General features: G+C 43.3%; 1 protein-coding gene across 22 annotated transcripts; it reads left to right on the top strand.

Moving 5' to 3' along the window:
* Positions 1-51,255: 51,255 nt before the first annotated feature.
* On the top strand, positions 51,256-140,027 carry LOC141156998 (uncharacterized). 22 transcript variants are annotated; one of them, XM_073643659.1, is made up of 29 exons: positions 51,257-51,471; positions 63,175-63,262; positions 64,068-64,106; positions 65,907-66,013; positions 68,963-69,024; positions 69,949-70,100; positions 70,636-71,040; positions 72,426-72,505; positions 75,646-75,704; positions 82,144-82,289; positions 87,785-88,030; positions 88,359-88,514; positions 89,334-89,558; positions 91,592-92,647; positions 94,813-95,553; positions 97,693-98,430; positions 102,569-103,309; positions 105,380-106,120; positions 110,259-110,999; positions 117,415-118,155; positions 120,312-121,280; positions 124,219-124,437; positions 125,776-125,913; positions 128,133-128,261; positions 130,809-130,961; positions 135,561-135,695; positions 137,823-137,917; positions 138,442-138,506; positions 139,992-140,027. In XM_073643659.1, exons 2-28 carry the CDS (start codon positions 63,229-63,231, stop codon positions 138,475-138,477), a joined length of 9,084 nt encoding a protein of 3,027 aa, XP_073499760.1. In that variant the 5' UTR covers positions 51,257-51,471; positions 63,175-63,228; the 3' UTR covers positions 138,478-138,506; positions 139,992-140,027. The 22 variants fall into 22 exon arrangements, with proteins under 22 accessions (XP_073499766.1, XP_073499769.1, XP_073499760.1 ...); XM_073643656.1 differs by having other exon boundaries at positions 94,810-95,553; positions 137,826-137,917; XM_073643655.1 differs by having other exon boundaries at positions 94,810-95,553.
* Positions 140,028-144,179: the final 4,152 nt, after the last annotated feature.

Here is a 144,179-nt window from a genome sequence, read left to right as displayed (position 1 = left end):
CAATATTAAAAAAACAATAAATGTTTATGATACGTGAAAACAAAACATACAATCACAGGGTGAACGTCCTGTTACATAATCTATTATAAGAAATCACGAGAATGTTGCTATTACACATGTCACAGTCACTTACTTGCAGTATACTGCACTCCTCCCATCCAGAAGTGCTGCCCATAGCAGGCAGAGGGCAGTCTGTATACAGCGTACATCCTGGTTAGAAGGACTATGCCACGTTTCAAATTATAATGCAAATTGCATTTAAGTATCATTAAGATTTATTTTTTTGTTTTTCAGATAAATTTATGGATAGTTTGTGTCTTAGGGCTATTTGTTATCACTGAAAACAATCTCAAACACCTGTGATAATTACAGTAGTTTGCCAGGTGAGTTCAATTAAAGGAAAACTACTTAAGAAGAATGTTACACAATATTAAGCAGGTCTCAGGTTTCAAGCAATATGGGAAAGAAAAAGGATCTCTCTACTGCCAAAAAATGCAATGCCTTGCACAAGATCGTACTCTGAAGAGATTTGTGTCTGATACAAAGCACAGACAGATTTGTGAAGATAAAGGCATAATGAGGAAGGTTTCTGCCAGACAAATTTATTGAAATAAGAGAGCAGCTGCTAAAATACCATTACAAAGCAGCACGCAGGTATTTGAAGCTGTTGGTGCCTCTGGACCCCTGCGAACCCCAAGGTGTAGGAACCGCCGAGGCTTGCAAATGTGCATAAACCTAGTATTCAGCCACTTAAAGAGCGCTTACAAGCAGAAATGGTTGCAGTGGGCCCAGATATACATGAAGCCTAATTTTAAAACAGTCTTGTTTACTGATGAGTGTCGTGCAACCCTGGATGGTCCAGATGGATGGAATAGTGGATGGTTGGTGGATGGCCACTATGTACCAACAAGGCTGCGATGTCAGCAAGGAAGTAGTGGAATCATGTTTTCGGCAAAGTATAAAGAGTTTCTTACTGACCTATTTCTTCCATGATGGTACAAAAAGAAGAACCATGCTATCCATAGTAAAATCATCTTCATGCTGACAATGCCCCATCTCATGCTGCAAAGAATACCTGAGCCATTGGCTGCTATAGGCATAAAATGAGAGAAACTGAAGATGTGGCTACCATCCTCCCCTAACCTCAAAGCTATTGAGAACCTGTGGCGAATCCTCAAGCAAAATATCTATGAGGGTGGGAGGCAGTTCACATCAAAACAGGAGCTCAGGGAGACTATTCTGACTTCTTGCAAATAAAGTTAAGCAGAAACTATCCCAAACCTCACAAATTCAATGGATGCAATAATTGTGAAGGTGATATCAAAGAAGGGGTCCTAGGTTAACATGAAACTTGGCTTGTTAAGATGTTTTTGATTGAAAAAGCTTTTGATTTCAGTAAATTTGACCTCTTATTTCTGCAAATTCAACAAATGACCATTTTCAGTTCTTTACAACCTATAAAATGTTTGGAAAACTCTGTTGTGCAGAATAATTTGAAACAGTGCATTTTGCGTTTTTTTAGTTTTTGGTTTCAATGGGAGGTTTGTCCAATAAAATTTGATTTATATTCTAATGGATGATGATATGAACATTATACTGAATCTTTTGCATTGACTATCTAAGATAAACAAAGAAAAATAGCAATTGCATAAAAATTTGGAACATGGCATGGGCGTACATAGAAATCATGGGGCACCATAGGAGAAGCTCTAATTGGGCACCCCCCCCCCCCCCCCCTAAAAAAAAAAGAAACAAATATTTGTCTATGTCACGGAAAAGCAGATCTCACAACTTTCCAGCCATTACATAGTAATTTTCCTCCTGCTGAAGTCCTAGATTCCTCTTTCATTGCCCCATAAAGTATGATGCCAATAAAAGTGCCCCCCAAACACAGCATGATACCCCTATGGTGCATTCCTCCACAGTACCCTCCACATGCACAGTATAATGACCCTATTGTACCCCACTTCAACTCCCAAGGCAAAGTATGGTGACCCTAACACAGTATGATCCCCCAACTGTGACTCCCACACAGCCCTCCATACAGTATAATGGCCCGCACTAACCCTTCAAACAGTATGATGGCCCCCACACAAACCTTCACACCGTATACTTGTTTTCATACAGTATAATGGCCCCCCACATAGCCCTCAAAATATTATAATGGCCCCACATAGCCTTCCATATAGTATAATATGCCACCCATAATCCTCCTTATAGTATAATGCGCCCCCCATAATCCTCCATATAGTATAATGCGCCCCCCATAATCCTCCATGTATGTATGGCACCCCTCATCCCCCAATCCTTGTATGTATGGCAGTGGCCCCCTCATCTCCCAATCCTGGTATGTGTGGGCCCCCTCATCCCCCAATTCCGGTATGTGTGGGCCCCCTTATCCCCGAATCCTGGTATGTGTGGCCCCCTTATCTCCCAATCCTGGTATGCGTGGCTCTCCTCATCCCCCAATCCTGGTATGCGTGGCCCCCCCTCATACTCCAATCCAGATATGCGTGAGCCCTCTCATCCCCCAATCCTGGTATGCGTGGCCCCCTCATCCCCCAATAGTGGTGTGTGTGGTATTCCTTATCCCATAATCCTTATATGTATGGCACCCCTCATCCCCCAATCCTGGTATGCATGGCCCCCCTCATCCCCAATCCTGGTATGCGTGGGCCCCCTCATCCCCCAATCCTGGTATGTGTGACCCCCATCATCCCCCAATCCTGGTAAGTGTGGGCCCCTTCATCCCCCAATCCTGTTACGTATGGCACCCCTCATCCCCCAATCATGGTACGTATGGCACCCCTCATCCTCCAATCCTGGTATGCGTGGCCCCCTCATCCCCCAATTCTGGTATGTGTGGCCCACCCATCCCCCAATCCTGGTACATATGGCACCCCTCATCTCCCAATCCTAGTATGTGTGGCCCCCTCATCCCCCAATCCTGGTATGTGTAGCCCTCTCATTCCCCAATCCTGGTATGTGTGTCCCAATCACTTTACACATAAAAAAATAAATAAACACGTATACTCACATTCCTTCCTCACCTCTGCTCCAGCGCTGCTGTGTCCTGTCTTCCAGCAGCTCATGTCGGCATCTGAGCAGCGCGTGCTCTCAGGCACCGAGGTGAGCTGCTCCTGCTGCCGGCATATTCACTCCTCTCCACGCCGGGACTATGGGTGTGGAGAAGCGTGAATATGCATTCTGTTTAGTAGCGGGCACTGAAAGCAGGAGCTGCGGCTCAGCGCTCCTCCGTGCCCGCTACTAAAGAGAATGAATATTCATTCTTCTCCACGCCCATGGGAGTGGAGAAAAGTGAATATTCATGTCCCTTTAACAGCGGGCACACGTGGTAGTTGCAGCAGCAGCTACTGCATGTGCCCTGCTCCTCCGCCGCCGCAACCTCCCTCCACCCAATACTCACGTATCCTCCTCGTTCCCCTGCTGCTTTGGGCCTCCCGTCTCATGGGCCCCCCCAGCTCACGGGCCCCATAGCAGTGGTGTGGCCTGCCGCCATTGGCGGTATGCCACTGGAACATGGTGTGTATAGTATCCTACCGTATACAGATCGCCACTTGGTGATGGTGTTAGACAGCTGACGGCCCCTGTGCTTTGTGTCTTTTGGCAAAGAAGTGGTTAGTCAAGCAGGAGGAGTCGGCGCTGGGCAGATAATACAGCTGGAGTGACAGAGGCTTCGGATCTACAGCGTCATTTGCATATCAACTCAAATGCTGATTTCTCCGTAATGGAGGGATGGACTGGCCATGTAAAAGTATTGCTGGACTTGTCTCAGAAACAGTTACATGCACATATAAATAGATTGAGGTGTGAAATCCTAGGGACAGATTCCTTTTAAGGGTGTATTGACTATTTAGTAGTTAATTTATCAGGGCACCTAACTAACTTAGGGTCAGGTGCCTTTAACACTAGTGTTCAGAGCTGGCTTAAATCTCTGCTGTTAACCCCTTAAACCCTGCTGTCAAATAATGATAGCGAGATTTAAGTTGTGTCACCCCGCCCATCAGTTCCCTTGTGAAATCGTGATGGGTTACAAGGGCATTAGAGGAAATCCCATTGCCACCATCTTGGTACTCCTGTGAAGCTACAGGCTAGGCTTCATAGGTGACTGTGATTTGTCCTATATACTGGAATAGAAAAGTGTAAAGTTCATTCAGTCAGGGTGGCTCAGTGGTCAGCACTGTTGTTTTGCAGCACTGGGGTACTGGGTTCAAATCTCAAGGACATCTGTAAGGAGTTTGTATGTTCTCCCTGTGTTTGCATGGGTTTCCTCCCACACACCAAACACAAACTGATAGAGAATTTAGATTATGAGCCCCAATGGGGACAGTGATGACGATGATGTATGTAAAGCGATGTGGAATTAATAGCGTTAAATAAGTAGGCTAAATAAATAAATTCCCAAGAAAGCAATGGGTAATTAGTCCGGTGCTCAAACACTAGGAAGATTATGGTAAAAAGATAATACTTTATTCAAAATAAAGCATCATTTCAAAAAAGCTAACACGATCCTACGTGTTTCAAACCATTATGTCTGAACAGTTTTTAGTCATACCTATATAGCTTCGGGAGTTTGAGATCCTGGCTAATCACCCCTTATTTTCTTGAGAATTAACTTTCTGCTTATCTGATTACAATCCAGATAATAACCTAGCACCACTTGTGGATCTATTTGTACATCATGAAGCTGTGTACAATGTGTGCTGAACACACAGTGGGGCAAATAAGTATTTGATCCCTTGCTGCTTTTGTAAATTTGCCCAGTGACAAAGACATGAACAGTCTATAATTTTAAGGGTAGGTTAATTTTAACATTGAAAGATAGAATATTCAAAAAAAAATCAAGAAAATCACATTGTATAAATTAGCTACAATTTTTTGCATATTGCAGTGAGAAATAAGTATTTGATCCCTCTGGCAAACAATACTTACTACTTGGTGGCAAAACCCTTGTTGGCAAGCACAGCAGTCAGACGTTTTTTGCAGTTGATGATGAGGGTTGCGCACATGTCAGGAGGAATTTTGGTCCACTCCTCTTTGCAGATCATCCCTAAAGCATTACGATTTTAAGGCTGTCGGTTGGCAACTCGGAGCTTCAACTCCCTCCATAAATTTTCTATGGGATTAAGGTCTGGAGACTGGCTAGGCCACTCCATGACCTTACTGTGCTTCTTTTTGAGCCACTCCTTTGTTGCCTTGGCTGTATGTTTTGGGTCATTGTCTTGCTGGAAGACCCAGCCACGACCCATCTTCAATGCTCTTACTGAGGGAAGGAGGTTGTTGGCCAAAATCTCGCGATACATGACCCCATCCATCTTCCCTTCAGTACAGTGCAGTGGTCATGTCCCCTTTGAGGAAAAGCACCCCCAAAGTATAATGTTTCCCCCACCATGTTTCACGGTTGGGACAATGTTCTTAGGGCTGTACTCATCCTTCTACTTCCTCCAAACACAGCGAGTTGAGATAATGCCAAAGAGCTCAATTTTTGTCTCATCTGACCACAGCACCTTCTCCTAATAACTCACAGAAACAGAATCATCCAGGTGTTCATTGGCAAACTTCAGACGGGCCTGCATATGTGCCTTCTTTAACAGGGGGACCTTGTGGACACTGCAGGATTTTAAACTTTTAAGGCGTAATGTGTTACCAATGGTTTTCTTGGTGACTGTGGTCCCAGCTGCCTGGAGATCATTAACAAGTTCCCCCCATGTAGTTTTAGGCTGATCTGTTACCTTACTCATGATCAAGGATACCCGACGAGGTGAGATTCTGCATGGTGCCCCAGATAAATGTTGATTGCCAGTAGAGATGAGCGTTGTTCTACTCGAACTGTTCGCCAATCTCAAATTCGAGCTGTTTTGGGCGGTGTTCGAGCCGGTCGGCGAACACGAACAATTTGAGAAAAATTCGGCTGTTCGAGGTTATGTTCTATAACTGTTCGTGCACCAAAATCATAACTGGATTTTTTCTCAGTAATGATGAAAATTAATGTTAATACGCAGTTTGAGTGTACAGCGGGGCGGGGGGAGGGGCAGGGGATGGATCTCTGCAGGAACAATGAAGATCTCCATTTTTTTTTCTCTTTCCCGCATTTGCAGTGGGGAGGTGCAATCTGTCAGCCTATCAGCAGCGCACACACGGAGCGAAGTGCTTTTTTTCACACAAGCAAGGGCATGTGTGATTGGCAGTGTATGTCACATGTCCTTGCCCTATAAGACCAAGCCATTTTCCCCGTCGCCACCATTTTCTCACTGCTGCAGCTGCGTGTTAGACGGCACCGCTGTTGCTGTGTGCGCTATACCTTGTTAATTTCAAGCCAATTTTCGCACAAATATACAGATAGCTTGGGAGTAGGGAATAGTTGTGATTGCAGTCCTTTTAAGGACTAGGTTACAGCATTTCCTACGACTTTTATCAGGCAGGTCTGTGCTCTTAAATAGATAGATTGTGGGAGTAAAGACTAATTGTAATTGGAGTCCTTTTCAGGACTAGGTTACATGAGTTCCTATCAGTTTTTGCCAGGCAGGTCTGTGCCAGTGCTGTGCAAGTTTTTTTCACAGCATTTGGCTGAATCTAGCAAAGCTAATCCTTTTTGGCCTATTGCAGAGTGTGTTAGTCAGTGGAGTAGCCTATCTGTGTTGCAAGATATACCACCTGTGTATAGAATACCAATTTTTTTACTGCACCTAGTGAAGTAAAATCTTTTGGGCATAGCATCATTCTATTAGTCCATCTATACTGACCTCCATCAGGTTGCAAACTGAATATAATTTTTTTCTGCATCTAGCTCTGAAAAAATATTTGGGCTTCTAGCAGTGTGTGGGACTTGGTCTATTAGTCCATCTATACTGACCTCCATCAGGTTGCAAATTAAAAATAATTTTTTTCTTCATTTAGCTCTGAAAAAATATTTGGGCTTCTAGCAGTGTGTGGGACTTGTTCTATTAGTCCTTCTATACTGACCTCCAGCAGGTTGCAAATTGAATATAATTTTTTTCTGCATCTAGCTCTGAAAAAATATTTGGCCTTCTAGCAGTGTGTGGGACTTGGTCTATTAGTCCATCTATACTGACCTCCATCAGGTTGCAAATTAAAAATAATTTTTTTCTGCATCTAGCTCTGAAAAAATATTTGGGCTTCTAGCAGTGTGTGGGACTTGGTCTATTAGTCCATCTATACTGACCTCCATCAGGTTGCAAATTAAAAATATTTTTTTTCTTCATTTATCTCTGAAAAAATATTTGGGCTTCTAGCAGCGTGTGGGACTTGTTCTATTAGTCCATCTATACTGACCTCCATCAGGTTGCAAATTAAAAATAATTTTTTTCTGCATCTAGCTCTGAAAAAATATTTGGGCTTCTAGCAGTGTGTGGGACTTGGTCTATTAGTCCATCTATACTGACCTCCATCAGGTTGCAAATTAAAAATAATTTTTTTCTGCATCTAGCTGTGAAAAAATATTTGGGCTTCTAGCAGTGTGTGGGACTTGGTCTATTAGTCCATCTATACTGACCTCCAGCAGGTTGCAAATTGAATAAAAAAATTTTCTGCATCTAGCTCTGAAAAAATATTTGGGCTTCTAGCGGTGTGTGGGACTTGGTCTATTAGTCCATCTATACTGACCTCCATCAGGTTGCAAATTAAAAATAATTTTTTTCTGCATCTAGCTCTGAAAAAATATTTGGGCTTCTAGCAGTGTGTGGGACTTGGTCTATTAGTCCATCTATACTGACCTCCATCAGGTTGCAAATTAAAAATAATTTTTTTCTTCATTTAGCTCTGAAAAAATATTTGGGCTTCTAGCAGTGTGTGGGACTTGTTCTATTAGTCCTTCTATACTGACCTCCAGCAGGTTGCAAATTGAATATAATTTTTTTCTGCATCTAGCTCTGAAAAAATATTTGGGCTTCTAGCGGTGTGTGGGACTTGGTCTATTAGTCCATCTATACTGACCTCCATCAGGTTGCAAATTAAAAATAATTTTTTTCTGCATCTAGCTCTGAAAAAATATTTGGGCTTCTAGCAGTGTGTGGGACTTGGTCTATTAGTCCATCTATACTGACCTCCATCAGGTTGCAAATTAAAAATAATTTTTTTCTTCATTTAGCTCTGAAAAAATATTTGGGCTTCCAGCAGTGTGTGGGACTTGTTCTATTAGTCCTTCTATACTGACCTCCAGCAGGTTGCAAATTGAATATAATTTTTTTCTGCATCTAGCTCTGAAAAAATATTTGGGCTTCTAGCGGTGTGTGGGACTTGGTCTATTAGTCCATCTATACTGACCTCCATCAGGTTGCAAATTAAAAATAATTTTTTTCTGCATCTAGCTCTGAAAAAATATTTGGGCTTCTAGCAGTGTGTGGGACTTGGTCTATTAGTCCATCTATACTGACCTCCATCAGGTTGCAAATTGAATAAAAAAAATTTCTGCATCTAGCTCTGAAAAAATATTTGGGCTTCTAGCGGTGTGTGGGACTTGGTCTATTAGTCCATCTATACTGACCTCCATCAGGTTGCAAATTAAAAATATTTTTTTTCTGCATCTAACCCAGCCAATAGTTTTGGCCTAATACCACAGTTTGGCCACTCAGCTCTGCTCGGTTACCATCCATTGTTTTTTTGTGCAAACAACTCCAGAGTTGTGAATTAGTTAACCACCAAAATGAGTGGAAAAAGGCCTGCTGCTGGTGGAAAGGGGAATAGGCGTGTTGGGAAGGGGAAAAAAGGTTGTGTCCGTGGGGTAGGTGCAGAAGAAAGACCATCTTCCAGCCAAACTAAAATGTCTACTTCTTTTAGCGGACAATGTGATAAGATCCCTTTCTTACGGCCACGCCAATCGCTACAAATTCCAGATGAGGCACAAAAACAGCAGGTGCTTCAACGGATATCAAGTGCTCCTTTAAGTGGGCTCTCCTCCACATCAACTTCAACATCACAAATACTCCAGTCCTCAAAGGTGTCACCCAAATCGCACTTGCTTCCTCACAGCTCCCAAATCTCCAGCTGCCCGTCTGAGTATGAGGTAGAACAGATGGTTGAGTCTGCAGAGCTGTTTACTCATACTATAGCCTGGGAATCAGAGGTCGACTCCAGCACTTCTGTGAATCCAGACGAGGAAATGATCTGCACTGATGCCCAGAATCTTTATGAGTCGGATCCAGGACCAGACGCAGAAGGTTCTGACCATAATGTAGACCCTCATTCCCAAACTGTAACTCCTGTTGGTGGAGACAATGAGGAAGACGATGATAAGACTCAAATACCTGATTGGAGCGACAACTTTAGTTTTTTGTCAGGGCAGGAACAGGTTGGCTCTGAGGACGACGGGTGTGATAACGCACAGGGTGATGATGATGAGGTCGGAGATCCCACTTACTGTCAACCCACAGTCAGCCAAGAGATGAGGTCAGCAGAGGAGGTGGAGGAAGATGCTAGTGACGACGAGGTCAGGTTGCGCCTTCCTGGACAGAGACGTAGTACTGGAAGCACGTCAACAACTGCATCCTCAAACACAACTCTGCCTCTCACCACAAGTCGTGGTGGCTCTTCAGGTCTCATGGGTGCTAAGCCTTGCATAGCCTGGGCATTTTTTCAGATCGATAAAGATGACCCAACTCGTGTTATCTGTAACATTTGTCAGCAAAAGCTAAGTAGAGGCCAAAAAATACATAGTTTGAGTACTTCATGCATGAACCGGCACATGGACATGAAGCATAAGTTGCAGTGGGAAGCTCAGTGTGCTACAATGCGGCCTAGCCGGCCGGGCCAACCACCGTCTGCCATATCTTGTGCATCCGCGGCCTCTTCATCCTCTGTGACTGGGGGGACAGCAGTCACACCTGTTTTGGGGCGCAGACCTGCCACCTCTTTACCCGCAACAGCCAGCGTGATTGGCAGGTCATCATTTTCTTTGGAGGTGGTAACACCAGCTGGTCTTGAGCGCTGTCCGACATCGATAGCACCACCTTTGGATCAAGGCAACCTAACATGTCCGCCTGCATCTTCCTCACAGACCGGCAGTTTGCCGGGGACACCCTTATCAACCCCGTCTAAGCACAATAGCCAGCCCTCGGTCCCTCAGATGTGGACAAGTAAAAGACCATTTCCTCCTAGACATGAGAAAGCTAAGAGGTTGAATTTCACCATCTGCAAGCTCTTGGCTACAGAAATGCTGCCTTTCCGCCTGGTGGACACAGAGGATTTTCGAGACCTTATGTCCGTCGCAGTGCCCCAGTACCAGATGCCCAGTCGGCACTACTTCTCAAAGAAAGGTGTGCCTGCGCTCCACCAGCATGTCGCACACAACATCACCGCTTCTTTGAGAAACTCTGTGTGTGACAGGGTGCATTTCACCACAGACACTTGGACGAGTAGGCATGGACAGGGGCGTTACATGTCGCTGACTGGGCACTGGGTAACTATGGTGACAGCAGGACAAGGGGCTGCTGTCCAAGTCTTGCCGTCCCCACGAGTTGTGCGTCAATCCTCTTTATGTCAAAGTTCCTCCACTGCTTCTGCCTCCTCAACCTCCTCTCGGTCTTCCACCTGCACCCAAAGCCTGTCTGGTCATGCCACAAGCTTTCTAACTGCGCAGAAGGGATCCTGCACACCTCCTTACTATGCTGGCAGAAGGGCTCAACGTCATCAGGCGGTTTTTACATTGAAATGTCTGGGAAATGTGAGTCACACAGCTGAGGAGTTGTGGTCAGCTCTGGAGAACCAATTTCATGAATGGTTGTCTCCACTGGACCTGAAACCAGGGAAGGCCGTGTGCGACAATGCTGCAAACCTGGGTGCGGCCCTTCGCCGGGGCAATGTCACACACGTGCCTTGTATGGCTCACGTGTTGAACCTGGTTGTCCAGCAATTTTTAGCCCACTATCCCAGACTAGATGGCCTTCTGCAGAGGGCACGGTCGCTGTGTGCTCACTTCTGCCGTTCGCATCCCGCAGCTCAGCGACTTACATCTCTACAGAAGTCGTTGGGCCTGCCACTTCACCGGCTAAAATGCGATGTGCCTACCCGGTGGAATTCAACTCTGCACATGTTGCAGCGACTGTGGCAGCACCGACAAGCCCTGGTGCAATACGTTCTGACGTATAGCCTGGGCCAACGAGATTCAGAGGTGGGGCAAATCACGCTGGAGGAGTGGTCTCAGATCAGGGACCTATGCACCCTTCTGCACAGTTTTGAAATGGCGACGAAGATGTTTAGTGCTGACGATGCCATTATCAGCATGACTATTCCGGTGATTTACATGCTGGAGCACATGTTAAACAGAATTCGGAGTCAGGTGGTGGCACAAGAGGAGGTGGAGGAAGTAGAGGAGGAGGAGTTGTATGCGGAAGGGCTAACATCTGCAAGGTCCAGACGGTCGGCAGCACCAAGGCGGCAGGCATGTGAGGGTGGGGGAGATGATTTTACCAGGGCGCATGGTAGCAGCCAAACTAGTGAGGAAGGTGCAGGAGCCCAGGAAGAAGTGGAGGACGAACTGATGGAAGACTCATCAGATGAGGGAGACCTTGATCACATTTCTGTTGTGCGAGGTTGGGGGGAGAGGACAGAGGAAGGAAGCATGATTGTTACCTCGCCACCAACACAACAGGGACTTGGTGCTCCTGGATGCGCAACACACATGAGTGCCTTCTTGCTGCACTACCTGCAACATGACCCTCGAATTGTGAGAATTAGAAATAATCCTGACTACTGGGTTGCCACACTGTTAGATCCCCGGTACAAAAGTAAATTTGCAGAAATTATTCCTGCCATAGAAAGGGATGCACGCATGCAGGAGTATCAGCAGAGACTGTTGCAGAATCTTACATGTGCTTTTCCACAAAATACCAGTGGTGCACGTAGTGAATCTCACAGTTCCAACTTGCCAACCGTGGGACCGTCAAGTGTTCAGAACTCAAACCGTAACAGAACCACAGTATCTGCTGGTAACATCAATTTTGCGGAATCATTTCACCACTTTTTTAGCCCATCCTTTGCAAGGCCACAGGAGACAAGAAGTCTGACACATAGTCAACGCCTAGAGACGATGGTACAGGAGTATCTCCAAGTAAACATTGAAGCCACGACTGTGTCACTGGACCCTTGCTCTTTTTGGGCTTCCAATCTGGATAAATGGCCGGAGCTAGCCACTTACGCCTTGGAGATCTTGTCATGCCCCGCAGCCAGCGTTCTGTCTGAACGTGTGTTCAGCGCTGCTGGTGGTGTGCTGACAGATAAGCGCACGCGGCTCTCCACTGATAATGTAGACAGACTCACGTTCATAAAGATGAACAAATCATGGATCCGAAACGACTTTTCTACCCCTGTGTCATCCTGGGGAGAGTAAAAGCTTGATGATTGGTTAAAATCACCCTACCAACCGTTTTAAGCTTTCAAATTACTAATCATGTTTATCTGTATCTTGACTGGAAAATAATTTGGGCTTTGTAGCAGTGTGCAGCACTGATCCTATTAGGCCATCTATAATAAGCTTCACCAGATTTAAAATTAAAAATAATTTTTAGCTGCATCTAGCCCGGAAAATAATTTTGGGGCTCCGAGATGCGCAAGACACATAAGTGCCTTCTTGCTGCACTACCTGCAGCATGACCCTCATATTGTCAGAATTCGAAGTAATCATGACTACTGGGTTGCCACACTCTTAGATCCCCCAAACTTTTCGATCAACCTTTTCATTTTAATAAAGACCAAAAAAATGGTCATTTTTGAAATTATAAGCATTAGCAGGTTGTTAGAAACTGAAATCAAACAGTTTTCAACTCAAAACTTTATTCTAGGTGATGTTACATTTTCACATAGGACCCCTTGTTCGAAAGGAGCTTCTGAACTCTCTCGTCCATTGAATTTGTCAGGTTTTGGATGGTTTCTGCTTCAATTGTTTTGCATGAGGACAGAATACCCTCCCAGAGCTGTTGCTTAGATGTGAACTGCCTCCCGCCATCATAGACACTCCTTTTAATGATGCTCCAAAGGTTCTGAATGGGGTAGAGGTCAGGGGAGCATGGGGGTCACACCATAAGTTTGTCCCCTTTTATGCCCATATCAGCCAGAGATGCAGATGTTTTATGTGCAGCATGAGATGGTGCATTATCATGCAGAAAAATGATCTTGCTGTGAAATACACGGTTCTTCTTCTTGAACCATGGCAGGAAGTGCTGTTTGAGAAAATCCACATACATTATGGAGTTCATCTTTAGCGCCTTCAGGGATCCTAAAGGGGCCGACAATCTCTCTCCCCATGATTCCAGCCCAAAACATTACTCCACCTCCTCCTTGTTGGCGCTGTAGCCGTGTTTGCGTGGGGTGTCCATCAACCAGCCATCCTCCACTCCATTCATCTGGACCATCGAGCGCTGCACGGCACTCATCCGTGAACAAAACAGTTTTGAAATCAGTCTTCATGTAATGTTTGGCCCACTGGAGCCGTTTCTGCTTGTGTGAAGTGGATAGAGGAGGTCGACAGGATGGCGTATGCACAGCTGCAAACCTCTGAAGGACCCTGCATCTTGTTGTTCGGGGGACGTTGGAGGCACAAGCAGCTTCAAAAACTTGTCTGCTGCTATGACAAGGCTTTTTTGCCACTGCTCTTTCAACCTGACGTAATTGCCTGTAGGAAAGAGTCCTCAATTTGCCCTTATCAGCACGCACACGTGTGTACTGTGAATCAGCTACATACTTCTTGATTGCCAAGACACTTCATCCTGATCATCGCACAATGTTGATTGTAGTCATGCCTTGACCTAAACACTCCACAATTTGTTGCTTCTCAGCAGCCGACACATCCTTTTTCTTTCCCATTTTGGCAGAAAATGTAGGCTGCTTAATAATGTGAGAGAGCCTTCTTAAGTAGTCTTGCCTTTCATTGGACACACCTGCCAAACTAATTAGCACAGGTGTCTGCAATTGCTTACAGTGATATAAAGAGCCCTGACACACATCACCATCAATGAGTTTAACTGACAAACAAACAAATTCTTCCCTTATCACTCCTAAACACTTTTTGCATAATAATTTGGAACGCGGTGTACATGTGCTTTTCCACAAAACACCAGTGGTTCACGTAGTGAATCTTACAGTTCTAACTTGCCAACCGTGGTCTGTATGGAATTGTTCAATAAAGGGCCCAAAATTAAGATAACATAGATGGGAGAGGTCTCTATGAATAGGAATTCCTAAGTATTTGATACCCTGTGAGGGCCAGGCAAAGGGAAAGTTGGACTGGATGGAATCCTATATGGATTTAGGGAGGGAGACATCGAGGGCCTCAGACTTTGCTGCATTGATTTTAAAATTTTACCATGTAACAAAGTGATCTATTTCAGCCATAACAGCAGGGATGGATATATGTGATTGAGTGATATATACTAGGACATCATCAGCAAATAGAGAGCACTTGTACTCGGTGCCTCCCACCTCAATCCACCTAATATTGGGGTTATGGCGAATTGATGAGAGCAGGTGCTCCGTCACTAGGATGTATAAGAGAGGGGACAGAGGACATCCCTGCCTTGTCCCATTGGTGATTGTGAAAGGTGATGAAAATGTTCTGACGCACCCCCTGGGCCTTGGGACACCCGGAGCCGGACCCTTTTTGGTGGATGCTGGTGGTTGTAGTCTTCGTGGCGGCGATCCGGTTCCGTGGCTCAGGGCGGTCAAACCAGTGGCGGAACTATTTATGTGGTTTTGATGTTTAAATGTCCGACTACGCCACCCGTGGATTGCGGTCAGAGTGAACCGCCGCTACAGGGCAGACCGCTAAGGCTGGTGTTGTGGGTGCAGCAGAGCGTAGCATAACTCCCCACGGGAGGAGTATAGCCTCAGGGCAGTGTATGCGGAGGATGGGGGTGATGGTGCAGGGCAGCAGCAGTAACGACACGGAGTCAGTGATGCAGTTCAGGGCCTTTACTCACAGTTCTTATTATCCAGACCACGTCTGCAGGTAACGGCTGCCCACGTCGTACTGTGCTCACCAGGTGAGGGGCTCAGACAACTCCCAGATAACTTTGGAGCGCTTCACAGGACCCCCTTTGTGTGTCCTTTGTCTGGCCTTTCTTACCAACACTTCTGTCCGGCTGCCTCGGGCCTCCTCTTGGTAAACTTGGCGCCAGTTTCCCTGACCCTATGTGGTGCCTTCCTAGCGGGTGGAGCAAGGGGCTGCGCCACATAAAATGTCAGAGCCTCCGGTTTCTAGCTGAGGGTCGTTTCCTGCCTCCACTAGTTCGGGGACCGGTCTCCCCCTTTGGCCTGACCCCTCCACGCAGGTGGATTCGGGCGTGCGGTGGCGACTCGCCCGTCCGCACCCCTGGGATCCCTTCATTCCTCGTTCCTGGAGCCTTCTCCGCTCCTCTTCCTTCCTTCTCCCTCTTGCAGGCCTGGGCCTCTGTTACTAGGCCCGCCTCCGGAGCAGAGCTCATGCAGAGCCCCTGCTCCCTGCCACTTCTGCTCAGACTTCTCTGCACTGAACTAAGATGGTGCCCACCTTTTATACTCCCTTCTCAATGCACCCAGGAACTGCTTCCTCCCTGCTCCTGCACTGCAGGGTTCCCCTTCCTCAGTGTTCCCTCCCCCCACTCCAGCCAGGGACAGGGACTGTCGTGCCCATCTCAGGGGCATATTGGTCGCCCTGCCCCACGGCAATGTGGTGTAATGCATGCAGGTGTCGGGTCCTGATCCACACTCCATCCTTATCTGAGAGTGAGATATCACACCTCTGGGTGAGGTGCAATACGTCTGTAGCAACCGAGCCCTCGGTGCTACAGTTCCATTTATCTTCAGCCTAGGTGACGTATTGTGATACAGGGCCGTGATTTTGGCTATAAAAGGGTCCCCTAGACCCCTACCCCAAGCTTTTTAAGAGAATCATATATGGCGTGCCAGGAGACTCTATGGAATGCTTTCTCAGCATCCAACGAGAGTATCTACTTACAAATTTTTAACTGCATCTAGCCCAGGAAATACTTTGTGCCTAGTAGCAGTGTCTGCTAGTCAGCGGATTATCCCGGCTGTTAAGCAAGCTACACCACCTGTAGTTTGGACACTTAATTTTTTCAAAGGAAATGCTTCGGGACCACGGGATACTTAGTGAAGAGCATCAGGAGGCACCCCAAGGCATAGGGGCTGGGACTGGCACTAGGATGCCTTGCGGTGGACAGCCGAGCTCGATCCTTATAAAAGCTTTTTAACTGCAGCAGCTTTAGTGGACGCTACTGGAGCTGGAATTATGCGGCTGCTGGCATGAGACTTGCCCTCCAATAGATCCTTGTAAATGGATTTAAAGTGTATTCATTCAAATTAGAGGGACAATTTAAATTAAAAAGCTTAGAGCTGCCTCCACCACAGGGGGGCTCTCTCGACCCACCAGCGGACAGGCACCAGTATTGGGAGAGGGGGGCTGGCCGTCAGGGTTCACCGCGGCTCTGGCACAAACCCGGCGACACGGAGGTGGCACGGGCAGGAGCGGACTGGCCGTCTCGGCTTCTCACTTTTTGGATTTTAGAAGGGCATGACATGCCTATATCTGTGTCTCCCCCTCCTTTTACTCCTCCACCTCTTTTCTTTTCGCATGACTATATGTACTTGTCACTTTTCCATGTGTTAGTTGTGTCTTCTGAGCAGTTTGTCAGCTTTTGGACACCTTTGAAGGTGTTTTCTATGTGTTTCTATGTGTTTTTGTTTGCCTGCCATTGGTTTTAACGGTGTTCGAAGGTGTTCGACGAACAGTTCGGCGAACACACGGGTGTTCGACGAACCGAACCGAACTCGAACACTACGGGGGTGGCTCAACACTAATTGCCAGTCATTTTGCCTTTCTTCTATTTTCTTACTATTGCACCAACAGTTGTCTCCTTCTCACCCACCGTCTTATTTATGGTTTTGTAGCCCATTCCAGCTTTGTGCAGGTCTATAATCTTATCCCTGACATCCTTGGAAAGCTCTTTGTTCTTGCCCATGTTGTAGAGGAGGTTAGAGTCTGACTGATTAATTGAGTCTGTGGACAGGACAGGAGTCTTTTATACAGGTGACTATGTAAGACAGCTGTCTTTAATGCAGGTAACAAGTTGATTAGGAGCATCTAACTGGTCTGTAAGAGCCAGAACTCATAATGGTTTGTAGGGGATCAAATAATTTTTTTGCATTTTGCATTGAGAAAAAAGTATCTAATTTATACAATTGGATTTTCTTGATTCTTTTTTGGGATATTCTATCTCTCAATGTTAAAATTAACCTACCCTTAAAATTATAGACTGTTCATGTCTTTGTCAGTGGGCAAACTTACAAAAACAGCAAAGGATCAAATAATTATTTCACTTATTTCCCCCACTGTACATATATACATTTTTTAATGAAAAGCAAAGTATGGATGGCATGTTAAAGTCTTAATGGGAACAAAAAAATGCCATTAATAAATACAGCTCAGAATGCAAAACATAAGCCCTCACACAGCTCCATCAATGGAATAATAAAAAAAGTTATGGGTCCCCGAAAATGGTGACATAAACCAATATTTTTTATTTTACAAAGTTTTACAAAGCTCATAAATTTCTCAAATTACCCAAGTAGTAAAAAAAGTTTACAATCGTGGCATTGCAATAATCATACTGACCTGGAGAATCATATTGCCGGGTCATGTTTATGATGCATTGAAGGACATACAAACAAAACCCCCAAAAATATAATGAAGTTTTTTCACCATTTTACCTCACTTGAAATTTGTTTTCCCATTTTCCAGTATGTTATGTGGCAATGTGAATGGGGACAATTTGTCACTCAAAAAAAAAGCCGTCATACGACTATGCAGACGGAAAATGAAAAAAGATTATGGGAAAAGGGAAGGAAGAAATTAGAATGCAAAAATGAAATTTGACTGCGCCTCTTCCTATGTGGTAACAAAAAAAAATTATACCGATGTAAAAAATAAAAGTCACAGCCTTTAGGCAATGTCTGGGTCTATATACTGTGTATAAGTGTCGATATACAGTAGTAGGATCTCCCTGACCTGCTCTGAAGTTTTATGGCTGTAGACCATCATTGTGATGGTAAAAAATGGCATATTGTGCAGAAACTGGCAACGTTTTGCACTTTTTTTCACCGTCCTTAAACTGATAAATCTGCTATAATATAATTTACCCTGAAATTGAGGTACATGATAGTGGAGTCTGCGCCTCCTCATAACCGGTGTTAATGTGTCCCGCAGACTGCACAAGATGGCGATGGCTCCCGGTCTCCTCTTATGGGGTCTAATCTGTTTATTTTTTTTATACAAAAAGATTGATCTCGGCATCTCTGCCTCCTAAATGGAAACATTTATAAGCCACATACATTTTTTTTTAGTCACAAAATTAAAATATATCCAATGAATGTTGTCTTAGGAAAGACTCACTGTGCAGCGGAGGCCTCACTGACCAACATCGGCTGGTTCCCCATAGCAACCACAGAGCAGCTGCCATTTCAGCTGAGGGAAAGTGAAAGCTGTGCTGTGATTGGTTGCTATGGGCAAATGAGGCCCTGTTATTGCTGCCGGGACACATATATATATGTATATATATATATATATATATATATATATATATATATATATATATATATATGACGCGCCCCCTGGGCCAGTGTTGTTTGGGGGATACCCGGAGCCGGATCGGATGGGGGTTGTAGTCTCCGAGTGGCGGTGACCCGGTCCGTGCCCAGGGTGTCAAGCTCAGTGTGTGGCAGTCCTTATAGATGTTACTAGATGTTCTTTTATGTCGACTACGCCACCCGTTGAATTGCGGTCAATACGGCCGCCGCTGCAGCAGGGTCCGCTGAGGCTGGTGATGTGTGTGCAGCTCAGATAGTATAACCCCCAACGGGAGGGGTATAGCCTCAGGGGGTCAGGTGTAGAGGATGGTGGTTGTGGAGGTGCAGGGAGGATAGTAATGAGACTCAGAGTCGGGCTGTGCAGTTCAGGGTCTTTACTTACTGTTGTTGTTCTGGTCACTCCGGCCTTGAGTGACCGCCCGAGCCGTGCTGCGTCCACCAGGTCCTGGACTCGGCCAACTCCCAAGTAATTCTGGAGCGTGATCCTGAGCTCCCTTTCTGACGTTCCTTCTCTCTCTGGCCTTCCCCACCAGGGATCCACCTAAGTCCGGCTCCCTCGGGCCTCTTGTTGGTAAACCCTTGTCTCTGGGTTCCCTGACCCTATTCCTGGTCTGCCTTCCGGGTGGATTTAGTGGGTGGTCGTGGCAGATCCTGCCCACGACCTCCGGTCTCTGGCTGAGGATTAGTGCCCTCCACCAGCTTGGGATCCGGTACCCTTGTGCCAACTCTTCACCCGCTGATCTAATCCTGGGTTCTTGGAGTTCTCTCTTCTCCCCCTCTGGGTCCTTCTTTCTCCTCTCTCTCTCTCTCTGGGCCTTGGAGCTGCTCTTCTCCTCTGCTCTCTTCCTCTACAAAGACTTCTCTACAAAAGACTGACTAGTAGCTGTCTGCCTGTCTGACCCTGATCTAAGATGGTTCCCACCTTATATACTCCCTCTATGTGTGAGCTCAGGTGACCAGCACACAATGAGCTCCTAGCATTACCCAGACTGCTCCCCCTATCTGCCCCTACACTACTGGGATGTTCCACCCCCCCTCCCACTCCAGCCAGGGACAGACACTATCGTACCTGCACATAAACTGGTGGGAGTACCGTTGATCTGTCCCCCGGAAATGGGATGTGTGTAGTGCATGCAGCCTACTGAGCTCAGTTCCACACTCCATCCTTACCCGGGAGTGGAATACCACACCTCTGGCTTGAGGTGTAATACCCCTGTAGCAGCCGAATCCTCAGGGTGCTACATTCCCCCCTGGTAAATCACAGCACGTCCTCGGGCTGTAAGATACAAAAACATCCAAAACATACAATTATTTTTCATAAACATAAACATATAAAAGATCATATATTATTAACACTCTTGCTCCTCCGGCCACGGTGCAACTTGTGACCGGGTAAAGTGCGACAGTCTTTTCTTGAAAAACTCGGCTTTCCTATAAAACCAGTAGGGGGCGCTTTAGGAAGCGCAACTATATACAAAGGGGTAGTGGCCGCTCTCAGTCCTCGGCCAGGTAATGGGAATACGGGTAACAGTTCACACTTTGTCTCAACGGGGAACATATTTTAAATAAGTAACAGTTCTTGGTACCCCGACGGGCAACTTTATACAGTCTCTCTCTACCGTACTTCAACGACGGCGTCCTCCTGCTCTTTCTTGTTGGTTGGTTTCAGTTTCAGACCCGTCCGGGTCCTCTTGCTCCTCCTCACACCGCAGCTCCTCCTCCGTCAGGCGATGCACATGGAGGGCGTAGGGTTCTTTGGCACACTTGTGCCGGGTGAAGGTGACCTCGTCCCCTACATACAGGTCACGACCTCTGTGTCCCTCCGGCAGATGGCTTTCTACGTCTCTGCGGGTTACAAAGACGTCGCCGGGGGTATGATGGTCTCTAATGAAGCCCCACCCATGCTGCATGTTGAATTTTATCACAGTCCCGGTGGTACGGGGACCATGAGCTGCACGGGGATTCCTCCTGGTCCGGCTCTTCTGCTCCGCGCTCCTTATCTGTGCTTGCTGTTCCCGGACCCGCCTCTCTCTCCGCTCCTTCTCGAAGACCTCGAGCTGCTGGCGGCAGCACTCTGCACGCTCCGCTGCGGCCGCCCGAGTCTCCTGAGTGAACCCCATGAGGTCTCCTCCGGTGGGGTCCCACTCAAACTGTGCCTCCTCTAGCGGGGGCGAGGTCCTCTTTACAGGCTTCGGAGCTGGAATCAGGGGCTCGCACATGGGCCTTGCTCTCTGGAGTTCCAGCTGAATGTACTCCTGGGGCCATACAAAGGGCTGCCCATCCGGGCACGTATGCTGGGCAAATAGATTTTCACCCAGGTGCGGCACTCTAGATGTTGAGGGTGCTGTTGTGGTGGCGGCGCCCGGGTTCACCAGGCCTTGCGACCAGGCTTGGGGCACCCTGAATGTAAAGGGCACCGTGAAGACGGCGGCGCCCGGGGTTACTTGGCCCAGCGACCAGGCCGGTGGCTCAGTGGAGGTAGAGGGCGCTGTTGGTACTGCGGCGCCCGGGGGTACTCGGCCTTGCGACCAGGCCGGTGGCGTCTCCTGCTTGGCCGCGCTCAGGGTTGAGGCGCGTGACGTCACAGGGGTCGCGGCCGCGGTTTCCGGTTGAGGCCTAGTCTGCGGCGGTGACGATGCAGCGACGGGCACGGCAGGGGGAATTTCGGGCTCTGCGACGGGGAGCTGGGGCAGGTACACGGTTTCCCGGCTCGGGGTAGAGACGTCCCCTTTACCTGCCTCCGTCCGTTCGGCTCCCTTCTCGGCGCCGTCTCCGGCCTTGAGTCCTCCTGCACCATCCTCAGAGGCGGTCTGTCTCCTCGCCTCGGGTGGCGTGCTCCGCTGACGGGTTCCGGTCTGCTGGGCCATCTCTCGGCTCCACTCCGCCAACGTCTCTCGCTGCACCCGGGCCATCCTCCGTGCGAGGCCCTCCAGCGCAGTCTGTGCACACTCCCGGTCTCGGGGGAGCTGTGCCAGGACCTCCACTAAGCCTAGTGGGGTTGTTGCTTGCAGCAGGCTCCTGACCACTGGGTCGGTGCTGCCTGACTCTCCCTCCATCTCCGGGTAGGCTCTCTCTGGACTCCTCTCCAGACTTCTTGTCTCTGGGTGCGCTCTCTCCAGACTGCTCCAGGCGACACCCATCTTTGCTCTCTTGTTCTGTCTCCGCCCACATTGAGGGTGGTCCCGGGGCAACTTAGTGATTGTCAGTTCCAGGGGCAGTTCTCTCACGCTGATGGACACTTCCAGCATCACAGTCTCTGTTGGTGGGCGCGGTTTCCGCTTTTGGCGCCATTCTTCGACCTGGCCCACGATGGGAGGTGGCCTCTTGCCACCCTCTGGCACGCCCATAATGGCGTCCGCTCTTCCAAGGCGGGAAATCTTTGGAAATGGCGGGAATCGTCTCCCAGTGGCGGGAAACTCCATGGATGGCGGAAAAAAGCTGCAAATGGCGGACAACCGGCGGGAAACGACCTGTGATGGGGTCCGTTGGCGGGGACCCTCCGGAACCGGCGGGAGACTTCTTTTTAAGGTAACGATGAACTTTTCTTCAGGCACGCAGTACCCGGTTGTTGCAGGCACGTTATCCTGCCGACTACGCCAAAGTTGACGCGCCCCCTGGGCCAGTGTTGTTTGGGGGATACCCGGAGCCGGATCAGATGGGGGTTGTAGTCTCCGAGTGGCGGTGACCCGGTCCGTGCCCAGGGTGTCAAGCTCAGTGTGTGGCAGTCCTTATAGATGTTACTAGATGTTCTTTTATGTCGACTACGCCACCCGTTGAATTGCGGTCAATACGGCCGCCGCTGCAGCAGGGTCCGCTGAGGCTGGTGATGTGTGTGCAGCTCAGATAGTATAACCCCCAACGGGAGGGGTATAGCCTCAGGGGGTCAGGTGTAGAGGATGGTGGTTGTGGAGGTGCAGGGAGGATAGTAATGAGACTCAGAGTCGGGCTGTGCAGTTCAGGGTCTTTACTTACTGCTGTTGTTCTGGTCACTCCGGCCTTGAGTGACCGCCCGAGCCGTGCTGCGTCCACCAGGTCCTGGACTCGGCCAACTCCCAAGTAATTCTGGAGCGTGATCCTGAGCTCCCTTTCTGACGTTCCTTCTCTCTCTGGCCTTCCCCACCAGGGATCCACCTAAGTCCGACTCCCTCGGGCCTCTTGTTGGTAAACCCTTGTCTCTGGGTTCCCTGACCCTATTCCTGGTCTGCCTTCCGGGTGGATTTAGTGGGTGGTCGTGGCAGATCCTGCCCACGACCTCCGGTCTCTGGCTGAGGATTAGTGCCCTCCACCAGCTTGGGATCCGGTACCCTTGTGCCAACTCTTCACCCGCTGATCTAATCCTGGGTTCTTGGAGTTCTCTCTTCTCCCCCTCTGGGTCCTTCTTTCTCCTCTCTCTCTCTCTCTGGGCCTTGGAGCTGCTCTTCTCCTCTGCTCTCTTCCTCTACAAAGACTTCTCTACAAAAGACTGACTAGTAGCTGTCTGCCTGTCTGACCCTGATCTAAGATGGTTCCCACCTTATATACTCCCTCTATGTGTGAGCTCAGGTGACCAGCACCCAATGAGCTCCTAGCATTACCCAGACTGCTCCCCCTATCTGCCCCTACACTACTGGGATGTTCCACCCCCCCTCCCACTCCAGCCAGGGACAGACACTATCGTACCTGCACATAAACTGGTGGGAGTACCGTTGATCTGTCCCCCGGAAATGGGATGTGTGTAGTGCATGCAGCCTACTGAGCTCAGTTCCACACTCCATCCTTACCCGGGAGTGGAATACCACACCTCTGGCTTGAGGTGTAATACCCCTGTAGCAGCCGAATCCTCAGGGTGCTACATTTATATATGTCCTAATTTATTACTTTCTACATAATAATCATCATGTTTGTGTTTAAACCCAAATACAAAAATGAATCTCTCCTACATGCATAGAAATCACACCTGCGCATACATTACACTCATAGGGCTTTGTTCACATCACGTTTTGGGACTATATATGATGCTTGTGCCAAAGAAATATCCTACATTACGTGACAGATGGAAAGCACATCCATATGCCATTATATCAGGGCAATTTCACATGTCCGACATTGATGGTTCACGTACAGACCGCGATGTCCGGACCGATAGCTTCATATGTGCCTATGAGGCTGTGGAGTTTGAGTCAGATGACCCGCGCTTGGTTTGGACAGTGAATGTCGGACATGTATGTAATCTACACACCGCATACACCCCTCTATTCCCATATACATAGGAAAGCGCAAAAAGATTTGTATAAAGGTCGAGCTTGTTTATTTTTTATGGTTTTACATCAACTCATGCAAAATAAGGTAAAACAAATACTGCAGTTTTGCCGCAATTTAAGTAAAACCGTATCAGAAACAATGGCTAACCGCTGCGAAAATATGGCCAGTGCACCCCTAACTGCTGCGAAAATATGGCCAGTGCACCCCTAACCGCTGCGAAAATATGGCCAGTGCACCCCTAACCGCTGCGAAAATATGGCCAGTGCACCCCTGTGGAAGATCAGGACTTGGCACCAGTATTTCAAGAGTACCATTAATAATACAGCCCTGATTACTGGTATCCGCGCAATGTATATAGTGCAAAGAAGTGATGCAGAAGATTAAACCTTGAACAGATTTTTACATTAGGAGTCTCTGAGACCCATGGAGAACATTAAAGCGGTTGTACACTACTTTAGCATTGATGACTTATTGCATCTGATCGGTCAGGGTCCAACACACGGCACCCCCGCCGATCAGCTGTTATCAGCTGCTATCAGCTGTTTTTCTCGAGCCCATTGACTTGCATTGGCGAGTGCAATCCGATTCTTGCAGCCAATCGCAGCATGCTGCGATTTTTTTTTCAGTCCAGTGCGAGCTGAGAAAAAAATCACAGCCAACTGCCGGCCGGAAGTGCTCATTTGTAGAGCCACCGCTGCTGACATCAACCCCACAAACCCATTACCCCAATTGCCAATGCATCATGGCAATCGGCAAGAGCTGAGGCAAAGAACCAGAATTGGCGCATCTAATGGATGCATCAATTCTGTGGCAGCTACGGACTGGTATTTTTAGGCTGGGATGGGCCACATAATCATGGACCTTCCCAGCCTATTAATATCAGCCCACAGCTGTCTGTATTGCCTTTGCTGCTTATCAAAAATGGTGAGAACCCTACATAATTTTTTTAGGGTCTCCTCAATTTTTGATAACCGGCAAAGGCAATACAGACAGCTGTGGGCTGATATTAATAGGCTGGGATGGTCCATGTTTATTTGTCCCTTCCCAGTCTAATAATATAAGAATAACATGAAGCAGTATACTTTCCCTTAGCTGGTTATGAAAAATAGGGAGGACCCCACGCCATTTTTTTAAATTATTTATTTAAAAGGTGAAATTAGGCTAAACACCCTAGAGTGCCACATGAGGGCGATCTGATTCTTGCAGACAATCGCAGCATGCTACGATTTTTTTTCAGCCCAATGCGAGCTGAGAAAAAACTCACTGCCAACTGCAGGCTGGAAGTGCTCATTTGTAGAGCGACCGCTGCTGACAACAACCCCACAAACCCATTACCCCGATTGCCAATGCATCATGGCAATCGGGAAGAGCCGAGGCAAAGCACCAGAATTGGTGCATCTAATGGATCCATAAATTCTGTGGCGGCTATGGGCTGGTATTTTTAGGCAGGGACGGGCCACATAATCATGGACCTTCCAAGCCTATTAATATCAGCCCACAGCTGTCTGTATTGCCTTTCCTGCTTATCAAAAATGGTGAGAACCCTACATAACTTTTTTAGGGTCTCCTAAATGTTTGATAACCAGCAAAGGCAATGCAGACAGCTGTGGACTGATATTAATAGGCTGTGATTGTCCATGTTTATTGGTCCCTTCCCAGTCTAATAATACAAGAATAATCTGCAGCGGTATACTTTCCCTTAGCTGGTTATGAAAAATAGGGAGGACCCCACGCTATTTTTTTAAATTATTGATTTAAAAGGTGAAATTAGGCTAAACACCCTTTAGTGCCACATGAGGGCGATCCAATTCATGCAGACAATCACAGCATGCTGTGATTTTTTTTTTTCAGTCCAATTCGAACCGAGAAAAAACTCGCTGCCAACTGCCGACTGGAAGTGCTCATTTGCAGAGCTGACCGTATTCTGATAGTGGCCGCCGCAGGGTACTACACATTCGCCTCCTATACATATAGGAGGCAGATGTGTAGTACCCTGCCATGGTCATGATTCCAGTTTACTGCATGCAACCGTTCTGACACAATCAGCTTTGAGGCTGGAGTCACACTAGCGTATAAAAAATTACAGCTGTCAAATTCACAGCTGCCAGGAGTAACGCTGCGCAGCGTGAGAGCTGGAATGATGAGCGGTAACGTTACCGCTCATCATTCTGGCTCACGTGCTGCCCTCTGTGTGACCCGGCAGCTGTGAACTGCGGTAACCTTACTGATGACACCACTCATCACAGAAGCTGGGTCTTGTGGGGCACAGCGTGAGAACTGGCAGTGGCTGCTGCTCCAGTCTGGTGAGTTTTTTTTTTCTATAAACGGGTAAAAGAGGGAAATTGTTAGGGAGTGATTTTTACAAATAAAGAACTTTTTTGTGTGTTTATTTCTTTTGACTGACAGACACCTCTCCATTAATAACCCCAGGGATTGATGTCAGTGACCCCTGCTGACATCAACCCCACAAACCCATTACCCCGATTGCCAATACATCATGGCAATTGGGAAGAGCCGAGGCAAAGCACCAGAATTGGCGCATCTGATGGATGCATCAATTCTGTGTTGGCTGCGGGCTGGTATTTTTAGGCTGGCACGGGCCACATAACCATGGTCCTTCCCAGCCTATTAATATCAGCCCACAGCTGTCTGTATTGCCTTTGCTGCTTATCAAAAATGGTGAGAACCCCACGTAATTTTTTTATGGTCTCCTCAATTTTTGATAACCAGCAAAGGCAATGCAGACAGCTGTGGGCTGATACTAATAGGCTGGGAAGGTCCATGTTTATTGTTCCCTTCCCAGTCTAATAACATAAGAATAATCTGCAGCGGTATACTTTCCCTTAGCTGGTTATGAAAAATAGGGAGGACCCCACGTCATTTTTCCAAATTATTAATTTAATAGGTGAAATTATACTAAACACCCTTTAGTGCCACATGAAAGGCACTAAAGGGTGTTAGTTTATTATATGTAAGGGCTTGTGACAATAAATTGCAACATTACATCTATCTATTCTATCTATCTTATCTATCTATATATCTATTCTATCTCTCGATTCTGATGATTCGGGCTGTGAATTTACTGTACTTGGCTGATGAAATGTCGGGTTGCCTTAGAGATGTGAGCGTAAAAATCCGACAACACATGCATGGTCCATATGCCGTGTGATTTTTTTTCTCGCGCCCATTGACTTGCATTGGCAAGTGCGATCCGATTCTTGCAGACAATCACAGCATGCTGTCCAATTCAAGCTGAGAAAAAACTTGCAGATGAGCACTGACTCATTTACTAACATTGGTCAGAGTGCAATGCGATGTTTGCTCGCATTGCACTCCTTCGTATTATACGCCAGTGTGAGAGTGCTCTTAGATGTAGAATGCAGCAGAGCTGAGAAAGCTGCCCCCCCTCACACCGGGCTCTGTATATACAGTAAAGCAAATAATTATTGATCCCTTGCTGTTTTTGTAAGTTTGCCCACTGACAAAGCCATGAACAGTCTATAATTTTAAGGGTAGGTTAATTTTAACATTGAGAGATACAATATCCCAAAAAAAATCAAGAAAATCACATTGTATAAATTAGATACATTTTTTTGCATTTTGCAGTGAAAGATAAGTGTAGAGTCGGCGTCCCTGCCCTCTGCTAGGCAGGGACGCTGTTCCCCTCACCTCTCTGCTCCGAGCCCGGCGTCCTCCTCCCGCTCTGCTGGCAGCGCGCGCTCCTTCCCGGCCACTGTGCTTAGGGCGCGCGCGCGCTCCCTCCCTCTTAAAGGGGCCGCGCGCGCCGTCCTAAGGAGTCCCCGGCCAATGGCCGGAGGACTTCACCATATATAAGGCACCTCCTCCAAAATGGAGGTGCCCGAGCAATGTTGTTGCACTGTTCACTACTCTGCTTCAGCCCTCAGGTCCCGTTGCCAGTTACCTGCCAGATACCTGCCAGATTCCTGCCAGCTTGCTGTCTTATTCCTGCCTGATATTCCGCTACCTGCCTGCTAGCCTGAGGTCCGACGGTCTGCCTTACAACTCCTGTCAGTCTGTCTAAGGACCAGCTTGCCCGCTCACCTGGGAGCGCACTTCAGCTACCTGCCTGCTTGCCTGAGGTCCGACGGTCTGCCTTCCAACTCCTGTCAGTCTGTCTATGGACCAGCTTGCCCGCTCACCTGGGAGCGCACATCTGCTACCTGCCTGCTAGCCTACCTGGAGGCTCTGCCGTCACGTGCTGTGACCACCTGCCTGTCCAGTGACTCCTGCCCGCTCACCTGGGAGCGCTCATCTGCTGCCTGTCTGCTAGCCTACCTGGAGGCTCTGCCGTCACGTGCTGTGACCACCCGCTTATCCAGAGACTCTCGCCCGCTCACCTGGGAGCGCTCATCTGCCGCCTGTCTGTTGGTCTTCCTGGAGGCTCCGCCGTCACATGCTGTGACCACCCGTTTATCCAGAGACTCTCGCCTGCTCACCTGGGAGCTCACGTCTACCATCAGCCGCCACAGGTCGTACCAACCCTTTACCCAGAGACTGCCCCGGTCACTTGCCGTGACCATCTGCCCGTTCTTCCAGAGACTGTCCCGGTCACTTGCCGTGACCATCTGCCCGTTCATCCAGAGACTGTCCCGGTCACTTGCCATGACCATCTGCCCGTTCACCCAGAGACTGCCCCAGTCACTTGCCGTGATCTCCTGCCCGTTCTTCCAGAGACTGTCCCGGTCACCTGCTGTGACTGCCTGCCTGGTCGCCACCCGCTCCCTTACAAGGACCGCCCCCTTGTATAGTAGCTCAGAGGTTCCGCCTCCCAGACCCGTTACAGTTTGCTCGGGCCATGGAACCCGGTGGCACCCAAGCTCCCTCGCTCTCGGACCTGTGTCATGAACTGTCCCGTCAGAGGTCACCTGCGGAATGTCAATTCTCGCCTGGACACTCTGACTGCTCCGCCAGCAACCTCCGCTAGTGCCATGACTCGCAATCCGGCAGCTCCACTGCCCACTAATACCATGGTATCCTACCCCGGACCCCGGCTTTCTGCACCTCCTCGCTTCGGAGGCGACTCCGCCCAGGCTCGGGGCTTCATAAATCAGTGCACCCTGCACTTTGAACTATTGTCCCACCAGTTTAACTCCGACCGGGCCAAAATTGCTTTCATCATGTCCCATCTCACCGGGGAGGCCCTGGCCTGGCTAAATCCTCTATGGGAGAGAGGAGACCCCCTGGTGTCCGACTTGCCTGCCTTTCTCACGGCTTTCCGGAAAGTCTTCGACGAACCCGGACGGAAGACCTCATCCGCATCATCTCTGCTACGCCTCCGTCAGGGAAGTCTCACCGTGGGCCAATATGCCATACGGTTCCGTACCCTTGCCTCGGAGCTGGCCTGGGATAACGACGCTCTGGTATCCGTCTTCTGGGAGAGTCTGTCCGGCCGTATTAAAGATGAACTTGCCGGTCGGGACATTCCTACCACTCTCGATGACCTAATAACTCTTGCCACCCGGATTGACCTACGGTTCCAGGAGCGTGCCAAAGAGGTCACCCGTGAGAGGAGGTTTCCACGTCTAGCTCCTACTTTTCAGAAATCCGTCACTCCCTCCGTTTCTCCCCAGGTACACTCTCCTGAGCCTATGCAGGTTGACCAGACCAAGATGGTCAAAACCCGTCAGGACTTACGCCGTGCCGAGGGGAGCTGCTTCTACTGTGGCAGTAAGGAGCACCGGATCCGTACCTGCCCGGAGATGTCGGGAAACGCCTGTGTCTAGGTTCGCTCAGAGAGGTCGACCTAGACAAGAATAAATCCTCTCCATCTCTGCTACTGTCAGTCTCTATTATCTGCGGGGAGAATCGTTATTTCGAACTAGCCCAACTTGACTCTGGAGCGGCCGGGAATCTTATTTCACAGTCCCTGGTAGAAAAATACCGCATTCCCACCAAACCTCTGGCTGTACCATTATCTGTCGCTGCTGTGGATGGGGGCCTCTTACCACGTCCCATCCAACTCATCACCGAATCCATAACTCTGCAGGTGGGAATGCTGCATTCTGAGAGCATCTCTTTTCATGTTCTGCCTGGACTCTCTCACGCCCTCTTACTAGGTCTACCTTGGCTCCAGAGACATGCACCCGTGCTTGACTGGCAGACCGGAGAAGTCCTTTGCTGGGGACAGGACTGTCATAAGACTTGTTTGGTTCCTGTTCATCCCGTCCGTCCTTCTCCTACCCCAACTAATCTACCTGGACTTCCGATTCCCTATTGGTCATTTGCTGATGTCTTTAATAAAAAGGAGGCAGAAACATTACCCCCTCATAGACCATACGACTGTCCTATCGACCTGCTACCCGGTACTACTCCTCCCCGTGGGCGTATTTACCCATTGTCCGCTGCTGAGACCTGGTCGATGTCCGAATATATTGAGGAGAATTTGGCCAGGGGATTTATCCGGAAATCTACCTCCCCGGCGGGAGCAGGCTTCTTCTTCGTAAAAAAGAAGGACGGCTCTCTCCGTCCCTGTATAGACTATAGAGGCCTTAACCAGATCACGGTGAAGAATAAGTACCCCCTTCCGCTCATTCCAGAATTATTTGATCGCCTGAGGGAGGCTAGAATCTTCACCAAACTGGACCTCCGTGGGGCGTACAACCTGGTTCGTATCCGTCAAGGGGATGAATGGAAGACGGCATTCAACACCCGGGACGGCCACTATGAATATCTGGTAATGCCCTTTGGTCTCTGTAACGCTCCTGCCGTCTTTCAAGAGTTGGTCAATGACATCTTCCGGGACCTTCTCTACTCCTGCGTTGTGGTGTACCTGGACGACATCTTGGTCTTCTCTCCGGATCTCCAGACTCACCGGAGGGACGTTCGTCAGGTCCTGCTCAGGCTCAGGCAGAACCACCTCTTCGCTAAATATGAGAAGTGCCTCTTTGAGCAGACCTCGCTTCCGTTTTTGGGCTACATTATTTCTCAGACCGGCCTACGAATGGATCCAGAGAAACTGTCTGCCATCGAGAAATGGCCCCGACCGGAGGGGTTGAAGGCCATTCAGCGGTTCCTGGGCTTCGCCAACTACTACCGCCTCTTCATACCGCACTTCTCTTCCCGGACTGCCCCAATTTCCGCGCTCACCCGTAAGGGTACTAATCCCAAAGAGTGGCCGCCCGAAGCAGAGGAGGCCTTTCTTTCCTTAAAACAGGCCTTCTCTTCCGCCCCGGTGCTGCATCGCCCGGACGGCAACAAGCAATTCTTCCTGGAAGTTGACGCCTCCTCCTCAGGAGCCGGAGCGGTACTTACTCAAAAATCATCTTCCGGGAGGATGGTAACTTGCGGCTTCTTCTCTAAACTCTTCTCCTCCTCAGAGCGCAATTATTCCATAGGAGACCGAGAGTTATTGGCCATCAAGCTGGCATTAGAGGAGTGGCGTTACCTACTCGAGGGGGCTCTTCATCCGGTAATAATTTACACTGACCACAAGAACTTGGCTTACCTCCAGCATGCCCAGAGACTTAATCCGCGCCAAGCCCGGTGGTCCTTGTTTTTTGCTCGCTTTGATTTTGTTCTACATTTTCGCCCGGCTGACAAGAACATCAAAGCGGACGCCTTGTCCCGATCCTTTCTGGTATCTGACCTCGAGGAGAAACCTAAACATATCATCGATCCCGCCAGAGTAATGCAGGTGGCTCCCGTGAGTCTAAATCGTCTCCCTCCCGGTAAGACATTCGTATCGGTACCTGATCGGGAGAAGATCCTACACTGGGGTCATTCGTCTAAACTAGCTGGCCACGCCGGTCAGAAAAAGACCCTCCAGCTTATTACCCGGCACTACTGGTGGCCTAACCTGCACAAGGATGTAATAGACTTTGTTTCTGCCTGTGTGTCCTGCGCCCGCAACAAAGTTCCGAGACACCTGCCAGCCGGTCGCCTCCTTCCTCTGCCAGTACCTGCTGCCCCCTGGCAGCATATAGCGATGGACTTCATAATTGATCTTCCCATCTCTGCCGGTTGTACGGTCATTTGGGTGGTTGCTGACCGCTTTTCCAAGATGGCTCACTTCATTCCCCTGCCTGGTCTCCCGTCTGCACCCGAGCTGGCTAAAGACTTTATCCGCCACATCTTCCGTCTTCATGGCCTGCCCCGTCACATCGTGTCGGATCGTGGGGTACAGTTCACTTCCCGTTTCTGGAGAGCCACTTGTAAACTGCTAGACGTCACCCTGGACTTCTCCTCCGCTTACCACCCACAGTCTAATGGTCAAGTGGAGCGGATCAATCAGAACCTGACCAGTTACCTCCGGCACTTCGTTAATGCCCATCATTCAGACTGGGTGGATCTCCTGCCATGGGCCGAATTCTCGTACAACAATCACGAGAGCGAATCTTCCTCCAAATCCCCGTTTTTTGTAGTCTTCGGTCAGCATCCTCGGATCCCGTTTCCCGTCTCCACCTCGGTGGACAATCCGGCTGCGGAATCTCTTGTTAACAAATTTTCCTCCATATGGGAGAGTACCCGGTCCGCACTCCTTCTGTCATCCGAGCGTATGAAAAGACATGCTGACAAAAAACGTCTGGATCCTCCTCAATTCCGTCCAGGGGATAAGGTCTGGCTCTCGTCCAAGTAAGTCCGGCTCAAGATTCCTTCCTATAAGTTAGGGCCTCGGTTCATCGGTCCTCTGGAGGTCATCAGTCAGATCAACCCGGTGGCCTATAAATTGAAACTCCCGGCCAACTTGCGGATCCCTAACTCCTTCCATGTATCTCTCCTCAAACCTGTGGTACTTAACTCTTTTTCCAAGTCTACAGGCACGCCTCCTGCTCCGGTTTCCGCTGAAAACGAATTTGAGGTAGAGAACATTCTGGCCACCAAAAGGGTAAGAGGGAAGACCTTTTTTCTAGTAGATTGGAAGGGGTTTGGTCCTGAAGAGAGAACGTGGGAGCCCCGGGAGAACATCCATGCCCCTCTCATCCTAGCTAAATTTCTGTCTGGCCTAAAAAAGGGGGGGCCTAAAGGGGGGGGTACTGTAGCGTCGGCGTCCCTGCCCTCTGCTAGGCAGGGACGCTGTTCCCCTCACCTCTCTGCTCCGAGCCCGGCGTCCTCCTCCCGCTCTGCTGGCAGCGCGCGCTCCTTCCCGGCCACTGTGCTTAGGGCGCGCGCGCTCCCTCCCTCTTAAAGGGGCCGCGCGCGCCGTCCTAAGGAGTCCCCGGCCAATGGCCGGAGGACTTCACCATATATAAGGCACCTCCTCCAAAATGGAGGTGCCCAAGCAATGTTGTTGCACTGTTCACTACTCTGCTTCAGCCCTCAGGTCCCGTTGCCAGTTACCTGCCAGATACCTGCCAGATTCCTGCCAGCTTGCTGTCTTATTCCTGCCTGATATTCCGCTACCTGCCTGCTAGCCTGAGGTCCGACGGTCTGCCTTACAACTCCTGTCAGTCTGTCTAAGGACCAGCTTGGCCGCTCACCTGGGAGCGCACTTCAGCTACCTGCCTGCTTGCCTGAGGTCCGACGGTCTGCCTTCCAACTCCTGTCAGTCTGTCTATGGACCAGCTTGCCCGCTCACCTGGGAGCGCACATCTGCTACCTGCCTGCTAGCCTACCTGGAGGCTCCGCCGTCACGTGCTGTGACCACCTGCCTGTCCAGTGACTCCTGCCCGCTCACCTGGGAGCGCTCATCTGCTGCCTGTCTGCTAGCCTACCTGGAGGCTCTGCCGTCACGTGCTGTGACCACCCGCTTATCCAGAGACTCTCGCCCGCTCACCTGGGAGCGCTCATCTGCCGCCTGTCTGTTGGTCTTCCTGGAGGCTCCGCCGTCACATGCTGTGACCACCCGTTTATCCAGAGACTCTCGCCTGCTCACCTGGGAGCTCACGTCTACCATCAGCCGCCACAGGTCGTACCAACCCTTTACCCAGAGACTGCCCCGGTCACTTGCCGTGACCATCTGCCCGTTCTTCCAGAGACTGTCCCGGTCACTTGCCGTGACCATCTGCCCGTTCATCCAGAGACTGTCCCGGTCACTTGCCGTGACCATCTGCCCGTTCACCCAGAGACTGCCCCAGTCACTTGCCGTGATCTCCTGCCCGTTCTTCCAGAGACTGTCCCGGTCACCTGCTGTGACTGCCTGCCTGGTCGCCACCCGCTCCCTTACAAGGACCGCCCCCTTGTATAGTAGCTCAGAGGTTCCGCCTCCCAGACCCGTTACAATAAGTATTTGATCCCTCTGGCAAACAACACTTAATACTTGGTGGCAAACCCTTGTTGTCAAGAACAGCAGTCAGACATTGCTTGTAGTCGATGATGAGGTTTGCGCTCATGTCAGGAGGAATTTTGGTCCACTCCTCTTTGCAAATCATCTCTAAATCATTAAGATTTTGAGGCTGTCGCTTGGCAACTCAGAGCTTCAACTCCCTCTGTAAGTTTTCTATGGGATTAAGGTCTGGAGACTAGCTAGGCCACTCCATGACCTTACTGTGCTTCTTTTTGAGCCACTCCTTTGTTGCCTTGGCTGTATGTTTTGGGTCATTGTCTTGCCGGAAGACGCAGCCATGACCCATCTTCAATGCTCTTACTGAGGGAAGGAGGTTGTTGGCCAAAATCTCGCGATACATGACCCCATCCATCTTCCCTTCAGTACGGTGCAGTGGTCAAGTCCCCTTTGAGAAAAACACCCCCAAAGTATAATGTTTCCCCCACCATGCTTCATGGATGGGACGATGTTCTTAGGGTTGTACTCATCATTCTTCTTCCTCCAAACATGGCGAGTTGAGATAATGCGAAAGAGCTAAATTTTTGTCTCATCTGACCACAGCACCTTCTCCCAATAACTCACAAAATCATCCAGGTGTTCATTGGCAAACTTCAGATGGGCCTGCACATGTGCCTTCTTGAGCAGGGGGACCTTGCGGGCACTGCAGGATTTTAAACCTTTAAGGCGTAATGTGTTACTAATGGTTTTCTTGGTGACTGTGGTCCCAGCTGCCTTGAGATCATTAACAAGTTCCCTCCGTGTAGTTTTAGGCTGATCTCTCACCTTCCTCATGATCAAGGATACCCCACGAGGTGAGATTTTGCATGGTGCCCCAGATCGATGTCGATTGACAATCATTCTGTATTTCTTCAATTTTCCTACTATTGCACCAACAGTTGTCTCCTTCTCACCCAGCGTATTACTTATGGTTTTGTAGCCCATTCCAGCTTTGTGCAGGTTTATGATCTTGTCCCCGACATCCTTAGAAAGCTCTTTGGTCTTGCCCATGTTGTAGAGGTTAGAGTCTGACTGATTAATTGAGTTTGTGGACAGGAGTCTTTTATACAGGTGACTATGTAAGACAGCTGTCTTTAATGCAGGTAACAAGTTGATTAGGAGCGTCTAACTGGTCTGTAGGAGCCAGAACTCATAGTTTTTTTAGGGGATCAAATACTTATTTCTCACTGCAAAATGCAAATAAATGTATATAATTTATACAATGTGATTTTCTTGATTTTTTGGATATTCTGTCGCTCAATGTTAAAATTAACCTACCCTTAAAATTATAGACTGTTCATGTCTTTGTCAGTGGGCAAACTTACAAAAACAGCAAGGGATCAAATAATTATTTCCTTCATTGTACAATGGCTATAGACAATGAGGTGCTTATCACAGGAGGAGAGGGTGGTCAGACTGATGTAGTCTGACAATGCTAATCACAAGTGATAAAACCTTCACTATAAGTAAACAATACCACACAGTGTAATAAGTGACACATAGTGTTGAGCGAGCACTAAAATGCTCGGGTGCTCGAAGCTCGGGCCGAGCTCACTGTGATACTCGGGTGCTCGACCCGAGCAACGAGCCCAATGTTAGTCTATGGGAGACCCGAACATTTTTGCGGCGGCTCCCCCGGCAGTCTGTAGAAAGCCTAAAAAGTGCCCAAAACGATAGTGACAGTGCTCAAATGACATGGGGACAGCATGGGGATCACCCCTGGAAGCATTTCTGACCCCCAGGTCACTGCTGTCAACAACGTGGTCAGAGGTATTAAGCCACTTTTACAGGCTCACAATAAAACGTTCAAAAACGAAAGTGAAAGTGCTTTCCTGTGAAATATGTTAACCCCTTAACGACCATGGGTCTTTCTGTTTTTGTGTTTTCCTTTTTTGCTCCCCTTCTTCCCAGAGCCAGAACTTTTTTAATTTTCGTTCAATATGGCCATGTGAGGGCTTATTTTTTGCGGGACGAGTTGTACTTTTAAACACCATCACTGGTTTTACCATATCGTGTGCTGGAAAATGGGAAAAAAATTCCAAGTGCAGTGAAACTGCAAAAAAAATGCAATTCCACAGTTGTTTTTTGGGTCCTTTTTTTACCATGTTCACAGATTGCTAAAACTGACCTGCCATCATTATTTTCCAGGTCGTTACGAGTTCATAGACACCAAACATGTATAGGTTCTTTTTTATTTAAATGGTGAAAAAAAATCCAAAGCTTGCTAAAAAAACAAAAAAAAATGACGCCATTTTCCGAGACCCTTAGCTTCTCCATTTTTTGGGTGTCTGGGGCCAGGTGAGGGCTTATTTTTTGCGTGCCGGGCTGACGTTTTTATTGATACCATTTTGGGGTAGATCCGATGTTTTGATCGCCCGTTATTGCATTTTATTGCAAAGTTGTAGCGACCAAAAAAACTTAATTCTGGCGTTTAAAATTTTTTTCTCGTTACGTCGTTTACTGATTGTATTAATTCTTCTTTTATATTGATAGATCGGGCGATTCTGAACGCGGCGATACTAAATATGTGTATGTGGTTTTTTTTTTATAAATATATATTTTATTTTGAATGGGGCGAAAGGGGGGTGACTTAAACTTTTATATATTTTTTATTTTTTTTATTTTTTTAAAAACTTTATTTTACACTTTCTGCTTGCTTCTATAGTCTCCAGAGGAGACTAGAAGCAGCAGTTGTCTGATTCCTTCTACTGCATACAAGCGATGAGCAGATCGCTTGTATGCAGGAGAAATGCTCACTTGCTATGAGCGCTGACCACTAGGTGGCGCTCATAGCAATTGAGACATGACAACCACAGGAGTCTGCTGCAAACCCTGAGTTGTCATGCCCACCCATTGGTGACCCGCGATCACGTGACGGGGTCACTGATAGGCAGGGCTTAGGACTCCCGGAAGCGCGAGTTAAATGCCACTGTCAGAGATTTAACATATTAACAGCCGCGGGTGGATTGCGATTCCAATAGTCAGCTGAGATGTGCTCGCTTCAATGCGGGCTCACCGCCGGAGCCCCCGCTGAATCGGCCTTCCCGACCTGGTGCGTACTATTACTGACCAGGTCGGAAAGGGGTTAAGGAACATCCTTTCCAGGGTAAAGACTTGTGTATAAGGTAAAATAAATAACCAAAAACAAAAATACTCCTCCACACCTTGGGCTATGTTCACAAGTAGCATTTTTCATGCGTTTTTGCACGTTTGTATTGCTTTCAACCGTGACAAATGCATTCACCGGGAAATGTCATTTTAACATTTTACAACCTTATCTGGCCATGTGCTGTGTGACACATGCATACAGTGCTAAAAAGACATGGGAACAGCATGGGGAAGACCCCTGGAAGCATCTCTGACACCCAGGTCACTGCCTAAAAGTGTGCCCATCAGAAGTGATCCTTGCCGCATCAGAAGATGCAGACTTGCAACTATCCCCGTGCAAGTCCTTGTCCCAGGGCAGTGTTCAATTGTACCTCCCCCATAACTTGCAATACAAGCGCAAGTATGCAGCCTGCCACCCACCCACCCCTCCAGGCTGCAATACCATACAGCTTGCTTGCTTGCACTTGAAATTGGGCCTTTTAGGCATGTGGAGGTAGAATCTGGCCACCACGTCATGGCTGCGTCGGTAGCCTGGTATTCATACTCAGTCCCCAGCCGCCCGGCGGCCGGGTGTCCACGCTTGGTCCCCAGCCGCCAGGGGGCGGCCGGGTGTCCATACTCAGTCCCCAGCCGCCCCGCGGCCGGGTGCCCACACACAGTCCCCAGCCGCGTGGGGGTGGCCGGGTGTCCATAAACGGTCCCCAGCCGCCCCTATTTGTCCCGGTGCGCCTTATACACAAGCGCGCATACCAAAACATTACCTGTGCCCTCCCCAGTGCATTTAGTGGGAAGGACAGCCTAACCACAAACACGTGGACAAGTGAATGTGGCCAGGAATGGTCCATCTCACTGACGCCTTCACACTGGGTTAATATTGTGGAAGCCGGGACACAGTTGGACACTGGGATGCAACACGTCCTCCAGACATAGAGGATTGCGGGTCCTGGGTCAATCAGGCTTCAACACAAAGTTCAGAAGGTAGACAGCAGCAGTGGTCGGCCTCCTACACAACGAGTAAATTATTCATGATCATGAGGCCATCCACCTCCTTAGATTTCTGTTCCCTGGAATGCAAGTGCATGTATGTAGTAGCAGCTAGGCCTGAGGTGGTCAGCGTTTTGGCGCATATTCTACCTCCTTCGAGGATTGCTGGATGTTTTCCTGCTACTATTCCAGTTCTATGACTCCCGTTAAAACAAAGCTTCAGGTGATGAATGATGGATGAGGTGGTGGCAAAGGAGGAACAGGGACCATTCACATCAATATCAGGCCAGCCAACCACACATGTCTTGTAGGATATGTTTCCGTACCAAAAGGAGCCGTTCAGCTACACAGTTATAAGGTATACAGTGAATGCAATGCCTACCAAAAATTTCGAGGCACTCCAATGCCCCTTGGAAGTGACATGGAGGTCAGAGGGCCTTAACTAAACCGTTTTTTCCATTTATAGCAACTGGGTCTCCTGTACACTGTTGGCCTAAGCAGGGAATGGAAGGCTTTCCAAAAATTATTAGGCACTGCAATGCCCCTTGAAACAGACGTGGATTACAGCGTATTAAAAACCTTCTACCCATTATTGGGGAGTGGGTCTCCCTTAGTGTTCGCCTATGCATTGAAAAGCAAAAGCTGACAAAAATTAGGAGGAAATGCAATGCCCGTTGCAAGAGTCGTGGAGGTTAGAGGTAATTAAAAACAACATGTCAATGCCCCTTGGAAGAGCTGTGGAGTTCAGAGTGGTTTAACAAGACGGTTTTAATGCCCCTTAGAAGAGACGTGGAGTTCAGAGTGGTTTAACAAGACAGTTTTAATGCCCCTTGGAAGAGATGTGGAGGTCACAGTAGCTTAACAAGATGGTTTTAATGCCCCTTGGAAGAGACGTGGAGTTCAGAGTGGTTTAACAAGACAGTTTTAATGCCCCTTGGAAGAGTGTGGAGGTTACAGTGGAATAAAAAGACAATATCAATGCCCCGTGGAAGAGACGTGGAGGTCACAGTAGCTTAACAAGACGGTTTTAATGCCCCTTGGAAGAGTGGTGGAGGTCGCAGTGGAATAAAAAGACAATATCAATGCCCCTTGGAAGAGTGGTGGAGGTTACAGTGGAATAAAAAGAAAATATCAACGCCCTGTGGAAGAGACGTGGAGGTCACAGTAGCTTAACAAGACGCTTTTAATGCCCCTTGGAAGAGTGGTGGAGGTCGCAGTGGAATAAAAAGACAATATTAACGAACCTTGGAAGAGACGTGGAGGTCACAGTAGCTTAACAAGACGATTTTAATGCCCCTTACAAGAGCCATGCAGTACAGCATATTAAAAACATTATTCCCATTATTGGAGAGTGGGTCTCCCATAGTCTTTGCCTATGCCTTCCAAGCAAAAGCTGCAAAAAATTAGGAAGGGGGAACTTGCAATGTCCCTTACAAGAGCCATGCAGTACAGCATATTAAAAACATTATTCCCATTATGGGGGAGTGGGTCTCCCATAGTCTTTGCCTATGCCTTCCAAGCAAAAGCTGCCACAATTAGGACAGAGGAACTTGCAATGCTGGCAACATGGACCACGGTCACCCTGGTGGTATAGTGGTCGTGGAGGCTGAGGATAACGAGAAGAGCAAAAAACAGCCGAAATGAGGAAGCGTATACCCATGTGTGGGTGTGAAGCGATGCATGGGAATACACCTCCCGAAATAACACAGTGGATTTGACTTTATGTTACTCTGCTGTCATTTGGTGGTGATGAGAAGTCTGGCCCAATCCAGCCCTTGTTCATTTTGATAAGGGTCAGCTTGTCAGCATTGTCAGTTGACAGGCGAGTGCGCTTATCAGTTATAATTCCCCCAGCGGCACTAAAAACACGCTCCGATAACACGCTAGCGGCAGGGCAGGCCAGGACCTCCAAGGCATACAGAGTGAGTTCATTCCAAGTGTCCAGCTTGGATACCCAATAATTAAAAGGCACAGAGGAATCACGGAGGACGCTGGTACTCCCTCACCATCTTTTGAAACTTTCTACTCCTTGTGAGAGTACCCTGCGCCTCAGGGCCTGTAAGCTGGGCAGGTCTCAGAAAACTGTTCTAGAACATTGACAGTGTTCCCCTGCCTCTGCTGGATTGGAGTTACGGCTCTCTCGCCTGTATGCCTTAGTTGGGCAGCGAACTGTGACCTCTGCCGCTACCGTGTTCAGATGGGAATTTTTTTAATAGTTCTGCAGCAAGGGCCTTCTGGTACTGCCCCATTTTCGTAGACCTCTCCAACTCAGGAATAAGAGAGTGAAAGTTCTCCTTGTAGAGGGGGTCTAAAAGTGTCATCAACCAGTAATGACTGTCACCCAACATTTTGACAATGCGAGGGTCACGGTTAAGGCAGCGTAACATAAAGTCAGCCATGGGTGCCAGACTGGTAACGGGCAAGACTTCCGTGTCCTCACCAAGATGACGACTGATAGTGTTGAGCGATCACTAAAATGCTCGGGTGCTCGAAGCTCGGGCCGAGCTTACCGTGATACTCGGGTGCTCGACCCGAGCAACAAGCCCAATGTTAGTCTATGAGAGACCCGAGCATTTTTGCGGCAGCACCCCCGGCAGTCTGTAGAAAGCCTAAAAAGTGCCCAAAACGATAGTGACAGTGCTCAAAAGACATGGGGGCAGCATGGGGATCGCCCCTGGAAGCATTTCTGACCCCCAGGTCACTGCTGTCAACAACGTGGTCAGAGGTATTAAGCCACTTTTGCGGGCTCACAATAAAACGTTCAAAAACGAAACTGAAACGGTTTTCCTGTGAAATATGTTAAGGAATTTCCTTTCCAGGGTAAAAACTTGTGTATAAGGTAAAATAAATAACCAAAAACAAAAATACTCCTCCACACCTTGGGCTATGTTCACAAGTAGCATTTTTCATGCGTTTTTGCACTTTTGTATTGCTTTCAACCGTGACAAATGCGTTCACCGGGAAATTTCATTTTAACATTTTACAACCTTATCTGGCCATGTGCTGTGTGACACATGCATACAGTGCTGAAAAGACAAGGGATCAGCATGGGGAAGACCCCTGGAAGCATCTCTGACCCCCAGGTCACTGTCTAAAAGTGTGCCCATCAGAAGTGATCCTTGCCGCATCAGAAGATGCAGACTTGCAACTATCCCCGTGCAAGTCCTTGTCCCAGGGCAGTGTTCAATTGTACCTCCCCCATTCCTTGCAATGCAAGCGAAAAAATGCAGCCAACCACCCACCCACCCGCAGGCTGCAATACCATACTGCTAGCTTTCACTTGAAATGGGGCCTTTTAGTTTGGAGGAGGCCGAAGCTGGCCACTACCTCATGGCCGCTTCGGCAGCGAGGTATCCATACTCTGTCCCCAGCCGCCCGGCGGCCGGGTGTCCACGTTCGGTCCCCAGCCGCCAGGTGGCGGCCAGGTGTCCATACTCGGTCCCCAGCCGCCCTGATTTCTCCTGTCACCTTCCCCCACACTTTTCTTAGCCTGGCCTGCTTTAGGGCAGCATTGGACGAGCCCACCAGAGAACCAGACTCCTCCGGTGGGCCCTGGCTTCTCCATCAGGGGAGTTGAGAGTGCCTAGGTGAGGAGCATGATGATGAAGATAGAAGTTAGCATCTGCTTTGTTTTCTTGGAATGCAAGCGCATGTATGTAGTAGCGGCTAGGCCTGAGGTGGTCCGCGTTTTGGCGCATATCCTACCTCCTCCGTGGATTGCTGGATGTTTTCCTGCTACTATCCCAGTTCTATGACTCCCGTTAAAACAAAGCTTCAGGTGATAAATGATGGATGAGGTGGTGGCAAAGGAGAAAGAGCAGGAGGAACAGGGACCATTCACATCAATATCAGGCCAGTCAACCAGATATGTCTTGTAGGATATGTTTCTGTAACAAAAGGAGCGGTTCGGCTACACAGTTATAGGGCATACAGTGAGTGCAATGCCTACCAAAAATTTAGAGCCACTCCAATGCCCCTTGGAAATGACATGGAGGTCAGAGGGCGTTAACTAAACCTTTTTTTCGATTTATAGCAACTGGGTCTCCCGTGCACTGTTGGCCTAAGCAGTGAATGGAAAGCTTTCCAAAAATTATGAGGAACTGCAATGCCCCTTACAAGAGCCATGTGTGGCACCCCAGGGGTCTGGTCACCACAGTAATAGAGATATTACGTCGGAGAGCAAGTGGGAGGTTTCCTGGTCAGGATCCCTTAAACATGCAACATCCTCCTGCCCCAGTCCTGGGAGGGGAGAATTCTGTCCTTATAAACTGGATCTGGGGCGGGGTTGAGTGAGTCAGAGAACAGTCAGAGTCAGAGTGAGAGCAAGGGAAAGTAACAGCAAGGAGCTCTGTAGGAGCTAGGAGCTAAAGACCAGGGGCTGGAAGCTGAGCAGAGCTCGCCCTGGCAGAAGACAATAGGAACCGGACACAGGAGTCCGAAGCTGTGAGGACTTATATATCCAGCAGCAGAAACCAGCCGGCAGGGGATTTCAGGTCCTCTGGCCATAGAAGCCCGGAGGCTCAGTCACAAGCAAGGGACCAGCACCGCCGTCGTGGAGCGGAGGTTAACAGAAGGCCCCAAGTCACCAGCCATACGGGTGAGCACTACACGGTACACTCAGGGACGTGGGCTACTTCTACCCGCTTACAGCAAGGTAGCCTGGAAGAGTGCAGACAGACGGGGAGGCCTACAACTCCACCTGGCCAGGGGAACTCCTGCTTGCTCACAGACTGACCAGGCCTCTTATGCTAGCCAGTACTCCCGGGAGGGTCTACCTTATAATCATCAGTAAAGACCCTGAACTGCACTGCAAAGACTCTGAGTCGTTCCTGCTGCGCTCGTGCACCATCACCCCCATCATCCACACTCACTGCCCTGAGGCTATACTCCTCCCGAGGGGAGTTATCCCATTCTATGCTGCGCACACAACACCAGCCTCATCGGTCTGCCTCGCAGCGGTGGTACTCCCTGACCGCAATCCACGGGTGGCGCAGTCGGACAATTAACCTCAAAACCTAAGAAAGACTGCCACTGGTTTGACCAGCCTGAGCCACGGGACCGGGTCACCGCCACGGAGACTACAGACCCCAGAGACCCGGCACCGGGTATCCCACACACGTGTACACACGGCCCAGGGGGCGCGTCACATGCAGTACAGCATATTACAAACATAAGTCCCATTATTGGGGAGTGGGTGTCCCATAGTATTTGCTTATGCCTTGCAAGCAAAAGCTGCCAAAAATTAGGACGGAGCAACTTGCAATGCCCCTTACAAGAGCCATGCAGTACAGCATATTACAAACATAAGTCCCATTATTGGGGAGTGAGTCTCCCATAGTATTTGCTTATGCTTTCCCAGCAAAAGCTGCCAAAAATTAGGACGGAGCAACTTGCAATGCCCCTTACAAGAGCCATGCAGTACAGCATATTACAAACATAAGTCCCATTATTGGGGAGTGGGTGTCCCATAGTATTTGCTTATGCTTTCCCAGCAAAAGCTGCCAAAAATTAGGACGGAGCAACTTGCAATGCCCCTTACAAGAGCCATGCAGTACAGCATATTACAAACATAAGTCCCATTATTGGGGAGTGGGTGTCCCATAGTATTTGCTTATGCCTTGCAAGCAAAACCTGCCAAAAATTAGGACGGAGCAACTTGCAATGCCCCTTACAAGAGCCATGCAGTACAGCATATTACAAACATAAGTCCCATTATTGGGGAGTGGGTCTCCCATAGTATTTGCTTATGCCTTGCAAGCAAAAGCTGCCAAAAATTAGGACGGAGCAACTTGCAATGCCCCTTACAAGAGCCATGCAGTACAGCATATTACAAACATAAGTCCCATTATTGGGGAGTGGGTCTCCCATAGTATTTGCTTATGCTTTCCCAGCAAAAGCTGCCAAAAATTAGGACATTATTGGGGAGTGGGTCTCCCATAGTATTTGCTTATGCTTTCCCAGCAAAAGGCCCAAAAGTGGATAATACAGAGGTTTGTACCGTGGAACTGCAAAACCACACTTGTATTTCTCGGGCCTACACCAGACTATTTTCAACAGATATATTTGTGTCTGAAAAATCAGGGAGACACTATTTTTTTTTTTTTTTTTACAGCAAAAAATGGAAAAAGCAGGATAATAGAGATTTTTTACCGTGGAACAGCAAAAGCACACTTCTGTCTCTCTGGCCTACACCAGACTATTTTCAACAGATATATTTGTGTCTGAAAAATCAGGGAGACACTATTATTATTTTTCTACAGCAAAAAATGCCAAAAACAGGATAATAGAGATGTTTTACTGTGGAACATCAAAACCACAGTAATAATTTACTGGTGTATACCAGGCTTTTTAAAATATATATATATTTGCGGCTGAACAGTGAGCGACACACTCAAACTGTTTTTTTTAGATACAAATGGCCCAAAAGTGGATAATACAGAGGTTTGTACCGTGGAACTGCAAAACCACACTTGTATTTCTTGGGCCTAGACCAGACTATTTTCAACAGATATATTTGTGTCTGAAAAATCAGGGAGACACTATTTTTTTTTTTTTTTACAGCAAAAAATGCAAAAAGCAGGATAATAAAGATTTTTTACCGTGGAACAGCAAAAGCACACTTCTGTCTCTCTGGCCTACACCAGACTATTTTCAACAGATATATTTGTGTCTGAAAAATCAGGGAGACACTATTTTTTTTTTTTTTTTACAGCAAAAAATGCAAAAAGCAGGAAAATAGAGATTTTTTACCGTGGAACAGCAAAAGCACACTTCTGTCTCTCTGGCCTACACCAGACTATTTTCAACAGATATATTTGTGTCTGAAAAATCAGGGAGACACTATTATTATTTTTATACAGCAAAAAATGCCAAAAACAGGATAATAGAGATGTTTTACCGTGGAACATCAAAACCACAGTAATAATTTACTGGTGTATACCAGGCTTTTTAAAATATATATATATTTGCGGCTGAACAGTGAGCGACACACTCAAACTGTTTTTTTTAGATACAAATGGCCCAAAAGTGGATAATACAGAGGTTTGTACCGTGGAACTGCAAAACCACACTTGTATTTCTCGGGCCTACACCAGACTATTTTCAACAGATATATTTGTGTCTGAAAAATCAGGGAGACACTATTTTTTTTTTACAGCAAAAAATGGAAAAAGCAGGATAATAGAGATTTTTTACCGTGGAACAGCAAAAGCACACTTCTGTCTCTTTGGCCTACACCAGACTATTTTCAACAGATATATTTGTGTCTGAAAAATTAGGGAGACACTATTATTATTTTTATACAGCAAAAAATGCCAAAAACAGGATAATAGAGATGTTTTACCGTGTAACATCAAAACCACAGTAATAATTTACTGGTGTATACCAGGCTTTTTAAAATATATATATATTTGCGGCTGAACAGTGAGCGACACACTCAAACTGTTTTTTTTAGATACAAATGGCCCAAAAGTGGATAATACAGAGGTTTGTACCGTGGAACTGCAAAACCACACTTGTATTTCTCGGGCCTACACCAGACTATTTTCAACAGATATATTTGTGTCTGAAAAATCAGGGAGACACTTTTTTTTTTTTTTTTACAGCAAAAAATGCAAAAAGCAGGATAATAGAGATTTTTTACCGTGGAACAGCAAAAGCACACTTCTGTCTCTCTGGCCTACACCAGACTATTTTCAACAGATATATTTGTGTCTGAAAAATCAGGGAGACACTATTATTATTTTTATACAGCAAAAAATGCCAAAAACAGGATAATAGAGATGTTTTACCGTGGAACATCAAAACCTCAAAACCACAGTAATAATTTACTGGTGTATACCAGGCTTTTTAAAATATATATATATTTGCGGCTGAACAGTGAGCGACACACTCAAACTGGTTTTTATAGATACAAATGGCCCAAAAGTGGATAATACAGAGGTTTGTACCGTGGAACTGCAAAACCACACTTGTATTTCTCGGGCCTACACCAGACTATTTTCAACAGATATATTTGTGTCTGAAAAATCAGAGGCACACTTTTTTTTTGGGGGGGGGCACCAAAAGGTTAATAAGATGGGTATTTGTATATTGTGAAGGAGTAAAAAAAAAAGAGGATTTAGATAAAAAAAAGGATTTTTCCTGGCCCCTGGGATCTGGAGCTAAGTCCAGCAATTTCAGCAACAGGAGCAGCACACAGGACTGTAATGCAGCGTTTGCTGGTATAACCACTGCGTCTCCTATACAGCCTGCCTGCCTGCCTGCCTGATATACCTGGGATGGATATTAGTCCTGAAAAGGACTGTTTGTTTGATCTGGCAGCCTTTACAGACCCTACACTAACTATTTTGCAGGATATATCTCTCCCTAAATCAGCAGCGCTGTCCCTACACTGTCTGATCCGGAGCGACTGTGTCCAAGATGGCGGTGCCCGGTTTTAAATACTCGAGGTGACGCTGTGCGGCCAGCCAATCACTGTAATGCCCACAAACAACATGGCTGCAGCATTACAGTGACTGGCTGGCAATCCCGGCATGTTCATTAGCTCTGTAAAGAGAGCCAAACATGCAGGGCGGAGACCCGAGCTCCCGCCCGAGTAACCCGGAAATGCTCGGTGCTCGCCGAACATCCCGAGTAGCGTGATGCTCGGGCGAGTACCGAGCAGTGTCGAGCATGTTCGCTCAACACTAGTGACACATCATTCAACTTCCTGTCTCAGACTCTACCTCCTGCTGTTTTATAGCAAAAACCTGCTGACAGATTTCCTTTAACACTAGGGCTACAAGCTGCGAAACTGAAATCACAGCAACACATTGTAACATTGGATGTAATGTTTTCCTATAGTGTCGCATTGCGACCTGCAACATACTGTGACAGAGTCACATATGTTTCCAAATATGTTGGATTTTGTTGCAAGTCACACACAAATTACTTGCCACACATATCAATGCAAGTCGCACTTGACATGCGACTTGTGTGCGACTTATCTGCAACATGGCTGTGTTATTTACAGCAAAATCACAGCAGCAAGTTGCACAAATGATTTTGGCTGTGCGACTTGTCAAGAACTGCTGTCGTGCGACACGTCTTGTGTAGCTCCAGCCTAACTCATAATTCATCAGTAGGAGTTTGTAACCCTTCTGACTTTTTCTGGGGTCTTCTATGCTGATATATGACCACAAACTACAATCTTCTCCTCTCAGGTGGGGGCTCCTCTGACACTCTGACTGTGCTCAGTAGATTTCATTATAAATTAAATATTTTTTTGCTGTTTATAATTATTGGCCTTCGTGTGACTCAAACTGAGGACCTGTTGTGTGGAAGGTAGAAAGGCTAAGGTTTCTTTCACACGTCCTGATATTTCCGAGACTGAAAAAAACTGGCCTGGAGATACCTGTGTCCGTGTGTACCTGTGTGGCATACATGCGGCAACTGTGTGCCGCCCATGTGCCACATCAGTATCACACATACTGGCGCCTGGGAATCAGCGGTACAGTTAGCGCTGTTCCCAGGCGCCGGGTGCTGAAGGAATCTTTCATCATTGTCCCTGCCTGCGCTGCGATCAGCGAGAGCAAGGGACAATGTTGAGAGTAGTATTCAGAACCTGCTGTCTCCAACAAGTGTAAAAATAAGAATAAAATAAAAAACACATTATACTCCCCTTTACACCGAATTCCCTGAAGCCATTGTCCCCTGTAAACTAACCAAAAATAAAAAAAGAACAATATCCCTCATCTGTCTGAAGATGATTTAATCCAGTGTCCAACACTGTAATCCATCTGGGCGACATTTCTTCATCAGCGTGTGCGGTAGCTTGAGGCGACCGCACATGCTGAGGTGCAGGGGAGAATGACTCAATGCATCAAGCGGGCCCCTGAGCTGTGCTGAGCCCACTGAGCAGTGTCCTTTCACTCAGTGAGCTCAGCACAGTTCAGAAGCCAGCTCGCTACAGTGAGTCATTCTCCCTTGTGTCACCAGTGTGCATGTGTATGGGACGTTTTGCGGCCCTTGCAGCGTGAAAAAAACGGGCATGTCAGCTTGTTTTCCCTACGGACACACGGTCTGTGGAAACACGCTGACATGTGTGCAGACCCATTCATTTGAATGGGTTTCCGTGTGTCAGTGTCTCCAGTACATGTGGAAACTGTCACCACACGTACCATACACACTGATATGTGAAAGAGGCCAAAGGCTTCAGTCATGCTATGAGTATTTGGTCAGTATTTTACATCAGTATTTGGAAGCTAAAACCAGAATCAGAGGATAAGTATAATAGAACCAAGTCACCACTTCCGCATTTTTCACCCTCCCCTGGTTTTGACTTACAAATACTGACATAATAATAGTGTGACTATAGCCTAACAGTGAGCCACAGGCAGAACTGCAGTGTGCAAGAAAATGCTTTCTGCCTGCAAATGTACATCTAATTCTTCTTTAAAAGAGTATTGTTCTGGTTTATAAAGATAAAGTAGTATAAAAAAGAAGTTGAAAAGTCTGAGATTTGTTTCCATAAAGTAATTTAAAAATAATTGTGCAAAAACAAACAATAAAATCAGAAAATGGTAAACAACCTGGACACATTTGTTATCCCATACAATACGTTGAACACTTTAATTATGCTAAATGGAGTAAATAAAAGTGGTGCAATTATTTTTATGTCTGCATTTAACCCATATTAACAGCTAATATAAAGGTAACAATTACATAAATGTGTGGGAAAATGGCACCTAAAATAACTAGTACTTTAATTTCACATAGAACAGAATTTAATGGGGATGTTTAGTTGGCTAGTAGAGATGAGAGAACCCGAACTTAAAAGTTTGGGTTTCATACCAGACAATTAGTGTCAGGTGCTAAACACCGAACACGGACTTCTCCCGGAAGTCCGTTTTAATGTTCAGATTCCGGGAGAGGAGAGAGAGAGAAAGAGAGAGAGAGATTCCAGCTCCAAAGTTCAGGTCTCCATTGATTTGAATGGGGTTTGGGCACTGGTTTAATTCTGGTACCTGAACCGAACTGTGGACTAAAGTTTGGATAGGTACCAGAACCCGAACTTGGATGGGTCAGCTCATCCCTAGCGAATAGAGATGAGCAATCCTGAACTTAAAAGTTTGGGGTTCATACCAGACAGTTAGTGTCCGGTGTTAAATGCTAAAGTTCTCCAGGAAGTCCGTTTATAATGTTTGGAGTTCCGGGAGAAGTCCATTGGAGAGAGAGAGATAGAGAGAATTTTCCAGCTCAAAAGTTCAAGTCCTCATTGTTTTCAATGGGGTTCGGGTTTTGGTTCAAGTTTGGGTAAAGTTGTGGTACCAGAACTGAACTTTGGAATAAAGTTCGAGTAGGGAACCAGAACCTGAACTTCCACGGGTCCGCCCATCCCTAGTAGTAAAAACAACTCTGAAGTAACAAGTACCAACATCTTCCAACTGGAGGAATGTTCTGACCTAAAGACTGCTCCTTAGGTATGAAAACAAAAATAATCAAAATAGCTATTTTAATCTATAATTTACCAATATATTATATCATTTGCTATATGCCAGCTATATATCATCTTTATAAAATCATTTCGGCAAGCAAAACCAGTTATGCCTGCAGACATTCTGGAAATGTTTTGCAAGCTGATGTTTTCTAGATAAAATGTACTCACAGAAACCAGATATCTTGATGGAATCTGAGGATAACGGTCCTGATAACTAACAATTGTTTATATTTTGCTTATGCATTTTTTAATTATTAAATCTTATATTCATAGACGTCTCTGGATAAGTCTTTTTTTCTCTCTTATCTTTATCTATCAATTTTAATTGTAACTTTTGTTCTAAATACATTTTCTTTTTAATTAAATCACAGATGAAGACCAGATCCTTGCTAGTAAATACAGATTTACATAATAATTAATATTTATTAAATTGACTTAGAGCAGTTGACCGCTGCCTACCCTGACATCTCTAGTGACGAGAGAGCATAACCTAAGACAGTGATCAAGACTGTGGTCTGAGACAGTGGGTAGAGCTCTGACTGGCAGTGATCAGCCATGGATTGAGACCGAAAAAGAGTTGTCACCCAAATTGAATGCTTCCAGCCGGAAGAGAGAGAAAGTGTATTTTTGGAACAAGGTGTGCCCTGTATCGGAGAGACAGTACAAGGTGTGCCATGATATTGCCTGGAAACCCAGAGTGGCAGGGCTGAGTTTGTTATTGGCAACGGCAAGAACTACCTGCTGGTAAAGTGTAAGACACTGTCCATGTTACTCGGCAGCCCCAAGCTCTTGGTCTAGTAGTATAACTACCATTGTGAATTGTGCCTACATATCAGGGTTCCCAACCGTCCAAAAGTTCCAGGACAGTCCATAAAAATTGAGCACTTTTTTGCCCTGTCCATAAAAAAAAAAATATATGAGACATACTTGAAATTTATGAAGTTGAAGAAACTTATACAAATTATTTGGACTATAATCATCATTATTTTATAGTTAACAGTGAATGCAGCTTAAATATTCATATCAGAATTATGGACTGTAGACATTTATCACTTCTAATAATAATGATTTATTATAGTTTTCCAATGGATCCATAAAAAATATTGTCTGTCTGTGATTTTTTCATAAGCTGTCCAGAAATAATAAAACGTCAAGTTGGCAATTCTACATTGTGACCATTAATTTCAACAGGGACTGTGACCGCTATCACTGCCTCATACTGAGATCTGACCAGTTTATACACTGTCATTTTTCATACCAACCTTATTTTGTAAGGACTTAAACAATTTTGAATAGTCTATATACCCAAAAGCCAGATTACAGTTCAATACAATAAGAAATGTGGGTGACAACAAACGATACTACTCCCAATATATCCCAGCAGGGTTGTCAGCCAATATTCACAGGTATCCAAAGGCAAATCTTTTCAGTTTCAATGCAATATATCTTGCTTCCATATTTCTTCATAACAATGCCATCCGGAAGCTGTAATGGTGGTGTTTCCAAGAGTCAGTGATAAATAAGAAAAGACTGAAAGAAGAGGACCACTCCCATCTTTAGATTATTGTTCCTTCTCCTCTAGTGTATGTGACAGCACATGAGTCAGACATCATACCTTACATTTTTCTGCCAGCAGTTATGCTGCGCTCCTTGAGAGTCTATCATCCTTCAAGGTACCTTGTGTTATCATTGCAGGAGAATGTGCTGCCATTCCACAGTGGCATCTCTCCCGAACCTCCCTATAAGAGCTATTACCATCTGCCATGTCTGTCAGTCTGCTGAGCTGAGTCTGAAAGGACTATTCTGGGCAAGAGGACACATAGGACAGGTGAGTGCCACAATGCCTGGATACCACATAGACAATGACATGGTGCAGCCTAAGCCCTCATTCACACAAGATTTGGGGCTGGTTTGTAGCTAACCAAGGGGAAAATGTAGTCACGGGCAAGAGTCTTCATCAGGGACAAAGATTTGAGCCCGCTATACACATACGACAGCTGTCATCCGAGCGCTCATTCAACCGTCAACTATCTCTCCCGATTCTCCCATAGAGATAAATATTTGGCTCGACTGAGTGTTCATGTGTTTTCAAAGGAGAAAAAAGAGAAAGCTGCTGCCAAACGGCTCTGGCAGCGGCCTATCACCTGAATAACTAAAAAATGTGATGTTGAAGCTGCCTGATCCTTATCTCACCCAACATCATCAGTTGGAGGCAGTGTAAGACTAGGGTGCCAAGGGCCCACCAGTAAACAACTCCAGGGTCCCACTTTTCAACTATATGCAAATGTGACATTATCCTCAATCACAAATTTATATAACAATGAACCCGGTAGATTGTTAAAAGAATAAGATGCTGCCTTTGCTTGTACATAGTAATTCAAGTATATTGTGCTGCTTGTATAAGAGAGTGGTGGCCAACTCCAGCACAGGGGCCCACCAGAGGATTCTCCTGTTCTCCTGTGGGCCAGTTCAAGCCTGGTCGAGGGAGAATTAGGAGGTCTTCATACATTTTAGGCTGTTTGCCATTCCTGTTGGGGTTCTGCTAATTTTAGTCTACTCTGTGTGTAAACCATTATTTCCATTATTTTGCTATTCATGCATTGGCCAAGACAGGTTGACTGGTTTGATCCTCCTCTTGGCAAAAAGTGCCTGGTTTGCATTTGCTGTAAACTCCACACTTCTGCAGCTTAATTTCCTACAAAAGGCACTGGACACCTACTTAACTTTCCCTTTACCTCTCTTTCTCGACCTGCCATTGTTAAAGTACGTCGTGTTTCAATTCTTCACTATTAAATAAATCCCTGCCTGCTGTCCCTGATGGCTACTTTCTAGTTTACACCTAGAAGATGAAAAATCGTCCTTCTAATAGCTGACAGATTTGTTACAATTGTGTCCAGTCTACATAATGATTACTAAGACTGGATACAATTGTAGTAACACTTTAAAAGGATTTAAACTTCTGGATTTAAACAATAATTGACCTATTCGCTTAAAGGAAGCAGAGATCTTGCAGTGAAGAATCGGAACACAAAATCTTTCAGGAAGTATTAGAGCGTTTCATTATGCAATGATTCAGCTTTATTGGCATAACTAATGACAATTTGGGTGAATTCTTACAAATGCAACAGAACATTCTGTATCACTGCATGGGATCACTACATGTAACCGGTCCTGATATAGCGGTACGCTTAGTGAATGTGACATCTGGTTACTATGATAACTATGTGGGTTACTGTTAGAATCAACAGCGACTTACTTCTGGAGCTGCACTTATCCATTCTGAAGGGTGTGATGGGAAAACATAATAAGAGCTTAGTGAGTCAGAAGATCAAGTCTACGGAGAATCCTACACTGTTGCTCCTGATTATGTTCTTTTTCATTCACTTCAGTTGGGACCCATCTACTAGGATGAGATAAAACATGATCCTTCTTCCTAACCCTTGTTAAAAACCATTCCCCAATACTGTTCCATGAAGGTTCACAATAGAGGAGAGATATAGGACTGGGTGATCCTCTTGGGCTCAATATCAGCTGCATGGGCTGCCTACCTCTCGGGATGTACCCTATTGTTTTAGAGTAATGTACAGTTATTGGCCCCAATCCCTTCAGAAAATAACTATAAAATGACTGTAATCATAATTTTATCTTTTTTTTTAAGCCATCAATGCCATCTTGTCGCAGAATAGTGAGTGCAGCTCTGGAGTATAATATGGGATGTAACTCAGGATCAGTACAGGATCAGTAATGTAATGTATGTACACAGTGACTGCACCAGCAGAATAGTGAGTGCAGCTCTGGAGTATAATACAGGATGTAACTCAGGATCAGTAATGTAATGTATGTACACAGTGACTGCACCAGCAGAATAGTGAGTGCAGCTCTGGAGTATAATACAGGATGTAACTCAGGATCAGTACAGGATCAGTAATGTAATGTATATACACAGTGACTGCACCAGCAGAATAGTGAGTGCAGCTCTGGAGTATAATACAAGATGTAACTCAGGATCAGTACAGGATCAGTAATGTAATGTATGTACACAGTGACTGCACCAGCAGAATAGTGAGTGCAGCTCTGGAGTATAATACAGGATGTAACTCAGGATCAGTACAGGATCAGTAATGTAATGTATGTACACAGTGACTGCACCAGCAGAATAGTGAGTGCAGCTCTGGAGTAAAATACAGGATGTAACTCAGAATCAGTACAGGATAAGTAATGTAATGTATGTACACAGTGACTACACCCACAGAATAGTGAGTGCAGCTCTGGAGTATAATACAAGATGTAACTCAGGATCAGCACAGGATAAGTAATGTAATGTGTGTACACAGTGACTGCACCAGCAGAATAGTGAGTGCAGCTCTGGAGTATAATACAGTATGTAACTCAGGATCAGTACAGGATCAGTAATGTAATGTATGTACACAGTGACTGCACCAGCAGAATAGTGAGTGCAGCTCTGGAGTATAATACAAGAGGTAACTCAGGATCAGTACAGGATCAGTAATGTAATGTATGTACACAGTGAGTGCACCTGCAGAATAGTGAGTGCAGCTCTGGAGTATAATACAGGATGTAACTCAGGATCAGCACAGGATCAGTAATGTAATGTATGTACACAGTGACTGCACCAGCAGAATAGTGAGTGCAGCTCTGGAGTATAATACAAGAGGTAACTCAAGATCAGTACAGGATAAGTAATGTAATGCATGTACACAGTGACCCTATCAGTAGAATAGTGAGTGCAGCTCTGGAGTATAATACAGGATATAACTCAAGATCAGTACAGTATAAGTAATGTAATGTATGACACAATGACCCCAACAGCAGAATATTGAGTACAGCTCTGGGTTATGATAAGTAACCTACTGTGTACCCTGCCACACAAGGTATAGAAAAGTAAATCTATATGTACATCCCTGCATGACCTATAGTAGAGGTTTGATTGCAGAGAAAAGCGCTTTAATCAATTCTATTTTGTACAGGCTTGGCGTCTGGGGGACACCAAGCAATCCCCGCCTATGTGCTTATTATTCCCCTAAATCCCCGCCTATACGCTTAATTATCATATTCCCCCCACCCCTGCATGTCACAGGGCCCTGTGACGTGCACTGTGCTCCCTGACTTCCCGGGCATGCGCAAAGCGCCGCTCACGTAGAGCTCACATACAGCGCTCTTCGCTTCCTCCCGGCCCCGTCTCTCCGTGCACTGCGCCACAGTGTTCTATTGCGCTGGCGCCGGGGAGTCACTGTCACTTCCCGGCGCCTGCGCAATAGAAACCTGTGGCACAGTGCACGGAGAGACGGGGCCGGGAGGAAGCAAAGAGCGCTGCATGTGAGCGGCGCTTTGCACATGGAGACAGGGAGCACAGTGCATGTCACAGGGCCCTGTGACATGCAGGGGAGGGGGGAATATGATAATTAAGCATATAGGCGGGGATTTGGGGGAATAATAAGCACATAGGCGGGGATTTGGGGGAATAATAAGCACATAAGCGGGGATTTCTTGGCGCCCCCCGGACGCCAAGTCTGTGGAAAACGTAGGTGATAAAAACGCATTTCTCTGCAATCAAACCTCTGCTTTGGGCCATACAGGTATGTATAGATTTACTTTTCTATACCCTGTATAGCCATAGTACATGTCTGATAACTTCAGAGTGGTGACAGATTCCCTTTAAAGCCATGACATATAAATATTGTAATATATGACTGAATGATATTGAAACTTATGATTTCACTAGTAGTATTCTAATAAAGCAGCCAAAGACATGCAAAAAGAGACAGGGGGCAAAAATGGGATTTATTGCAAAGTAGCATAAACAAACGAATTGCAGACCGAGTGGGAAATGGAGCAACTGTAATAATTTTATATATAATTAGAGACAGCAAAAAAAACCTTGAAAATACATCATAACGTCTGGTGTAAAGCAAATTCAGCAATTTCCAGTAAAAACCCCATACAGCAGTCATAGTTGTTGGTGGTAGTGAAATAATTGGTGTGCAGGATCTGTTGCTTTTTGAAAGAATCATAAATTCTAACCTTGACCAGAAGTCTGTTCGTCTGTCAATAAGCTGAAGGGTCAAAATTAATAATCCACAACACATGTGAATGGCTGTGGGAAGTCTAATGGCAGGGATGTGATAGCAGCACATCAAACAAGCTGCGACTGCACTGAAATATGAAAATATGGTTGAACCAAAGCAAAAAAGAGCAGGAGAAATTGAATGGCAAAAAACTGAGAAATTAGTTTTTTAATAGGGTTTTCTACATTTTTTCAAAACTGCCTTACTGTACATAATGCTACACAATAAAGACGTAACATTATTAAACAAATATTCAAATAGCACATCATATATTAATGTCGTATGGGAACTATAAGAAATATAAAGTTCCCCACAATAGTAAGAAGAAATTGTAAGGGGGTGGAGTACTCCTATAATCTAAGAGCAAAAAAAGAGAGATGGAGTAACCATAAACCACCAAATAGAACAAAAAACATATTTTTTTATTGAAAGACGTTAAAAATTTACAAGACACATGTGAATGAGGTCTCTTACAGGAGGAACAAGAAAAAGGAGGAGACCTATCCATATGAAGTATCACCCATGGGAACATGAACAGTAAGGCACCATGTATAAAAAAAACGTGTGAATACATGGAATAATCAACAATTTCAAAATGATGAATAACAATTTTGTTGAGTAAATGTGTGTCACCTCAACATCACATATTTTGCAGAGTATAGCAAAACCAAAAGGTCAGAAAGAGAGGGACACAAGAAATATCTTAAGCAATACCTGTAGATGAGCCTATAGGAATTCAAAGTAAAGATCAAAGCACAATGCTAAACTTACTCATGGTGAGTGTGATAAGGACTCCCCACACTGCTCTGATGTGCGTATTGCTTTAGCTTTCTCAAGAAGAGGTCCCCTTGAGAAAGGACCTCCCCTTGAGAAAACTAAAGTGAAACGCGCGTAGGGGCAGTGTAGGGAGTCCTTATTGCACTCACCATGAGTAAGTTTAGCATTGTGCTTTGATCTTTTACTTTGAATCCGTATAGGCTCATCTACAGGTATTGCTTAAAGATATTTCATGTGTCCCTCTTTTTCTGACATTATGGATTTTCTATACTCTGCATAATACGTGACGTTGAGGTGACACACATTTACTCAACAACATTGTTATTCATTATTTTGAAATTGTTGACTATACCCTGTATATACACGTTTTTTTTATATATGGTGCCTTAAAGTTTGTGTTCCCATGGGTGATACTTCATATGGATAGGTCCCCCTCCCCCCTTTTTCTTGTTCCTCCTGTAAGAGTGTAAGAGACCTCATTCACATATGTCATGTAATTTTTTAATGTCTTTCAATTAAAAATATTGTTTTTATTCTATCTGGTGGTTTATGGTTACTCCATCTCTCGTTCTTTGCTCAAAGATGTAACAATGCCTACTCTTTGGAAAGTCACCAGAAAACCTCTTTAGGTAAAAGGAAGTATACTCACTGTTGTGACATTGTTGGTGCTTCCCAACTCTACACTCTTACCTTCCTAAATCTGTTTGAAATATTTGATTAATAGGTCATGAAAGTGAGAACATTCCATTAAATAATAATTTAAAATAAATAAAGTAACTTCAGCATATGATAGCTCTAGATTTGGGTTGGCAGGATGGGCTAGAGCCATGGCTTCTTCAGAAGATTTTTTTCATTAAAATGAAAAGCATCATCAGAACCTTTTACAGAAGACTTCAACTGTATTGTTGAGTTGGTGTAATAAATTAACTAGCCAACCTGAGTTATTAGTACATGTTGTGAGTGATTTCCCTTTAATTCATATAATATGGACACTATTTTTAGGTGTTATCACATCTTGTGGTAAGTCTCCAGGTACCTTTAAGCTGAAGATAGTGAGATGAGCTGTGTCTTGAATGGGTAGACCGATATAGAGTGATAGAACCAATTGTGTCCTGAATCTGTGCTATTAGTATAACCTAGTACTGTAACCACCAAGTTATGTGCCTTCTAGTAGTATAAGCAGCAAGCTTTGGTCTCCTAGTAGTGTAACTGTAAAGCTATTTACCTCCCATTAATATAATAACTAAGCCTTCAGACTGTTCCCGTTATTGTGTTATGGCCAAGCTCAGTGCCTCAGTTATGAAGTGCAAATTGCCTCTTCATAGCGCCACCTGTTGAAAGCAGCAATCCTACAATCACTATCGACTCTTTAATGAGTTTTGCAATATGACTTAGGACAAAAGCCAAATCAGAATCTCAATTTGCAAACATGGTGTTTCGGGGTATTGCCCCTCGTCAGTGCAAAGTATGAGAACTGATTTGGCTGGGTGAGAGGCTCTGGACTGAGGTCTAAGGGGTAACGTTTCTCCTTGTGTAGAGTGAAATACCGGCTCTGGCATGTCAATGTAAGGAGGCGTATTCGCCATGCAATGCTCCTCTGGGAAATGTAATATGCAAGTTGCCTCTTCAGAGAGAAAGAGGACTTGAACTGTTTATCGTCACCTGTTGGAAGCAGCGATCCTACAATCACTATCGACTCTTTAACGAGTCTTGCAATATGATTTAGGATAAAAGCCAAATCGGAATCTCAATTTGCAGACACGGTGTTTTGGGATATTGCCCCTTGTTAGTGCAAAGTATGATAAGTTATGATGTGTGACACGACTTGTTTCTGCTTTCTAACCATAAAGTTCATCGACTTCATGAGAGAAGGTAAACGCTACTGTTGTCTGCTTCATACTTAGTAGAGTTCTTTAAAGGTAGCCTTCCTGTGTCTGTCACATTGCCACCCTGAAACTGGATGCCATCTTAGGGGTCTTATTCCCTTAAAGTTCAAGCTGATCTGAGTCTGACAAGACCCAATTACTGTGGCCCATACAGGAACATAATTTATCAGATGTTCGCCAGCACTGGATTAGTCACATATCCACTTTTTTTTTCTTCTTCCAAAAAAGTGGACCATTTTTAATCAGATTTTGATTTTGAATCTGATTTTCATCCATTTTTGATCAGTGTGTTACTTCTACCATCTGTACGTCATCCATTTTAATTGATAAAAATGCAAGAGCGCAATAGGGCCTTATCCATGTAAATAAGTTCTAGAGGAATGGTAGAACTGCTCACCTTTTAGGGTTGTGTGAGACACAACACTTTAAAAACCTATAATCCAGACACTGCAGCTTCCACAATGTTATAGAATTAAATGTCAGGAAAAATTGAAGTTATTCTGCGCTTTCTGGAACCACGACAATCCAATGATTAAAGTGAATGTAGGTTTATTGTTAACGCATTTCAGAGTCACACTGACTCCTTCTTCAGGTCTACTCAGGTCTACCATAAATAGGAAGGTTTTTATGTATGGTTGTCCTGAAGAAGAAGTCGACTCTGAAACGCGTTGACCATAAACTTACATTCACTTTTATCATTGGATTATCGTGATTCCAGAAAGCGCAGGTTAGCTTCCATTTTTCCCAACATTTAATAATCCATTTTTCTTGTATTAAAAAAAAACAACAAAAAACACTGATGTGGGTTTCTCACGCATCTTCTAGTAACCAGTTAGTAAAAAATGAAAAGCAACACATTGCTAAAAACACACTACACCTACCCATGGAATATGGGTTTGGTTATATTGTTGTTTCGCAGAAGCTTTGCAGTTTTTTTTATCCACACTTACCGCAGCATGTGAATACAGTCAAACTGTATGAAAACTACAGAGTTCATTCATACAGAGTAGATGGTATGTAAGTCAACGTGATCTGAATATTAAGTGTTTAGCTTAATATTCATAACATTTAAATGTATGGTAATGTAATGCAAGAGTCATTATCCCATCAGCCGGTTCATAACTACAATCCTGAGAGTATGGATCAGCAAGAAATTAGAGCACTGGGCTGGACTGGTTCTCCATGATGCACTATGCTGATTGTTATAAAGCCAGAGACAACGTGTCACTTATATCTGCCTGATGATTGTAATAATGGGTGAATCAAAACCAATTAAAGAACGTAGACCTGCATAAACAGTAAAGGATTAGAAAAACATTGCAGATTCCTCCCATATACAGTGGGTACGGAGAGTATTCAGACCCCTTTAAATGTTTCACTCTTTGTTTCATTGCAGCCACTTGGTAAATTCTAAAAAGTTATTTTTTTTTTCATTAAAGTACACTCTACACCCCATCTCAAAAAAACAGAAATGTAGAAATTTTTGCAAATTTATTAAAAAAGAAAAACTGAAATATCACATGGCCATAAGTATTCAGACCCTTTGCTCAGTATTGAGTAGAAGCCCCCTTTTGAGCTAGTACAGCCATGAGTCTTCTTAGGAATGATGCAACAAGTTTTTCACACCTGGATTTGGGGATCCTCTGACTATCAGACTCAAGCCAAGGACAGGTGTGGCGCTATTTTATAAAAAAAAAATCTGCAATGATGTTTCTGAAGACGTAGAATCTCCAGTAAAAAAAATAAAAGAAAAACAAGTTTATTGATAGTTGTCAATTACAAAGTTTTACATATTCCCTGATAAGATGTTCAGGCCGCTGTTTGATATAGTCCATAGGTGACATTATCAGCTCTACCAAAGATCAAGCAATAGATCACAAGGAGATGAGAAGAATAGTCACACTTGCTTTCAAGACATACCATATAAACCCAATCGATGACTCAAGGGTAGGAAGTCATGTGGGACAGCAAGCATGGCCTTTCCTTAAGTGACCCTCCTGGACTATCTAAAATACTAGCAAATGTAGCATTTGGAAAGATTCTACATAAAATGAAGTATCATAGATATTAGTGATGAGCGAGTATGTTCTGTTAACCCTTTCGGCGAGCATGCTTGGGTGTTTACCCAAGTATCTTCAGCGTGCTCAGGTGTTATGTTTTAGTCACTCTGTGCTCATGATTTGCGACTGTTTGACAGTTTTAATACATGTGAGGAATGCTTAAGAAACAGTCATTCTTCACATGTATTAAAGCTGTCAAACAGTTGCAAATCATGAGCACGGAGTGACTAAAACATAACACTCGAGCAAGCTGAAAATACTCGGAAAACACCCGAGCATGCTCATAAATCTCGAGTAACGAACATGCTCGCTCATCACTAATATATATCTAGCTTTGAAACATCTAGTGGGTTCTAAACTTAAGACTTTTTGAACTTCCAGTACAATGATCACAGGGATGGTTCGGTTACTGTAGACTTTAGACACCTGGTCGAGATTCCAAAAATTGCTTTGATCACAGCCCAAATCTCCCATAGACATCAACTGGGAAAAAAAGAAGTTCATCATTGATTTTCTAAGTTTGTTGGATATCGAGCTCATGGGGTTTGTTGTCACTAAATTATAATGGACAACATGACTGGTGTTTCCAGTGCACTAGCAAATACAAAATATCAGTCGGGAAAGGAGCATTGACACTGAAAGATGATCATGAATGAGTGTTCTTAGGAATGATTGTTTCATGATAATCTTGCAGTATAACCAGGATGCCGTCCATCCGATAAATGAGCAAAACACTTGTTCATTGGGTAAAATGATTTTTAAGCCTGCTTAAAAATGATCACTCTTGGCAGCATATCGTACTCGCGCTGACAAGAGCAATGGTTGCTTATGCACACTGATACAACTATTCAGTGCTCATCCTACAGCACTGTCTGCCTGTGTAAACAGGTTTTTAAACCACTGCCAGATGTTTAAACATACCCTTAAAAAATGTGGACTTGGGGGACTGCCACAGGTGTAGTACAGGACATGAGTCACAACGCAACTTGTCAGAGAAGGTTATCTTCAATGTCCATTGTCAGGTGTCATGACATCCCAGGGCTGTGGTATTTCAGTCAAGGTAACCTTTGCATGATCTGTATGAAAATTGCAAAGCTCTCACCATGGTTGTTCTAGTCTGGCCTTTAATCTGTCTGCCGCTGTCACTATCACTGAGTAACTTAAAAGTCCCGCAGCTAAAAAAAAAAATGTTGATTGATCTATCATAACTTAAAGACCGGTTTTACGAGCCTGCCTTTATTATGTACATAATTATAATCAACATATTTTCAACTTTTGCCTCGTTCATTTCCATAATGAATAAGCAATATCATTTTATTGGATATGATATATCAACTGTACTAGTGACAGCTCATTTCATTTCATCTAAAATTGCCAGGAAATGACTCAAAACTACATTATATAATCAGGAATGGGTTAAGGAATAAGTAGTGATGAAATAATTGGGATCACTCTGCTACAAAAAATAAAAAGATATCCTATAGAAATTAGATTGTTGAGCAGCTCAAAGACTCCTCCACCCCTCAAAAGATGTTTATTAGAAAAGTTTTCTGTTTTTTGTTTTTAAATCGGTTAAGAAGAGAGTTAATTTTGTTTTTAAAGACCAGAAGATATTTTTTTTTTAGTTTATTTTTTTGCCTCTTCACATTTCAACCCCTTATATTTCTATATCAACATCTCTATCCCTTTTTATAATAAAGAAAAAATGCATTCCAGATGTGATATGTGAACTGGACCACATAGATTATCACTGTCTTCTTGGAAAAGTACTTTTATTAAGAGTGAATTCCCGGAATGCAGCTTTATTTCCCAAGAAATTTCTGTGACTGAAAATTCTTTCCATTCATCTGAATGGAGTTTTTTTTCTGATAAATGGGACAGTTGCAGAATTTTCCTTAATAAAATCTGCAGCAAATAGCAATGTATGACGAGAAATACCATAAATGGGTTTTCATTTTTGGAAATCCCTTCCTTTTTAGAAGAGTAACTTGACAATATGCTGGAACCCAAATAATCAGTAGTAAACTGTAGGGAAACCTAGCAGTTATGCAGGATTTATACTGCATGATTTTCAGGAAACGAGTGTTTCTAGAAATTATATTGACTAGTGTAAACAGGATGCCAATCACCCAATGAACAAGCAAAGCGCTCGTTTATTAGGTGAAATTATTTTTAAGCCTGCTTAAAAATTATCGCTCTCAGCAGCACTACATCCTGCGTATGCAAGACCTGTGAGCTGAGAACAGTGTCAACCTTTGCACACAGAACGCTCTATTACTGATTATCATAACCACATTTTGCACTGGTTTACAGGTGAGAACCCTCCTATAAGTCCTAATTCGAAATCAAAAGCAGACAATTCCTTGACCCGTTGTGTTTGTCCTGACTGTGACTTCTCACATAAAGAGTTTTACTTTAGAAAATAAATAAATAAATAAACATATAAAATTAGGCTTCACAAAGCAAATACTGAAAATCCAATTTTCCAGTTACAAATCATTCTTTCCCTTTAGTGACTTTCTGCTAAGCTTTTGCTTTATACAACAGCCGGGAAACACAATCAGGGCTGGAGTCTAAATCAGAATAATAGTATATCCACTAAAGTGCATAAGATATACTACCATCCTCATCTTATGGAGAGTGACCACATTTCATGCACTATAGCTCCCTCCTTCATGACTATTAGTTTGAACCTGTAACTAAAATCACTTTTGCATTGCAGGCTTCTAGGCTCTGAAATTGAGACTGTTATCAAAGTCCCAGAATAAACAGGACTATGGCTTTGGGGACCCCTCTGCTTTTCCTGGCAGGTAAGTAATCACAATAATAACAACTGAGACAGTGAAAGTCGCTCCAATTTATGGGTCTCCAAGTACTATTATGCTCTGTTTGAACATCCGATTGATAAATTGTAGCAAGCCATAAAGGGATTTTGGCAGCCTTTGCTAATATGTTCAGCTCTTAGAGCATTGTCTTCACTGGATACACATGTATCCACTTCTCATCAGAGAGCAGGGCTGACTACAGTATTTACAAGAATCTTCTTATTTATGGACAGAAAATTCATGGGAAGGAATAATTGATACAAAATTTACTGGAAAGTTTAATTTTTCACCCAAAATAGTAATATTTCAATAGGAATTTTTTTTTAACTATTTTTTTTTTTGCCCCTGAGCATATGTAACCACTAGCTCTGGACATACTGGGTGAACATTTTGTGAGGGTATCAAAAAGAACAAAGGATAGTGGTGTGGCAAGTACCTATATAATCAGCAGGTGGTCGCATAACAAGAATATATATATATATACACATATATACACACAAAAAGTATTTTTTCTTTCAATCATTAGGTTTTGTGAGATGTAAATACACAATTTCATACTGAATCAGTCATGGGACAATCAGTTCTATGATAAATAATAATATTTACAATACAGAAATATAAATATGGGACATGATTTTTCACCCATTTTATTAAGCTATATTTATGTAAAATAGGAAAACTTTTAACTGTAAATTGAAAACTCAGAATTTGCTTGGTCTCTAATTGAGTTTAGATATAATACGTTTATATTTGTTTTCTATATTAATCCCTCTTTTTCTTTTGATTGAAGGGTTCGTTCTGATGGTAAGCGGTCAGACTATTCCCTCAAGTGAGTAAAGAATGATAAAGGATAAAGCTCGTTAATAGACACGATGTAAACATAAGTCAAATATGTAAAAATGTTGACCATACTAAAAGTATTAGATGGGAATGTTAAAACAATGGGATCGCCAGCTTAAACCTCAAAAGATTGGGTTTCATTAAAGCCCTATATGTATGGTCAGTCTCCACTGATATCCCGAGAGAGAAACAGGAACAAGTTGATGCTCTCACTTAAAGGCAGCCATAGGCTAGAGATCAGTTGTGGTCCCAGCTGATAGACCCTCTATTATCCGAGTTTTAGAACGTGTGTAATTGACAAAAATAAGGTTAAAAAAGGAAATATATAAAATCGGAGCACTCTTCAGGGATAATCCAACAGCACCAAAGAACTGACTATGAAACTCAGACTCTGGTGGATACATACCGACATGCTGTCATAGGAGTCTGTGTAATTGACAGGTTATAAAATACAATTGCATTAAATCCAAATGTCAACATGAAAGAAATTATAACATTTCTTCTCTAATTGCCCTCTATGTTTGTGATATGATACAGCAGAGTATAGCAGATCACGTGGGTGCTTGATAAGTTCACGTGAGTAGTCACCAGTCTACAGATATGGAAATTGAATTCATAATCACAGAAAAATATTTGCTTCCGCATTGCTTGCATAGAGTGATATCAGGTCTGTGCGATCCCTGGAAGCCTCAGAATTCTAAAGACATCAGTGACACCAAGTGGAAGAATCTGGTGCAGCATGAAGACTCAATATAGAGAGCCAAAATCCTGAAGCTTTTATTTATAGGTTATATTTTAGTTCTTATTATAGTCATATAAGGTTTAATTTTTCACCCAAAATAGTTATATTTAAATAGGATTTTTTTTTTTACTTTTTTTTTTTTGCACCTAAGCATGTGTAACCACCAGCTCTGGCCATACTGGGTGAACATTTTGAGAGTGTATCAAAAAGAATAAAGGGTAGAACAGTGGCAAGTATCTATATAATCAGCAGGGGGGCACATAACAAGAATATAACAGTAATATATATATACACACAAAAGTATTTTTTTCTTTCAATTGTTAGGTATTGTGAGATCTAAGAGCACAATGTCATATTAAATCGGTCATGGGACAATCACTTCTATCAGAAATAATAATCATATTTACAATAAAAAAATATAAATATGGGACATGTCAGTATGATGTTTTACCCATTTTTTTAAGTTATGCTTGGGGTAATGCCAAAGCAAATCCCCAGAAATCGCTTTTCCAAAAGAGTTTTGATCATGATTGCAGCTATACTGGTTTTCATTTAAAAGGGAACTGAACTTTCAACAAACTTTGCATAAATCAATAATACATGTGACTATAAAAACGTATATCAGAGAATTCAGCTATTTTCTCCACTTATGAGCCGCTCCTCCTCCTGGATCCTAAACAAGCTAGAAACTCTGTCTTGCTCAAGGCGAGACGGTTAAAATCAAGAGGATCGGAACGACTAAAACAGACAGTTTCCTATGACGGCAATATGCATAGGTTGCCATTCCCTTACATATGATCACATGTCACAATATCATTATTAAGGGGAGGAGATCAATAATATCTGTAATGTACTGCTGAAGACTTAGATAAGGCAATATTGTAATAATATAAGCTATATACACTTAGATAGTGTTCTGTATGTCAATCTCCTGTCACTTTCTTTGGGTGAAGGATTTTACTCCATCATTTTCTGGAAACTGAAAAAAATCTACAAGTATACCATTTGTCTGTCAACTGAAAATAAATTGTTGTTTCTCTTCTACAGGAATAAGTTATCCCTTCACAATTGTAATGAACTTGGAATATACGGCAGATCTGGATGGTGAACCCCCCTCACAGACTGAAGGACTAGGCAAGAAGATAAGGGATCTTGTAAGTTATTGTCCTTTCTTCCTATACTTAGTTTGACCTCTGCTTGCTGTGAGGGACTGGAAAGATTCTTATTTAGTCAGAAACTAATGACTTTTTTCCAATCCATTCAAGACATAGACATTTTTTTTTTTCACTTTTGTTTCTTCTCCTTCTTTCACCATATGTTTGTTTTTTTTCCATCACTACCACTTAATGATTTTTCCTTTGAATAATATATAAGGGCTCTTTTTTAATGGAAGTGCAGCCACAAATAAAGCAATTCTGACATTTCATATTTCTTTAATTTTCAATATTTAATTTATTGTTTGATTTTATATTTTGATATATCGCATATTTATGGACTTAATACCAAACATGTATTTTTTTTAATTTGTAATTTCTTAGCTAACAAAAAGGAGGTTGATTTTAGATTTTATAATTTTTTTTTTTTAGGCTGTGTGCCCACTATGCATTTTTTAAGCGTTTCCCGCAGCGGCAATTCTGCTGCAGAAACGCTTAAAAAACGCCTGGTAGAAGGTCTGCCATGTTCCCCAATGATAATCTGCACACATGCTGAGGAAATTTCTGCTGCGGATTATCATTGCAGAAAAATCAGCAGCACTACCAATTATTTTGCGGAAGCGCGGCGTTTTCGCAGCCATTGACTTGCATTGGGACCGCATGGAATCCACATCACTGCATCTGCACATGCGGATATCATGCGGTTCAATGTGCGGATGGTACCCGGGTTTGGAGTAGAGGAGACTGTAACCATAGTACCTGTAAAAAAAATAATAAAATAAAAAATATACATTTATACTTACCTTCTGCTGGCCCCCAGTGTCCTTGTCCTGGCTTGCCGGGAGCTCGCGGTGGACTAAAATGACCCCACGTCATTTTTTGGGGGGGGTCCCCCATTTTAATAGCTAGTAAAGCCTAGGTATTCAGCTGGGGGCTGATATTAGTAGCCTGGGAAGCTCCGTGGGTATTACCCCCTTCCCAGGCTTCAAACATCTGCCCCAGCTGTCAACTTAACCTCCGCTAGAGCCTAAAATTACGGGGAACCCCATGCCAATTTTTTTTTTAATAAATCCTTTATTTTAACACTAAATGACAAGTACAGTAATCAACACTGTACTTCTTATATATGTGACTGACATGTTTCTATCTATCTAATCTATGTGTGATGCTCTATTCTTTCTATTCTAAATTGTCGGGTACCGCTGCTGAATTGCCGGCCGGCTTTCTTAAAGAGACAGTGCATTAAAACACTATTATTTTTTTAAATAAATCCTTTAACACTATATGACAAGTACAGTAACCAACACTGTCACTATACTTCGTATATATGTGACTGACATGTTTCTATCTATCTAATCTATGTGTGATGCTCTATTCTTTCTGTTCTAAATTGTCGGGTACGGTGTATGCCGCTGCTGAACTGCCGGCTTTTCATGTTTCACTGTCAGCACTGTTCCCATCGATTTGGGCAATCACTGTAATGCCACAACCACCATGGCTGTGGCATTACAGTGAGTGGCAGATTATCCCTGCATGATGTGAAAAAATCCAGTTACACTTTTGGTGCACGAACAGTTATCGAACATAACCTCGAACAGCCGAATTTTTTGCAAATCGTTCGCGTTCGTCGAACGACTCGAATACCGACCAAAACAGCTCGAATTTGAGATTGGCGAACAGTTCGAGTCGAACACCGCTCATCTCTACTAGTAACATTGACTCTGGTGGCCCACTGTTCAGGTACATGCAAATATCACATTACCCTCACTCACAAATTTGCCTATGTTTCTATATAATAATACACAGGTAGTTTGTTAAATGAATGCTGAGATGATGCCTTTTTTGTACATAGTGAAACATGTATTGTGCCAACTACTTCTTATATAGGTAGATTGGAAAGGCCATTCCTGCATGGGGGACCACCGGAGGATTCTCCTGTTCTCCTGTTGGCCACTCCAAGCCTGATTTAATGTATTTGTGAATATATGTCATGACTTAAAGGGGTATTCCCATCTCCAAGATCCTATCCCAATATTTAGTAGGTGTAATAATAATAATATTAGCAAATATCTCCAATTAGAAATGTAGTATATTTTTTTCTGGTTCGCTATCTCTCTTTTCTCATGTGCAGGCATCGCAGGACCATCCATGGTTACAACCACTGATAGAGTCACAGTTAGTTAGTTGCTAGTGGTCGTAACCATGGATACCTAAGGTCCTGCGATACCTGCACATGAGGAAAGAGAGATAGTGAATCAAAAATACTATACTACATTTCTAATTGGAGGTATTTGCTAATGTTATTATTATTACACCTACTACATGTTGGGATATGATCTTGGAGATGGGAATACCCCTTTAAGGGGTTAACATTAATAAGTTCAAGGGATAAAATCTTTCCCGTGCACAATGTTGGAACAATCCAAAGAGATGCCTCAGGCGTCCCTCTACACTATTATTTTTGTATTATTGTTTCATTATAGAAACAAAAATATGAAAATAATGTAAGGGAAGGAACTCGCACATGGCGGACACCAACTCCTCCCGATGGACTCCTATGTCTAAAGTGAGGTCTGTAGTGTTTCTGTCTTAGAGTCCTTAGTTATTTGGGGGTAAGTTTTGATCAAGTGTTCACTTATCTTGTAGTGCCCCCAAAGAGTAAATAAAACATTACACTTTTCTCATTGAAATCAATGCACTGTCTGTGCACATGCTGGGTCCTCCAGGGTGAGCCGCCCCTTGACACCACTCTCTGCTATGGTCAACATATCAGGATTGAGAAACATGACGGCCCCTCTATTAGGAATCTTACAGAGTACATGCATATGGGTATTCTAGATCAGACGACCACTCTATCATCATACTACCAAATTTTTGGGAGGTTTTAGAGTTTTTAAAAGCCAAAATGTTCATTCCTAGATTATAAACTTTGTACATTTCCTCTCGCAGGCTATACCACTAATACGCAGTGTGCTGCCCGACTGTCAGGACGTGTTTATATCTAACTTCACGTAAGTGAAAGATCTGCAATCTGGAAATTAATCATTATGTGATTTAGTGTCTATTAGATCGGCTAATAGCCTCTTCAGAGATGAAGTAGGCAAGAACTCTAGAGAATACTATTTAAAGGGTCCTTCAACCCTATAATAACTTTAAAGGACCTTACCACATGATTTAGGATATAAACCAGAAACTCCATTTGCAGACACGTTTTGGGCACTCATCAGTGCAAGGCAGGAGAACTGGCTTGGCTGGGTGAGAGGCCTTTGACAGGGGGCTTGTGTAGAAAAACTAAAATGCCCCATATAAATAAAAAATAAAAAACAAACAGTCACCTCCCTGACTGATGCCGTTCCAGAAGGCTGCAGCCTTCACAGTTCTGTCAGATGCCATAACAATGTCACTTGAGCGCGGGGAGACACAGCGCCAATATTGCTGGAATAGCACCAGTCCGGTAGGAGAGTATAATAAACTAGTGGACAATTCATTTAAGTAATTCATGGATAGGTCAAGTCTGCCAGTATGGGAGCTGCTAGAATTTTTCTATACTTTAACTTCAATCGTACAGAAATATATTACTATTAGTGATGTGCTCGTTTAACCCTTTAACTGAGCATGCTCGGGTGCTTACCGAGTATCTTCGACGTGCTTGTATATTATGTTCAAGTCCCTGCATCTGCATAATTTACAGCTGTAAGACAGCCTCAACACATGCAGGGATTGCCTGTTTGTTAGGGAATCCTCACATGTGTTGAGGCTGACTAACAGTCATAAATCATGCAGATGCAGGGACTTTAACTTAATATACGAGCACACCGAAACTACTCGGTAGGAACCCGAGCATGCTCGGTGAATGGGTTAAACGAGCACGCCCGCTCATCACTAATTACTATAATTTATTTATTTTTCTAATTTTTGTGTCTTTTTTATCACAGTAACAGCCCTGTCATTGCTAACTGTTTGGCAATATTCCCAAACAACAACCACACGGCTGATGAAATACAGAGAGTATTTGATAAGCTGGTTTTGGAAAGATCGAGCAAACTGGGAGACATTGATGTCTTATTCAATACGACAACTACTGTAGGTAAGTAAAGAACGAGACACAAGATCACGTAATAACATTATTGCTATTACTAATAGTTTTTGGGTAATGTAGATAATTGGTTTATAATAGTTCAGTTATTTGCAGAATATAATCATCCTAGCCATAATGAAAACCATCTCTCTGCATGCATACTGCCTCCTGAGTTTGAGATTATACAGGGCAGGAACTAAGAACAAGTAGAGCTGCAGTTTAAAGCATGAAGGAAAGAAAGGACAGCAGCCTGGTGCTATAATGAGATTAGAAGTGGTTTTCAGACAACCTAAAAATTCATTAGCATATGCAGCTAAACTGTGGTCACTGCTGTTCTGCTCTAATGGATGAATAAATGCAGTAGAACTAAAGAGAAAAAAAAGTCAACTGTATTGAGAACATACCCACATATCTTGCCCGAGAAATGATTTTAATTTTTTGTTGTGTTTTTTTAATTAATTAGAACAACTTAAAGCTTTTGTTTCTTTAGTTATGAATGATAGATTTCTTTTATTTTTTAAAAATATTTATTATTTCAATTCAGTTCCAACTACTCCAACAAGAACAACAAAAAGTTCAATTGATGATCCTGGACGCAAGCCTACGAGACCTTACCCAAGTTCTCCACCAACCCTAGCCAGACCTAGCAGAAGAAATCCAATCATTGAATCCAGCACAACAAGCAGACCCACAACCAGTGGGACCACAACAAGGAGACCCAGTACTGAGAGCACAGAAAATGTCTGGACAATAACCAGTACAACAGCTAGATCAAGTACTGCAAAATATAGCACAGAATATCAACCCACCACAAGATCTGGTACAACAACTACACCCGGCAGTGTGAGAACGACCAGTACACATAACACAAGATACAGTACATCTCCTGGAGTGATCACAGACAGTGCAACAGTATCAACAACTCCGCCCAATCCAACTGCCCAACGAGGTACAAATGAACCAGCAGCATAGCCCAACCCAACCAGCCAAAAACCTACAAATTTAGCAACTACCTAGCCCAATTCAACCGTCCAACAAGTTGCAAATAAAGCAAAAGCCTAGTCCAACCCACTGGTCCACAACCAACAAAAACAGTCCAGCCTAACCTAACCCAACAGGCTAACAACCCACAAATACAACAACAGTCCAGCCTAATTCAACTGGTAAACTAACTACAAATAAAGTGATAATCCAGCCCAACCCAACCAGCCAACCTCCTACAAATAAAGTGGCAGTGCAGCCCAACCTGACCAGCCAACAAACCACAAATAAAGCAACAGACAAGCCCAACCCAACAGGTCAACAACCCACAAAGTATGTATCAGTCCAGCCCAACCCCATTGGTCAGCAACCCATAAAGGATACATCAGCCCAGCTCAACCAGCCAACAACCCAAAAATAAAGCGAAATTCCAGCCCAACCCAACCGGTCAACAACCCTCAAATGATGCAACAATCCAGCCCAACCAGCCAACAACTCACGAATAAAGCAACCCCATTAGTCAATAACCCACAAAGCACAAAACATGCATCAGTCCAGCCCAACCCCACTGGTCAACAATCCACAAAAGTATGCATCAGCCCAGCCCAGCTCAACCAGTCAACAATCTACAAATAAAGCAACAGTCCAAACCCAACAAAGAATACATTAGCCCAGCCCAACCCAACTGGTCAACAACCCACAAATAAAGCAACAGTTCAGCCTATCCCAACAGGTCAGCAGCTGCCAAAAAACGCAACAGTCCCACTTTATCCAACTGGTCAACAACCTACAAATAAAGCAACAGTTCAGCCTATCCCAACAGGTCAGCAGCTGCCAAAAAACGCAACAGTCCCACTTTATCCAACTGGCCAACAGCCCATAAATAAAACACTGGTTCAGCCCAACAAAATTGCCCAACAACCCACAATTAAAGCAATAGTCCAGTCCAACCCAACAGGACAAAACCCCACAAATAATGCAACAGTCTATACCAACCTAAGTGTGAAACAACCAACAAAGGGTGCAACAGCCCAGTCCAATCCAACAGCTCAAACACCCACAGCATGTGCAACAGTTCAGCCTAACCCAACTGTGAAATAACCCAAAAGGGGTGCAAAAGCCCAGCCAAATCAAACTAGTCAAAAACTAACAAGTAAATCAACAGTTCTGCCCAACCCAACCAGTCAACAACCTACAAATAAAGTAACAGCCCAGTACGACCCAACTGATCAATATGTCACATCAGATGATCCAGGCATAAGTAATATAACATCAGCTGAAGTAATATAACATCAGCAAATCCAAAGATCTTTTTATCAGCTACAGTAATAAAATTTAGTTCATATCCAATAGGTGCTGAAATCGAGTTCAGAATTACGAATAGAAACATGAGTGATAACATGGAAAACCTTAGACGCCAGGCTGAAGAGCAGGCAAGTACTTTTCTTTTATTTATGATTTGTAGGTAAAAAAATGTTTATAAAACCCACAATTTGGGGTTTACAATAGAGTCTTTTTTATTGATCTGAATTAATAGTGATTCCTTTAACAAATGTAATAATTAACATTGCTGTATGTAAATATTTCAACTGCAATCTGCCAAGCAGCAGGGAGGCTCACATTATTAGTAATTTTGGGGACACTTCTGAGGTTACAGACTGTTGCAGCCCAGACTTTATGAAAGGAAGTAGACGACTACAGCTAAAGTCTCCTGACAGTGCGGTCAGGAGGAGATATTAAAGTGGTTGTCCTGAGCTAAAAAATATTTGTCCTAGGAATTGATGTTTTCAAATTAACAGAAATAGACTTACCTTCTGTCACCCCCATGGTTCCCAGACGAGGAGCTTCAGAGATGTGAGCTGTCTAAATGTCAACAGGACCGCTAAAGTCTGTGATTGGCTGCAGCAGTCAGATGACTAGAACAGCGCACCATCAGAATATCAACAAGACCGCTAAAGCCTGTGATTGACTGCAACAGTAAGATGATTAGAGAGCAAGTCATCGGGGGCACATCTGATGACAAATTCTTCTAGTCCTTGAACAATGCAGCCAATTGCAGATTTCAGTGGTCCTATTGACATCCAAATGCCACAGACATTGCAGGTACAGACCTCCGTAGTAGCCTGTGCTGGATCCATGGGGGTGATGAGAGGTGAATATGGTAAGTATGAATCCTAAAAAAGTGTTTTAGCAACGGACATCCCTTTTAGAGTTGTTTTCCTATCATATACATTAATAGTATATCACTAGGACATAGATATCATCTCTTTATGATTGATGGAGATTCCGACAAATGAGACTCCCACCAAACGAGGGAATGAAGGAGACGTTTTGCTGGTGACACTTTATTAAGGGAAAACTCCTTTAACCCTCTCATCAAGTTGGGATTTTCAGTTTTTGCGTTTTCATTTTTTGTTCTCCTTCTTCCCAGAGCCATAACTTTTTTATTTTTCCATCAATATGGCCATGTGATGACTTTTTTTTTGTGAGACGAGTTGTATGTTTGAACGACACCATTGATTTTAAGGTATCGTGTACTGGTAAGTGGGAAACAAATTCCAAGTGGGGCGAAATTGCAAAAAAAAGTGCAATTCCACAATTGTTGTTGGGTTTTTTACCATGTTCACTAAATGCTCAAACTGACCTGCCATTATGATTCTCCAGGTCATTACGAGTTTGCAAATACCAAACATATATAGGTTCTTTTTTATTTAAGTGGTTAAAAAAAATCCAAAGTTTGTAAAAAAAAAAATGGTGCCATTTTCCGAGACCCGTAGCGTCTCCATTTTTCAGGTTCTGGGGCCGGGTGAGGGCTTATTTTTTACACACCGAGCTGACTTTTTTTTATACCATTTTGGGATAGATATAATACTTTGATCGCCTGTTTTGGTACATCAGGCATTTCTGAGCACAGCAATACCAAATAAGTGTATTTTTGATTTTTTTTGTTTTATTTTGAATGGGGCAAAAGGGGGGTGATTTGAACTTTTATATATTTTTAATTACATTTTTTTACTCTATTTGCTTGCTTCAATAATCTCCTTAGGAGACTTGAAGCTGCGGTATTCTGATCGCCTATGCTACACATAGCAGGGCATCAGAAATGATCATCTGCTATGAACGCCGGCCACAGGGCGGCACTCATAGCGTATCTGCCATGGCAAGCACCAGGGTCTCCTGCCGAGATGATTAACAACCAACAGAAAAATTATTAGGCCCCTAAAAATTATCTTTTATTAATGTTTTAAAAGCGTATAGGACTAATCATTCTAAAAAGGTACATAACAGAGATACTATAGGTATATAAAATATACAGGGTTATTCTTAGTTTGGCTAGGAAGCAGTACAGACTGACCTGTCAAGTCCCTAATTGTCCCTTTTTTCTCTCCCTTCCTGGCAGCGGAAGTTGGCACCCTAATTTGTACTGTGTGGTGCCCCGCTCAACGTCGGTATCCCTTGTAACCCTATTACACCCTATCGCAATTCACATACAAAATACAGATAGTGAAAAAGACAGAAAATAATACATATATGTATATCAAAATTTAATTTGACATCATGAACATTAGTAGTCTACATCCAGATTCTGTTTGCATGATTAGCATTTAAAGGTGTACACCCAAAGCCATATAATTTGAGCAAAAATTGGAAGTGACTGAGTCACGGGGATCTCACAGATAGAGGTAGTCTCTAGGGACATGAGAGACCCCTAATCCTTAACCAATATACAGGGGGTAATCTCTCAAGTCCAAAATGTCGCTGTTCATCAGTCTAATCCTCAAGAGAGCAAAAAATCCCACTGGTCAAATCCCCAGGGGAACAAAAGTATAACCATTAAATAACCCTTATTATTCTAGCCAAATGGCTGCCTGCATAAATCTGGACAATTGCAGCAACCACACCATCATTATGGTATCATTGATATAGAGAAATGACACTTATCATTTGTAGTCCCTCATCAGTCGTCCCGACGCGTTTCCCCCTGCATCATCCAGGGTTCAGCAGGGGACCGATGGGAGACATCAATCTATCTTCATGTGGCCAGGCAATGCTGTGTGCCCGGTTGTCATGCCATCCCATTGGCGCCCCGCAATCATGTGACAGGGGCGTCGATGGGCGTGAATAAATCTGTATGCAGCGATCTTCCCCTAGTGGTGGCTGTATAAATGTCTATGCAGTGAGCTCCCCCCAGAGGTGACTGTATAAATCTACATGATGTGATCTCTCACAGTAGTGGCTGTATAAATGTGAGCTCCTCATAGTGGTGTCTGCAGGCAGTCAGAATTATAGCATGCTATTTCGTAGCTGTGTGGATCGAAATTTTTGGCCTCTATGGTATTTCTTGAACTCTGTACCATCATTGTTATACTGCAAGTGATAATTAGATCTGTATTAACTATATGTAAAGCTTATAGACATCATGAGGTCCAAAAGACTATGCTGCTTGGTCTCCTGTGACTGTATGAAGTGAAGCACATTAAAACACACTCTCTCATGGGTTAGTTGAGTCTGTATATCCTGAACCGCTCATTTAAGAACTCTTTCCCCTTCTTGTTTTTTTTTGTCTTTGCAGCTTAATATGGTCTTCATGGACATTGACAACTTCCATTATGCACAAGTTGTCTCAATGACGTAAGTTTACAGATGTCTTATGATGAAAAAACAAAATTTAAAACAACTGAAGCGGTTTTCTCAAGATAATAAGTTATCAGCCATCCATAGGTGACTGCTGAAAGTCCAGCCCCAGCAATCACGACAACAGGGCCCTGTCTGAGTCGACCGGAGGTAGAGAATGTCCACTCCATTTATTCTCTGTGAAGCACATGCTTGACCTATGATCCATTCAGACGAAGCTCAGCAAATCCACGTTCTCAGAATCGCTGGGGTATAACTTTCTATCTTGGGAAAACTGCTTTATACAAAACTAGACTGCAAGATGTAAAACTGCACAAGAGCTCACAGTCTACATCTTTTGTAAATGTGATGACACCTGGTGGTCTTTGTGGTGTTCTTGGACTATGCAGGACCTAGTATGACAAGGGGCATCGGATATATCTTAGTATCAGTGGCAATGTGTCAATGTCTCACCGTTTACTGCATCCTGTGATGGTTCTGCAATAAATCAATTCAGGGTAAATATTACTGGGGAGCATTGGATATGTGGGGTTAATGTCTAATTATCAAGCTGCATGCCAGATTATCAGAATTTACCATAAAGTTATTCCACAACAAACTGAGCCAAAAAAAATAAACTTTTAGGCTATGTGCACACGTTCAGTATTTGATTGCAGAAATTTCTGCAAGGTTTTTGCATGTCTTGGCAGCAAAAATGCTGCAGAACAAACGTGTATTTTTGCCGCGATTTGGTGTGTTTTTGCATGTGGTTTTTTATGCGTTTTTGTACAGCAATGAATATTTTTTGGAGCTAAATAAAGATATTTGACAAAAGAAACATTGGGCATCGCTTTAACCCTTGGATTACCGTCGGACCTAGGGTGAGTATATTGGTTAATTTAAATGAATAAATAATGTGTCTGTTGTATTTCAAATAAAGTGTTTTATTCTCCGTGTGTGTTTATATAACTCTTTACTTACAGGTTTAGTAATGAGGATGTCCAGTTGACACCTCTTCTTCACTAGAGCTTGATGTCAGCGACACCTAATCCCATAAACCCTAAAACCATTAGCCCTAATCCCATTCAGATATGAAGTGTCATTTCTGGGGCAGCTGAGGGCTGCTATTTTTAACCTATTTTTTTTAGCCAACATGTTCCCTGGCTATTAATAACAGCTGCTACATCCCCACAATCAGCAACCAGCAGCGCTTTGGATGCAGCATATTTTTGTCAGTTTTTGTCAGTACATGTGGATCCACCGCATGTAATGACATTTCAATCGGTCAAAATTTGCAGTGGAATTGACCTGCTGCGGGTGAGTTAATGCAGCGTCAAAAACAAGTACAGTGGGCATGGGATTGCTTATAAATGAAAGAAAATGAAGAATTAAATAAAAAAAATGGCGTGGGCTCCAGCATCATTTTTATAACCAACAGAGGGAAAACCGACCTCTGGAGGCTGATATTACTAGGCGGGAAAGGGGCCATTAGCCAAAGATGTTCCCTGGCTATTAATAACCCACAGCTGTTTGCTTAGCATTTACTGGCTAAATTACAGGGGACCCCAGAAAAAATTGACGTAAGGTCCCACTATAAAAGCTAACTAGCAAAGGCTAACAGCTGTGAGCATATTAATAGCCAAGGAAGGGGACATGGATCCTTGCCATCTCCTGTCAGTGTACAGCGCTGAGCTACCGGGACTGAGGTCACATGAATTCATCAGCTCCTTTCGATATGAGATATGCTTATTCTGTACTGTCTGTATAAGTCCCCCTTAAAATTTGTAAAGTGCTGCGGAATATGTTGGCGCTATAAAAATAAAAATTATTCTTATTATCAGCTGATAATCAGCTGTTAAGTTCCGGTGACCTCATTTACTGCACCGATGCTGCATGAGAAAATTCTCACAGAGCACCAATGCCATAAGTGAGTTCACCAAAGCTGATCAGCTGATCATCAGCTGATGAACTCATGTGACTTCTGTCCCGACAGCTTAGTGCTATACACTGCCGGGAGCGATGGCGCTCCTGTCAGTGTATTGCCAGCTGCTGGGTGATCGGATTGCCGTGGAACATTAGGATAAAGGTGGACAGGTTAGTATAAGGTGTTTTTATTTTAGATTAATTTATTTTAACTTTCACTGCGAGCACAGATGCCAGCTGATGACAGCTCCCAGCTCTCGCTATTATCAGCAGTAGCAGGCATAGGCTGATGGGAGGATTAGTTTCTCATCAGCTGATGCCTGTCACCCGCGGTCAATTCTTTGTGCGTTTTTGCTGCGTTTTTGACCCAATGACTTCACTTGACTCAGTCAAATACGCAGTAAAAATCCACAACCAATACGCAAATATTTTTATACCAGCGTTTTGCTGTGGATTTGACTGACTCAATTGAAGTCAATGGATGAAAAACACGGCAAAAACGCACAAAGAATTGACATGCTGCAGATTTAAACACAATGACAATCCTGACAGGAAAATACCTGATCATGCGCACAGCACTTCAGGATTGTCATTGTATTAGCTGGTACAAGGATTCCCTAGCATTTTTGGCCCATTTCCGCAAGGAAAAAACGTACCAAAAATGCACAGTGTGCACATAACCTTACAGGGAAACTCCAGTTGAAAATGGGACACAGTTACCAATGACGTAATGGAATTTCTCGAGCATTTTATAAGTAATTATTGTGACAATATTTTCCATTATATGGGTAGATAAAGTAACTTTTATAGGTTGTTTAGCTACACCCGTCATAGTGGGATTGACAGATGAACATTTCAACATCCAGAAGTCATTTAAAATTCTTATTTATCGAAACTTCTTGTTAAAAACCAACAAGATGAATATCCTGAAAAAAAAAGCAGAGATTAGGGTTAGGGATGAGCAGACAGGTGGAAGTTCGGGTTCTGGTACCCGACCCTAGCTTTAGTTCAAAGTTTGGTTTGGGTACCAGAACAGCACTGGAACTTCAACCAGAAGCCGAACCCCATTGAGAATAAAGGAGACCCGAACTAGAAAGAAAAAAATTCCACCTCTCCCCCTTGCCCTCTCTCTCACGGACTTCCCCGGATCTTCAAATATTGCAACAGACATCTGGTGAAAGTCCGTATTCAGCGTTTAGCACCGGACAGTAACTGTCTGGTACTAGCCCCAAACATTTCTATTCGGGTTCACTCATCTCTAATTAGGGATGAACAGACCCGAGGAAGTTCGGGTTTTGGTATCCAACTGGAACTTTAGTCCAAAGTTCAGTTTAGGTACCAGAACAGTACCCGAACTTGAACCAGAACCCGAACCCCATTGAAAACAATGGCGACTCGAACTCTGAAGCTGGAAAAAAATTCTCTCTCTCACTTTCCCCGGAACTCCGAACACTGCAAAGGACTTCCAGGGAAAGTCCGTGTTCAGCATTTAGCACCAGACAGTAAGTGTTCGGTGCGAACACCAAATTTGTATGTCCGGATTTGCTCTTCTCTAGCAGAGGCAGTGGAGTACCACCAATGGCGGCAGGCCACGCCACTGCTATGGAGCCCGTGAGCCGTGAGGGCCCCAAATCAGCAGGGGAACGAGGAGGATAGGTGAGTATTGGGGGGGAAGGAGAGGTTGCGTCGGCAGAGGAGCGGGCACTGTCAGCTGGAGCCGCTACAGTAGCTACCACGTGTGCCCGCTGCTAAATGTTCCCTCTTCTCCACTCCCATGGAACATGTGATGAACGAGCACACTCTTCAACTTGGTGAGAATATTTTTATGCAAGCTTTAAAATCATTGTTATCGGGATGGTTATCATTGTTAACCAGTATAAAGTATAATGGGCCCAACATAGTCTTCCATACAGTATAATGGGCCCCACATAGTCCTCCATACAGTATAATGGTCCCCACATATTCCACCATACAGAATAATGGGCCCCACATAGTCCATCATCCAGTATAATGGACCCACACAGTCCTTGATACAGAATAAAGGGTCCCGCTTAGTCCTCCAAACAGTATAATGACTCCACACAGATTTCCATACAGTATAATGGGCCCCACAAAGTCCTCCATACAGAATAATGGGCCCCACATAGTCCTCCATACAGTATAATGGGCCCCACATAGTCCTCCATACAGAATAATGGGCCCCACATAGTCCTTCATACAGTATAATTGCCTCACATAGTCCTCCATACAGTATAATGGTCCACATAGTCCTTCATACAGTATAATTGCCCCACATAGTCCTCCATACAGTACAATGGGCCCCACATAGTCCTCCATACAGTATAATGGGCCCCACATAGTCCTCCATACAGTATAATGGGCCCCACATAGTCCTCCATACAGTATTATGGGCACACATTGTCCTCCATACAGTATAATGGGCAGCACATATTCCTCCATACAGACTAATAGGCCCCACATAGTCCTCCATACAGTATAATGGGCCCCACACTGTCCTCCAAACAGAATAATGACCCCACATAGTCCTCCATACAGTATAATGGGCCCCACATAGTCCTCCATAAAGTATAATGGGCACCACATAGTCCTCTATACAGAATAATGGCCCCACATAGTCCTCCATACAGAATAATGGCCCCACATAGAGGTGGTGGTTCTGGTGTTGCTGGGCCAGAGTTTGACATATATGGATTAGAGGTTGGCCAGTCTAAATAACCAAAAAGCATATACCTTCATACCTTCCCTGATGAAGCTGTGTTTTCACAGCGATACGCTTGGGGTCTGTCCTCTGATCCACATATGATCTCTAAGGGGTGATATGGCCATATGTGTGTGATGACTTCACTAGTCTGATTGTCATCATAAGTCATGTAGGATAGTTAATGGTACAGGTTGCAAGTTTAGAGCTATGCTTGATTAATGCTGTATATAAGGCTTTTTGACCTGATTTTTTATTGGCATGTTGGGTATATTGATATAAGATCCTAATATATTGATTCATGTACTATTTATACTATTTAATCATGTGTTAAAATATATACCCTTTAATGTGCTATCCTTGCAGAAACCTTACATAGGGCATTTAAATGATGACAATATATGAAATTATTGTATTGTACACTGTGTTGATTATAGATTGATCTTGGTATGGCCAATTATCACTTATGGGTCTTAGGTGTTAGTATTTATGTGTGTTTTAAGTGTTTTTAAATGAGGTTAATAAAGCTTGCATATTTTTATAATTAAGTGTATTGAGGTGTGCGCATTTTCTGAGTGTACCTCCTTTTCTCTTTTCTGCAAAGGCCTGTCTAAATAAGTTAGTAACCGACCGTCAATCACCTAACGTCGTATAATGCAAAACCCTACCTTACTCATAGCTTTCTGAGACACATTAGAACTCAATCTCTGTTTTTTTTCAATGATGCACTTCTTGTTGATGATGATTTTCATTAGAAGTTTGAATAAATATGGATTTTAAATGGCATCCTTATTTGGGTTCAGGAGTGTTCATATCTTAGATTAGTTCTCCCATTTCAAAGATTATTGCTTTAAAAGCCAAACCAAGCTTTTACTCACACTCCCAAAGTCCAACACTAACTTTTGTTGCTGCTCTGCTCTTTATAGAACAACTGCTGCAGTGGTGTCACATAGATAGCGCTGCAGCCAATCGCTGAGCTTAGTGGCACTTGCTGTCTACATTGGTAGTACCAACTCAGTGACTGGCTGCAGTACTATCGATGAGACATCACCACTGCAGCTGATCAACAAAGACCAGAGCAGCAATGAGATGGAATACTGAATCCTACAAAATTGAGTAAAAGCTCAGTTTGTTTGTTTTTGCCACCCTGAGTAGAGATAAGCGTACCTGAACTTATAAAAGTTCAGGATTCGTACCGGACACTCAGTGCCCAGTGCAAAACTCCGAACATGGACTTCTCCCAGAAGTCCGTTTTAATGTTTGGAGTTTCGAGGAAAGTCTGTTTCAAAGAGAGAGAGAATTTTCCAGTTCCAAAGTTCTGGTTCTCATTGTTTACAATGGGGTTCGGCTTCTGGTTCAAGTTCAGGTACAGTTCTGGTCCCCAAACCAAACTTTGAACTAAAGTTTGGATCGGGTACCAGAACCTGAACTTCCACGGGTCCGCTCATCCCTATTCCTGAGCAATAATCTTTGAAAGTGGACAACACATTTAATCCCCCTATGACTGCCCAAGAACTGGCTTGGTGTTTACTCAGTTCTCCAGTGACGCAAGTTTTTTCCGCGCAAAGGAGCGACCGAAACACTAGAATCTGACCGCTTACAGGTTGTATACAGTAAAACAGAATATTTTTCCATTAAGACAATTTGAAAAGTTGATTCATTTTTTTTATATTTTGCATCATTTAAGCAATATCAAAATATAATCGCAAAAGGTTGCATACTCTAGTACTGTAAGCATTGATTTCTTACCTATATAATTAGATAAATGTGACACATCAGATATTCACAAGCGGTTACATGTTTCTGTTCTGACAGAGCCGGATCGGTGATCGTGAAAGCTCTCTTATTCCAACCAGCTCTTTCCAGCCAGCAGATTGCAGATGTGTTTTATAAATATATGAAGGATCACAACATGTCTCTTGGTGACTTTGCAGTGGATGCTTTGAGCGTTCGATCTGGAGGTAAGTAAACTGAAAAGATTTGCATAATGGGACAACCACAAATGGACAAGATACAATGCAAAATCCCCTGTGGTAGTTTATTCAGAACATATACATAATCTGCAGAATACGCTACACACAGTAGACGTCTTATCTCAGGCCATGACGCTTCCATGATGTTACAGATACTTTTCAGTTTATAAACTCACCTGGTCATCCAATAGCCCCATGATTTATACCATGACTCACTTCTTCAGATTAAACCATCTGATGAAAATATTCCTGATGAATAACCCAGCTATTGTCTGCCACAGATATAAGATATTATTAGCAAACGAGCCAATTCTCTATGGAATCTGAAAACTATCTAATGTTTATTGCCCACCACAGACATCGGATCTTCTGTGGATCCCAACAACAAATGTCTAAAACCGGTCAAAAATTAGATAAGGCAGCTACGTATGTCCACCAAAGCTGCCATTATTTTTATAGTGGTCGACAAATTTAGCAGACACCAGACCTTTATGTTGTAAAGTAAAATAATATGTTGTGCAATTAGTTCCAAGTCCCCAGAAAACCTTTCATGGGTACAGGAAGGGTGACGTAAATTGAATTACTTGTCATGGTAACTGTAGAAAAAAAATAGCAAATCACTTTTTGATTGAGTCCAGAGCCCCTGCTGCCATTTTCTGTACACCATTTCCTATGTTTTCATACATAGTTGTGTCACTTGGACTTCCTCCCATGTCAAAGTTTTATTTTTTGGCCGTAATTCATCAATGAAGACCAATTCTGGACAGACTTTTCCAAATAGTATATGGTTGTACCTGAGTCCCATTGGTTGCTGCCGGTTAAGACCTGTATAATGGTAAAAAAGAAAGGTGTTTGAATGGAGTCACTGGGAAGTACATAGAGAAGTGAGAAAGGTCAAAATCTAATTAGGAGGAAAAAAAGCTGAGTATCACATAATGGTTAGACCTATACATAAGGGAGTAAAGGAACCTTAGAAAGTTATATACAGATGGAAAGAAGTCGTTAAAGGGGTTGTCCGGGCAAGTGATATTAGTGAACTATCCATAGGAAGTTGGAAGTCATATCCTATTCATAGGGAACCTCACTAACAAGCTTGCCAATTATTCAGAAACTCATGGACAGTCTGTAAATTGGACACTTTTTTTTCTTATCTGTAAAAAAATGTGACGAGTGCATTATTTTTTTTAAGCTGAAGAAACTTGTAGAGATTATCATGACTGTAATTATCTTCCTTTTACAGTTCACAGTGAAGGCATCTGATGTCTTCTAACCAGAACTATGGACTGTAGATATGAATCACCTATAATCTTAACAATTTACTATGGTTTTTCAATCTGTCCGTAAAAAACATTGCAAATTCATGATTTAATCAACTACAAAATAAAAATCAAGTTGGAAATTCTGCCCACCAATTCTGAAAATGGAGGTTTGGAGAGCCGGACTGAATTGAGCGGAGGTTGAGTTTGCGCACTGCTACTCCTTTCATTCTTTATGTGGCTGCTGGAAATAGCTGTGTACAATTTCCTGCTCGACCTCCGCTCTATCTAGACTGGACTCTTCAGATTTCTGTTCTCATGATCAGTAGGGTCCTAGTGTTATGATCTGCAACAAGTACTAAGGAAAGATAGGGGAAAGCTGTCCCTACAGTAAGACTAAGCTGAATCCCTACGATGTAGCGGGCTGCCTGTTCCTTGTGAACAGACCCACCTTTGTCCTCGGCTAGTCTGAACGAACACCTATAGAAATAAGGGAGGGGTCCCTAAAAGTACTAAGGACTGGGACAAAAATGGGACACCTCCTAAACAGAAGTTGTTGCAGAACACAAAAGACAAACTGACAAAAAGTACTAGAGGTCCAAGAGGACCAAGTGAACTGACAGAGATAGGCACCGAAGCACCAGGCTAGCAAAACAGTCAAACAACACTGAAGTCCAGCACAGCCAGAAGGGCGGAGCTGGAATATAAAGGCAGATGGTCACGTGACCGCAAAACACAAGATAGAAAAAACTAACAGGAGGGTTCTAACAGTACCCCCTCTTTTATGAGGATCCTCTAGATCCTCCAGGCCCAGGCCTATCCGGAAACCTCCTGTGGAAAGCTTTAACAAGCTTAGGAGCAGAGACATCATCCGTCCTTACCTAGGAGTTATCTTCGGGACCGAAACCCTTCCAGGAGACAAGATACTGTAATCTCCCTCTATGCCATCTAGAATTCAAGATATGCGAAATTTCAAATTTGTCGTCTTCCACCACAGGAGGAACTGTGAAAGTGGCGTCCCTATCAGATACGTCAGCCTTTTTCAACAAGGAAACATGAAACACAGGATTAATCTTCCAGGAAGTAGGGACATCCAACCTAACAGCAGACGGGTTAACAACCTGAAGCACTTTAAATGGACCCACATTTAGATAGGCACCGAAGCACCAGGCTAGCAAAACAGTCAAACAACACTGAAGTCCAGCACAGCCAGAAGGGCGGAGCTGGAATATAAAGGCAGATGGTCACATGACCGCAAAACACACGATAGAAAAAACTAACAGGAGGGTTCTAACACCTAGTAGTCAGATCCCTGTGATAGGAAAGTTATCCTGTATATTATGGGGCACAGTGTCGTTCTTTTCTGCCTGTTTCCTAACTTGCAGGATTGGTGATAGTTGGGGGAGAGGCTACATTGAAGGGACCCTCCAACATTACACTGTGAGCCAGGTAGGAGAATTTAGACAAGCAGGTGAAGCTCAGTGTGATGTGGAAACTTACAGTATCAGAAGGAACATAGGTCTACTGGTAATTCGCTGGATCTGTCTAATGCTACAAGGGTTGAGCTACTTGCTGACCCCAACTCCAGACTCCTCCAGTTAGTGCTTTAAAAACCAGCAAGAGTCAGCATCATTGTGCAATGCCGCTACCTACTAGACCCAATAATTCTCTCTCCCCTGAAACGAAGGAGAGATAATATTACTCCTTCTGACTACCCGCCGCTGGGCTTCCTGCTTCCAATAGGTCTCTGTGCTGCTGTACCAGCCTTACAAGTAATATATCAGCCGCTGGCAAAGTGGACAATTCAAGTAGGTCACAAATAGACCAGCAACTAATCCCCCTGTGAAAAGCAACTTTCTTCACAACTAAGGCGCTGCTGTAGCATGTGTCAGTACCTTGCCCACCAGGGAATCCTTCGGTCCTCCGATGGACCCCTCCCATCTATGTAAGTGCACTTGAGTGGGGCAGTATTTTACTCCTCTGCCCTTCATTCTCGGCAGAGACAAGGGTCTTAGAGGTCTGGTCCCTAGTGATTAGAATGGTATAGTGATAACATTCAATGATTGAAACACTGTTTCTGTTTATACAAACCTTAATATAAGCAAATTTTATACATCTTAAAGTACCACTTTTTCCCACTGGATAGGTAACACTAATATATGTTCCCTGTGTATAGTAAGATACTTACCAGTTGCCATCTCCTGCTGTTCTCAGTGCCGCTCTGGTAATTTCTGCACCATGTGACCAGAGTTGTGTCTGACCAGATGTTTGCTGACACTTCTCAAGGTAAGTCTATGAGACGCAGGGTGAAGCTCTCATAGACTTACAGTAAGAATGTGAAATCAAACTGTCCACTTAGGAAGCAACACTGATTGACAATCAATTTCACGTCCTGTTGTGCAAATGGAATAGACAATAGATGGAAATTATTGGCAATTATCAAGACACACTCAATAAAGGAGTGGTTCTGCAGGTGGTGACCACAGACCACATCTCAGTACCAATGCTTTCTGGCAGATGTTCTGGTCACTTTTGAATTTTGGTTGTGCTTTCACACTCGTGGTAGCATGAGACGGACTCTACAACCCACAGAAGTTGCTCAGGCAGTGCAGCTCATCCAGGATGGCACATCAATGCGAGCTGTGGCAAGAAGGTTTGATGTGTCTGTCAGCGTAGTGTCCAGAAGCTGGAGGCGCTACCAGGAGACAGGTCAATACACCAGGAGACATGGAGGGGGCCGTAGGAGAGCAACAACCCAGCAGCAGGACCGCTACCTCCGCCTTTGTGAAAGGAGGAACAGGAGGTGCACTGCCAGAGCCCTGCAAAATGACCTCCAGCAGGCCACAAATGTGCATGTGTCTGCACAAACGGTTAGAAACCGACTCCATGAGGGTGGCATGAGGGCCCAATGTCCAGAGATGGGGGTTGTGCTCACAGCCCAACACCGTGCAGGATGCTTGGCATTTGCCACAGAACACCAGGATTGGCAAAGTCGCCACTGGCGCCCATGTGACAGACATGACAGAGTCTGGAGACGCAGTGGAGAGCGATCTTCAGCCTGCAACATCCTTCAGCATGACCGGTTTGGCAGTGGGTCAGTAATGGTGTAGGGTGGCATTTCTTTGGAGGGCCGCACAGCCCTCCATGTGCTCGCCAGTGGTAGCATGACTGCCATTAGGTACCGCGACATGAGATCCTCAGGCCCCTTGTGAGACCATATGCTGGAGCGGTTGGCCCTGGGTTCCTCCTAATGCAGGACAATGCCAGACCTCATGTGGCTGGAGTGTGTCAGCAGTTCCTGCAAGATGAAGGCATTGAAGCTATGGACTGGCCCGCCCGTTCCCCAGACCTGAATCCGGTTGAGCACATCTGGGACATCATGTCTCGCTCCATCCACCAACGTCACGTTGCACCACAGACTGTCCAGGAGTTGGCGGATGCTTTAGTCCAGGTCTGGGAGGAGATCCCACAGGAGGCCATCCGCAACCTCATCAGGAGCATGCCCAGGCGTTGTAGGGAGGTCATACAGGCACGTGGAGGCCACAGACAATACTGAGACTCATTTTGATTTGTTTTAAGGACATTACATCAAAGTTGGATCAGCCTGTAGTGTGTTTTTCCACTTTAATTTTGGGGGTGACTCCAAATCCAGGCCTCCATTGGTTAATAAATTTGATTTCCATTGATGATTTTTGTGTGATTTTGTTGTCAGCACATTCAACTTTGTACAGAACAAAGTATTCAATGAGAATATTTCATTCATTCAGATCTAGGATGTGTTATTTGAGTGTTCCCTTTATTTTTTTGAGCAGTGTATATACCCCTAGAAGTTTTTAATCAAATATGAAATAAAAATTTTATGGCTTGTTAGAGAGGGGTCTCTTTTGGGGTTCTCCCCATTTTGTAAATACTTTAAGTTATGTTCATATCTATGTTGGAGCTTTTGTTGGAGAATCTGTCACTTTTGTCAGAAGAAATAGCGCAGTGTGCAGCCATTATGTTTTCTGGTAATATAATGGACACCATGACGGAAATCATGAGAACCCTATTATAGGTCAATAGGATCTATTGGGTGCAAATGGTGTCTGTCATGTGATGAATTTAGCAGACACCTGAAATGCCTGTCCATATGCGATAGATAAAAAAATACCATACGAATGAGCAAAACACAAGTTATAAAGGACTAAGATCACTAAACCTGATATTTTATGATCATTCATTTTGCAGATGTAATTCCAAGTGAGCTTGCAGGAACTACAACTCCTGCGTCAAAGTCACAAACTTCAGCTCCGGTAAGAAGTACCACAACCACTTCTAAAGGAACAACGCGTATAACAACAGCAACACTTCCAGTGACTTGTGGTTCAACTCGTTCTACCACTAAATCTCCAACCACCGCAAATCCAAATGGAAGTACACAAATCACACCAGGTCCAGGGACTTCTTCTCCACCCAATCCATCTACTACAAGTGGTAATTCTACATCTTCTTATTCTATAACTGTGACCATTAATTATTGTTCCTGCACTAATAACCTAAAAATGAGCTAAATGAGTCCCAATCATCCTTGCAGAGGTTGTGCTTTAGCCATTATCAGAGCCAGCGCATGTACTATAAGGGTTATTCATGGATGTTACTTGCTTCCTAGCATTGGTTTGGGCATCGCTATGATTAGGACTATTATATAATGTCGCACAGTGAGATATCCAAGATAGATAAAAGATAAAACAAATGAATACACAAATTACAAGTGATAAAAGATTTAGCTCAGTAATCCTGATTTTCTATGATCATTTTGCAGGAATTTCCACCTCCAAAGTAACAACACCTACAGTAACCTGTGGTAGTACAGGTTGTTTATCGACTACAACCTCAACCACCACTACTCCAAATGGAAATACACAATTCACACCTGGTCCAGTGAGTTCTACTGCCCCCAATCCATCTACTACAAGTGGTAATTCTACATTCTCCTATTCTACAGCTGTGATCATTATTAATTATTGTTGTTTCTGCGCTAAGAGCCAAAACATTAGCTGAATGAGTCCCAATCACCCTTGCAGAGGTTGGTTGTGCTTTAGCCAGTATCAGAGCCATGATATCCATGATAGAGAAAAGGTAAAACATATGAATAAATAAACTACAAGTTAGGGTATGTGCACATGTCAAGTTGGTCTCGTTTTTTTCCACATTTTTCCCTACAATTTTTGCCGCAAAAAAACCCAGCATTTATTGCCCAAGCAATGTGAATGAGATTTCTGAACTCCCATGCATACATTGCTTATTTTTTGCTTCCAATGCTAGTCAGCATATTTGCAACATTTTTTAACCTATTCTAATGACTGGGGAAAAAAAGCATCAAAAACTTGACAAAGATGTGTGTTTTGATAAGTTTTTACTGCCAAGAGATGGGTTTTTGATGCAGAAATGTCTGCAGCAAATACTTAAAAGAGTGACTGTTCATATCAAGCACCGATGCTCAGTACAACCTTGGCATGACCAACAGTCCAGTACATCTTCCCACCAACTTTATTTCCCTCTATCTCCACCATCCTCTTCTTTGATTGACAGATTTGGCTTTATTGTGCCAGAGAAGAGCGACAATAGATGGAAAACAAGTAGCTGAGAAGGTGCACATAGATGTTTGGCTATGGTGAAGAGCACCTGTACCTGGTTTGAACAGTCATTCTGTGCTGACAGAGTCCCTTTAACATGTGCACAGACCGTCATAAAGGATTTAGCTCAACACACCTGATATTATATGACCATTTTATAGGTGTAAGTCCCAGTACACTTACAGTAACTACAAGTCCTGGGTCACAGTCAGAAAGTTCACCTCCTGTAACAAGTACCACAGCCACTTCCACATCTGAAGAAACAAAACCTACAATAACATCTACAGTAACCTGTGGTAGTTCTGGTTGTTTACCGACTATGACCTCAACCACCACTACTCCAAATGGAAATACACAAGTAACACCTGGTCCATCTACTACAAATGGTAATTCTACACATTTTTATTCTACAGCTGTGATCATTAGTAACTGTTTCTACAATAAGAACCTAACAATGAGCTAAAGGAGCTAATGATTATGGCTATTGTATAATGGCGCATAGCTAGATATCCAATACAGATAAAAGGTAAAACATATGAATACACAGATGTAGCTCAGTAAACCTGATATTCTATGACCATTTTGAAATTTCCACAACCAACGTAACAACATCTACAATAACACTTACAGTAACCTGTGGTAGTGCTGGCTGTTTATCGACTACGACTTCAACCACCCCAACCATCACTACCACAGTGGGTTCCCCTGTGACTGTAGAGACCAATTCATCTACCACAAATGGTAATTCTACACCCTCCTATTCTACAGCTGGGATCATTGCTGTTCCAGCGCTGAGAACCTAAAAATGAGCTAAAACAGTCTGAGCCCAATCATTCTTGAGAGGTTGTACTTTAGTCAGTATCAGAGACTGCACATGTACTATAGGGGTTATTCACAGATGCTACTAGGCTGCGAGAATTTGTTTGGTCATCTTCTATGATTAGAGCTAAAATGTATACATTTTATTTATTTCACTCGCTTGTATAGCACCATTAATTCTACAGTGCTTTACAGACATTATCATTACTGTCCCCATTGGGGCTCACAATCTAAATTCCCTATCAGTATGTATTTCAAGTGTGTGAGGAAACTGAGGAACCTGGAGGAAACACACGCAAACCTGGGGAGAACATACAAACTCCTTTCAGAGGTCTTTGGTGGGAACCCAGAACCTCAGCACTGCAAGGCCATAATACTGCATCGTTATCACTTTAGTAATTTACGCACACCACTAAGGCTGAAGATGATGTATGGGAGTAACTATGGCTGAAACTAATTGCCGATTAGTAAAGACTTAGATAATATTAAAGCAGTCAGTTTTGGTTCGCAGATAATTCCAGAAAGATTATCGTGAAACAAGCATTGTTAAGAATGATCATTCACGATAATATTTCAGTGTAATTGCAGCTTAAGGAATGCAATTGAAGCTTTGTTTTCTGTTATTTGGTGCTTTGGTGACTTGTCCAGACCCTTACTGTGTGTTATATAGTACTGAGAATTAATTACTAAAATTTAAGGTACTCATATTTCCTACATCTACTTCTGATACTGACTTTTGGCAAAATCTCCTGGTTCTGACTTTGGTTCTAACCCTGGTCCTATATTGGCTCTGGTACTGTTTTTTATCTATGACCTGGATCTCAAAGGTCTCCTGGTTTTGGATTCTGGTTTCCCCCTGGATTTATTTCTGATCCTGACCGGCTTGCACTGCTAGTTTCTTCTGTTGTTGTGAAATCTGGTTCCGAACTGGTTTCCATCTCTCTCAGCTTCTGATTCTGGTTCTGCTACTACTGTTCCTAAAATGTAACATTTGGTCCTGATTGCACTCTTCTTCCCCTGGTTCTGGGATCTATCTGCTGACTCCGGTTCTTGTTCTGATGCTCAAGCTCTACTTACAGTTGCATCCATTCAGAGATGATTTTCAAGGCTGTGACCTGGGAATCTTCTTGCAGGAAGGAATTAATATGAACATCAAATGATTCCTTAGACTCTCTATCTCTATTTAACCTGGTCATGCTCAATCTGGTCATGGTAAAAGGTCTAATTCATTCCAGTCAATCACAACAACACTTACTAACCACAATTCTTCTAACGGTATGACCAAACAAACTTCTTGCCTTGAGAAATGGCGAGAAATGGAAGGAGGTTTTCTTGGAACTAACAAGCTGGAAAAGCAACGGCAAAACATATGTGTAACAATGCTGCAATAACCGGAGGCTAAGAGGAACGTCTTCAATTCACTATTACTCCAGAAAACGTAGCACTGCATTTCTTCTTCAAATTTTTAAAGAACAGCATAGCTTTAAAAAAAATGCGGCCTAACAGTGAACAAAGCAGCACATATATAATTAAGATAGACTTACTCAACTTCATTCAATTTTAACCCATGTATTTTCTTCCTATCTCCCAACTAACGCAGCTGCAATCAGTGGTTCTACAACTAAGTCTATGTCTGAAATAAAAACCACATCCGAAACAAGAACTACTCAGGAACCTGGAACGATCACAAGAACATCTTCAGATAGTAGATCCTCCACTATTGCTAGTGTAAGCTCAAAAACCACAACTAGGTCAAGTGGTCCAACAGTACCAGGAGAGACAACAAGAGCTTCAAGTAGTGTGTCTACTACCCCAGGTGGTAGTCCAGGATCAGGAAAGACAACTAATCCAAATGTGACGGTAAACACTCAATCCACAACAAGTGTTTCTCCAGCATCTGAGCAGACTACAAAATCTACACATGGTGCATCTACTAGTCCAGGTCTAAGCTTCACAACCCTATCTAGGACAAGTGGTGCAACTACCATTCCAAGTGGGAGCTCAGAAACCACATCTGGGGCAAGTGGTCCAACAATACCAGGAGAGACAACAAGAGCTTCAAGTAGTGTGTCTACTAACCCAGGTGGTAGTCCAGGATCAGGAAAGACAACTAATCCAAATGTGTCGATAAACACTCAATCCACAGCAAGTGTTTCTCCAGCATCTGGGCAGACTACAAGATCTACACATGGTGCATCTACTAGTCCAGATCTAAGCTTTACAACCCCATCTAGAACAAGTGGTGCAACTACCATTCCAAGTGGGAGCTCAGAAACCACATCTGGGGCAAGTGGTCCAACAATACCAGGAGAGACAACAAGAGCTTCAAGTAGTGTGTCTACTACCCCAGATGGTAGTCCAGGATCAGGAAAGACAACTAATCCAAATGTGACGGTAAACACTCAATCCACAACAAGTGTTTCTCCAGCATCTGAGCAGACTACAAAATCTACACATGGTGCATCTACTAGTCCAGGTCTAAGGTTCACAACCCCATCTAGGACAAGTGGTGCTTCAGTACCTGGAGAGACAACAAGTTCTATAACTATTAACCCAAGTAGTGTTACAGAATCAAGGAAGACTACTAATACAAATCTCACCATAAACACTCAATCCACAGCAAGTGCTTCTCCAACATCTGGGAAGACTACACAAGGTGCGTAGAATGATTAAATTATAAACTTAAAATCGCTGCTGGCTGCAGAGAGAGTTAAAGTGAGTTTATCAGTGAGCTCATTTTGGTGGTAGAGTTTGTAAAGGTCCTAGGAACGCTCGTCCACAATAATCGAGCAGTCCAAACAGGCTGAAAATTATCTGCTGAACAACCAAAACTCTCATTCATCAGTTGAAATTAATTGTTGTGCTCCACAAAAGATCTTCGTGCTGTCAAGAAAATGCACTGAGCGATCAGATCCATTACAGATTATTCAGTGCTCATCTGAAGCTCGTGTATTCACATCAAAGCTCAGCGTTCACTAGTTGAAGGATAAGAGTTACAATCCTTCACTACCATCAGAGCAAGCTTACTGGTGGATTCATAGTTACCACTTTCTGCTGCCAGACGTGTACTGTGATATATAGAGCCTGTAGGACCCAAATGGTTACAAATGTTTAATTAAACTCAATTTTAAAAATGAATTTTAGCGCAAAATACAGACAGTTATGTAAAAAAAAAACTATAAAAAGTTTTAAAGGAGATACCACTCAGTGTATGTACATAGAGGGGGCAGGCTATAGTTTATTATACATGATTATTTGTGCAGTATTCTTGTCTTAATCTCAGTCAATTTTAGTTATAGTTAAAGCTTTGACTAAAGAACCGCTGAAAAGGGCCGATTAAAGGCCATGAGCAAGAGCTGATCTACTATATATATCTTTATATAAGCTGCTGATTAGAAATAAGTTCAAAGTTCATTTAGTCATCAATTTGTCCATGTAAATAGACATTAAGGAGGACATGCCACCAGGTCAAAATGGTCAAAAGTGGCCAGGTTTTGCTCTTAATTTATTCCATGCTTCTCCCCTTAGGATTCTGGGGATCTTTACTACTTAAAAATTTGCAGATCTTGAGATATAGGTCTATTATATAATGCGCCCAATTTGTATTGTTCTGCATAGTTAAACTGTAACCAAGATCCACTTAGTGAAGATCAGAAAAATTAGTACTATAAAAAAGTCCATTACCTATGGAAAATATGGTGGATTTTTTAGGAAAAAAAAAATACGCAAACAGCAGAAACAAAATAGGATCAAGAACTGGCCACTTCTGACCTGCTGACAGGTCGTCACTAAGTATGGGAAGTCCTGAGACATTGTTTTATGCTAGTTGGTTCTTTCGGTGGCTTATCTAGAGCTAGAGCCTAACTTTGCGCCGGGGTTTTTCTTGTACACGTTTTGTGATCTATAGCCCTTATTACTTACATTTTGGGTCCTGGTATTTCCTATATCAACTTCTGGTACTGACTTCTGATAGCACTTACTAGTTCTGTATTTGGATCTAACTCTGGTTCTAATTTGGTTCTGATACTGTTCTTTATCTATGACCTGGACCTCAATTGTCTCCTGGTTTGGATTGTGGGTCCCTCCTGGGTGTGTTTCTCATCCTGACTGGTTCACACTGGTTAATTCTAAATCTGGTTCCACACTGGTTTCCATTTCCTGGTTTTGCTTCCGATCCTGTTTTTTTTCACTGTTCCTGAAGTCTAACATCTGGTCCTCACTACAAGCTACATCTTCTGGTTTTCTGGATCTGTAATCTGACGCCGGTTCTTGTCCTGCTATGCAATCTCTGCTCACAGTTGCAACCATTCAGAGATTACTCAGAAGTCTGTAAAGCTCGGGATTCTTATCAAAGAAACAAATAAATGTGAAAAATCAAAGGGATTCCTTAAAAGCTGTACTACAATTTTGCCGGCCCTTGGTCAATCTGGTCAAAGTACAGGATATAATATGTATCAGTCATAACAGCACTTACTTATCGCAATTCCTCTAATAGTAAAACTAAATGACACGCACCTTTCATAAAAGGGAAATGGAAGGAGGTTTTAATGGAACTAACAAGTTAAAATAGTAACATGAAGACAAAAGGCTAACAATGCTGCAATAACCTAAAGCTAAATGGGACATCTTCAGTTCTCCTTTACTCCAGAAACATATCAATGTAATTCTTCTGTACACCCTTAAAGTACAGCAGAGCTTTTATAAAAAAAGATACTGCCCAACAATGAACAAAGCAGTACATATATACTGCAGATAGACTTACTCAACTTCATTCAATTTTAACTCATGTATCTTCTTCCTATCTCCCAACTAACGCAGCAGCAATCACTGGTTCAACAACTATTTCTAGGTCTGAAATAACAACCACATCCGGAACAAGAACTACTCAGGAACCTGGAACCAGCACAAGAACTTCTTCAAATAGGGGATCCTCCACTAGTGTTAGTGTAAGCTCAAAGACCACACCTGGGGCAAGTGGTCCAACAGTACCAGGAGAGACAACAAGAGCTTCAAGTAGTGTGTCTAGTAACCCAAGTGGTACTCCAGAATCAGGAAAGACAACTAATCCAAATGTGACCGTAAACACTCAATCCACAGCAAGTGCTTCTCCAGAATCTGGGCAGACTACAAAATCTACACATGGTGCATCTACTAGTCCAGGTCTAAGCTTCACAACCACATCTAGGACAAGTGGTGCTTCAGTACCTGGAGAGATAACAAGTTCTGTATCTACTCACCCAAGTAGTGTTACAGGATCAAGAAAGACTACTAATCCAAATGTCACCATAAACACTCAATCCGGCACAAGAAGTTCTCTAGTAACTCGGCCGACTACAAGATCTTCTGGTAGTAGTTCAGCTACCATTTCAAGTGGGAGTATAAAAACCACATCTGGGGCAAGTGTTCCTACAGTATTAGGGGAGACAACAAAAGCTTCAAGTAGTGTGTCTATTAACACAAGTGGAGGTCCAGAATCAGTAATGACTACTAATCCAAATGTGACGGTAAAAACTCAATCCACAGCAAGTTCTTCTTCTCCAGCACCTGGGACGACTACAGGAGGTATGTATAATGATCCAACTGTAAACTCAAAAATCTCTGCTGGTTGCAAAAAGAGTTAAAGTGAATCCCTCAGTGAGCTCGTGTTGATGGTAGACTTTCTATATGTCCTAGGAACGCCCAATCACTATAATCGAGCAGTCTGAACAGGCTGCACATCACCCGACAAACAAACAAAAAGCTCGTTCATTGGTTGAAATTATTTTTTGTGCTCCTCAAAAGATCATTGTACTCCGAGAGAAGTGGCAGCCGATGTGCACGGAACGATCTATTGCAGATGTATTACAGATTATTCAGTGCTCATCTGAAGCCGAGGCAGCTCGTGTATCCACATCAAAGCTCGGAGTTAGGAAGATGAAAGATAAGAGTTACAATCACTGCCACCAGAGAAAGTTTACTGATGGATTCATAGTTATCACTTTCTGCTGCCAGCTGTGTACTGTGATATATAGAGCCTGTAGTAGCCAAATGGTTAAAATGTTTAATGAAACCCAGTTATAAAAATTAATTTTAGCTCAAGATACACGCATTTATATAAAGAAAAAGATCCTATAAAAAGATCCTATAAAAAGTTTTAAAGTAGATACCAGTGTATGTAGATAGAGGGGGCAGACTATGGTTTATCATACATGTTTATTTGATGATCATTTCTTCTCTTAATCTCAGCTAATTATAGTTATATTTAAAGCCTGGACACTTACAAGGGCCGATTTAAATCCATGAACGAGAGCTGACCGATAATATATATATTTATAGGGCTCATGATTAGAAATAAGTGCTAAGTCCATTTGTTCACCAATTACTTGTCTATGTAAATAAACCTTAATGAGGACCTGCCACCAGATGAAATTTGTCAAAAATGGCCTTTTTTCCTATTTTATTCTTGCTGCTCCCTTTGTATTCTTTTTTTTTAACTGCTTAAAAACGTTCAGATCCAGAGATTTGGGTCTTTTTACTTATTATGCCCAATTTTATCACTCTTGCAGTTACACTGTAATCAACACCCCCTTGATAAAGACCCCAAAAAAAAAACATATCTCTGGGAATGATTGATGGATTCTTTTACAACAAAAAAATACTCAGTGGAGCAGCAGAAATAAAATAAGAGCAAAAACTGTCAGCTTTTGACTCGGTGGTAGGTTGTCTCCAAGTCTGGAACGTTCTGAAGCATTGTTTTTTTCTAGTTCTTTCGGTGGTTTATCTGGAGCCTAACTGTGCGTCTAGGTTTTTCTTATGCACTTTTTGGGATCTAAAGTCCTAAATAGACAAATTTTGGGTCCTGTTATATCCTGTATCAACTTCTGGTTCTGACTTTGGATCTGACTGTTTCTTCCTTGGTTCTGATACTGTTCTGTATCTATTACCTGGACCTCAATTGTTTCCGGGTTGGATTCTGCTTCTCTTCTGGGTGTATTTCTCATCCTGACTGGTTCACACTGGTCAATTCTATTGGTTCAAAATCTAGTTCCACACTGGATTCCATCTTCTGGTTTTACTTCTTATCCTGGGTTTACACTCGTCCTTAAGTCAAACATGTTGTCCTGACTACAGACTACATCTTCTGGTTCTGGAACTCTAAGCAGACTCTGGTTCTTGTTGCTGCCTCTCAATCTCTACTAACAGTTACAACCAATCGGAGATTACTCAGAAGTCGGTGAAGCCTGGGAGACTTCTTACAGGAAAAATATAACGCAAAAAAATCAGAAGATCCCTTAAATTCTGTACCTCAGTTTTGTCGGCCTTTAGCCAATCTTGTCTAGGTACAGAGTCTAAACTCTTCCAGGCATAACAGCCTTTACTAACTTCAATTCATCTAACGGTAAAAGCTAATGACATGCACCTTCAATAGAGGGAAATGGAAGGAGGTTTTAATGGAACTAACAAGTTAAAATAGTAACAGCAATGAAAATGACTAAAAATGCTGCAATAACCCGAGGCTAAAAGGAACATCTTCAATTCTCTTTGACCCAGAAAACGTATTACTGCAATTCTTCTGTACATCTTTAAAATACAGGAGAGCTTTGAAAAAAAAAGAAGTTGCCTAACAGTGAACAAAGCAGCACATATATACTGCAGATAGACTTACTCAAATTCATTCAATTTTAACTCATGTGTCTTCTTCCTATCTCCCAATTAACGCAGCTGCAATCACTGGTTCAACAACTATTTCTAGGTCTGAAATAACCACATCCGGAACAAGAACTACTCAGGAACCTGGAACGAGCACAAGAACATCCTCAGATAGTGGGTCCTCCACTAGTGTTAGTGTAAGCTCAAAATCCACACCTGGGGCAAGTGGTCCAACAGTACCAGGAGACACAACAAGAGCTTCAAGTAGTGTGTCTAGTAACCCAAGTGGCAGTCCAGGATCAGGAAAGACAACTAATCCAAATGTGACGGTAAACGCTCAATCCACAGCAAGTGTTTCTCCAGCATCTGGGCAGACTACAAAATCTACACATGGAGCATCTACTAGTCCAGATCTAAGCTTTACAACCCCATCTAGAACAAGTGGTGCTTCAGTGCCTGGAGAGATAACAAGTTCTGTATCTACTCACCCAAGTAGTGTTACAGGATCAAGAAAGACTACTAATCCAAATGTCACCATAAACACTCAATCCGGCACAAGAAGTTCTCTAGTAACTCGGCCGACTACAAGATCCTCTGGTAGTAGTGCAACTACTATTCCAAGTGGGAGCATAAAAACCACATCTGGGGCAAGTGGTCCTACAGTATCAGGAGAGACAACAAGAGCTTCTAGTAGTGTGTCTATTAACACAAGTGGAGGTCCAGAATCAGTAAAGACCACTAATCCAAATGTGACAGTAAACACTCAATCCACAACAAGTTCTTCTCCAGCACCTGGGAAGATTACAGGAGGTACGTATAATGATCCATAAAAATTCCTGCTGGTTGCAAAAAGAGTTAAAGTGAATCCGTCAGTGAGCTCGTGTTGATGGTAGACTTTCTATATGTCCTAGGAACGCTCATTCACGATAATCGAGCAGTCTGAACAGGCTGCAAATCACCCGATGAACAAGCAAAAAGCTCGTTCATCGGTTGAAATTATTTTTTGTGCTCCTCAAAAGATCATTGTGCTCCCAAGTAAGGTGGAAGCCGATGTGCACTGAGCGATCTATTACAGATCTATTTCAAATTATTCAATGCTCATCTGAAGCCGAGGCGGCTCATGTATCCACATCAAAGCTCGGAGTTCAGTAGCTGAAAGATAAGAGTTACAATCACTACGAATATCTAAGGGGTACCATTTCTCCTTGTAGGAGAGCGACATGTTAAGCATGTCAGATGAGGAGACTTTTAAAGCCACAATGCTCCTCTAGGAAATATGCTAATTTTCTCTTCAGAGAGGAAGAGGACTAGAACTGTAGTGCTGCCTATAGGAAGTAGCAATCCTAAAAGTCAATAGTGCCCCTTTAACGAGCCTTATCACATGACTTACAGTTATATGAAAAAGTTTGGGCACCCCTATTAATCTTAATCTTAATGTTTTATAAAAATTGGTGTTTTTGCAACAGCTATTTCAGTTTGATATATGTAATAACTGTTGGACACAGTAATGTTTCTGCCTTGAAATGAGGTTTATTGTACTAACAGAAAATGTGCAATCTGCATTCAAACAAAATTTGACAGGTGCATAAGTATGGGCACCTCGCCAGAAAAGTGACATTAATATTTAGTAGATCCTCCTTTTGCAAAAATAACAGCCTCTAGTCGCTTCCTGTAGCTTTTAATGAGTTCCTGGATCCTGGATGAAGGTATATTTGACCATTCCTCTTTACAAAACAATTCCAGTTCAGTTAAATTTGATGGTCGCCGAGCATGGACAGCCCTCTTCAAATGATCCCACAGATGTTCAATGATATTCAGGTCTGGGGACTGGGATGGCCATTCCAGAACATTGTAATTGTTCCTCTGCATGAATGCCTGAGTAGATTTGGAGCAGTGTTTTGGATCATTGTCTTGCTGAAAGATCCATCCCCTGCGTAACTTCAACTTTATCACTGATTCTTGAACATTATTGTCAAGAATCTGCTGATACTGAGTGGAATCCATGCGTCCCTCAACTTTAACAAGATTCCCAGTGCCGGCATTGGCCACACAGCCCCAAAGCATGATGGAACCTCCACCAAATTTTACTGTGTGTAGCAAGTGTTTTTCTTGGAATGCTGTTTTTTTGCCGCCATGCATAACGCCATTTTGTATGACCAAACAACTCAATCTTGGTTTCATCAGTCCACAGGACCTTCTTCCAAAAAGAAATTGGCTTCTCCAAATGTGCTTTTGCATACCTCAGCCGACTCTGTTTGTGGCGTGCTTGCAGAAACGGCTTCTTTTGCATCACTCTCCCATACAGCTTCTCTTTGTGCAAAGTGCGTTGTATAGTTGACCGATGCACAGTGACACCATCTGCAGCAAGTTGATGCTGCAGCTCTCTGGAGGTGGTCTGAGGATTGTCCTTGACTGATCTCACCATTCTTCTTCTCTGCCTTTCTGATGTTTTTCTTGGCCTGCCACTTCTGGCCTTAACAAGAACTGTCCCTGTGTTCTTCCATTTCCTTACTATGTTCCTCACAGTGGAAATTGACAGGTTAAATCTCTGAGACAGCGTTTTGTATCCTTCCCCTGAACAACTATGTTGAATAATCTTTGTTTTCAGATCATTTGACAGTTGTTTTGAGGAGCCCATGATGCCACTCTTCAGAGGAGATTCAAACAGGAGAACAACTTGCAAGTAGCCCCTTTAAGTAGCTTTTCTCATGATTGCATACACCTGGCTATGAAGTTCAAATCTCAATGAGGTTACAAAACCAAAAAAAGTGCTTTAGTAAGTCAGTAAAAAGTAGGTAGGAGTATTTAAAACAAGAAAATGATAAGGGTGCCCATACTTATGCACCTGTCAAATTTTGTTTGAATGCAGATTGCACATTATCTGTTAGTACAATAAACCTCATTTCAAGGCAGAAACATTACTGTGTCCAACAGTTATTACATATATCAAACTGAAATAGCTGTTGCAAAAACACCAATTTTTATAAAACATTAAGCTTAAGATTAATAGGGGTGCCCAAACTTTTTCATATGACTGTAGGATATAAGCCAGAACCAGAAACTCAATTTGCAGACACTGTGTTTTGGGGTACTGCCCCTCATCACTGCAAAGTGTGAGTTCTGGTATGGCTGGATGAGAGGCGTCAGACCAGTATCTAAGGGGTAACATTTCTCCTTGCAGAGAAATCACTGACAGAGCAAGTTTTCTGATGGATTCATAGTTACAACTTTCTGCTGCCAGCTGTGTACTGTGATATACAGAGCCTGTAGGAGCCAAATTGATAACATGATTAAAGAAACCCAGTTGTAAAAATGAATTTTAGCCCAAAATGTATGCATTTATGTAAAGAAAAAGATCCTAGAAAAAGTTTTAAAGGAGATATCAATGTATGTAGATAGAGGAGGCAGGCTATGGTTTATTAAAAAATGATTATTTGATGATCAATTCTTCTGTTAATCTCAGCTAATTATAGTTATATTTAATGCCTGGACTAGAAACCCACTTACCAGGGCCGATTTAAGTCCATGAACGAGAGCTGATTGACTATATATATGTTAATATGGGCTCATGATTAGAAATAAGTGTTCACCAATTACTTGTCCATGTAAATAAACCTTAATGAGGATCTGCCACCAGATCAAATTTGTCAAAAATTGCCATTTTTTTCTCTATTTTATTCTTGCTGTTCCCTTTGTATTCTGTTTTTTTTAACTGCTTTAAAACTTTCAGATCTGGAGATTTGGGTCTTTTTATCTAGTATGCCCAATTTTATCACTCTTTGTAGTTATATTGCAATCAACACCCCCTTGGTACAGACCAAAAAAATAAAACGACCCATATCTCTGGGAACGATTGATGGATGATTTTACAAAAAAAATAATACTCAGTGGAGCAGCAGTAATAAAATAAGAACAAAAACTGTCAGCTTTTGACTCGGTGGTAGGTTGTCTCTAAGTCTGGAACAGTCTGAAGAATTGTTTTCTTCTAGTTCTTTCAGTGGTTTATCTGGAGCCTAACTGTGCGTCTAGGTTTTTCTTTTGCATATTTTTGGATCTAAAGTCCTAAATAGACATATTTTAGGTCCTGTATTATCCTGTATCAACTTCTGGTACTGACTTCTGATAACATCTACTAGTTCTAACTCTGGTTCTACCTTGGTTCTGATACTGTTCTTTGACATCTTGACCTCAATTGTTTTCTGGTTTGGATTTTGGTTCTCTCTTGGGTGTATTTTTCATCCTCACTGGTTCACACTGATAAATTCTGTTGGTTCGAAATCTGGTTTCACACTGGATTCCATCTCCTGGTTTTGCTTCTCATCCTGGGTTTACACTATTCCTAAAGTCAAACATCTGGTCCTGACTACAGACTACATCTTCTGGTTCAGGAACTGTAAGAGGACTCTGGTTCTTGTTGCTGCCTCTCAATCTCTACTAACAGTTAACCATTCGGAGATTACTCAGAAGTCTTTGAAGCCTGGGAGTCTTCTTGCAAGAAAAATATAATGAAAAAAAATCAAAAGATTCCTTAAAGTCTGTACTTCAATTTTGTCGACCCTTGGTCAATCTGGTCAAGGTACAGAGTCTAAAATGTTCCAGTCATAACAGCCTTTACTAACGCCAATTCATCTAACGGTAACACAAAATGACACACACCTTCAATAGAGGGAAATGGAAGGAGGTTTTAATGGAAATAATAAAATAAAATAGTAACAGCAATGCAAATGTCTAACAATGCTGCAATAACCCGAGGCTAAAAGGAACATCTTTAATTCTCTTTAACTCCAGACAAAGCATCACTGCAATTCTTCACAAAGTAAAACAGAGCTTTAAAAAAATAATGTTGCCTAACATTGTACAAAGCAGCACAAATAAACTGCAGATAGACTTACTCAACTTTATTCATTTTTAACCCATGTATCTTCTTCCTATCTCCCAACTAACGCAGCTGCAATCACTGGTTCAACAACTATTTCTAGGTCTGAAATAACAACCACATCCAGAACAAGAACTACTCAGGAACCTGGAATGAGCACAAGAACATCCTCAGATAGTGGGTCCTCCACTAGTGTTAGTGTAAACTCAGTAACCACATCTGGGTCAAGTGGTCCAACAGTACCAGGAGACACAACAAGAGGTTCAAGTAGTGTGTCTAGTAACCCAAGTGGTAGTCCAGGATCAGGAAAGACAACTAATCCAAATGTGACGGTGAACACTCAATCCACAGCAAGTGTTGCTCCAGCATCTGAGCAGACTACAAAATCTACACATGGTGCATCTACTAGTCCAGGTCTAAGCTTCACAACCACATCTAGGACAAGTGGTGCTTCAGTACCTGGAGAGATAACAAGTTCTGTGTCTATTAACCCAAGTAGTGTTACAGGAACAAGAAAGACTACTGATCCAAATGTGACCTTAAACACTCAATCTGCCACAAGCAGTTCTCTAGTAACTCCACCAACTGCAAGATCTTCTGGTAGTAGTTCAGCTACCATTCCAAGTGGGAGTGTTAAAACCACATCTGGGGCAAGTGCTCCTACAGTATCAGGAGAGACAACAAAAGCTTCTAGTAGTGTGTCTATTAACACAAGTGGTGGTCCAGAATCCATGAAGACCATTAATCCAAATGTGACGGAAAACACTCAATCCACAGAAAGTGCATCTCCAACGCCTCAGAAGACTACAAGAGGTGCGTATACTAATTCAATTGTAACTTTAAAAATCACTGATGGCTGCAGAATGAGTTAAAGTGAGTTAATCAGTAAGCTCCTTTTGATGGTAGAGTTTGTAAAGGTCCTAGGAACGCTCGGTCAGGATAATTGAACAGCCCAAACAGGCTGCAAATCACACAAAGAACAAGCAACACGCTCGTTCATCAGTGGAAAATATTTTTTGTGCTACACAAAAAGTTATTATTCTCATGTAGATAGGACTCGTGCTGTGAAAAGTGACAGCCGATGTGCACAGAGCGATCTATTACAGATCTATCACAAATTATTCAGTGCTCATCTGAAGCCGGGGCGGCTCGTGTATCCACATCAAAGCGCGAAGTTCAGTAGATAAAAGTTAAAAGTAACAAACATCATTACAAGAACAAGTTTACTGATGGATTCACAGTTACCATTTCTGCTGCCAGCTGTGTACTGTGATATATAGAGCCAGTAGGCGTCAAAGGGTTACAAATGTTTAATGAAACTCAATTCTAAAAATGAAATTTAGCCCAAAATACATGCATTTAAGTTTAGTCATATTTATAGCCTGGGCTAAAGATCCACTTTTAAGGACAGATTTAAGTCCTTGATCGAGAGCTTATTGAATATATATATATATATATATATGTTCATATGTGCTCATGATTACAAATGAGTATTAAGTCCATTTGTTCACCAATTATGTGTCCATGTAAATAGACCTTAATGAGGACCTGCCATCAGATCAAAATTGTCAAAAGTGGCCAATTTTGCTCTTATTTTATTCTTGCTGCTCCCTTTTGTATTCTGTTTTGTAACTACTTAAAAATTGTCAGATCTGGAGACTTGGGTCATTTTATTTAGTACGCCCAATTTTTATCGCTTTGCATAGCTACACTGTGATTAACTCCCTCTTGGCAAAGAGTCAGACCAAAGAAATAAAAAGACACATACCTCTGGGAACGATTGATGGATTATTTTACAAAGAAAAATAATACTCAGTGGAGCAGCAGAAATAAAATAAAAGCAAAAACTGGCAGCTTTTGACCTGGTGGCAGGTAGTCTCCAGTATGGAAAGTCCTGAAGAATTGTTTTCTTCTAGTTCTTTCGGTGGTTTATATAGAGTCTAACTGTGCACCTAGGTTTTTTTCTGTACACTTTTTGTGATCTAAAGCCCTAATCAGCCACATTTTGGGTTCTGTTATTTCCTGTATCAACCTCTGGTACTGACTTCTGAAAACATCTACTAGTTCTGACTTTGGATCTAACTGTGGTTCTACCTTGGCTCTGATACGGTTCTTTATCTATGACCTGGACCTCAATTGTTTCCTGGTTTGGATTCTGGTTTTCTCCTGGGTGTGTTTCTGATCCTGACTGGTTCACACTGGTTAATTCTAAATGTGATTCAACACTGGATTCCATCTCCTAGTTTTGCTTCCCATCCTGGGTTTCCCCTGTTCCTGAAGTTAAACATCTGGTCCTGACTATAGACTACATCTTCTGGTTCTGGAACTCTAAGCAGACTCTGGTTCTTGTTGCTGCCTCTCAATCTCTACTAACAGTTATAACCATTCGGAGATTACGACGAAGTCTGTGAAGACTGGGAGACTTCTTACAGAAAAAAATATAATACAAAAAAATCAAAGGATTAATTCAATTCTGGACCTCAATTGTGCCAGCATTTCGTTAATCAGATCAAGGTACAGGGTCTAACTTGCTCCAATCAAAACAGCATTTAACTAACGATAAAACCAAGTGACACGCACCTTCAATAGAGGGAAATGGAAAGAGGTTTTAATGGAACTAACAAGTTAAAATAGTAACATGAACACAAATGTCTAACAATGCTGCAAACACCGGAGACTAAAAGGAACATCTTCAATTCTCTTTTACTCCAGAAAACGTACCACTGAAAATCTTCTGTACATCTTTAAAGTGCAGCAAAGCTTTAAAAAAAAATGCTGCCTAACATCATACAAAGCAGCCCATACGGTATATACTGCAGATAAACGTACTCAACTTCATTCAATTTTAACTTGTGTTTTCTTCCTATCTCCCAAATAACGCAGCTACAATCACAGGCTCAACAACTATTTCTAGGTCTGAAATAACAACCACATCCGGAACAAGAACTACTCAGGAACCTGGAACGAGCACAAGAACATCCTCAGATAGTGGGTCCTCCACTAGTGTTAGTGTAAGCTCAAAATCCACACCTGGGGCAAGTGGTCCAACAGTACCAGGAGACACAACAAGAGCTTCAAGTAGTGTGTCTAGTAACCCAAGTGGCAGTCCAGGATCAGGAAAGACAACTAATCCAAATGTGACGGTAAACGCTCAATCCACAGCAAGTGTTTCTCCAGCATCTGGGCAGACTACAAAATCTACACATGGAGCATCTACTAGTCCAGATCTAAGCTTTACAACCCCATCTAGAACAAGTGGTGCTTCAGTGCCTGGAGAGATAACAAGTTCTGTATCTACTCACCCAAGTAGTGTTACAGGATCAAGAAAGACTACTAATCCAAATGTCACCATAAACACTCAATCCGGCACAAGAAGTTCTCTAGTAACTCGGCCGACTACAAGATCCTCTGGTAGTAGTGCAACTACTATTCCAAGTGGGAGCATAAAAACCACATCTGGGGCAAGTGGTCCTACAGTATCAGGAGAGACAACAAGAGCTTCTAGTAGTGTGTCTATTAACACAAGTGGAGGTCCAGAATCAGTAAAGACCACTAATCCAAATGTGACAGTAAACACTCAATCCACAACAAGTTCTTCTCCAGCACCTGGGAAGATTACAGGAGGTACGTATAATGATCCATAAAAATTCCTGCTGGTTGCAAAAAGAGTTAAAGTGAATCCGTCAGTGAGCTCGTGTTGATGGTAGACTTTCTATATGTCCTAGGAACGCTCATTCACGATAATCGAGCAGTCTGAACAGGCTGCAAATCACCCGATGAACAAGCAAAAAGCTCGTTCATCGGTTGAAATTATTTTTTGTGCTCCTCAAAAGATCATTGTGCTCCCAAGTAAGGTGGAAGCCGATGTGCACTGAGCGATCTATTACAGATCTATTTCAAATTATTCAATGCTCATCTGAAGCCGAGGCGGCTCATGTATCCACATCAAAGCTCGGAGTTCAGTAGCTGAAAGATAAGAGTTACAATCACTACGAATATCTAAGGGGTACCATTTCTCCTTGTAGGAGAGCGACATGTTAAGCATGTCAGATGAGGAGACTTTTAAAGCCACAATGCTCCTCTAGGAAATATGCTAATTTTCTCTTCAGAGAGGAAGAGGACTAGAACTGTAGTGCTGCCTATAGGAAGTAGCAATCCTAAAAGTCAATAGTGCCCCTTTAACGAGCCTTATCACATGACTTACAGTTATATGAAAAAGTTTGGGCACCCCTATTAATCTTAATCTTAATGTTTTATAAAAATTGGTGTTTTTGCAACAGCTATTTCAGTTTGATATATGTAATAACTGTTGGACACAGTAATGTTTCTGCCTTGAAATGAGGTTTATTGTACTAACAGAAAATGTGCAATCTGCATTCAAACAAAATTTGACAGGTGCATAAGTATGGGCACCTCGCCAGAAAAGTGACATTAATATTTAGTAGATCCTCCTTTTGCAAAAATAACAGCCTCTAGTCGCTTCCTGTAGCTTTTAATGAGTTCCTGGATCCTGGATGAAGGTATATTTGACCATTCCTCTTTACAAAACAATTCCAGTTCAGTTAAATTTGATGGTCGCCGAGCATGGACAGCCCTCTTCAAATGATCCCACAGATGTTCAATGATATTCAGGTCTGGGGACTGGGATGGCCATTCCAGAACATTGTAATTGTTCCTCTGCATGAATGCCTGAGTAGATTTGGAGCAGTGTTTTGGATCATTGTCTTGCTGAAAGATCCATCCCCTGCGTAACTTCAACTTTATCACTGATTCTTGAACATTATTGTCAAGAATCTGCTGATACTGAGTGGAATCCATGCGTCCCTCAACTTTAACAAGATTCCCAGTGCCGGCATTGGCCACACAGCCCCAAAGCATGATGGAACCTCCACCAAATTTTACTGTGTGTAGCAAGTGTTTTTCTTGGAATGCTGTTTTTTTGCCGCCATGCATAACGCCATTTTGTATGACCAAACAACTCAATCTTGGTTTCATCAGTCCACAGGACCTTCTTCCAAAAAGAAATTGGCTTCTCCAAATGTGCTTTTGCATACCTCAGCCGACTCTGTTTGTGGCGTGCTTGCAGAAACGGCTTCTTTTGCATCACTCTCCCATACAGCTTCTCTTTGTGCAAAGTGCGTTGTATAGTTGACCGATGCACAGTGACACCATCTGCAGCAAGTTGATGCTGCAGCTCTCTGGAGGTGGTCTGAGGATTGTCCTTGACTGATCTCACCATTCTTCTTCTCTGCCTTTCTGATGTTTTTCTTGGCCTGCCACTTCTGGCCTTAACAAGAACTGTCCCTGTGTTCTTCCATTTCCTTACTATGTTCCTCACAGTGGAAATTGACAGGTTAAATCTCTGAGACAGCGTTTTGTATCCTTCCCCTGAACAACTATGTTGAATAATCTTTGTTTTCAGATCATTTGACAGTTGTTTTGAGGAGCCCATGATGCCACTCTTCAGAGGAGATTCAAACAGGAGAACAACTTGCAAGTAGCCCCTTTAAGTAGCTTTTCTCATGATTGCATACACCTGGCTATGAAGTTCAAATCTCAATGAGGTTACAAAACCAAAAAAAGTGCTTTAGTAAGTCAGTAAAAAGTAGGTAGGAGTATTTAAAACAAGAAAATGATAAGGGTGCCCATACTTATGCACCTGTCAAATTTTGTTTGAATGCAGATTGCACATTATCTGTTAGTACAATAAACCTCATTTCAAGGCAGAAACATTACTGTGTCCAACAGTTATTACATATATCAAACTGAAATAGCTGTTGCAAAAACACCAATTTTTATAAAACATTAAGCTTAAGATTAATAGGGGTGCCCAAACTTTTTCATATGACTGTAGGATATAAGCCAGAACCAGAAACTCAATTTGCAGACACTGTGTTTTGGGGTACTGCCCCTCATCACTGCAAAGTGTGAGTTCTGGTATGGCTGGATGAGAGGCGTCAGACCAGTATCTAAGGGGTAACATTTCTCCTTGCAGAGAAATCACTGACAGAGCAAGTTTTCTGATGGATTCATAGTTACAACTTTCTGCTGCCAGCTGTGTACTGTGATATACAGAGCCTGTAGGAGCCAAATTGATAACATGATTAAAGAAACCCAGTTGTAAAAATGAATTTTAGCCCAAAATGTATGCATTTATGTAAAGAAAAAGATCCTAGAAAAAGTTTTAAAGGAGATATCAATGTATGTAGATAGAGGAGGCAGGCTATGGTTTATTAAAAAATGATTATTTGATGATCAATTCTTCTGTTAATCTCAGCTAATTATAGTTATATTTAATGCCTGGACTAGAAACCCACTTACCAGGGCCGATTTAAGTCCATGAACGAGAGCTGATTGACTATATATATGTTAATATGGGCTCATGATTAGAAATAAGTGTTCACCAATTACTTGTCCATGTAAATAAACCTTAATGAGGATCTGCCACCAGATCAAATTTGTCAAAAATTGCCATTTTTTTCTCTATTTTATTCTTGCTGTTCCCTTTGTATTCTGTTTTTTTTAACTGCTTTAAAACTTTCAGATCTGGAGATTTGGGTCTTTTTATCTAGTATGCCCAATTTTATCACTCTTTGTAGTTATATTGCAATCAACACCCCCTTGGTACAGACCAAAAAAATAAAACGACCCATATCTCTGGGAACGATTGATGGATGATTTTACAAAAAAAATAATACTCAGTGGAGCAGCAGTAATAAAATAAGAACAAAAACTGTCAGCTTTTGACTCGGTGGTAGGTTGTCTCTAAGTCTGGAACAGTCTGAAGAATTGTTTTCTTCTAGTTCTTTCAGTGGTTTATCTGGAGCCTAACTGTGCGTCTAGGTTTTTCTTTTGCATATTTTTGGATCTAAAGTCCTAAATAGACATATTTTAGGTCCTGTATTATCCTGTATCAACTTCTGGTACTGACTTCTGATAACATCTACTAGTTCTAACTCTGGTTCTACCTTGGTTCTGATACTGTTCTTTGACATCTTGACCTCAATTGTTTTCTGGTTTGGATTTTGGTTCTCTCTTGGGTGTATTTTTCATCCTCACTGGTTCACACTGATAAATTCTGTTGGTTCGAAATCTGGTTTCACACTGGATTCCATCTCCTGGTTTTGCTTCTCATCCTGGGTTTACACTATTCCTAAAGTCAAACATCTGGTCCTGACTACAGACTACATCTTCTGGTTCAGGAACTGTAAGAGGACTCTGGTTCTTGTTGCTGCCTCTCAATCTCTACTAACAGTTAACCATTCGGAGATTACTCAGAAGTCTTTGAAGCCTGGGAGTCTTCTTGCAAGAAAAATATAATGAAAAAAAATCAAAAGATTCCTTAAAGTCTGTACTTCAATTTTGTCGACCCTTGGTCAATCTGGTCAAGGTACAGAGTCTAAAATGTTCCAGTCATAACAGCCTTTACTAACGCCAATTCATCTAACGGTAACACAAAATGACACACACCTTCAATAGAGGGAAATGGAAGGAGGTTTTAATGGAAATAATAAAATAAAATAGTAACAGCAATGCAAATGTCTAACAATGCTGCAATAACCCGAGGCTAAAAGGAACATCTTTAATTCTCTTTAACTCCAGACAAAGCATCACTGCAATTCTTCACAAAGTAAAACAGAGCTTTAAAAAAATAATGTTGCCTAACATTGTACAAAGCAGCACAAATAAACTGCAGATAGACTTACTCAACTTTATTCATTTTTAACCCATGTATCTTCTTCCTATCTCCCAACTAACGCAGCTGCAATCACTGGTTCAACAACTATTTCTAGGTCTGAAATAACAACCACATCCAGAACAAGAACTACTCAGGAACCTGGAATGAGCACAAGAACATCCTCAGATAGTGGGTCCTCCACTAGTGTTAGTGTAAACTCAGTAACCACATCTGGGTCAAGTGGTCCAACAGTACCAGGAGACACAACAAGAGGTTCAAGTAGTGTGTCTAGTAACCCAAGTGGTAGTCCAGGATCAGGAAAGACAACTAATCCAAATGTGACGGTGAACACTCAATCCACAGCAAGTGTTGCTCCAGCATCTGAGCAGACTACAAAATCTACACATGGTGCATCTACTAGTCCAGGTCTAAGCTTCACAACCACATCTAGGACAAGTGGTGCTTCAGTACCTGGAGAGATAACAAGTTCTGTGTCTATTAACCCAAGTAGTGTTACAGGAACAAGAAAGACTACTGATCCAAATGTGACCTTAAACACTCAATCTGCCACAAGCAGTTCTCTAGTAACTCCACCAACTGCAAGATCTTCTGGTAGTAGTTCAGCTACCATTCCAAGTGGGAGTGTTAAAACCACATCTGGGGCAAGTGCTCCTACAGTATCAGGAGAGACAACAAAAGCTTCTAGTAGTGTGTCTATTAACACAAGTGGTGGTCCAGAATCCATGAAGACCATTAATCCAAATGTGACGGAAAACACTCAATCCACAGAAAGTGCATCTCCAACGCCTCAGAAGACTACAAGAGGTGCGTATACTAATTCAATTGTAACTTTAAAAATCACTGATGGCTGCAGAATGAGTTAAAGTGAGTTAATCAGTAAGCTCCTTTTGATGGTAGAGTTTGTAAAGGTCCTAGGAACGCTCGGTCAGGATAATTGAACAGCCCAAACAGGCTGCAAATCACACAAAGAACAAGCAACACGCTCGTTCATCAGTGGAAAATATTTTTTGTGCTACACAAAAAGTTATTATTCTCATGTAGATAGGACTCGTGCTGTGAAAAGTGACAGCCGATGTGCACAGAGCGATCTATTACAGATCTATCACAAATTATTCAGTGCTCATCTGAAGCCGGGGCGGCTCGTGTATCCACATCAAAGCGCGAAGTTCAGTAGATAAAAGTTAAAAGTAACAAACATCATTACAAGAACAAGTTTACTGATGGATTCACAGTTACCATTTCTGCTGCCAGCTGTGTACTGTGATATATAGAGCCAGTAGGCGTCAAAGGGTTACAAATGTTTAATGAAACTCAATTCTAAAAATGAAATTTAGCCCAAAATACATGCATTTAAGTTTAGTCATATTTATAGCCTGGGCTAAAGATCCACTTTTAAGGACAGATTTAAGTCCTTGATCGAGAGCTTATTGAATATATATATATATATATATATGTTCATATGTGCTCATGATTACAAATGAGTATTAAGTCCATTTGTTCACCAATTATGTGTCCATGTAAATAGACCTTAATGAGGACCTGCCATCAGATCAAAATTGTCAAAAGTGGCCAATTTTGCTCTTATTTTATTCTTGCTGCTCCCTTTTGTATTCTGTTTTGTAACTACTTAAAAATTGTCAGATCTGGAGACTTGGGTCATTTTATTTAGTACGCCCAATTTTTATCGCTTTGCATAGCTACACTGTGATTAACTCCCTCTTGGCAAAGAGTCAGACCAAAGAAATAAAAAGACACATACCTCTGGGAACGATTGATGGATTATTTTACAAAGAAAAATAATACTCAGTGGAGCAGCAGAAATAAAATAAAAGCAAAAACTGGCAGCTTTTGACCTGGTGGCAGGTAGTCTCCAGTATGGAAAGTCCTGAAGAATTGTTTTCTTCTAGTTCTTTCGGTGGTTTATATAGAGTCTAACTGTGCACCTAGGTTTTTTTCTGTACACTTTTTGTGATCTAAAGCCCTAATCAGCCACATTTTGGGTTCTGTTATTTCCTGTATCAACCTCTGGTACTGACTTCTGAAAACATCTACTAGTTCTGACTTTGGATCTAACTGTGGTTCTACCTTGGCTCTGATACGGTTCTTTATCTATGACCTGGACCTCAATTGTTTCCTGGTTTGGATTCTGGTTTTCTCCTGGGTGTGTTTCTGATCCTGACTGGTTCACACTGGTTAATTCTAAATGTGATTCAACACTGGATTCCATCTCCTAGTTTTGCTTCCCATCCTGGGTTTCCCCTGTTCCTGAAGTTAAACATCTGGTCCTGACTATAGACTACATCTTCTGGTTCTGGAACTCTAAGCAGACTCTGGTTCTTGTTGCTGCCTCTCAATCTCTACTAACAGTTATAACCATTCGGAGATTACGACGAAGTCTGTGAAGACTGGGAGACTTCTTACAGAAAAAAATATAATACAAAAAAATCAAAGGATTAATTCAATTCTGGACCTCAATTGTGCCAGCATTTCGTTAATCAGATCAAGGTACAGGGTCTAACTTGCTCCAATCAAAACAGCATTTAACTAACGATAAAACCAAGTGACACGCACCTTCAATAGAGGGAAATGGAAAGAGGTTTTAATGGAACTAACAAGTTAAAATAGTAACATGAACACAAATGTCTAACAATGCTGCAAACACCGGAGACTAAAAGGAACATCTTCAATTCTCTTTTACTCCAGAAAACGTACCACTGAAAATCTTCTGTACATCTTTAAAGTGCAGCAAAGCTTTAAAAAAAAATGCTGCCTAACATCATACAAAGCAGCCCATACGGTATATACTGCAGATAAACGTACTCAACTTCATTCAATTTTAACTTGTGTTTTCTTCCTATCTCCCAAATAACGCAGCTACAATCACAGGCTCAACAACTATTTCTAGGTCTGAAATAACAACCACATCCGGAACAAGAACTACTCAGGAACCCGGAACGAGCACAAGAACTTCTTCAGATAGTGGGTCCTCCACTAGTGTTAGTGTAAGCTCAAAAAACACATCTGGGGCCAGTGGTCCAACAGTACCAGGAGAGACAACAAGAGCACCAAGTAGTGTGTCTAGTAACCCAAGTGGTAGTCCAGGATCAGGAAAGACAACTAATCCAAATGTGACTGTAAACGCTCAATCCACAACAAGTGTTTCTCCTGCATCTGGGCAGACTACAAAATCTACACATGGTGCATCTACTAGTCCAGGTCTAAGCTTCACAACCACATCTAGGACAAGTGGTGCTTCAGTACCTGGAGAGATAACAAGTTCTGTAACTATTAACCCAAGTAGTGTTACAGGATCATGGAAGACTACTGATCCAAATGTCACTTTAAACACTCAATCCGGCACAAGTAGTTCTCTAGTAACTCGGCTGACTACAAAGTCTTCAGGTACTAGTGCATCTACCATTCCAAGTGGGAGTGTAAAAACCACTTCTGGGACAAGTGGTCCTACAGTATCAGGAGAGACAACAAGAGCTTCCAGTAGTGTGTCTATTAACACAAGTGGTGGTCCAAAATCCATGAAGACCATTAATCCAAATGTGACGGAAAACACTCGATCCACAGAAAGTCCATCTCCAACGCCTTGGAAGACTACAAGAGGTGCGTATACTAATACAATTGTAATTTTAAAAATCACTGATGGCTGCAGAATGAGTTAAAGTGAGTTAATCAGTAAGCTTCTTTTGATGGTAGAGTTTGTAAAGGTCCTAGGAACGCTCGGTCACGATAATCGAGCAGCCCAAACAGGCTGCAAATCACACAAAGAACAAGCAACACGCTCGTTCATCAGTGGAAATTATTTTTTGTGCTACACTAAAGATTATTGTTCTTGTGTAGATAGGACTCGTGCTGAGAAAAGTGACAGCCGATGTGCACAGAGCGATCTATTACAGATCTATTACAGATTATTCAGTGCTCATTTGAAGCCGGGGCGGCTCGTGTATCCACATCAAAGCGCGAAGTTCAGTAGATAAAAGTTAAGAGTAACAAACATCATTACCAGAACAAATTTACTGATGGATTCACAGTTACCATTTTCTGCTGCCAGCCATGTACTGTGATATATAGAGCCTGTAGGAGTCAAAGGGTTACAAATGTTCAATAAAACTCAATTGTAAAAATGAAATTTAGCCCAAAATACATGCATTTAAGTTTTTTTTCATATTTAAAGCCTGGACTAAAGATCCACTTTTAAGTCCTTGAACGAGAGCTGATTAAATATATATATGTTTATATGTGCTCATGATTAGAAATAAGTATTAAGTCTATTTGTTCACCAATTATGTACCCATGTAAAAAGACCTTAATGAGGATTTGCCACCAGGTCAAAATTGTTAAAAGTGGCCAATTTTGCTCTTATTTTATTCTTGCTGCTCCCTTTTGTATTCTGTGTTTTTTAACTACTCAAAGATTTTCAGATCTGGAGATGCAGGTCATTTTTTTTAGTACACCCAATTTTAATTGCTCTGCATAGTTACACTGTAATTAATACCTCCTTGGTACAGACCAAAAAAATAAAAGGACCCATACATCTGGGTACAATTGATGGATTCTTTTACAAAAAAAAAAATAATACTCAGTGGAGCAGCAGAAATAAAATAAGAGCAAAAGCTGTCAGCTTTTGACCCAGTGACTGGTTCTCTCTATGTCACGCCAGGCGTGGGGAAGAATTAGTGAAACATAGAGGGAAAAGGGAAAGGGAGCTCAGACACTAGGGAAGGAGGGGAAGTGGAGACCTCCTGGTCTGGTCTAGCATCACCCTGTCTCAACTATTAGCCCTATATTGCCTCTTCAGCAATTGCCGCACGTGTGCCACGCCCTACTCTCCCTGACGTATGGCTACGGCTAGGGATGGAAGGAAATGAGCACTAGTCAACCTCCACTAAACTCTATAGATAACAAGGGTGGACAAAACAGGGGAAATGGCTTAGCTTTAGATGAACTCGAAATAAGCACACAGCCTCAAGCTCCAGAGAGGACGAAGTACTGCTCCTGCTAAGCTTCACAAATAGAAATGGATATAGTCAGCAACTCCCCTTCAGACACATCAGGTATATATACACCCAGGCCAGAGAGCTAATTAGCAAGAGAGAGGTAGCCGCTCAGTCCTAAAGACAGCCTCTTATCTAAGAAACTGTCTGCAATGCCAAACGTAGAGATCTCCTGCAACCCACTGCAGGGAGACTATCTGTTACCTCTGACACGCCCGTGACTATCTAAGTCTGGAATGTAGTTTTCTTCTAGTTCTTTGGGTCTAACTGTACGCCTAGGTTTTTCTTCTACACTTTTTGTGGTCTGAAGCTCTAATCAACCACATTTTGGGTCCTGTTTAGTGATGAGCGAGTATGTTCGGTTAACCCTTTCGCCGAGTATACACAGAATGCTCGGGTTTTAAGTTTTCATCGCTCCGTGAACATGATTTGCAACTGTTTGACAGATTTAATACATGTGAGGAATTCTGGAAAAACAGGCATTCCTCACATGTATTAAATCTGTCAAACAGTCGCAAATCATGTTCATGGAGCGACGAAAACTTAAAGCCCGAGCATTCTATAAATACTCGATGCTCGGCCGAGTATACTCGGCGAAAGGGTTAACCGAACATACTCGCTCATCACTAGTCCTGTTACTTCCTGTATCCACTTCTACTACTGACTTCTGATAACATCTATTAGTTCTGACTTTGGATCTAACCCTGGATCTAACTTGGTTCTGATATTGTTCTTTATCTCTCACCTGGACATCGATTGTCTCCTGGTTTGGATTTTGGTTCTCTCCTGGGTATATTTCTCATCCTCACTGGTTCACACTGATAAATTCTGTTGTTTCAAAATCTGGTTTCACATTGGATTCCATCTCGTAGTTTTGCTTCTTATCCTGGGTTTCCATTGTTCTTGAAGTCAAACATCTGGTCCTCACTACAGACTACATCTTCTGATTCTGGAACTGTAATCGGACTCTGGTTCTTGTTGCTGGAGCTCAATCTCTACTAATAGTTACAACCAGTAACCAGTTCTGGAGATTACTCAGAAGTCTGTGAAGCCTGGGAAACTTCTTACAGGAAATATATGATGCAAAAAAAAATCAAAGGATTCCTTAAATTCTATATCTCAATTTTGCCAGCCCTTGGTCAATCTGATCAAGGTACAGGGTCTACAATGTTCCAGTCATAACAGCCTTTACTAACTCCAATTCATCTAACGGTAAAAGCTAATGACACGCACCTTTCATAGAGGGAAATGGAACGAGATTATAATGGAACTAACAAGTTAAAATAGTAACATGAAGACAAATGTCTAACAATGCTGCAATAACCCGAGGCTAAAAGGAACATCTTCAATTCTCTTTTACTCCAGAAAAAGTATCAACACAATTCTGGTGTACATTTTTAAAGTACAGCAGAACTTTAAAAAAATAACGCCTATTACTGAACAAAGCAGCACATATACACTGCTCAAAAAAATAAAGGGACAACTCAAATAACACATCCTAGATCTGGATGAATTAAATATTCTCATTGAATACTTTGTTCTGTACAAAGTTGAATGTGCTGACAACAAAATCACACAAAAATCATCAATGGAAATCAAATTTATTAACCAATGGAGGCCTGGATTTGGAGGTAGCAGTCCTGCTGCTAAGTTGTTGCCCTCCTATGGCCCCCTCCACGTCTCCTGGTGTACTGGCCTGTCTCCTGGTAGCGCCTCCAGCCTCTGGACACTACGCTGACAAACACAGCAAACCTTCTTGCCACAGCTCGCATTGATGTGCCATCCTGGATGAGCTGCACTACCTGAGCAACTTCTGTGGGTTGTAGAGTCCGTCTCATGCTACCACGAGTGTGAAAGCACAACCAACATTCAAAAGTGACCAAAACATCTGCCAGAAAGCATTGGTACTGAGATGTGGTCTGTGGTCCCCACCTGCAGAAACACCCCTTTATTGAGTGTGTCTTGATAATTGCCAATAATTTCCATCTATTGTCTATTCCATTTGCACAACAGCATGTGAAATTGATTGTCAATCAGTGTTGCTTCCTAAGTGGACAGTTTGATTTCACAGAAGTTTGATTTACTTGGAGTTATATTCTGTTGTTTAAGTGTTCCTTTTATTTTTTTGAGCAGTGTATACACAACAGATCGACTTACTCAACGTCATTCAATTTTAACTCATGTATCTTCTTCCTATCTCCCAACTAACGCAGCTGCAGTCACTGGTTCAACAAGTATTTCTAGATCTGCAATCACAACTACATCCGAAACAAGAACTACTCAGGAACCTGGAACGAGCACAAGAACATCTTCAGATAGTGGTTCTTCCACTAGTGTTAGTGTAAGCTCAAAATCCACACCTGGGGCAAGTGGTCCAACAGTACCAGGAGACACAACAAGAGCTTCAAGTAGTGTGTCTAGTAACCCAAGTGGTAGTCCAGAATCAGGAAAGACAACTAATCCAAATGTGACGGTAAACACTGAATCCACAGCAAGTGTTTCTCCAGCATCTGAGCAGACTACAAAATCTACACATGGTGCATCTACTAGTCCAGGTCTAAGCTTCACAACCCCATCTAGGACAAGTGGTGCTTCAGTACCTGGAGAGATAACAAGTTCTGTATCTACTCACCCAAGTGGTGTTACAGGATCAAGAAAGACTACTAATCCAAATGTCACCATAAACACTCAATCCGGCACAAGAAGTTCTCTAGTAACTCGGCCGACTACAAGATCTTCCGGTAGTAGTGCAACTACTATTCCAATTGGGAGCTCAGAAACCACATCTGGGGCAAGTGGTCCTACAGTATCAGGAGAGACAACAAAAGCTTCAAGTAGTGTGTCTATTAACACAAGTAGTGGGCCACAATCAGTAAAGACCACTAATCCAAATGTGACAATAAACACTCAAGCCACAGCAAGTGCTTCTCCAGTATCTGGGCAGACTACAGGAGGTGCGTATACCAATCCAATTGTAACCTTAAAAATCCCTGCTGGCTGCAGAAAGAGTTAAAGTTAATACATCAGTGAGCTCGTTTTGGTGGCAGAGTTTCTAAAGGTCTTAAGAACGCTCGTTAACAATAATAAAGCAATCTAAACAGGCTGCTAATCATCCGACGAACAAGCAAAACGCTCATTTATAGGCTGAAATAATTTTTTGTGCTAGACAAAAAATTATTGTGCTGCCGAGAAAAGTGGCAGCCGATGTGCATGGAACAATCTATTACAGATCTATTAGACATTATTCAGTGCTCATCTGAAGCCAAGGCGGCTTATGTATCCACATCAAAGCTCGGAGTTAGGTAGATGAAGGTAGATGAAAGATAAGAGTTACAATTACAACCACCAGAGCAGGTTTACTGATGGATTCATTGTTACCACTTTCTGCTGCCAGCTGTGTACTATGATACATAGAGCCTGTAGGACACAAATATTTACAAATGTTTAATGAAACCCAGTTGCAAAAAGAAAAGTAATTTTAGCCCAAAATACATGCATTTAAGTAAAGAAAAAGATCCTATAAAAAAAAGTACCAATCAGTGTATGTAGAGAGAGGGGGCAGGCTATGGTTTATTATTATACATGATTATTTAATGATCAATATTTCCCTTAATCTCAGCTAATTATAGTTATATTTAAAGCCGACTAAAGACCGGCTTACAAGGGCCGATTTAAGTCCATGAACAAGAGCTGAATGACTATATATATGTTTATATGGGCTCATGATTAGAAATAAGTGTTAAGTCCATTTCTTTACCAATTTTTTACCCGTGTAAATAGACCTTAAGGAGAACCAGCCACCAGGTAAAAATTGTTAAAAGTGGCCAGATATGCCCTTATTTTATTCCTGCTGTTCCCCTTTGTCTGCTGTTTTTTTTTTTTTACTTCTTAAAAATTAGCAGATTCAGAGATTTTGGACTTTTTATTTAGTATCCCTAATTATTATTGCTCTGCATAGTCACAGTCAAATCAAGACTCCTTGTAAATACCAAAAAAAAATCTGTGTTAAATAAGAAGACCCATATCTCTAGAAACCATTGACGGATTTTTTTTTACAAAAAATAATACTCAGAAAAACAGCAGAAATAAAATAAGAGCAACAACTAGCTGCTTTTGCCCTGGTGGAAGCTCCTCTCTAAGTCTGGAATGTCCTGAAGCTTTGTTTTCTTTTAGCTCTTTTGGTGACTTATCTAGAGCCTAACTGTGCGCCTAGGTTTTTCTCGTACACCTTTTGTGGTCTAAAGCATTAATCAGCCACATTTTGGGTCCTGTAATTTCCTGTATCAACTTCTGGTACTGGCTTCAAATAACATCTACTAGTTCTGAATTTGGATCTAATTCTGGTTCTTTCTTGGTTCTGATACTCTTCTCTATCTATGACCTGGACCTCAGTTCTCTCCTGGTTTGGATTCTGGTTCCTTCCTGGGTGTATGTCTCATCCTGACTGGTTCACACTGGTTAATTATTTTGGTTCAAAATTTTGTTTCCACACTGGTTTCCACCTTCTGGTTTTGCTTTGGATCCTGTTTTTTCCACTGTTCCTGAAGTCTAACATCTGGTCCTGACTACAAACTACATCTTCTGGTTCTAGAGCTGTAAACTGACTCTGGTTCTTGTGCTGCCATGCAATCTCTACTAACAGTTGAAACCATTCAGAGATTACTGAGAAGTCTGGCAAGCTGGGAAGTCTTCTTACAGGAAAAACTTAATGCAAAAATCAAAGGATTCCTTAACTTTGTACCTCAATTTAGACTGCCCTGGGTAATACCGAACGGTATAACCATATCGCTTCCTGTCTTGGCACGCACCTTCCATAGAGGGAAATGGAAGGAGGTTTTAATGAAACTAATAAGTTAAAAGAGTAACATCAAGACAAATGTCTAACAATGCCACAATAACCTGAGGCTGAAAGGAACGTCTTCAATTCTCCTTTACTCCAGAAAATGTAAAACTGCAATTCTTCAGTATATCTTTAAAGTACAGCAGAGTTTTTTTTTTACAAAATGCTGCCTAACAATGAACAAAGCAGTACACATATACTGCAGATAAACTTACTGATTTCATTCAATTTTAACTCATGTGTCTTCTTCCTATCTCCCAACTAACGCAGCTGCAATCACTGGTTCAACAACTATTTCTAGGTCTGAAATAACAACCACATCCGGAACAAGAACTACTCAGGAACCTGGAACGGGCACAAGAACATCCTCAGATAGTGGGTCCTCCACTAGTGTTAGTGTAAACTCAGTAACCACATCTGGGTCAAGTGGTCCAACAGTACCAGGAGAGACAACAAGAGCTTCAAGTAGTGTGTCTAGTAACCCAAGTGGCAGTCCAGGATCAGGAAAGACAACAAATCCAAATGTGACGGTAAACACTGAATCCACAGCAAGTGTTTCTCCAGAATCTGGGCAGACTACAAAATCTACACATGGTGCATCTACTAGTCCAGATCTAAGCTTCACAACCCCATCTAGGACAAGTGGTGCTTCAGTACCTGGAGAGATAACAAGTTCTGTACCTACTCACCCAAGTAGTGTTACAGGATCAAGAAAGACTACTAATCCAAATGTCACCATAAACACTCAATCCGGCACAAGAAGTTCTCTAGCAACTTGGCCGACTACAAGATCTACCGGTATTAGTGCAACTACTATTCCAAGTGGGAGTGTAAAAACTACATCTGGGGCAAGTGGTCCTACAGTACCAGGAGAGACAACAAGAGCTTCTAGTAGTGTGTCTATTAACACAAGTGGTGGTCCAGGATCAGAAAAGACCACTAATCCAAATGTGACGTTAAAAACTCAACCCACAGCAAGTGCTTCTCCAGCATCCGGGCAGACTACAAAATCTACACATGGTGCATCTACTAGTACAGGTCTTAGCTTCACAACCCCATCTAGAACAAGTGGTGCTTCAGTACCTGGAGAGATAACAAGTTCTGTACCTACTCACCCAAGTAATGTTACAGGATCAATCAAAACTAGTCCAGAATCCATAAAGACCACTAATCCAAATGTGACGATAAACACTCAATTCACAGCAAGTGCTTCTCCAGCGCCTGGAAAGACAACAGGAGGTACGTATACCAATCCAATTGTAAGCTTAAAAATTACTGTTGGCTGCACAAAGACTTAGAATTAGTGAATTAGTCAGTGAGCTCATTTTGGTGGTAGAGTTTGCAAAAGGTCCTAGGAATGCTCGTTAACGATAACTGAGCAGTCGAAAAAGGCTGCCAATCACCCGACGAACAAGCAAAACACTCATTCATCGATTTGAAATGATCAATTGTGCTACATAAAACATTATCATTGTCGTGAGGACAAGACTCTTTCTTCTGAGAACAATGGCAGCCGATGTGCACTGAGCGATCTATTACAGATCTATTACAGATCCTTCAGTGCTCATCTGAAGCCGGGTCGAAGGGGCGGCGCGTGTAACTATTCTATTGGGGGACCACCGACCTGGCAAGAAAGCTGCAGTGCTCAGCTCTTATCCAGGTCAAAGCTCAATCTTGGTGTAGTCCTAAATGAGCTCAAAGGAGGTCAGTAGAAGAAAGAGAAGAGCTACAAACACTACTACTAGAGCAAGCTTACTGATGGATCTACAGTTACCACTTTTTGCTGCCAGCCATGTACTTTGATATATAGAGCCTGTAGGTGCAAAAAATAATTTTATCCCTAAGTAAACGCATTTAACTTAAAAAAATTAAAAAGCCCTGAAGGTGTTCAAATCTTATAAAAAAGTTTAAGGAAGATACTAATCGGTATATATAGGCAGAGGGGGCAGGCTATAGTTTATTATACATAATTATTTTATGAGCAATTCTGTCTTATTTCCATCTAGTTTTAGTTATATTTAAAGCCTGAACTAAAGTCCCTCAACAAGGAAAGATTTAAGTTTATGAACAAAGGCAGATCGACTATATAGATGTTCATACGGGATGACTAAAAAATAATGTAAAAAAAAAAAGATATAAAAGTTCAAGTCAACCTTCTTTTCACGTGTTAAAAACAATGGGAACAAATAAAAAATAAACATATTTGGTGTTGCTGCATAAAGCCCAATCCATCAAAATGTTCATTAACCCGATCTATAAACTTTGTAAACAAAAAATAAATTAAAATTACAGAATTGCGTATTTTGGGGTGATTTCACCCCCTTAAAAAATGTAGTAATAACCAAAGCATCAAATGTACAGAAAAATTGGTATCAATAAAAATATCAACTCACAGCATAAGAGAAAAAAAAAAAACACTCTGCCCCATAAGCAGAAAACTAAAAATGTTACTGATCTCAGACACAAATAATATTCAGATTTTTTTTTTTCCATTACTTAAATTGAAAAGAAAGAGATGTTTGATGAGAATTGCTGTAATTGTACTGACCCAGAGAATCGTGATTTCAGCTCATTTTTACTGTACAATGAACGTAGTAAAAACAAAGCCCAAAAAACAATGGCGGAATTACATTTTTCTCACCATTTCATCCCACTTGGAATTTTTTTCCCAGTTTTTCAGTACAATGTACAGCAAAATGAAAGGTGTCATTCAGAACTACAACTTGTCCAGCAAAAAATATGTTTGACTGAAAAATATAAAAGTTATGGCTATTGAAAAAAGTGGGGGAAGAAGCAAAAGTGCAACAAAAAAAATTCACTGTTCCTTAAAGAGGGCATGTTACCAGCTCGATACTGTCCAAAGTGGCCAGTCTTTGCACATACAGTTATATGAAAAAGTTTGGGCACCCCTATTATACTTAAGCTTAATGTTTTATAAAAATTGGTGTTTTTGCAACAGCTATTTCAGTTTGATATATGTAATAACTGTTGGACACAGTAATGTTTCTGCCTTGAAATGAGGTTTATTGTACTAACAGAAAATGTGCAATCTGCATTCAAACAAAACTTGACAGGTGCATAAGTATGGGCACCTCACCAGAAAAGTGACAACAGTGTCCAACAGTTATTACATATATAAAACTGAAATAGCTGTTGCAAAAACACCAATTTTTATAAAACATTAAGCTTAAGATAAATAGGGGTGCCCAAACTTTTTCATATAACTGTATTTCCTTTTTTATAAGGACTCTGAAGTTTTTCATTTAGTATGTCAAATGTTTTTATTCTGTATGTAAGACATTCACTTAGAGAAGACAAGAAACACTGGCGTTAAATAAAAAGGCCCATATCTCTGGGACCCAATGGCGAATTTTTAAGAAAAAAATAAATAAAGACAGGAGCTAAACTGGCCACTTCTGACCTGGTGACGGATTCTCTCTAAGTCTGGGATATCCTGAAGAATTGTTTTCTGCTACTTGGTTCTTTTGGTGACTTATCTAAAGCCTTACTCTGCGCCTAGTTTTTTTATGTACACTTTTTGTGGTCAAAAGCCATAATTGGTATCATTTTAGGTCCTGTTATTTCCTTATCCACTTCTGCTACTGACTTCTGATAACATCTACTAGTTCTAACCCTGGTTCTACCTGGGTTCTGATGCTGTTCTTTATCTGTGATTTAGACCTCAACTGTCTCCTGGTTTGGATTCTGGTTCACTCCTGGGTGTGTTTCTCATCCTGACTGGTTCACATAGGTTAATGCTATTGGTTGGAAATCTGGTTCCACACTGGTTTCCACTTTTTGCTTCTGATCCTGGTTTTTCCACTGTTTCTGAAATGTAACATCCGGTCCTCCTGACTACAGACTGCATCTTCTGGTGTTGGAACTGTAAACTGACCCCGGTTCTTGTGCTACCAATCAAGCTCCGCTCACAGTTGCAAACATTTGGCAAATACTAAAAAGTCTCTAAAGCCTGAGAGTCTTCTTACAAGAAAAAATAATGGGAAAAATGAATGGATTACGTAAATTCTGTATCTCAGTTTACCCTCCAAGGTGACATCTGCTATACAAGACCCCAGTCTAATACACATATATAGTTGCATGTAACAAAAAAATGCTAATTACATAAAATGAATGAAGGAAATAACAAGTAATTTATTATTCTGAGATGATTTCACAGATGGAAGACAAACCCTGAACACAACCACCTTATCTACAAACAATATATCTAAAGTTTACCCTACAATTGTTCCAGGCGGAAGTTCAGTGACCACCAGGAACACTACAGGTGTAACATCATCTACAGACAGTAAAACGGCAAAAACAGGACCAACCGTGGTAGCAACAACAGTAACACTAGCGAACACATCAACACCAGCTGGAACTACAACAACAACAGGTGACAACTTCTTGATCGATGGGGGTCCGACTTCTTGGGGCCGTGCCAATCACCAAAATGGGGCGCTTTAATAGCTGTTGGAATGGAGCAACAGAGCACATGCTCGACCGCCGCTCCATTCTATCCCTATGGGGCCGCTAAAGCCTGTATTTTGCTTTTTCCAGCAGCCCCATACAGAAAAGTTTAATGAAATCCAATTGCAAAAATTAATTTTATCCCCTAAATAAATGCACTTAACTGAAACAAAATAAAAAAGGCCTGAAGGTATCCAAATCCTATAAAAGGTTTTAAGAAAGATACTAATTGGTGTATGTAGACTATATATAAGTCCATATGAGCTGACTAAAAAATAATGTAAAAAAATTAAAAAAAAAATTTTAAATTTCAAGTCAGCCCTCTTTTTCCTCGTCAAAAATAAAGGGAAAACATAAACATATTTGATATCGCTGCAATTGTAAAAGTCCAATCTATCATAATATGGAATTTGATGGAATTAATTAACCCAGTTGTGGTAGAATTGCATTTTTTTGGTGATCTCACCTCCCTAAAAAAATGGAATAAGGAGCAATCATTGCATCAAATGTACAGAAAATTTGGTATAAATAAAAAATATCTAGTTTTTTGTACACTTTTTGTCATCTAAAGCCTTAATTAGCCTCATTTTGGGTCCTGTAATTTCCTGTATCAACTTCTAGTTCTGACTATGGATCTAACCCTGGTTCTACCTTGGTTCTGACACTGTTCTTTATCTGTGATTTGGACCTGAATTGTCTCCTGGTTTGGATTCTGGTTCCCTCCTGGGTGTGTTTCGCATCCTGACTGGGTCACACTGATTAATTCTATTGATTTAAAATCTGGTTCCACACTGGTTTCCATCTCCTGGTTTTGACTTTGCTTCTGATCCTGGTTTTTCCACTGTTTCTGAAAACTAACATCCGGTCCTGACTACAGAATACATCTTCTTTTGTTGGAACTGTAAACTGACTCCGGTTCTTGTGCTACCAATCAATCTCTGCTCACAGTTGCAATCATTTGGAGAATAGTAAAAAATCTATGAAGCCTGGGAGTCTTTTTACAAGAAAAAAATAATGAGAAAAATGAATGGATCATTTAAATTCTGTATCTCAGTTTACCCCCCAAGGTGACAACTGTTACGCGGGACCCCAGTCTAATACAGAAATATAGTCACATGTAACAGAAAATGGTAATTACATCAAATGAATGAAGTAACAAGTAATTTATTGTACTAAGATGATTTCACAGATGGAAGACAAACCCAGAACAGAACCGCTTTATGTAAAAAGAATATTTCTAATGTTTCCCCTACAATTGTTCCAGATGGAGGTTCAGTGACCACCAGGAACACTACAGGTGTAATATCAACTACAGGAAGTAAAGCAACGAAAACAGGACCAACCGTGGTATCAACAACAACAGCAACACCAGCAGGAAAGACAACAACAACAACAACAACAGGTGACACTACCTGACATTGTATAATTACATTATAACTGTAAAAAGGAAATTATCTATAAAACCAAGATATTTATTCACATTTTTCATACTTTAATTTCATCAGATTATAGGAATTTCCAAGCGTAAGTTCATCCCAAACAAATGTACAATTTATATAAAAAATTAAAGGGGTTGTCCGGTACTTTATTTAAGTTGCCCAATGTATTCAGCATGTGGGCATAAGTATCTCTATAGATACCTTGTGTTGCAGATACTGCCTGTGAGTGGCGCTATCACTGGCTGCTCACAGGCATCACATGACCCCTGGCTGCAGCCGGCTCTGACATCAGGCTGCAGCTGAGGGTCCCTCTTCCGTGTTCCACCAGTGGATGCCAGGCTATGAGCGGGGTTATTCCCCCGCATCACCCCCGGCATCCACCGAGCGCTCTGCCTCTCCCCATTCATTGGGAGAGTGCGCGGTGGATGCTGGGTGTGACGTGGGTGGTAACACAGGCATTATCAGCAACACAAGGTATTTACAAATATACTTATGCCCACATGCTGAATACATTGGGCAATTTAAAAAAAAAGTACAACTTCTTTACAGCAAATCTGTCAGTAGGATCAACCCTGATAAACCCTATATATGCGCATGCAGGTCATAGAAAGTGAAATAAAATGATACCCTGTGTCATTCCACATGTGTCTTAAGATGTAAATAAACTGTTAAGATCTATGGAGGGGATAAGATCTCCCTGAGAATCTGCCTCCAAGGCTAATTGTAAATGAATTGTAATGACTGACAGTCTGCTCTCCTGATCTACATGTCTCACACTGGTAACACTTCCTTCATTTCAAGTATAATCCTGCTGACAGATTCCCTTTAAAGGCTTTTATACTACTTTGATCCTATACTCATCAATATGAAAAAAGTAGCCTTTAATATACAGTATATTGTGATCTCACTGTGCACATACATTATTTATTCTGTACTGATCCTGTGTTACATCCTGTATTATACTCCAGAGCTGCACTCACTATTCTGCTGGTGCAGTCACTGTGTACATACATTACTGATCCTGTACTGATCCTGAGTTACATCCTGTATTATACTTCAGAGCTGCACTCACTATTCTGCTGGTGCAGTCACTGTGTACATACATTACATTACTGATCCTATACTGATCCTGAGTTACATCCTGTAGTATGCTCCAGAGCTGCACTCACTATTCTGCTGGTGCAGTCACTGTGTACATACATTACATTACTTATCCTGTACCGATCCTGAGTTACATCCTGTATTATACTCCAGAGCTGCAATCACTATTCTGCTGGTGCAGTCACTGTGTACATACATTCATATACTTATCCTATACTGATCCTGAGTTATACATCCGGTATTATACTCCAGAGCTGCACTCACTATTCTGCGGGTGCAGTCACTGTGTACATACATTACATTATTTATCCTGTACTGATCCTGATTACATACTGTATTATACTCCAGAGCTGCACTCAATATTCTGCTGGTGCAGTCACTGTGTACATACATTACATTACTTATCCTGTACTGATCCTGATTACATACTGTATTATACTCCAGAGCTGCACTCAATATTCTGCTGGTGCAGTCACTGTGTACATACATTACATTACTGATCCTGAGTTACATCCTGTATTATACTCCAGAGCTGCACTCACTATTCTGCGGGTGCAGTCACTGTGTACATACATTACATTATTTATCCTGTACTGATCCTGATTACATACTGTATTATACTCCAGAGCTGCACTCAATATTCTGCTGGTGCAGTCACTGTGTACATACATTACATTACTTATCCTGTACTGATCCTGAGTTACATCCTGTATTATACTCCAGAGCTGCACTCACTATTCTGCAGGTGCAGTCACTCTGTATATACATTACATTAGTTATTTTGTATACAGTAATACAGATATCATGTAACATTAATAGCATAAAAGATGTGATATAACTATGATAACAAATACTCTCATACATTATAACATTGATACTATGTAACAATATTCCAAATAACACTGATATCATGTAATATTATTCCACATAGCAAAAACTTTGTATTCATGTACCAAAAAAAATTAGAGGTTTTTACTACATATGAATATAGAACTAGCTATCCCCGTGTCAACAAGCAGCTGGGGGGAAATACCAATATATTTTACCAATATTTCTAATGTTTCCCCTACAATTGTTCCAGATGGACGTTCAGTGACCACCAAGAACACTACAGGTGTAACATCAACTACAGGAAGTAAACCACCAATAACTGGAACAACCGTGAAAGCAACAACAGTAACACCAGCAGGAAATACAACAACCACAAAAGGTGACACTCCCTGATATATTACAATTGCAGCATGATTGTAAAGGAGACAATCTATAAAGCCAAAATATTTATGTTTTACATACTTTAATTACATCAGATTATTAATATTTCCAAGCATAAGTTCATCGTACACAAACGTACCGTTTACATAAACAATTAAAGGGAATCTGTCAGTAGGATCAACCCTGATAAGCCGTCTATATGGGCATGCAGGTCATAGAAAGTGGAAAAAAATGATACCGTGGTATCTGAGATCTGATATTTTATTTCAGAGTAAGCCATAAAAAGAGGTGTTACCAGTGTGAGACATGTAATGACTGACAGTCTGTTCTCCTGATCTGCATGTCTCACACTGGTAACTCCTCTTTCTTTCCAAATTAACTCTTAACAGTTCAATGACATATTACGGAAAATGTGGATTTCTCGAGAATAAGACATCAGATTGCAGATATTAATGTATTACTTTATTCAACTATGACCTGCATGCCCATATAGACGAATTAGGATTGTTGATCCTACTGACAGATTCCCTTTAAAGGGTTTTTACACTACTTTGAATTTATTGTCATTAATATAAAAAAGTGACACAGTATATTGTGGTCTCACTGTGAACATACATTACTTATCCTGTACTGATCCTGAGTTACACCCTGTATTATACTCCAGAGCTGCACTCGCTATTCTGCTGGTGGAGTCACTGTGTACATACATTACATTACTGATCCTGAGTTACATCCTGTATTATACTCCAGAGCTGCACTCACCATTTTGCTGGTGCAGTCACTGTGTACATACATTACATTACTGATCCTGAGTTACATCCTGTATTATACTCCAGAGCTGCACTCACTATTCTGCTGGTGCAGTCACTGTGTACATACATTACATTACTGATCCTGAGTTACATCCTGTATTATACTCCAGAGCTGCACTCACCATTTTGCTGGTGCAGTCACTGTGTACATACATTACATTACTGATCCTGAGTTACATCCTGTATTATACTCCAGAGCTGCACTCACCATTTTGCTGGTGCAGTCACTGTGTACATACATTACATTACTGATCCTGAGTTACATCCTGTATTATACTCCAGAGCTGCACTCACTAGTCTGCTGGTGGAGTCACTGTGTACATACATTACATTACTGATCCTGTACTGATCCTGAGTTACATCCTGTATTATACTCCAGAGCTGCACTCACTATTCTGCTGGTGGAGTCACTGTGTACATACATTACATTACTGATCCTGTACTGGTCCTGAGTTACATCCTGTATTATACTCCAGAGCTGCACTGACTATTTTGCTGGTGGAGTCACTGTATACATACATTACATTACTTATCCTGTACTGATCCTGAGTTACAGCCTGTATTATACTCCAGAGCTGCACTCACTATTCTGCTGGTGCAGTCACTGTGTACATACATTACATTACTGATCCTGAGTTACATCCTGTATTATACTCCAGAGCTGCACTCACTATTCTGCTGGTGGAGTCACTGTGTACATACATTACATTACTGATCCTGTACTGATCCTGAGTTACATCCTGTATTATACTCCAGAGCTGCACTCACTATTCTGCTGGTGGAGTCACTGTGTACATACATTACATTACTGATCCTGTACTGGTCCTGAGTTACATCCTGTATTATACTCCAGAGCTGCACTGACTATTTTGCTGGTGGAGTCACTGTATACATACATTACATTACTTATCCTGTACTGATCCTGAGTTACAGCCTGTATTATACTCCAGAGCTGCACTCACTATTCTGCTGGTGCAGTCACTGTGTACATACATTACATTACTGATCCTGAGTTACATCCTGTATTATACTCCAGAGCTGCACTCACTATTCTGCTGGTGCAGTCACTGTGTACATAAATTACTTATTACATTTTCATGTACAAAACGTGTATACAGATACAAATGATAAAATGGACGAAAAATGGTCTTTTTTTTCTGGACCTAAAATACACGATTTTGCATACGCTCGTGTGAACCCGGCCTAACACAGATCTCATGTAACATAAGTAACATATAAAGCATCTGATAGAACTATGATAACACACTCTGATACAAAATAAGACTGATGCAATGTAACATTGATAACATGTTACAATATTTCATATAACACTGATATCTTATAATATTATTCAGTAGAGAAAGAAACTTTGTATTCATCTACCCAAAAACGTATTAGTGAAACTTACCACATAAGAATATAAGCGCATCCCTGTGTGAACAAGCAGCTAGAGAGGAAATAACAATATGAACCTGTTTACATGTAATACTGGGGTGTCATGTAGCAATTGTCTCACATGACGACATCCAAGGTGATAACTGCTATGCGGGACCCCAGTCTAATACAGGAATCTAGTTGCATGTATAGTAATAGAAAATGCTGATTACATAACATGAAGGAAATAACAAGTAATGTATTAGCCTGAGATGATTTCACAGATGGAAGTTAAACCCAGAACAGAACCGCTTCATCTGCAAAGAATAATTCTAATTTTTCCCCTACAACTTTTACAGGCGGAAGTTCGGTGACCACGAGGAACAGTACAGGTGTAACATCATCTACAGGAAGTAAAACAACGAAAACAGGACCAACCGTGGTATCAAGAACAACAGCAGCACCATCTGGAAAGACATCAACACCAGGTGGAAAGACAACAACAACAACAGGTGACACACCCTGACATTGTATAATTACATCATAATTGTAAAGCAGAACATTTATAAAGCCAAGATATTTGTTACGGATCCGGGTGGTGGAACCTCTGTGCTTCGGTGTAAGGGGGGACCAGAGGGGCGTGACTAAGTGCCTACTAGGCCTGACCAAGGTCACACGGCGGCTTAGCCGACTCCGTAAACCAGGGAGGGACCGGGCAGGTAAAACAGGGGCCACTCTGGGACCGACCTTGTGTGAGAGCAGGTGACTCCCACGGGTCCGATGACAGGAACTGATCGATAAAGCGGATGAGCACAGCAGGAAGGCAGACGGGTGGTCCGGGTAGATCAGCAGGCAGGTACGGCAGATAGTCAGACAGGTGCTCCGGGTAGGTAAGCAGTTGGGCATGGCGGATAGCCAGACAGGTGCTCCGGGTAGGTAGGCTGGCGGGCACGGCAGGTAACTGGCAGGTGCTCCAGGTAGGCTGGCTGGCGGGCACAGCAGGTAACTGGCAAGTGCTCCAGGTAGGCTGGCTGGTGGGCACGGCAGGTAACTGGCAGACTGGCGGGCAGAACTATTAGACAGACTGGCGGGCTGGACTGTAGACAGACTGGCGGGCTGGACTGTAAGACAGACTGGCGGGCAGGACTGAAGATAGACTGGCGGACAGGACCTGATGGCTGAAGCAAGTGTTAGCAGACGGAACAACAATCTTGCACAAGCACCTCCATTTTGGAGGAGGTGCCTTATATAGGAGAAGTCCTCCGGCCATTGGCCGGGGACTCTTTAGGATGGCGCGTGCGGCCCCTTTAAGAGAGAGGGAGCTCGCTCGCCCCAAGCACCGTGCCCGGGAAGCTGCGCGCGGTGCGCATGTGGCACCCCAGGGGTCTGGTTTCCACAGTAACAAGCAATGTTATGTCTGAGAGCAGGTGGGAGGTCTCTTGGTCAGGAATCCTATGCATGCCACACCTCCTGCCCAGTCCTGGGAGGGGAAGAACTTCCCCTAGATAAACCTGGGGCTGAGGCAGGGTTAGGGAGTGGAGAGGGAGAGTTCAGCCAGGAGGGCTGACAGGGAGCTGTGGCTCCGGCTGGGCCCAGCTCCTGGGCCATGCCAGAAGTAGAGAAGAGAAGCAGCATAGGAAGAAACAACAGGAGCTCTGTGGGAGCAGTGTTACAAAGAGTCAGGGGCTGGCAGCTGCAGAGCTCGCCCTGACTGAGAAGATTTCTTACCGGACCCGGAGTCCGAGGCTGTGGGGACTAACTCCTACCCAGCAGCAGAATCCGTCAGGCAGGGGATTTCAGGTCCTCTGGCCAAGAAACCCGAAGGCACGGTCACACGCATGGGACCAGCACCGCCGTCGTGGAGCGGAAGCTACTAGAAGGCCCCGAGTCACCGGCCATACGGGTGAGCACCACACGGTACACTCAGGGACGTGGGCTACTTATACCCGCCTCTAGCAAGGTAGCCAGAAGAGTACAGTTAGTTTGGGAGGCCTACAACTCCGCCTGGCCAGGGGAGATCCCATCTGCTCAAGGACTGACCAGGCCCCAATCGCTAGCCAGTACTCCGGGAGGGTCTATCGTTGTCACCAGTAAAGACCCTGAACTACACCGTACCGTCTCTGAGTGGTTCCTGCTACCCCCATCATCCACGTCGGCTGCCCTGAGGCCATACCCCTCCCGTTGGGGGTTATACTATCACGCTGCACAATCCTACCACCGGCCTCAGCGGTCTGCCCTGCAGCAGCAGCTCCTTAGCTGTACTCAACGGGTGGCGTAGTCGTCCAACATCTACCGCTAATACAGCGCCACTTAGTCTGACTCCCTGGGCACGGACCGGATCACCGCCACGAGACTACAACCCTCAAGAGATCCGGCTCCGGGTAAGCTCCCGCGTGCGCAACGCAGCGCGACACAGGCCCAGGGGTGCGTCAACTTTTGGCGTAGTCGGCAGGATCTCGTGCCCGCAACCACCGGGTACTGCGTGCCTGAAAAAGACTGTTCAAACTTACCAGTGGTGAAGATTCCCGCCATCCGGCGCCATCTTCTGTCTTCTTCCCGCCATCCGCGAAGTTTTCCCGCCATCCGGCGCCATCTTCTGCCTTCTTCTCGCCATCCGTGGAGTTTTCCCGCCGTTGGACGCCATCTTGAAGACGCCGCGCGGGAAGAAGAGGGGCGTGGACTCCGAAAGCGCGCGAGAACTGAAGCCCCGCCTCACGTCCGGACGTTGCGTAAGGTCCTGGAAGGAGCCCAGCAGACGCCGACGTCACAGGAGCGCGACGGAAGGTCCTCAACCCTGACGATCCACTGCGGAGCCGCGGCCTACGGAAGAGGATCATCGCAAGGTAGGCCACGGTCCACTAGGTGGGAGAAGGATGTCGGATACGGAGGAGAGCTTCACCGCTTCAACCCCCGCCAGCGCCACCGCTGTTGCGGTCATGCCTTTCACCATGCCCTATATCCCGGGGGCAGCCTGGCTACCCCAGTACTCAGGGGAGTCACATACCCTGCATGACTTTAGAGAAAAGCTGGATAGCCTCTTCCAGGTGTACCCCCTCACAGAGGAGCAAAAAGTGAGCATCCTGGTGGCCCAATTAACCGGGGCAGCCCAAAGGGGGGTAAAGTCCTGGCCACCTGGGAGGAGGACTGTCGCAGAGATACTAACCCAGCTAACCGAGGAGGAGCTGCAGTACTACCAATACGAGGAAAGCCAAGAGGACCCGGACGGGTCTGAGGACTACCCTCAGGAGGGAGCACAAAGAGGACATAGCTACTGAAGGGAAGTAGCGTGAATAAAGAGCTGTAAATAGTTACCCGTAAGGGTACAAGGACTGCTGCTAATTAAAATATGGTCCCCGTTGGGATTAGTGAATTGTTCCCCGTGTGTCCCTATCCCTTACCAGGCTGAGGACTGTGAGCAGCCATCCCCTATCCCTTACCAGGCTGAAGACTGTGAGCAGCCAATCCTTATCCCCACTGGCCGAGGACTGAGAGCGGCCATATCCTGTAAATAATTATGTGTTTCTAGTAATTTATGGGAGTCTTTGGTGGATTTACCGGGAATCCTTTGTACATGGTTGGAGCGTAACCCAGGAATGGACTAAAGACTGATAAGGACTCGGGGCAGGACAGACCCCTTTCCTGGTTACGTCTCCCTGTTTTGGTGAAATGGACACCTTGCTTTTCTTCAAAGACTGGACCCGGTTGCGGACACGCCGTAACCATCTTTATGTGTTTTTCTTATTGTATTATTATTGTTTATACCTTGTTATGTTTTTCTAAAAATATGTTTAGTCCCGGAGTACTAAATTTCACTAGGGGGGAATGTGGCACCCCAGGGGTCTGGTTTCCACAGTAACAAGCAATGTTATGTCTGAGAGCAGGTGGGAGGTCTCTTGGTCAGGAATCCTATGCATGCCACACCTCCTGCCCAGTCCTGGGAGGGGAAGAACTTCCCCTAGATAAACCTGAGGCTGAGGCAGGGTTAGGGAGTGGAGAGGGAGAGTTCAGCCAGGAGGGCTGACAGGGAGCTGTGGCTCCGGCTGGGCCCAGCTCCTGGGCCATGCCAGAAGTAGAGAAGAGAAGCAGCATAGGAAGAAACAACAGGAGCTCTGTGGGAGCAGTGTTACAAAGAGTCAGGGGCTGGCAGCTGCAGAGCTCGCCCTGACTGAGAAGATTTCTTACCGGACCCGGAGTCCGAGGCTGTGGGGACTAACTCCTACCCAGCAGCAGAATCCGTCAGGCAGGGGATTTCAGGTCCTCTGGCCAAGAAACCCGAAGGCACGGTCACACGCATGGGACCAGCACCGCCGTCGTGGAGCGGAAGCTACTAGAAGGCCCCGAGTCACCGGCCATACGGGTGAGCACCACACGGTACACTCAGGGACGTGGGCTACTTATACCCGCCTCTAGCAAGGTAGCCAGAAGAGTACAGTTAGTTTGGGAGGCCTACAACTCCGCCTGGCCAGGGGAGATCCCATCTGCTCAAGGACTGACCAGGCCCCAATCGCTAGCCAGTACTCCGGGAGGGTCTATCGTTGTCACCAGTAAAGACCCTGAACTACACCGTACCGTCTCTGAGTGGTTCCTGCTACCCCCATCATCCACGTCGGCTGCCCTGAGGCCATACCCCTCCCGTTGGGGGTTATACTATCACGCTGCACAATCCTACCACCGGCCTCAGCGGTCTGCCCTGCAGCAGCAGCTCCTTAGCTGTACTCAACGGGTGGCGTAGTCGTCCAACATCTACCGCTAATACAGCGCCACTTAGTCTGACTCCCTGGGCACGGACCGGATCACCGCCACGAGACTACAACCCTCAAGAGATCCGGCTCCGGGTAAGCTCCCGCGTGCGCAACGCAGCGCGACACAGGCCCAGGGGTGCGTCACGCACCACAGCAGTGGGGGAGCAGGAAGACGCCGGACCAGGACCACGGTGGTGAGGGGAACGGCGTCTCTGCCTGGCACGAGGCAGAGACGCCGATGCTACAATATTTATTTTCATTTTTCATACTTTAGTTACATCAGATTATTGATCTTTAGAAGTGTAAGTTCATCCTGCACAAATGTACAGTATATATATTTTACCAATATTTCCCCAACAACTGTTACAGGAGGACGTTCAGTGACCACCAGGAACACTACAAGTGTAACATCATCTACAGGAAGTAAAACAACGAAAACAGGATCAACTGTGGTAGAAAACACATCAACAACAGCAGCAGCAAGTGCAACAACAACAATAACAGGTGACACTCCTTGATAAAATAAAATATAATTACAATATAATTGTAAAAAGAGGAGATGATCTATGAAGCCAAGATATTTATGTTTTTCATAATTTAGCTACACCACTGTACTGATCCTGAGTTACATCCTGTATTATACTCCAGAGCTGCACTCCCTATTCTGCTAGTGCAGTCACTGTGTACATACATTACATTACTTATCCTGTACTGTTCATGAGTTACATCCTGTATTATACTCCAGAGCAGCACTCACTATTCTGCTGGTGCAGTCACTGTGTACATACATTACATTACTGATCCTGAGTTACATCCTGTATTATACTCCAGAGCTGCACTCACTATTCTGCTGGTGCAGTCACTGTGTACATACATTACATTACTGATCCTGAGTTACATCTTGTATTATACTCCAGAGCTGCACTCACTATTCTGCTGGTGCAGTCACTGTGTACATACATTACATTACTGATCCTGAGTTACATCCTGTATTATACTCCAGAGCTGCACTCACTATTCTGCTGGTGCAGTCACTGTGTACATACATTACATTACTGATCCTGAGTTACATCTTGTATTATACTCCAGAGCTGCACTCACTATTCTGCTGGTGCAGTCACTGTGTACATACATTACATTACTGATCCTGAGTTATATCCTGTATTATACCCCAGAGCTGCACTCACTATTCTGCTGGTGCAGTGACTGTATACATACATTACATTACTGATCCTGTACTGATCCTGAGTTACATCCTGTATTATACCCCAGAGCTGCACTCACTATTCTGCAGGTGCAGTCACTGTGTACATACATTACATTACTGATCCTGTACTGATCCTGAGTTACATCCTGTATTATACTCTAGAGCTGCACTCACTATTCTGCTGGTGCAGTCACTATGTACATACATTACATTACTTAACCTGTACTGATCCTGAGTTACATCCTGTATTATACTCCAGAGCTGCACTCACTATTCTGCTGGTGCAGTCACTGTGTACATACATTACATTTCTGATCCTGTACTGATCCTGAGTTATATCCTGTATTATACCCCAGAGCTGCACTCACTATTCTGCTGGTGCAGTCACTGTGTACATACATTACTGATCCTGTACTGATCCTGAGTTACATCTTGTATTATGCTCCGGAGCTGCACTCACTATTCCGCTGGTGCAGTCACTGTGTACATACATTACATTACTTATCCTGTACTGATCCTGAGTTATACCCTGTATTATACTCCAGAGCTGCCCTCACTATTCTGCTGGTGGAGTCACTGTGTTCATACATTACATTACTTATCCTGTACTGATCCTGAGTTACATCCTGTATTATACTCCAGAGCTGCACTCACTATTCTGCTGGTGCAGTCACTGTGTACATACATTACATTACTTATCCTGTACTGATCCTGAGTTACATCCTGTATTATACCCCAGAGCTGCACTCACTATTCTGCTGGTGCAGTCACTGTGTACATACATTACATTACTTATCCTGTACTGATCCTGAGTTATATCCTGTATTATACTCCAGAGCTGCACTCACTATTCTGCTGGTGCAATCACTGTGTACATACATTACATTACTGATCCTGTACTGATCCTGAGTTACCTCCAGTATTATACCCCAGAGCTGCACTCACTATTCTGCTGGTGCAGTCACTGTGTACATACATTACATTACTTATCCTGTACTGATCCTGAGTTATATCCTGTATTATACTCCAGAGCTGCACTCACTATTCTGCTGGTGCAATCACTGTGTACATACATTACATTACTGATCCTGTACTGATCCTGAGTTACCTCCAGTATTATACTCCAGAGCTGCACTCACTATTCTGCTGGTGCAGTCACTGTGTACATACATTGCTGATCCTGTACTGATCCTGAGTTACATCCTGTATTATACTCCAGAGCTGCACTCACTATTCCGCTGGTGCAGACACTGTGTACATACATTACATTACTTATCCTGTACTGATCCTGAGTTACATCTTGTATTATACTCCAGAGCTGCACTCACTATTCTGCTGGTGCAGTCACTGTGTACATACATTACTTATCCTGTACTGATCCTGAGTTACTTCATGTAATTTACTCCATTTTATTACTATTCTAGCAGATTCTGAAGATGCCACGTTCCCTGTATATGCCAAAGTGTTAATTGGATTATTTGTGGCAGTAATGGTCGCGGGTCCTTTAGTCATCATTTTTGTAAGTAAACTACTAACTGGGCACAATACACCAGAAGTATACACACTCCAGTATCCCACTATCTTCTCATTAGAGACTATTCTTCCATTAGTTGTGGAGTATTTTAAAATTTGTTAGAATTTGTTAGAATTTTTGGCCCTCTCAATCCACATTTAGGTGTTCAGTAGATCCATACAAGGCTTAGACCCATTGTCATTCAATAAGGCTTGTCCATATCTTTACACTGCAGAAGATAAAAACAGGCTGCGTGTAAATTTCTTGTATAAGATGCAAAATCTCACTGGATTATGAAAAAATGTTACCCAAGTATTTAAAGTGATCCTATAGTTTGATAGCTCCAGATTCAGTGCTATAGTGTCTCATTGTCTCTACAGTGGTTAGAGCAATAATTTTCACCCACCACTAGGGAGCGCTGATTACAAACAGATTTATACAGCTATGATTTAACTCTCAGTGAGCGCCTAAGCTCAGATGTAAGAGGTATTTTTTATATGAGATGGCTAAGAAATATTTGTCTTTTGCAGATCTCATGCGCAGGTGTGTTTGGTGCTGCTGCTTAGTTCTGCAGGATTATGAGACAACAGTATTGGTGAGTAAGTAGACAAAAAAAAAACACAGTGTTTCCTGAAAGGCCTATTGAGGGGGAATTGCTAGTACTATTGTATATAGGACTGTTGGCATTTAGATCGATAGGAAAGATTAAAGGGGTTGTCTCAAAGTAGTGCTTCAATAGCGCACTGCTGCCCTCTCCACTACCTTCAGGCTTCCTACTTGCCTGGGAGGTGTCTGTGCGGTATCGGAGGAGTGCTGAGCTCTGAAACTAGCTGAATCTAGCAATCTGCCCAGCTTGAGAGCAGCATTTGCATGCTCCATAGCAAAGAGCTTGTAAGTGCTGTATGGTGGTTTATGTGTGCACTGTGTGACTGCATTATTTGCACACAGTATGGTATTTCGGGACAGAACACGGCAACCCGGCATGGTTTAAAGTAGAGTGAGGCTTCAGACAAGGTTGCATTGTTTCAACATTGCTCTTCAATTTATATGCAGAAGATATTTTCAGGAAGGCTGGATGTGCCAAAAAAGAAGAAGGGATCAAAATTGCTGGAAGAATCATCAATAATTTAAATACGCAAACGATACAACATTGATAGCAACAAGCATAGATGGAATGAAGGACATATTACAAAGGGTCAAGAAGGAAAGTTCGAACATGGGATTGCTACTAAACACAAAGAAGACAACGATATTGACTAGTGCCAGTTACGACTGGGAAACATTTGAGATGGACAACAACAAACAGAAAGTTTTAAAAGACTTAACTCAAGATGCAGCAGCGACACTGGAAGTCAATAGGAGAATAGCAGAGAATAGCTATTGGCAAATCAACAATGAAGTCACTGGACAAAGACTTCAAATCAAAGCACATTTCACTGGTGATGAACTTATGGCTCATACATAGTCTGATCTTCTCTGTAGTAACATACGGATGCGAAAACTGGACGATAAATAAACAAGACAGAAAAAGAATCAACTCCTTCTAAATGTGGTGCTGGAGAAGGATGTTATCAATACCATGGATGGAAAGAAAAACAAACAAATCAATCTTGCAACAAATCAAGCTAGACATGTCACTCAAAGCAAGGATCACCAAGCTACGACTTGCCTACTTTGGACACATCATATGAAGAAAGCAATCACTGGAGAAGGACATAAAGGTTGGAAGAATAGAAGGAACAAGTTGAAGAGGAAGACCAGCAAACTGATGGCTTGATACAATCAAAATAATGGTGGAGAAGACCCTGGTGGACCTATCAGGGCTTATACTAGAGTGATCTTTCTACAGAGCGTTCATTCATCAAGTCGCCATGGCTCAAGATCGATCCGAAGGCCATTAAATAAATAATATGGTGGTATTGTTTGAGCTTTGTGTTGTGGTATTATCTGTTTATGGTATTCTTATTTGAGCACTGTATGGGGGTCTTATTTGGGCACTGTTTGTATTATGCTATTGTTCGTTCGGACTTAAATTGTTTTGATAAATAATCACTGAGCAAATGTTACAATTGTCTTACAGAGCCGTCTATTCTTCACCCAATGAAGTCACATCACATTGTTTGAAACCCATTCAATATCTTAAATAAAAGTGTGGATTACAAAGGATCTGACTAATTCGGGATCAAAGAAGCAACCAGATAACCATACTGCTGCTGTTCAACAAGACGCCATGGGAGTAAAATCAGGCGATCAAATTTCAAGACAAACTCCATCATCACTTAACTTAGCATTGTTACCCGCTCTACAACCATGACTGTGCCTGAAACCTGCAACAGGGAAAATTAACAATTGGATATTTTCACATTCAAGTGACATTTTTTAAAAATCATTTCTACTCAGCACTGACATCTGTTTAAGACAAAGTAATTAACAAACTGTTGGAGCAAGTTAGTTAAAAATGTGTCATGGAGAAGACAACCACAAGTTGCTACAATGTACTTACCATATTTTAACAGTAAATATCAATACCATGGGGAAAAAACACAGATCATATAAGATGTTTCATCATCAACCAGAGAACCTTGAAAGTAGTGAAAAGTAGCAAAAAGAAAAAAAATTCACCTAACCCTTCATATTCTTTGTTTCTGACCAGAAGAGCCTTACACACAATTACTTTACTTTATCTCTATTTTTTATATTGTACATTTAATCTAGTGCTGATTTCTCAAAATCACAGTGTTATTATTGTATAGAAATGTTATCGTTTTTGGTACAATGTATCAATTGTTTTATTATTCATAATTTTATGAAATGAAAATATTTTGTTTTAGAAGTAACTGACTGAAGAATGATTATCAAACCAGGGAAAATTAATAAAAAAAGCAAAAAAAGCAGAATGAATACAGACAATAAATGATCATATCCTTAAATCCATATTTGTTCTAGCTTATTTTTATTCTTCAGTGGCTGAAAGTCATATATATTACTGTCATATCATCAGTGACTTGTTTCTATGCTACAATTACTGGGTAAAAGCAGCACCAATGAACCCAAGAATTCTCCTCCTGATGTACGTTTACATCATGATAGCCCTACATTCAATGCCATACATACAAAGCATGAGTAAAGGAGGTTAACTTGGGACAAGCCTTCACTATGTAATGCACACGCCCGGACACGGTTGTTGACCCACACAGGGGAATACAGGAACAGACTGGTTAGGCTGGCACACAGACTGGTGGGTATAGGCAGGCACGACTGGTATGCAGGCAGGCGGGTATGCAGGCAGGGGGGTACAGGCAAGCACGGCTAGAGTGCAGACAGGGAGGCACTAGCGGGTAGGAACACAGGCGGGATAGGACCCAGTACACACTGGGACTCAGGAACAGAACCACAGATGTGGCGGACAAACACAGCAGAGTGAGGCCGCCCAGAGAGGTGAGCGAGAGCAGGGCAGGACGAGACCGCCAGGAGCGGTGAGCAAGAGTAGAGCAGGACAAGGCCGCCTGGAGCGGTGAGCAAGAGTAGAGCAGGACAAGGCCGCCTGGAGCGGTGAGCAAGAGTAGAGCAGGACAAGGCCGCCTGGAGCGGTGAGCAAGAGTAGAGCAGGACAAGGCCGCCTGGAGTGGTGAGCAAGAGTAGAGCAGGACAAGGCCGCCTGGAGCGGTGAGCAAGAGTAGAGTAGGACAAGGCCGCCTGGAGCGGTGAGCAAGAGTAGAGCAGGATGAGGCCGCCTGGAGCGGTGAGCAAGAGAAGAGCAGGATGAGGCCGCCTGGAGCGGTGAGCAAGAAGTCAGAGCAGAGTGAGACTGCCGGAGCAGCGAGCAAGGAGTCAGAGCAGAGCGAGACTGCCGGAGCAGTGAGCAAGGAGTCAGAGCAGAGCGAGACTGCCGGAGCAGTGAGCAAGGAGTCAGAGCAGAGCGAGAACCGCCGGAGCGGTGAGCAAAGGCAGAGCAGGGGGGACAGGGCTCTGTTCACACGGAACAGACAGGAAGGGAAGGCAGAACCAGATACCCACAGGGTACTTGCAGTGAAGTAGCGAGTGGACCACAAACTCACAAATGGGAGTACAGCGACAACGAGCAGGAGTTAGGTACGAGTTCAGACTCTGCAGAAAAAGGAAAGGTACGGATATAGAGAAACACGGGAAAACAGACTAGAAGAGTATATAGACAAGAACAGACACAGTAGCAAGATACAGGAGCGGGTCTAGGTAATCGGCCCCTAGAAGGCAGGAGGAACAGGCAAGGAGCGTGTTCAGACAGGCCTGGAAATACAACCTCCAGGATAGGCAGAAGACAACAGGCTAGAGAGCGTGTACAGACTGCAGGTTAGAGTACACAGGTAGGACACAGTACAGACACGGGAACAGATACTGCAAGACAGATAACATACACAGGACCTGGCATGTCAGAGACAAAAAGCCAACTGACAGGGCAAGATGCTCAGGCAGGGGTTAATTGGAGCAGCTGGGTTAAATACCAGGTGACAGACAGCAATAGGCTGAGGACGCACAAGGGGTGTGCCTGCAGCAGGTACAAAAAGCAGGAAGTGATCGGGCGCCGCCCTTAAGCAGCAGAAACAGACACAAACAGACAGCATGGAGGGAAGCCAGAGAGACATTCTGGACTGGAGATCAAGTGCGCGGTCTTGCACAGTGGGAGATGAACCACTATGCAAGGACGCCGCCAGGTATGTTACAGTACCCCCTCCCCCCCCTTACGCCCCCTCTCCTTCAGGCCTGCCAGAATCTTCCGCAGGGAATTTGAGGGCCAATCCTTCACTTCAAGGAGATCACATCCACTGTCCACAGGAAAAACTGGTCTCATCTGGGTAGCTAGGATGCTACCTCCTATCCAGCCATCCTCAGCAACAGACGAAACGGGTGGAGTACCAGGAACAGCACACAAGGAAGTCTCTCTCCACATATTTTCAGGTGGCACCCCAGAGGGTACAGGAGACAACTGGAAGTCCTCCACCGGGTTGGAGGGGGGCAGAGACTCAGGGTTAACCTCTGCTTCGGAGTACACTTGTTCAGACTCACTGGATGAAGCAGACGAGGTATCAGGTACCGAGTACAGGAGAATCTCTGTCCATTCGGTATCAAGTAGCACCCCGAAGGGTTCGGGAGACACCTGGAGGTACTCTGCCAGGTCAGAAGAATGCAGAGACTCTGGGGTAACCTCTGCTTCAGAGAACACTAGGTCGGACTCACTGGACGAAGCGGGCGAGGTATCGGGTGCCGAGTATAGGAAAGTCTCTGTCCATTCACCACCAAGTGGTACCCCGAAGGGTTCTGGAGACAACTGGAGGTCCTCCGCCTGGTCGGAGGGGTGTAGAGACTCATGGGTAACCTCTGCTTCAGAGTACACTAGGTCGGACTCACTGGACGAAGCAGGCGAGGTATCGGGTACCGAGTATAGGAAAGTCTCTGTCCATTCATCACCAGGTGGCACCCCGAAGGGTTCTGGAGACAACTGGAGGTCCTCCGCCTGGTCGGAGGGGTGTAGAGACTCGGGAGTAACCTCTGCTTCGGAGTACACTAGGTTGGACTCACAGAACGAAGCGAGCGAGGTATCAGGTACAGAGTATAGGAGAGTCTCTGTCTTTTCGCTACCAGGTAGCACCCCGAAGGGTTCTGGAGACAACTGGAGGTCCTCCGCCTGGTCGGAGGGGTGTAGAGACTCTGGGTTAACTACCGCTTTGAGGCACCCATTGTCAGGCCCACAGGACGGAGTGGACGAAGTATCGGGTATCGGGTGTAGGGAAGTCTCTCTCCAATTGTCATCGAGTGGTATCCCGGAGGATTCAGGAGGCAACAGGGGGTCCTCCGCCAGGTAGTAGAGGTGCACAGACTCGGAGGTAATCACAGCTTCGGAGCATCCTTGGACATGCACACTGGTTAAAGTGGGTGTAGTATCTGATGCCGGGTGCAGGAAGTTCTCCTGTGTGGAGACTGGATGGGCAGTAGTCTCTTCGGACAGGAGAACTGGTGCACTACCCATGCACATTACCCGTTGGGGCTTCTCCGGGATACAGGGAGATGAAGCTTCAGTAGGGACTTCAAGGTTGGGGTCAGGAGGTCTCAGGGAACACAGACCCTGGCGTGACGGCTTGCCTCTACGTCTAGCACGTCTGGACTGCCTCTTCAGGTTGGAAGAAGTATTCCGGAGAGCGTAGTCATCTTGTGAGGATACTGGGTGGGCAGTAGTCTCATTGAGCTGGAGGACTATTGCGCTACCCACACACATTACCCATCGGGGCTGCTC

The sequence above is a fragment of the Phyllobates terribilis genome, unplaced genomic scaffold (assembly GCF_046119375.1).
Source record: "Phyllobates terribilis strain yellow unplaced genomic scaffold, ASM4611937v1 Scaffold_8__6_contigs__length_399053987, whole genome shotgun sequence".
Lineage (NCBI taxonomy): Eukaryota > Metazoa > Chordata > Amphibia > Anura > Dendrobatidae > Phyllobates > Phyllobates terribilis.
This window is presented reverse-complemented; position numbering and strand designations above follow the sequence as displayed.

Bases quoted from the DNA above. Each gene is read 5' to 3' on its own strand.
- LOC141156998 (XM_073643655.1), top strand. From the start codon at position 63,229: ATGGCTTTGGGGACCCCTCTGCTTTTCCTGGCAG. The intron at 63,263-64,067 runs GTAAGTAATCAC...TTTTGATTGAAG, and splicing joins CCCTCTGCTTTTCCTGGCAG to GGTTCGTTCTGATGGTAAGC. The intron at 135,696-137,822 runs GTGACACTCCTT...TTACTATTCTAG, and splicing joins TGCAACAACAACAATAACAG to CAGATTCTGAAGATGCCACG.